At 45.3% G+C, this 144,179-nt stretch overlaps 4 protein-coding genes across 4 annotated transcripts in view; all 4 read right to left on the bottom strand.

Moving 5' to 3' along the window:
• Window positions 1–22,254, bottom strand: part of LOC142431621 (cell adhesion molecule CEACAM7-like) — a 53,898-nt gene extending 31,644 nt beyond the window's left edge. Inside the window, 2 exon segments of the mRNA XM_075536639.1 lie at window positions 15,652–15,930; window positions 22,212–22,254. Coding sequence (XP_075392754.1) covers window positions 15,652–15,930; window positions 22,212–22,254 — 322 coding nt within the window.
• A 7,994-nt stretch (window positions 22,255–30,248) lies between these two features.
• LOC142431620 (cell adhesion molecule CEACAM6-like) lies at window positions 30,249–43,931 on the bottom strand. Its single transcript, XM_075536638.1, has 10 exons — window positions 43,868–43,931; window positions 42,451–42,807; window positions 39,927–40,205; window positions 39,310–39,564; window positions 32,473–32,599; window positions 31,393–31,462; window positions 31,231–31,291; window positions 30,997–31,028; window positions 30,410–30,451; window positions 30,249–30,320 (listed from the first exon to the last, which is right to left on the bottom strand). The coding sequence occupies exons 1-10, from the start codon at window positions 43,929–43,931 to the stop codon at window positions 30,249–30,251; spliced, it is 1,359 nt and encodes a 452-aa protein (XP_075392753.1).
• Window positions 43,932–54,420: 10,489 nt separating this feature from the next.
• Window positions 54,421–129,180, bottom strand: LOC142431619 (cell adhesion molecule CEACAM6-like). Its single transcript, XM_075536637.1, has 9 exons — window positions 129,141–129,180; window positions 127,805–128,083; window positions 96,388–96,744; window positions 93,387–93,686; window positions 89,944–90,222; window positions 56,611–56,737; window positions 55,506–55,590; window positions 54,583–54,624; window positions 54,421–54,492 (listed from the first exon to the last, which is right to left on the bottom strand). Exons 1-9 carry the CDS (start codon window positions 129,178–129,180, stop codon window positions 54,421–54,423), a joined length of 1,581 nt encoding a protein of 526 aa, XP_075392752.1.
• A 1,446-nt stretch (window positions 129,181–130,626) lies between these two features.
• LOC142431618 (cell adhesion molecule CEACAM6-like) lies at window positions 130,627–136,225 on the bottom strand. The gene is given in 5 exon segments (XM_075536636.1): window positions 130,627–130,883; window positions 131,783–131,929; window positions 131,932–132,060; window positions 134,760–135,116; window positions 136,162–136,225. Coding segments are annotated over 5 exon segments (954 nt in total).
• Between the last annotated feature and the right edge of the window lie 7,954 nt (window positions 136,226–144,179).

Raw genomic sequence — 144,179 nt, 5'->3', positions numbered from 1 at the left:
AGTTCTCCAGGCTGAATGAGCACTTACCCAGGGTCGATGCTGGAGGGTTCTCATGTCCAGGCTCACTGTGACTGCTCCCCCTAGGAAATGTTTGTTTATCTGTGAGGATGCAGGGAGAGGTCATGGACCTGAGATCAGACAGAGGCCAGAGAGGGGGCCAATGTGGAGTAGTGGGGGTGGAGATTTCCTCTCTCCATCACTGTAGTGCTGTGTTGGGGGTGGTCCTAGGTGACTGAACACAGAGAGGACACACTGGGAGTGGGGTGGCAGAAAAAGAACCACCTATATGGAAGTTTGAACGGGGTATTTTTCTTGAGTTTGTTTATTGAGATGGGTTGTGTGCACATATATGGTATTTTCTTAAAAACAAAACCAAAAAGCCCTCCAGGTTCCTTTTCCTTCCAGCCTACTGAGTGCTTGGAGTGGATTCAAAATGAGGAAGAAAAGAACTATTGAAATGGACTTGGAGTCTTTCCTACCCAATCAGTTCACCTCAGACAAACAAAGGAATAGATAGACAGACAAACAGAGAAGAAGCCACATCTGCCTCTGCCCCACAAGCAAAGGATCCTCATGCAGCTGCCAGTCTAAGACAAAATGACCCAGCAGGTGCTAAGAGCACAAGAAAGCAATTTCTGTGGACCTGGTGGTTATGAGTAAACATTAGGGGGTGCTGTGCCCTGAGGAGTGGAGCCCTTACTGAGCTCAATTTGTAGATGGAGAGACTGAGGACAGTCTGAGGGGAAGACCTTGTGAGGGAGGAACCTAGATGGAATGAACAGGGCAAGTCATCGGGGGAGTGAGCAGGGCTGTCGGCTGAGCTAGGTCCAGCATGAAGCTGTACCCTTGCTCTTCCTGTCTGAGGTCAGTCTCACTGCAGTTGATGAAGTGAGGAGTGAATCATCATACCTTCTAGTCCTGGTGTGGAACAGGAAATACACCAGTGTGGCCACCAGAATCACCTGGACCAGGATTGCAATCACAATGCCAGTAAGGGTCCCAGCTAAGAAGACCTGACCTCCTCCAGACCTGTCACCTGCTGTGGACAGAGAAGGAGAGAAACTCGAGATTCATGATCCGTGCCTTTTGGATTCTCACCATCAGACCACGCTGTGGTGACTACCAGTCGGTGGTCCTGGGTGCACCTTTCCTCGGCCATGGGCACACCTTGTAGAAGAGGCCACCTTTTTTTTTTCTTTCTTTTTTTACATTTTATTAGGGACTCATACAACTCTTATCACAATTCATACATATGCATACATCAATTTTATAAAGAACATCCATACATTCCCCGCCCCAATCATGCTCAAAGCATTTGCGCTCCACTTAAGCCCTTTGCATCAGGTGAAGAGGCCTCCTTTTTGCCAATTCCCACTTACATTGAGCATCAGTCATAAAGGTCCTTCTCCCTGGATCATCCTCTTTGCTTCAGGGAAAGCCATGAGCGGGGTGGGAAGGTAAGCTCCCTCAGATTGTTCCTCTCCCTCACCAGTTGTACCTCGTCTTGGGCTCCCAGCTCCTGAGTTCTACAAGTGCTCTCCGGCTCTCTGGGAAGGGACCTAGTGTGCTGACTGCATCACGTAAAGTACATTTGCTCTGTGTCTTATCATCATGAGAATGTTCTCTAGTCTATTTGCCATCGTGCAGTCCAGGCAGCTTCTCAACCTCTCATTGAAGGAATGATGGAGCTGTGTTTCCAGAGAGCTGAATATGTCCTGGGTGGTGCTCATGGCATCGAGCCTCTTCCTCTTTCCGGGCGAGGGCAACCCCCTTCTATTGCGGAGTGGGGAGACCATAGAGGTGAGACAGGACCTGAATGTGACTTTGTGAACCCACAGTGACTTTGTTAACACTTAGTGTCACAGTGAAAACTTTCAGCAAATTGATGCAGCACTGGAAGCACTCACTGGCCTATGTCAAGAACTGTTGAAGGCAGCCAAACCTGGCCAACCAACTGGGAGAGATCCATTTTTGTGCCCACTCTAAAGAACGTTCTGTTAGGCCTGGTTGACTTCAGTAACAAATTCAGTGACCCTCATATATATATGTGTAATAAAGTATTTTATGTCAAGAAACTGAATATATCGGGAAAATATCCCAGCTCAGTCCAACTCCAGCCCATAAGTCTTATATTAGTCCCTCTTCACTCATGCAGCCACATGCAACAATGCAGAATGCAGACACATCACAGGCCAGTGGGTGCAAAGTCTTGTGGGTCTAATGGTGGTGCCAACAACACAGTCTTGCATGTCTCAGGGTTGCTCTTCAACAACAAGAAGGAGAAGGCAGTGAGAGGGAGGTGCCAGTGTCCAAGAGTCATTTCTCTTGGTTATACCTCCAAAGGAGGTCATCAAGCTGAGACCTGATTCACATGCCGGCTCTAAGCACATCTTCCCACGGGTTCCATGTGCCACAAAAACCCTAAGTATGACAAATGGTGACCCAGAGGAATGCAGAAATTATGGACAATATCATTAATGTCACATTCATGCAAAATGTTTCTCAAGATAATGGTTTCAACAGTCCATGGACAAGTTTAATATTGAGACTGGGAATTCTAGAATATATCATTGTACTCATTCAGAAGCTATACATGAAACTAGAGCATTATTATATTGAGGAAAGGTGTGCCAGGGTTATATTTTTTATCAAATTTATTTAGTCTATGCGCTCAGCAAATAATCTGAGAAGTTGGACTATTTTAAGAATATTCTGTCAGGACTTGAGGAAGGCTCATTAGAACTTGTGCTATACAGTTGACACCACCTTACTTGGTGAAAAGTGAAGAGGTCTTGAGACACTTCCTAGTGGAAATCAAATACTGTCACTGTTCATGTGGATTGCCGTGGTGTGAAGAAAACAAATATTCCTAAAAATGGACCAATAGACAGCATTATGTGAAATGGAGAGAAGATTGAAGTTGGCAAGGATTTCAATGATATGAATTCACAATAATAGTCATGGGAGCAGCCGTCAAGAAAGCAAGTAACTCATTCAATCCCCAGTCTAAGAACAATTAGCTCTTATGAGATGGACCTGCCTGACGCTCACCCTCATAAAGAGATCACAGAATGTATGGGAGCAACAGAAAAATGTGGTGAAAAAAGTAGAAGGTGCCTGGCTGTCAAAAAGAATAGCGCCTGGTGTCTTAAAGGCTGATCTTCCAACAAGTAGTCATGTAAATGAGGTGTCAACTAAGTCCACATACAAGAAGCACACCATCCTGTGTGATCCAAGAATAATAAAGATTAAAATCACATCCAAAGTAGGGAATGACATCAGAGCTTAAATTGTGAACACATGCTTTGCAGAAAGCTTTGGATGACAGTGGGAGAATAACATCCAGTTACAGGCTCCATACATGGACGAAGCCTCTGCTGGATCGCTGCTGCCCATAGTCTAGTGATTAGCCTTAATGGCATACAGAGAGTGTTGTAAACTTTGCTTTGGAGCAAATGTAATTTGACAAATATTCAAATGTCATACCTGATCCTTTGATTTCTCTTTAGACTCATTTGTTTTCATTTTTATTACTTCCTGCTTTTTACTCAATTAAGGTTATTTATCTGGTTTACTTTGTTATTGTTTTAAAAAAATCATTTTTTCCTGTTATGCTTTCCAGTATATGAAATGCAGGACAGTAAATGTATAGGGAAACTAACTGGATTGGTGGCACATTGTGGGTATGAGAGGGGAGTTTACAGGAAAATGGGAGAGATAATAATGAGTAGAAGAAGGAAAAAATTTTCTAGAACTGATTGTACTGATGATGATACAACCCTTTTTAATAAGACAGAACCATGGCCGTGTATGATAGGTGAATTTTATGCCCATCAAAGTTTATTTGTTTGTTTTTTAAAGAGAGCAAACACCACTTTGTTGGGCCTGTCTACTGCACAAGGTCTCTCAAAATTATTGTGAGATAAAATATCACTCTGAGCAGTAATATGTTCCTCCCCAAAGCCACGGAATTTTCAATTACCTCCCATGCACATCACAGTGAAACAGTGAGCGAGACAGACCACGGAAGGATTGATGAGTGTGCATCAGGACGTTGGTGGAGAATATTGAAAGTAGCAGAAGAACAAAGAAATCTATCATGGAGGAAATACACAGACAGAAATCTCATTAGGGGAAAGCATGTGAAACTTGGTCTCATTGTAGTCTCAGGAGAGACCAGTCCCTGGAAAAGGACATCATGCTTTGTACGGTAGAGAGTGACCCTCAGTGAGATGGACTGACACAGTGGCTAGAACAATGGACTCGGACATAATTAATATGAGGATGACTCAGGAGTGGGCAGTGTTTTGTTCTTTTGTCTAGATCTGACTAGATGGCACCTAACAACAACAGTGTCTGGATAACAATCCAGAAGTTTCCCCCAGCCTCACCACTCTTGACCGTCTGCATGGTGAGGGAGTTGTTGTGCTGGGAGAGCATTATCCTCTCCTTAGGCCAAAGGCTCTGCCCTTTGAGGATCCAACCAATGGAGATTTTAGTATGGTTAGTGAGGCAGGTCAGATCTACAGAGCCCTCGTTTTCTGTGAGTAGGATGTTGCTGGCTCAGATGGAGGGCTTTGACACCAACTGTCTAAAAAGTGACGCAGTGACTGTGTGAGAAAACGTAGGGGTAAGGACACTCTCTTTCCTATAGAGTATGAGCTGGCTACAAACCCCCATTGAGATCTCATACATGATCTGGAGGATGGTCTGTCATGTTTTTCTGCAGGTGAGTCTATCTGAGTGTTGACATATAAGAGCAGGGAAGCCCTCCGCTGTCGAGAAAATAGGTTGCATCTCCCTGACTGTGACCTGAATTTCTTGAAGTATCAGAACCAGGACTTCTTCTCAACCTATTTGTTTTACCACAGAATATTTCATCCTTGGGCCTTGTGTGACTTTGTTAGATAAAGTTACCCTTTCATGTACGGAGGGAAGGCAGGTTCACAGTAGTCCATCTCTGAATTAAGGTAACCGTACTTGAACATGGGAAGGAGTTTTGAAGTTTTAAAAATTAATTTACATAGAATTGAAGATTGTTGGTCAAGTCTTCAAAACTTTTGGAATTGGAAAGGTTCCCAATGAATGGGCTAGCTAGAGTTCAAAACTTTTAGTTTCTGTTGTGTAGGTTGACTGGCAGGTGATGGAAATGTTTGAAGAGTAGTAGCTCCTTTCAACAAAAGACAAGTCTTTTTAGCTCTCTCTGGGAACAGCACTCACTGGCCACCTGTTCCTCCTCAAGTGATTTCTGGATAAATCTACCTATTTTTCAAGTATAATGAATGGTTTATCAGTCCCCTTAAGGCATCAACTGTTAATTGCCACAATAGAGCTATGACTTCAAAGCCAGGACCTGCTCAGACTTATGCGACACACACGCCTCCTTTTCTCTGCAACACAATGCCACACCGTCCTTGTGTCTATAGGTGTCACTTTTTAGAACATGACTTACACATACCTGTCTCATTCTCCCTGGGTCTATTACAGATGGTGTCAGAATAAGGTCTGTGCATTGGTTGGCAAGGAGCAGTGAGAGACAGTTCCATGCTCTCATATGGGGGAATGCTTGGGGTTGTTTTAAAAGAATTTTGTGTTCTTTGTAGCACATGGAGTCAGAGAAAGGAACGAAAGAAGTGTCAAAAATGGATGGGCTAGTGACAGAGGAACTTTTGCCCTGCAAACCTTCTTCCCTCCTCTTCTACAATAGGAATGCAGTGGAGGTGGTATCTAACTTCCTCTAACTAAAAGGGGGGAGGAGAATCCAACTTGGTATCATCATTGTCCAAAGTCAGTTCCTGTGAGGTTGTGTGGGATATACAAAGACTTTTCCCCAGCTTTCTCTCCCCCAAAGATATGCCAAACATTATCGGCTATTTGCCATTCCATAGTGGGAGTACAGATGGATTCAGCCTTCAGTCTACTGTCTAGTCCCACCACAGGTAGAACCCACTTATTTTCCCTCTAGGTGGGGTTCACACTCTACTGATAATGGTTTCAGTGGAGAGCCAGAGAATAGGTCAGACCTGCTCAATGACATCCAAAATTAAGCTGTCTTCCTGAATCTAGGATCTGCCCTTCTTGTCACCTGTATACACTGCTAATCCCCTTCCTATTGCATGTATACACCTAGATTGTCCCCCTCCCATTACTATATTACCTATTGCATAATCTCTTCCTGTGACACATGTCTTTACTTGTAATTCGGGGGCTTGCACACCACCCAACAGATATATAAGCCTTAGTTAGTACTAAATCACTCGCTCGCCTGCTCCTGCAATTCCCACCTTCCATATCCTCACGTGGACCACCGAGCAGGGCTGAGGTGAGAATGCTACCATGAAATGTGTCTAATTCGTTTATTTTAATCTTACTTCTCACTCTTATTATCTATGACTTTACTACACTCTTTACTTATTATCGCTGTACAATTGTGCCTACCAGACCTATGATAATTTGTTAGGGGCTGCCTACCCTGATATACGGTGCCCATCACGTGGGGCCTGGAGCTAAAAAAATTCTTTTGAGTTATGTCTTGTGTAACAATTGTACGGTCTCACCGGACAGAGAGGGTGAATCAGGAAAAATTTTTTTGTGCGTGTGTTTTTTAGTCCAAGTGAGTTATGGGTCAGGCGAAGAGGAAGGATACAGAGTATTTTATCACTCTTAGCCATCTCTTGGAGAAACAAAATGTAGTGGTAATGAATAATAAAACAAAAGAGTTTCTTCAAGTGGTAATAGTGGTAATGAAATTTAATCCTTCTTTTCTGGAGTCAGGAACCTTTGATATGGAGACCTGGGATATGGTAGCCATTAACAAAATAAAGGCTCACAGGCAGGTATACAGCATATCCATGGAGACCTGGGTGCAGTGGGTACAGATTAAAACACTTTTGAACTCTCTGCAGGTAGAGAAATCAAAGAAACAAAACCAGCAGAGTAATGACAAGTCTCAGAGATACCCAAACTTAAATCAGGTGAGGGCAGGAAGAATAAGTATCAGGCAGATGAGAAAATTTTAGACAGATCTTAGAAAACGAAACCTGAATCAGAAGAGGGCATCATAGTCAAAGCATCTGCTCACGTGCTAGAATTTAGTGTAAAAAAAAGACTAGAGATTGTAATATAGTTAACCAACCCTGTGCTGAAGGTAGAGAGATTAGCTGCAAAGAAATGCAAACTAAGAGAGTTAACATAGAAGATGAAGTTCAGGAAGTGGAGTTTCAAGATAAACCAGTTGAGAAGACCAGCTCAGAAAATAGAAGCAAAGAGGCAAAGTATAGAAAAGCACCTTTACTTTGAAGGGTAGAAAGAGGGATTGCAGAAGGAGCTTTAGAATTTAGAATGTTTTTTTTTCCATTAGAGTTATTAACAGACAGCCCGTGGAACACCCACAAGAAATTCACGGTGGCTTCCTCTTTGAGTTGCTAACAGATATCAAGCAAGCGATCAATGATCAATGACTATGGCCCAGACTCTCATTTTGTAATTAGCATGATAAGGTCTTTGCCAGAGTCTGAATGCTGGATCCCTGCTGACTTAAGAGACTTGGCAAAAATATGTCTCATCCTTCACAATTTTTACAATATTGTATGTGTGGTGGGATTTTACACAGCTCCTAAGAATGCCGAGGATGGGCTAGATATTGGAATGCATCAATTGCTAGGGGATGACAATTAGATCACAGTTGAGTCACAACTACAGTTTGCTGAACAGGAAATAGCACAGGTATGTGAGGTTTGTCTAGGACCCGGGAAAAGATCATTTCATCAGGACGGAGATGGCCCAATTACACAGCTATAAGACAGCGGAATGATGAATCTTACGCTGACTTTGTGTCTCAACTGGAAAAACTCTATTTCCAAATGTATAAAAAATGTGTAGGCAGTAAAACAATTAGTTCATAAATTATCTTTTGATTCTCCAATAAACACTGTAAAAATGGCTTGGATCCCTACAGGGAACAAGGCACACTATTAGATTATCTTAGAATATGCAGGAATATAGAGATAGATGAATCCAAGGTTGATATCATGGCAGCTGCCTTGGAAAATTACACCAGACCTACAAGAAAATGCTTTAGTTGTGGAAAGATAGGTCTTCTTCAAGGAGAGTGTAGACAGCATAGGCCAATCAGACTGGCTTCAAACAGCAAGCTATGGCCTCCAGCAGAGCATAGAACAGGACCACCGAGTTCGGGTTTAAAAGAACCCAGAATTGGCTGTGGCTTCCGCTGTAGGAAGGGAATTCATTGGGTGTGTTAATGTTGCTCAAGATTCAGCAATAAAGGATTGCCATTAGCAAATGCTTCCCAGCAGGATAATAGAAAAAAGAAGCTTGATCCAAGCCACGTTCAACAAAGTGGGGAAGGCAAGACTTTTGCTTAAACCAGCAAAATAATCTTTCAGTGTCAGTAATCACAGGTATCCCCCAGCCTCACAGTAGGAGACCAGACCCAACCAAACTTTCAAAAGCCCAAAAGCCCAGCCTCTGTTCTTGCTGCATTAAGTTTGACTAACCACATAAAGGCTCAGAAGCACTCCCAACTCTGTTGATTTCCCAAAGCAGGAGCCTCTTATTGAAAGAGTAATACAGTTTTTATCAGGAAGATTTAACTTAAATTCTCAAGGACTTCAAATTGATACTGGAGTTATTCAAAGTTGTGAAGGAAAGCTAAAAGCTGATACTGGACCAGAAATTACTAAGAGCAGTACTTGTGGTCTACTACCTAAAAGAACTATAGGACATTTATTAGGAAAGTCCAACCTGAATTCTCAAAGTGTTCAGATTGTTGCTGGAATTAGTGATCAGGATTATGAAGAAATTGAAACAGTGATAAAATCTAATCTGCCATGGTTTATGAAGAAGGAAGATCACTTAAGCCAAGTTTTGTTTCCTCGCATTTCTAGAGTAAAAATTTATACCTATCAGGAAAGAGTATCTGAGGAGTCTGAGCACACTTTACATCAAGGGGTCATTTGGAATGCTGTTGTGGGAAAACAACAGTGCCCCCCCCATGGAATTAGAAATTGAAGGGAAAAGGTTTTTAAATTCTGGATATGGGATCATTTCCTTAGGGCATTCAGGAGTACCTAAAACCTGACCACTAACTTCCTCTAAATCCAACATGGGGAGAATGAGAGAAGTTAACCAAGACAGAATATTGCAACATTGTAAAATCCTACAGTGTAAAAATCCCGAAGTGCAATACGGCTTAACTGAACCTGTAACCTTAGAGGCAGATTTAGAGAAATATGTCTGTTTGGTAAGTTACTTCAAGAACAGCTGAACAAATTTATTAAGAATTTTGTCAGTCTTTCAAATCATCCTGAGTGTGAGAAGCTCTTCTAATTAGTCAGCTGTCTCAATTCTGAGAGCTGGGAACCGATATTTACATAACAATGAACTCTAAGTTGTCATACTGGTTCAAAACCTAGCAAGTTAACTGATATTTTAAGCAGTGCTTTAAAATCTTCATTGTTAAAACAGAAGGGGGACAAGAGAAATCTTATGTGTGGCAAATTTCATTTGGTTATTTTAACAACAAAAAATATATCTACTTCCTAAAAGCTTGTAGCAAAATTAGGGCAGATAAACACATTTTCACTTGTACAGAAAAAGCTGCTCTTAAGAAGTCCCAAGGAAAAAAACAAAACAAAAACAAACAAACAAACAAAAGAAGTCCCAAGAAGATAGAAATCGCATTTGGGATCCAGGTCCATTTGTCACCTGGAGAAAGTGCTATACATTTGTGTTTTTGCAGAATAAAACTAGTGGACTCCCTTTAGAAGGATGCAAACATGTTTGGAGAAAGATAAAGGGCATGGAAAAGATGGAGAAACCACCCAATCATAACCATGATTCTGTTTCCAGGTTGCTGACACTCCAAAGGGAGGGGTTACTTGCTTATGCTTTCACGGGCAAAGGAAATAGGTGGATTTCTCTTTGGTTAGCAAGGCCCAAAATAAAGGAAGGAAGCTGATTCTGTGACCTGACCCTATCCTGTTACTGAAGTTATTCAAAACATCAAGAAGATTCCTGAGAATTACCATCACTGCCTGCTGAGCTATTTCTTCCATTGCTGATGCTGTCTAAGGGACACCCTGGGACTCTATCATAACTGAACAATTTATACAATAGTGACTGCACTATGACAACATACTGTTCTTTTGCAAAGAGACCAGGATTTTGTACTTATCAATTAATGCTAAAATGTCATTGGAATGTTACTGATTTTTGTATAACTCCTTACCCATATAATAAGACATTGCATTATGGGGATTTGATTAGAAAACATGCACAAGGGTGTAAGGGAAACATTTCATTAGATGTGATTCAGCTAAAAGGATGTTTTCTATACATTCAAAGGTGAATTTAAGGCATTCCACTAGCTGAGGTGATTAAACAAATGGTGGATGGCTTAGAAAGATGGTGGATCCCACGTGCTTGGGTTAAAAGTATTTCACATAACTTGAGTTCCAGTCTGACTGTGTTGTTAATCATCATAATTCTGATGCTTTCAATCTCGTGCCGGTTCTATAGGAAGCTAAGAGATATGAAGAGAGACCATGTTGCCTCCGTGACACTATTGAATCTCAAACGTTATACCAAAGGGGGAAATGTGGGAAACTAACACTGAGGGATATATACCTGGGATTTAGTCCCTGACGGTTTCGGAGGGAATCTGGAAGATCAGTGTTCCACGGTAGGAAAGCCGCCACTCTGGTAGTTGGAGATATAGGCCAAGTACATTTCCCTGTGGTAATCGATCATTTCCACAGATTCTCCCCTGAAAGCTGTGCTGCCTTAAAGTACACAAATAGTTGATTCATTCTCCCTCTAGAGGCAGACATTCCCATTTGCTCTATTTCTCCCTGCCGTGGCATCCAATCCCTCTCATACCTTCCTCTAATAGCAGAGGGGCATAGGGGGACTTTATCCCCTGTGCCTGGATTAAAAATATTTGCCATAAGCCTGAATTTTTGGCTATATTAATTTGGTTATTAAATTTGCCTTGTCAGCTTTCAATGGATAGAAAATATCCACTTTGCCCCTGTGGCTATTTTGAATTTTACATATAAAACAAAAGGGCGAATTGTGGGATATAAAAAGTCTTTTCCCCAGCTTTATTCCCCCCAAAGATATGCCAAACATTAGAGGTTGTTTGCCAGCAAATGGTGGGAAGTCAGATGCATTCAGCTTCAGACTACTCTGGTGGGACCATTCCCTGCTGTTAAGCACAATGGATTACTTCTCCCTGAAGGCTTTCAGCCATCAGTCTGGTCCACTGTAGGTGAGGTTCACACCCTACTGGTAATGGTTTCAATGAAGAGGCTCAGTGACATCCAAAATTAAGTTGCCTCCCTGAATCTAGGATCTGTCTTGTCATATGTATACCCCCAATCCCTCCCATTCCTATTGCATGTATATCCCTAGATCATCCCCCTCCCATTACTATATTACCCATAGCACGATCCCTTCCTGTGATGCATGTCTTTATCTGTAATTAGGGGGCTTGCATGCCCCCCAAAAGATATAGAAGCCTTGGTTAGTAATAAACCGCTCACTCACTTGCTCCTGCAGTTCCCACTTTCCACATCCTCACTGGACCACTGAGCGGGGCTGAGGTGAGCATGCTTTCATGAAATGTGTCTACCTCCTTTATTTCAATCTCTCTTCTATCTCTCTTATTATCTATGACTTTTCTACAATCTTTACTTATTATCACTGTACGATTGCGCCTACTGGATCTATGGTGATTTTTTAGGGACTGGCTACACTGACAAGGCTCATCAGCAGTGTCCCCACCCTTCACCCTCCCTTATTAATCCTCATACCAGCCACCGATTCCCCTGCACTCTCTGATTTTCGTGTAGGTTCAATAAGTCATTGCAATGGCTACACAGAACTCACAGAATGTACCTAGTGTAACAGGATTTATTAAGGAAGTTATTAGGTTCAAATGCTCAGGATAAAACTATTCAGTCAAAATAAAATCAAATCAATAAAAAAAACAAAAAAAATATTCAGTCAGGACAGCCTCTTCTCAGCCTTGTAGTTAGGCTGGTCTTTGGTCTCTCATCCACACTGCCCACTGGCCTCTGTCCTGCTCAGGCAGTGTTACAGAGGTCTCTTATGGCTACCAATAAATGTCTAAAGGGCATTTCGCTCCACCATAAGACTCATTCCCAAAGGCACTCTGTTGAAGCACTATGGTTCAGCTAAAGTAGTCCTTCCCCAGGCCCCAACACCCAATTAAGTGCCTATAGGAACCCCACTCCTATGCCAGCCTCCTGCCAAGAGCCATTTAACTCTATTTGCTGTGTGGGCTTGGAAGCCCCCACTCTGGCTATTGGTTCCGTTACGGCCACTCCTCTGGCATAACCACACACAATCAAGAAATAATTAATATACGACTGGGCACGAGCTGCCTCCTCAAAGTAGAATTGACCTTAATGATGAGGATGAAGTAAAGCTTTCAGGACCTACATTTGCACACATGGCATGATTTAAAGTGAGAAGAAGCAGCTGAGATGTCCATTAATAATAATATGGGTTATATGAAATATGCATTACAAAACTTTGAAGTTGTCAAAAGTGAAACAGGATGCATAAAAGTCAGGTTGTTGGCATTAGGGAGGTGCTCTGGTGTGGTAGTGGGTTATGCATTAGGCTTCCAGCCACAAGGTGGAACGTTTAATGCACCAAACCCTCTGAGGAAGACAATGGTAAACAGTGATAGTGTCAGAAACCCACAGGGGAAGTTCTACTCTGTCCTGCAGTATTGCTATGAGTTGAAATTGACTTGATACCAGTGAGCTTCAGTTGTTGTTGCTGTTTCAGTTTGGTATTTGTTGGCTGTAATAGACTGGCCTGGGCATTTTCAAATGGAAAATCATATGGTCTTCTATACACATATATTACACCTCAGGGGAATCTTTGTAGACCATAGATCAGGGTTGTAAGGAGCCTTGATTCCTGGTACAGTATCATTGGAAGTGGATTATTGCAGATGTAGTTAGGCTAAAACTCAACACCGTATGATTTGATCTCCTTTTTGACCCATTTAAAATTTGTTATAGTTTTAATATTTTCTACTTGCTTTTTGATTGCGGTTTCTAATCTGTTTTCTTTTGGTATTGCTGTCAGTGTTTTTTTGTGTGTGCTTGTTTTTGTATGTTTTTATGTATATGAAATCCAAGATGAGTAAATTTATACAGACAGTAACTGGATTAATGGAAACTGAAGGACAGAGAAAGAGTAGACAGAACCACATGTGCCTGTGTCAGAGCGCAGTGAGAGCTCTGGAGAATCCACAGAGAGAGCATGGTCAGAAGTGTCCAGGAGACTCGGCAGCAGGACCAGCACACTCCTGAAACCCTCCCTCAGTCACGCACCACCGGGTCATCAGAGACCAACTCCTGGGGTAGCTTTAGGAGCAGGAGTCAGAGGGGAGGATCATGGGTAGGTCCCAACCATCTGCATGGCTATGGTTCCAGGCTTCTAGACTGTCTTGGGAATCTGTAAGAGGGTTCAATCTTTGAAGATTCTGGATTATTCATTCATTTACTTATACCCTCCTTTATACCTTTATCAAAGAGTAATTGATTAATATGTTGGGTCTGCGTTCGTAGTCATGTGCACCAATGTTCTTTCCTGTATGTTGCAGGATGAATGTGTCTGGGGTTCAATATTGTCTGTCCTATTTATGTGTCAGTATGGTCCATGTGTGTCATGGTAGTTATGTAATATTACAATGGTATCTCATCAGTGGTTATGTAATATTGCGCCCAGGATGTGGTCTGCTGTGATCAACCCATGAGCTGTCAGAAGATTAGTTATTGTCGTTGTGGATGACGTCAAGTTGGTTCTGACTCATTGCAACCCCATGTCCAACAGAGCCGACATTGTAGGTCCCACGCTATCCCCACAGTTGCTCCTGTGTTTGAGCCATTGTTGCAGCCACCGTGTCATCCAACTTGCTGAGGGCCTTCCTCTTTTGCTGTCCCTCTACTCTACCAAGCAGAGGTCTTTCTCCAGGGCCGAGTCTCTCCAGACAACATGTCCAAAGTAGGTGACGTTCAGTCTGGCCGTCCTTCCCGCTAAGACAGTTGTGTTGCTTCTCTTGGCACCCCGTGGTGCTTTCACTAGGCATTGCCAGCCCCCAAACCCAAGACATTGATTCTTCTTCACTCTTCCATAATCAGTGTCCGACTTTCACATCCATATGAGGCAATGGAAAATGCCATGGCTTGGGTCAGGTGCAAGTTTGTCCTCAAAGGAACCTCCTTGCTTTTCAACCCATTAATGAAGTCTAGTGCAGCAGATTTACCCACTGCAATGTGTCCTTTCAGACTTTGACCTCCGCTTCCACAAGCCTTGACTGGGATCCCAGATGAAATCCTTAATAATGTCAGTCTTTTCTCCATTTATCATGATGGTGTCTATTGGTTCCATTGTGAGGATTTTGGTCTTCTTTAACAGGAATTGTAATCCATACTGATATTTGAAATCCTTGTTCTTCACCAGCAAGTGCCTCAAATCCTCCTCACTTTCATCAAGCAAGGCTGTATCATTTGCATATTGTTGCCTGTTAATAAATCTTTCTCCAATCCCGATGCAGCATTGTTCTCCATGTAATCCAGGTTTTCTGATGTTTGCTCAGCATACAGATCTTGCAAGGATGGTGGGAGGGATGACCCAGATGCACACTTTTTAAAATTTTAAACCATGCACTATTCCACTGTTCTGTCCCCACAACTGCTTTTTGATTCATATACAAGTTCTGCAGGAGTCTAATGAAGTGCTCTGGAATTCTCATTCTGCTCAAATTTAACTGCGTTTTGTTATGATGTTAATGCTAGCTAGTATTTATTGGATATTTTATGAGTTGGCTATCTTGCAAAGTACTTTACAGACACCTCATTTCACTCATACAATTAGCGTGTCACACTGGTAAAATTCCCATCGTACAAATGAAAAATTAAGGCTTGCAGTAGTGAAAAATTTATCCAAATCTTACAGCTGATAGAAGAGAGATCTAGAATTTGACTCTCAGTCAATCTACATTTCAGCCATGATAATACTAGCAGCAATAAGAGCTGAGCGCTGGTGGTATTGTGGCTACAGGTTGGGCTGAGATTGGCATGGTTGTCAGTTTGAAACCACCAGCAATTCCACAGGAGAAAGAATGAACTTTCTATGCTTCTAAATAGTTACCGGCTTGGAAACTCCCAGTGGGGTCAATAAAAGTCAGCAGTGACTCGATGGGAGAGAGTTTTAAACATTTGTGGAACATTTTCTCTATGTGGAATGTTGATAAATTTGATAAGTTTAATTGATGATCACATTAAATCTTTAAAACAGTCATGAGCCAGGTGTTTTGATACAATATTCACTTAAGGAATTTGGGATTAAGAGAAATTCAGAATTCTGTGAAAGTTTGCATAATGGATATCTGACTTGGGCTATGAATCATCAATATCTTATGACTATGTTTGTCCCAGATACTGGGTTCTTGGACCCCTTGCCTTGGTTTTCTGTAATTGTCTTTTGACTGATATTCTAGCACCTGTGACATTGATCCATTTTTCACACAATTGATAGAGTTAGTCTGTGCTGAGATGATGTAGGAGGGGATAAAGTGTCACTCACCATTCACAGTCACGTTGAGGGAGTCACTTCTGTTGGCACTGATTGGGTTGGAGATCTCACACTGATAGTTCCCAGCAGCCTCCATCCTGACAGGATTTATGGTGAAGGAGCTGTTGTCCTGGAACAGCTTCATCCTCTTCGTGAGCCGTAGTCTTTCACCATCGTGGAACCAGGAGATGGAGATTCCATTGTGCTGGGTGAGGCAGGTGAAGACCACAGGACCTGTCTTTTCTGTGACTGTGGTGTTGCTGGCCTGGATGGAGGGCTTGGTCAAGGACTCTGTGGAAAAACAGAGGAGGAGACTGGGAGGGGACTTAAGGCTGGGGATCATCATTTTCCTAGAAGCTCTCAGCCAGTTTCCAGGGCTCAGAGTGAGCTCTGAATGTGTCTCAGAGCTTTTCCCTAACCTTCTCCAGAGGTGGTGTGTCTGTCCATTTGGGTTCCTGAGAGGAGGTGGCCCCTCTCCTCACTGGGAAGTAGGTGCAGCCCAGGTGCTCTGGAGGATAAACACAGGGTCTCTTTCCAGCACATCCGCCCATCCCGCCTGTCACTGGGTGGGATTTTTCTCTGACAGAGGCTGTTGTGAAACTTTCCAGGCCCTTCCTGTTTATTTGAGGGTGCTGTGCATGTGGGGAAGGCAGGCTATTTGCCTCTAGCTCATGGGCAGGGCAGCTTTACCATCAAGATGAGAATGTGTTTCTCTTTTGTTCAATAGGCTGTTAGAGACAAGGGACATTGGTGGTATAGTGGTGACTCCTGTTGTCATCTGCAAGGTCAGCAGTTTGAAACCACCATCTGCTCCTCAGGAGAAAGACAGGGGTTATAGGCCTATGAAGAGGTACAGTCTAGGAATCTCACAGGAGAAGTTCTACCTGTTCTACCGGGTAGCTATGTGTCAACATCAAGTCCTTGAGACAGAGTTGAGATGGTAGGGACTAGCACAGCCTCGAAATGTTCACTGTTTGTGAAGAAACTAGAGAGTTTCTAATAAAGAGGATTTCATGATCTGAGAAAGGGTTTGCTTCCAGTCTATGGACTGAGTATCAAGTGAAGGAAACCTGAGAGGGAAAATTTATGTGTTGTTGTTGGGCGACATTGAGTTGGTGCTGACTCAAAGCGACCCTATTTCCACAGAACCAAACCCACCTGGTCAGGCACACCTCAGTCTTCAAGGGCACATCCTTGCTTTTCAACATCTTACCGAGGTCTAGTGCAGCAGATTCACCCTATAGAGTGCATCTTTGTACTTTTAAAAAGACTTGGACTCTCAGCCCTGTCTCTACATGAGGCAAACTGGTGGCACAGTGTCTAAGTGTTGGGCTGTGACCTGTGTGGTTGGCAGTTCAAAACAAGCAGCAACTCCATGGGGGGAAGCCTGGGCTTTCTATTCTTGTCAACGGTCTCAGAAAGCCACAGGGGTCACTAAGAGTCAGCACTGACTAGATGGTAGAGAGTTTGGTTCTGTGGGAACTGGAAGTCAGTGGGACTGACTCATGTTTCTGAGTCTGGAAGTTTCCCACCTTGGAGGGAGTAGTAGCTCTCATTTTTGTATCACTTCGTATGAGGGAAAAATATGAGTCTTCCTTCTCTGAGAGGTTCCTGCTTTCACAGGTTTTACACAGCATAATTTGGCCCTGCCCTTTCACTCCCATTAAGAACTTGGTGGGTGAATCGACCTTGTATTCCCAGGATGTAACTTATTATGATCCTTTGTGGATGCTCTGTGTCCGTGTCACACTGGTTATCCTTGGTGACCTCACAGTCAGGATGCAGTTTCAGATGCATTGCCCGGAGCTTGGCCCCCCCTTTCCTGTAGCCTGACCTGATGTGCTTGAGACATTGATGGGCTGTGTACGTGTCAGCCTGCACACTGGCTCCACTCTCCCAGATCAAAACATATTAGGTGTCAGAACTAGGCTGGTGTGTGAGGGACAAGGAACAGAGAAGGAGCAGAGCTGCAGCTTGCCCATCACCCCACGGGGGTCTGACCATCCTCTTACAGCAGAACACATGTGAGCCTGTTCAAAGACTTATTGTATATAGAGTCAGTGACATGCCTAAAAGTGACAAATTAGTGACAGATTATTTGATCTTGAGGACACTTCTGCTATAAACCTGTCAGCCTGTGTACACCACACCCCACCTATTCTGAGAACAGAGAAAGAGCTCCCCTCTACATTGCATGATGGACCCAAGGTGTTTCCTAAAAGGGCAAGAGGAGCCAGCAATCTCCAGGGATGTAGTGAGATCATTGAGGGGCCGAGTTTGAGATTCCTTTTTGTCTAGGCAACATGGAATAAGAATAATTATTTTTAGGTTGTTGGATTTGTTTTCTTGCTCAGAGAACAAGACTGGCTTCCACTCCATCACTCAGGGCTGCCGTTCCAGGGAACCGCTTCCCAGACACTGTGATAGTCTTGATTGTGGTTCTATTGAGGGTAGTGGCAGGGTTATGGACATGGCAGGCATAGCTCCCACTGTCACCCATGGTGATGTTGGGGATAAGGAGCTGCTGTGTGGGTTGCCTGTAGGTTTCATGGATAAACCAAGAATACTGTGCAGATGGGTTCGAACCTGCTTGACAGGTGAGGCTGATGGTGTCCCCTGGAGAGTAATGCTCAGCTGAGGGGGAGATGGTGGGGGTGTCTGGGCCATCTGGAGCAAACAGAACAAAGCTTGTTGTGATGTAACCAGAAGGAAGGACCACAGCTTCCCTCTGAGTCTTGTTTTTAAAAAGCCCCACAGAATAAGCCCCTTACTACTTTGCGCTTGATCCTGAGACTACTGACCTGCTTCTCCAGCTCAAGCTTTGACCCCGACAAAGTCATTGACCAGGAGCAGCCCCACCCCTTCGCCTCTGCCTGGGTGACTGGGGTTGTCTACATTTTCCAGAGAAAGGATGCCAGTCCCTCCTGTGTGTCCAGGGGCTAATGGTCCATGTACTTGGACCCGAGAAGCCTGATGTTGCCAGGTCTCTGACAGGGAGGGAATGTGCTAACCAATTCTACATTAATCCAACTGACAGATTCTACAACTGATTCTACATTGACCCAACTGACAGATTCTACATTGCTCCAACTGACTGATTCTACATTGATCCAACTGACAGGTTCTCCATTGATCCAACTGACAGGTTCTACATTGCTCCAACTGACTGATTCTACATTGCTCAGCCAGTTCTGTTTTTCTGAAACATAATTTGTTGTTCAAATATATCTTAGATCTGGCTAATGATGGCATCTCTCATTGTTTTTAAATTATAGATATAAGGCACAAGTAGAAATTACACGCAATGAGACCAGGAGTAAGCCCTGTGGTTAATACAGTGGTCAGGACAGGAAGTGAGAAGATGGACTAATTCTTCTCAATATTTGATGGTGACTGAGGAGAGATCATGACCCATAGACTGGAATTCAAGGAATAAGATAGAAAAGACTGAGGATATAGCCAGGCAGTGGCTGGCTTTGGAAAGAGGACCCTATTCTCTCTCCTTGATCTTTAACGTCCCCTGTTCTCTGACTGAGGACAGGTGAGACAACCCTTACCTTTCCTGACATAGAGGTGAGAGTTCAGAATGCAGAGGGAATAACTTGCTGACGCCCTGGCCATTGTAGATTACTTGTGTCTGGTGGATTAGGATATTAATTAGAAGAAATACTTAAATTTCTTCCATATCTGAAAATGATTATCAATGGCTGAAAGATCCAAGATTCAATTTCTAAATAAAAATTGCTGGAAGCAATTTTGATATAGAGAATTTTAGAAGACCTCAGGCTAAGCCCTGATACCCAGCATAAATCACAGTACAATAAGAGGAAGATGGTGACGTCAGCTTGAGATCCGGGGCTCCCTGAGTGGGGAGAGACAGGTGAGCCTGCTGAGGGGACAGAATGGATCAGAGGGAAATTCTGAGGTATCTCAATACAGAAGGAGGGAAGACATCAAACTATAAGAGCTGGTGTTAGTCAATGTAGAAAAGAGGTCCCTGTCACTAACTCCTCACAGACAGATTGGGAATCGTTTATTTATTCACTCACTGTTCACTCCTTCCTTCCTTTAGAGCAGCGGTTTTCAGCCTTCCTAATGTTGAAACCCTTAATACAGTTCCTCAGGTTGTGGTGACCCCAACCACAAAATTATTTTTGTTGCTAATTCATAACTCCAATTTGGCTACTGTAATACATCATCATGTAAATATCTGATATGCAGGATGTATTTTAATTGTTCCAAATTGAACAATAATTAAAACTTAGTGATTAAGCACAAAACAATATGTGATTATATATTGTGAAATATTAGTCAAAATTTTGTCTTGAACCCTTATGTAGCATGGGTGACAGTTGTCACATCTGGAACTCGTACGTGGGCATATCTTCATTGGGGGAGTCCCTCCTGGAGAGGATAGAGGAGCCACCGTGTCTCTGTTCCTAAAACCATGGGAAATATGTTCTCCGATGGTCTTAGATGACCACCGTGAAAGGGTGTTTTGACCCTCAAAATGGTCATGACCCACAGGTGGAGAACTGCTGCTTTAGAGCAATTTATTCCCCGCTGGATCATGTGTGCGTGGGGAGAGAGAGAGCAGTGTCCTCTCCTTTGGGCTCTGGTGGGAGAGACACAGCACAACCCAGTCAACAAACACGGGAATGGCTCCCCTCCAGCGCAGGGAGCACGCAGATTGGTTGTATGGTTGTGGAGGCCTGTGGAGGCCTGATCCTTAATGATGACTACAGTAAGTAAATTAGTTCTTACATAAAACAACTACTCATTTGTCTGACACTGTCCTTGCCCCCGCCCACCTCCATGTGAATCTCTCAATTCCAACTGGGATGTCTAAGAACACAGTAGCTGAAGCAGTGCCTGCCTTCAAGGTCCACTGTCCAACCCCCCGCCCCTTTCCCACCCCAATAAGGCTGGGGGGAAAGTCAGGGCTGTGGCTGCTAACAGATCTCGATGTGGAACTGATCTGAATCAAGGTCTCTGTGAGCCCGATTCAGCAGTTCTTCTCGCCATGCCTCAGTTTCCCCTCAGTAAGATCAATGAAGGGATAAATGGTGTTGAGTTTGCCAGGCTGTCTGAATTAACCGTAACATATTCACAAGGCCTAACTTAAAGCTAGGGGTAGGAGAGCTGCAGAAATCATACTTCCTTAGAGAGTTACAGTCTCAGAAACTCACAGTGAAATTCCTACCCTAGCCTATCCTATCGTATAGTCAGCACTGACTCAATGGCAGTGTGTTCGGTCTTGGGTTTTATGCTCCACTGACCAGAGGGCTTCCTGAGATGGACAAAAACTACCTGCAGTATCTTCTCTGTGCTTTATTCTTCCTGGGGACACTGACCTTCCTGTGAAGTCCTCTAAATTGCCCAAGATAGTCAGCAAATGGTCTGGGGCACTGATTTATCTCTGGTCTCCAAACTGAAGCTCAGCAGAAGGACTGACTCTGTTTATTTTTCAGTGACTAGAACAGCTCTTGGAGCTGAGCTCTGGCTCCAGGAGCCCCAAGACTCTGAAGTCAGTCAATTGTTGCTCCTAGTCAGCCCTGCCCAGGGGGTGAATAGGGAATCCTGGTGACAGGCACCCCAGGCTCAGGAGGCATCAGGCCTAGGACAGGGTGTGGAAAGTCCTTCTGGAGCATGAGTCTGTCTGTGAGGACCCCGAAGTCACTCAGGCCAGGACCTCACCAAATGCTCCAGGGTCACCTTCAGGTGAAGTGCACCTGGGGGGGGGGATTGATGAGTGATCCCCCCTTGCTTAGTTAATCCCCCTCAGGGGTTCCTCCTTGCAGGGAATGTCTGCAGGGTGCAGATTCAGGAGAGGACTCCTGATGGAAATGCTCAAATCCAGCAATGGACTAGAGCAGTGAGTAGAGGCCCAGCAAAGCTCCACGCTGTCAATCATTATCTTAAAGTAGAGTTAGCCCCTCCCGCCCCCAGATGTCAGAGAGGAATGACTCACGGAATACATGGATCTGTCCAGTCAATCTCTCAGGCAGTCCGTCTGTCCTTGTTACATGTAGCATGTAGGCTCCTGGGTTTTCCAGGATGACATTGAACAGCATCAGGGACCCAGAGAAGGATAGAACCTCTCGGCCAGTGTGGGCTGGCCCACGAGTGACCTTTCTACTCCCTAGTACTTATGCTAAAATGAGATCCTTGGGCTGTAGGCGGTCTCCTTTGTACCAGCTGTAGACTAAAGCCGCTGCTTGCAAAAGATTGCGGAGGAGAACATCCTGTCCTTCAGCAGCAGCAGGGGGCATGGATTCCAGGGTGAGCTGGGCTGTGATGGGCGGGCTCCAGGAGAGTAACAGGGAGACTAGGAGGGAAGAGAGAAAGTGACATCAGCACGGGGACCAGGGTGTTGGCCCTTGAGCCTGAGCAGGTCCCTCTCAGCCCTGGGACAAGGAGGAGTGAGCTTCTGAAGGTCAGCACTGCTGAGGGCCTTTGATCTTGTCTAATGTCTTGTGTCTCACACTCTCCCCAGGTGTCCGCTGGGCTCACTAACTGCCCTCAGGGACCTGCTCAAACTCAGTGGAATCTTCTGAGTGGCATACACAGACCTCTGTCCCCACATCCGTCCTGTCCCTGCTCTGTGTCCTCCATGGTGCGTATCAACATGTGACAGCACATGGAAATCTATTTGCTTGTGTATCCCCCTCTCCCCTAGATGTGAGCCTCATGGAGGCAGGGGGCGCTGTACCCCTAGTGCCTAGACTGGGCTCAAACCCCTGCTGGAGGGATCAGTGAAGGTTCTCTTCCACGGCCCGGTGTTTCCTTGTCTGTTCCTGCGATGGGTCAGCAAGGACACTGTTTAGAGTTCCTGGTCCAGGCTTTCCCTAGCTGCCACACTGACATATGTTAAAAAAAATTGCTATGAGTTTTAAAAATGCATTGTGTAGAGACAGTTACTTTGGGAAACATACTGCACTTGAGGTGTTACCCCCCTTACCAGTTCTCACGGTGCAATGGGGGATGCTTTGGGCCGCCAACCACAAGGGCAGCAGTTTGAACCCACCAGCTGTGCCTCGGGAGCAAGATGGCGGTTTCTGCTCCAGGAAAGATTCACAGCCTTGGAAACTGGAAGGGCAGCTCTCCTCTGTGCTGTAGAATCACTGTGAGTCAGAGCTGACTTGAAAGCAGCAAGTTTGTCCTTTTCTATTCTGTTTCTTTACCAATTCCACTTCCCTGACATTTCCTGTTCTGGCCCACCTCTCCCTTCTGCATCCTCTCTACTCTCTCTGGAGCTTTCTGTCACCTCCTAGACTCTTGACCTCCTGGGGAGACCCCAGCCCATCTCTGTTGTCCCCCTCCCCCACCCCAGGGAATTGTCTTCTCTTACCTGTGAGCAGTGTCCCCTGTGAGGAGCTGTACCCTCTGCCGGGAGTGACTGAGGGGGGCTGCATGGGTCTCTGCTGCTGCTCTCTGCTCCCTCTGTGGGAAGAACTCAGGACCCAGAGCTGCTCACAAAGCTGGTGGTCCAGAGGAGTCCGCTCTGCAATCCTTTGCACCATGCCTTGTCCAGGGGCAGGCTTTCCCAGGTCATGTGGGCTGGGGGCGGGGTCTATTCTTGGGTCCCTCTCTTTTCCCCTCCCGTTCCACTTCTGCCTCTAAGCTTCCTTCATTCCATTCCTGGCTTCACTATAGCTTCCCTGGGGGCTGCTGCCTCTGACTTCTCAGTCTTGGCCCTTCCCACCTCATCCCTCCTGGTTGCTGGGGTGAGCCCAGTGCTGGGGCCTGGGCTGTGTCCTCTCAGAGTCTGGGAAGGAAGCACAGTTGTTTCTCCTTTGGAGTTCTCTCTCAACACCAGTTGGCTTTTCCTTTAGCCCAGAAGTTCCAGGGGTGACATCAGGACCTTCGTCACTGAGAATTTTGCCACATTCCACAGAGTCATTTTATAAAGTGCCCAGCCATCCAGGTGATGCCTTAACACACCGCTTCAGCAGCTACACGGTTAATGTAGAGGATGCCTGCCCTGCAGAGCTGAGAACCAGTGATCTGTTGGTGGGATGACATCTGACCCTCTCCTGTGGACACTGTAGTCAGAAAAGCAAGAGACCCAACTACTGTCATCAATTAGCTGTGACTCACCCCACCCCTATAGAGGGTGTCGGAGATGGTAAATCTTCCTGGGAGCAGATAGCAGAATCTTCCTCCACTGGTGAGTTTCACCAGCTTGTCCTCTGCTTCCTGACACAGAGACAAAGAATCTGGTGTCAGGTAAACAAGCAGCCATCTAGCTCCGAAGCAACAAAGCGTACATGGAGGAAGTACACCTGCCTGTGTGATCACGTGGTGTCGAAGGGATCAGGTATCAGGCATCAAAGAACAAAAAATCATATTATTGTGAATGAGGTGCAGTGGAGATTGGTGACCCAAATCCCATCTGTAGGCAACTGGATATCCCCTTATATAAGGGTCACAGGGAGGAGACGAGCCAGCCAGGGTGCAGTGTAGCAACCATGAAACATACAACTTTCCTCTAGTTCTTAAATGCTCGCTCCCTCCACTATCATGATCCCAATTCTACCGTACTAACCCGGCTAGACTGGAGGATGTATGTACACCGGTACAGATAGGAACTGGAAACACATGGAATTCAGGACAGATGAACCCCTCAGGTGAGAACAGTTTTACCAGGAGGGTGGAGGGAGGGTGGGATAGAAAGAGGGAACCAATTATAGGGATCTACATAGAACCTCCTCCCTGGGGGATGGACAACAGAAAAATGGGTGAAGGGAGACATTGGACAGTGTAAGACATTGCAAAATAATAATAATTTGTAAATTATCAAGGTTTCATGGGGGAGGGGAAACAGGAAGGGAGAGGAAAAATGAGGGGCTGTTACCAAGGGCTCAAGTAGAAAGAAAATGTTTTGAAAATGATGTGGACAACAATGTACAAATATGCTTGACACAATGGATGGATGTATGGCTGTGATAAGAGTTGTATGAGCCCCCACTAAAATGATTAAAAAAAAAAGAATCTGGTGTCCAGGAGGGAGTTGCCATTCCTGGGGGATGACAGGGGACATTTCCCGAGGGTCCTGAAGAGAGAAGACTGGTGATGCAGGTTGGGGGCTGTGAACCCCATGTCATCAGGGCAGTGTTTCAGGGGGGGCCCTCTCTTTGGTATCTGTTGGCTGAGTAGTGGTCAGAGCCCATCTGTGGTTTCTCTGACTGTCCGGGCATCCTGTGTCGTTGTCCAGGTGAGGGGCTATGCCTGCCTTGCCTTCCCCATGGGTGGGCCCGCGCAGAGTGAGGAGCTGCACAGACACCCCTGCAGCACAAGGGCCCTGAGTCTCAGGCAGAAGGCACAGGACAGAGCTGACCTGGAGGACGGGCTCCTCTGGGTCTGTGGGCGGAAAGGATGGAAACCAGTCTCCGCTTCCCTCTCTCTAGGGAACAGCCACGCCCCTGTCTCAGGGGAACTACTTTTCCCTGTGTTATGTCTCCCTCTGGGGGCCCTGAAGACACCTTTGGCGAATAGCTGTCGGGGCAACAGGGATGCAGCCCAGGCTCCGAAGGACATGACCTTGTTCAGGTTGTGAGTCATGCTCAGATTCTGTTCCCTGCAAGGCTGCAGGCTGCTCTTGCTCCTCCCCAGGGTAGGGTGCGTCCAAGGAGAGGGTGGACGTTGTTGAGAGAACCGTTGGTTCTCCTGTCTGGATGGCTGTTCGCCCAGGCGGATGTCCTGCCCGAGAGCACCTTTCTGTCCACCAGCTTTAAGTGAGGAGCTTGGTGAGGTGTTTGCAGTAGTACTAGAGAAAAAGTGCTGAGGAGGTTGTCCCCACCTGCCCTACTCCCTGCCCTGCAATGCCCTAGGTTCCGTCCATCACAGGGCTGGGACATCACCTCAAGGTGATCCATGTTCATGTCTATCATCTCTGAGTGACCTTTGCACAGGGCTGATCACTGGAGCATTGTCCCACCTAGGACGCTGGGGTCCTGTGAGGTTCCTATTAGGGAAGAGGAACTCTTCTGAGATGAAAGGAAAGGTAGATCCTATGAAATCCTGTCTTCACTCTGTGTTGTGAGTTCTTATCCAAAGACTTCTTGGAACTGGGAATAGGATTCAGGAAACCATAATCAAGCATCCCACAGATCAGGGACCCTTTGGGGTATGGAGACTCACCCTAACTGCTTTGTGGCCACTAACAAGTTACAGATCACAGCCCTGGGTTATTTGTCTTGGAGCTAACTAGGACTCTGTGCTCATTGTCAGAAGAGGCTGCTCCTTCATAACATGCTGAGGATTAAAAGGCCCATGTTCCTGGACAGCCCTGGGCACTTACTGGCTTCTTCCTATGTGGATGCTGCTGCGTCTGTGGAATGTACTCTGACCTTCAGCAGTCCGCACGGGAGGTGACGTGGTTCCTTTTCCTCCATTAAATAAATGCTTATTGCACATTGTTACATGTCAGGTCCTGTCTTAGGCCCCGGGGTCCACACATAAGACATGAGGTTGGAACGAGTGACGTCATGATAATGGCTATGAAGGATACCTCTCTGGGGACCTGAGCAGGTCTGGCGATCACAGAGAGCTTCTGCCACCTGGGAAAGGCCCTCTTGAGTGAGTCCTGAGCAGGAGGGGGTGTCGTCAAGGGAAGGAGGGAGGGTGTGGAATGAGGAGCCTTGGGCAGAGGGAAGGGCCCTGAGGTGGGCAGAGCGTGGCTGGAGGGAGGAGCTGACAGCGTCCAGTGTTGGTGGGCTGAGAGTGAGGAGGACTGGGGACTGAGGACTGCTGATGGGGCTCAGACCCTGATGATCTGGGGACAGAGTGAGGGGTCAGCACTCTTCTTTAGTGAAAGTGGGTGAGGTTCTTGGCTCTTAATAGCTTTGCTGCCCTTTGCTGGACAATTAGAAAATATAGACTAAAAAAAGTGCCAATTTGTGTTTACAAATTATTGTGAAATTCACACAGCATACAATGGTTATATGAACAATAGACAAAAATAAATTTTTTAGGTCAAAATGTATTTGAGAAGACACTGAGACTTTAAAATAATCATTTTATTGGGGGCGCGTACAACTCAGAAACCACACATATGTCCATTGTGTCAAGCACATTTGTACATGTGTTGCCATCATCATTCTCAGAACATTTATTTCTACTGAGTGCTTGGTGTCAGCTCCTCATTTTCCCCCTCCATCCCTCACTGTCCCCCTACCTTATGAACCTTTGATGATTTATAAATCGTTATTACCTTGTCATGTCTTACACTGTCTGATGTCTCCCTTCTCCCACTTTCCTCTTGCCCGTCCCCCAGGGAAGGGGTTATATGCAGATCCTTGTAACCAGTTCCCACTTTCTATCCCACCTTCCCTTTACATTGATGAACATGTCAATTCCTCAAACATGGATAGCAATTACGAATATATGAGGGAACTTCAAAACACTGGTGGAAAAGTGGATTATAACAGAATGACATTTTCTGGTGAATTTTGGAAACTCACTTATGCATCCAGCTAGCACTAGAGACTTGAGGTACATATAGTAAAAATTAGCAGAGTGAGAAGAAGAAATGGACTTTACTAATTAGAGCATTTCAATAATACACGTTAGACCTCAACAGAATATTACAAAGGAAATAGGGGACTTGAACAGCACTGTGACGAACTGGGTATAACAGAACTCTCCACTTAACCCCGCCAGAGCCCAGAGTGGCCTCCAGTGTGCATCCTTGGGGATGAACACATGCTAACAAATGATAAACTGTTAAAATAATTGCAAAGTGTTTTCTCGGCCCCGGTGGCATAGAAACCAGATGCAATAGCAGACAGGTAACTCATCCTGGTCTCACCCGACAGGACCATCCCAGTCCTGCCCTCCAAGGGCTCTCAGTTCTGAGCAGTGAGATTCTGGTCAGAGGACGCGCATGCTGTTCAGAGGTTAAGGTACAAGTGGCTTTGCACGAAGGCGGCACATGCTAATTTCCATCCCAGGCCCGACGTGAGGGAGACCCAGAAGTAGGCCACGCACTCTGGTGACGGAGGTCAGTCCCAATTTCAGGAGATGGCTGCTGTGTCCACGAGAGATGACAAAGGCTGGGGTGGGGCACGTGGATTGGGGAGAGAGCAGGGGGTGAGTATTCAGATGTGGGTTGTAAGGAGGGGTCTTTTCCCATTCTGGCCAGGAGGAGACCCTCCGTGAACACCGAGCTGACCTGCTCCATTGGGCACCTGAGTGTGCATGTGTGTGGGGACCTTTTGGGTGCTGTACCGGCTGGGCCTGAGCCCAGGAGCAGGGCAGGACCAAGACCGTGGGGATCAGATTTCCCTCTGTGGGTGGGGTGAGGATGGGAGTGAGGAAGACCTGGTGACTGTGAGGGACCCTAGTCAGTTCCTCTTCCCTGTGTTCACAGGCAGAGTCATAGTAGCAGGGCCTGGCCTGCGAAATGAGTCTTCCGATAGTCTCTCTGGTGGATTGTCTACTCTGCAGGGTAGAATGTGACAAAGTCCCTTGAAACTAGCATGAGACTCCACCTGAAGGCTTGAGTATAGGGTCCCAGGGCTTAGTTGAGTCCAGGAGCCCCAAAGCCTTGACCAGGGCTCAGAGAGTAGAACTCTGTGTTTAGGGAACTCCATGCTGGGTGATGGGTTGTGGTTACAAAGGCAGGGCCTGGGCTCAGAAGTTAGGTATGAGAAAGTCTCCCCATGTTGTGCTCATAGAGGCCTGAGTCTCAGGGCAGGGAGACTCACCAAGGCCAGAGCAGGCCCTCAGCCTCCCTGTGGGTGCAGCAGTCAACCCTGCAGGGTGTGGCAGAGGATGTGGGCAGGGATTGCTATTGCATTTTTGTTTCCTTTTATTCTTAGTAGCTGAGACCAGAGGAGGCCTCCATCGTCCCAGGATCTGCAGGGCAGTATGAGGAGAGCTGAGCATGCTCCTGGTTCAGTCCTGCTCTTGTGAATCCCACTCTTTCCTGTAAGTGTGGACCCCTTACACCAGCTCCCAATGTTGTGTCTTCCAGGCAATCAGAGTAGCTTAGACAAGGTATTTCCAGTGAGAACTCAGGGAAGAATGAACCTGGACCTTCAGGGCATTCTTCCCAAAGAAAGAAATCCTATGGTCACAAAATGAGGTGAAGGATTCTCTCTGTTCAGTGTCTTCCGTTGCTCCAAAGAGGTCTGGTGTGGCAGATGACCTAATGCAATGTGATTTTGATCTCCACTGATGCTTCTTTAGAGAATTGCAAAGCCAGGGTGTTACTCGTAAATACCTGAAAATTGGACCTTGAATAAGGAGGTCGGATGCATCTGTGGGGCTGGAGAAGCATTTGGAAAGTTCCATACACTTCTCATAGTACAAGCAGATTTGTCGTGGAAAATGTAGAGGCCAGAGTGTTCCTTCATGGCCCAGATTCTGAGACATGGTCTCAAATGCTTTGAACATGTTTTCATGAGAGACCTTGCCTTGAGAAGGACAATTCTTGGTAAAATGGCAGGTGGCGGGGGGAGGTGGTGAAAAAAGGTAGGACCTCAAAGAGCTGCATTGACACAGGGGCTGGCGCCGTGGACTCAGGCATATGGACAATGTGAGCACGGCTCAGGATCCAACAGGGTGTCTTCTGCGTGCACAGGGCTGGTATGACTCAGAACTCACTCAAACACACACCAACATAACATCACCTGAAGACAGACAACACTTGGGCAGTGTCAGCAGAAACTTGTGATGGTGAGCTCTCCTCTTGAAACAAAGGACCAGCTTTGTTTCCAGAAGTGACTGAAAGTGTGCTCTGGAGGACATGGCAGTGCCTGTCAGGGCATTGCCGGATCCTGAATTCTGGCTCATTGCCACCATTGGATACCCCAACATGCCCACTGGGTGACCGTCCATCACCTCCCTGACCACTAGATGCCCCGAGGGCTAGACCTTGGCACATAGGACAACAGCAGAGGTGCCGTCAGAGAATCAATACCCTGGATTAAGGGGACAGGTGAGTTACCTTGTGAAGGACAGGATGTCAGATGGCGGCCACCAGGGCCAAGGCTCAAATAGACAAGAGGGCTCCATACACAAGGACTCAGAGGGTCCATGTCCATGAAGCATCCACAACTTATGGTGGCTTCTTCACTGTCATCCTTGTGAGCACTTCAGATGGCTCCATGCCCTTGCTACCTGTCTTCCCAAAGGACAAATGCCAGCATCTTACAGGTGATAAAAGAATGGGCCCCCATGTTCAAGTGAATTTTATGAAGGGAACATTGTCATGGGCAGGAAGAGACAAAATGAGAGGGAAAGAGGCCCAGTAAGCCGGTCTTTTCCAGATTGTCTGTGGTCGCCAGCTTGATGCCCAGAGTCCATTGTCCTGGGCGCCCTGCCCTATTGCAGGCAGCCAGTTGGGAGGCCTTTTTCCTGATCCTGCTTGAGCCAGGGTTGAAATGGTCACCTCTTTTCAGCCTCTGTGGAACAGGTCTCAGAGACATTTTTCATTGTGGGTGGATCTTACAGTAAATGTTTGTGTCAGGTTTTACTAAATCCTGTAAACAAACAGAGAGATTTGAAGACTTCTGAATCTCCTGTGGCCTTCTCAGAACACGTGCCCACTTTTCCCCTCTGCTCTGAGTCCCACCCAGGTCTTCTCTGCCGGGGGCCTGGCTTTACTCGGGCAGGTCCTCCTCCTGGGACCTCTGTCTGCTCACCACACTAGCCGTCACATGGGTTTCTGTTTGCTGAATTCCCGGCAGAGACAGGCGCAGGGTGAGTCAGGTGTGCTCTCCCTTAGGGCTGTAGGTCTAGAAAATTCATGGGCCACACTCACCTCATAGATGGGAACAGCTGCCTGGTTGGCATACAGGGGGTGCTGTGCAGGAGAGAGGGGGCACATTAGAGGCAGGTATGGCACGTTTGTTAAGGCACAGATCCTAGTGAGCACGCGTTAGCATCCTTGTCTGGGCAGTTCTTGGCCATGACAGCAGGAGACTCTTATCCCTGGGGCTCTAGGTCACTTCTCATCAGTAGTGACCACCTCTGCCTTCTGATCATCCGTCCCTTGCCTGTAACAAAACCTCATGCCTTTCTCCTACATCTCCACCACTTCCCCTGTTGTGCTAGGTTTCCTGGTTGTTGCTCCCAGGGGTACTCTATCTTCCTAGCTGGATGTAGGTGCTCCCTTACATCCACCTGAGTGCATGCCGTGTTGGGGACTAAGGGGGATTGGGGCTGGGTAGGTGGTAATACCTATTCCTTAAGGGAAGCCTAGCTCTTGGCCAGGGCATATAAAAGTATCCTGGGGTTTCCTAGAAGGAGTGGTGGGTCTGGGACATATGAACAGTTTGCCAGTCCCCATGCCCAGAGCCTGCACAGCTTGGACTCCCTGTGGAAGAGAAGTGAAGGGGAAGAACTTACCATGGAGGCAATGGTGTCTGACTGACCATGACCTGGGGAGGAGACACAATAGTGAGCACTGGATACAGAGGTGTTAAGGAATTTGGGACCACTCAGCAGGAGGAGATGGGTGGGTTCTCAGCTTCCTGGGATTCAGGGAAGTGGGATTATCTCCTGGAGAGGGTAACTGGGGATATTTGAGGGCTAAAGAGGGAGTAAGTGAGGTTGAAGCATATACCTGAGCCTAGGTCCCACGGGTCAGAGCCGACATGGCCACTTTGAAGATCTCTGACTTGAGGTTTCTATCCTTCCCTTCCTGAAGGTTCAGGGAGGTCAGAGGCACCAGGGGTGGTGGGCAGGAATGGACATCCAGAGAGGCCTGGGGCTCCCAGTTTGGCAGACTGAGCAAATACTCACCAGAGGTCGATGCCGAGGGCTGCTGATGTCCAGGATCACCCCGTCTGCTGCCCAGAGGAAAGTCGGGTTACTTATGAGGATATAGGGACAGGTCACAGGGTTTGAGGTCAGAACAGAGGACAAAGAAGGGAACTAATTTCTTGTGAGCAGGGAGCGCCTATTCCCTCTCTCCATCATTGCTGTGCTGGATGGGGGGTGGGGTGGGGACACAACTTAAGGAGCTACATAAAGACATTCTCTGGCACCCATGGAGTGAGTGCTGACCCAAAAGAACTCCCTCTGGTTCCTGAGACTCTGACTGTTTAAGGGAGTGGGAAGCACAGTTTTTCTCCCTCTGAATTGCTGTAGGTGTCAACTGCTGCCCATGTGGATCACAACCCAACGTGTAAGCACTACACCATCAGTGCTCCCTATGAAGACCTGAAGAAGCCACGTTGACCATGGGCTCAGAAGGAAAGGATCCACAAGAAGAGGTCGCTCCTACAGAAACTGACCCAGAAGGGGCAGGGACACAAGATAGGCATTTCCATGGACCATTTGAGTGAACTTGGATAAATAACAGGAGCTCCTGTTTGCTGAGTGGAGAGCCCTGCTGCCCAGTGGCTAGGCACTGGCTGCTAATTGACTGGTTAGCTATTGAAAACTACCAGTCTCTTCTTGGGAGAAAGATGAGGCTTTCTACTCACATAAGGAGTTACAGTCAGAAACCCACAGGGCAGTTCTACCCGATCCTACAGGGTCGCTGTGAGTCAGAATCACCGTGATGGCAGGGAGTTCACTGAGAGCTAACTCCCTCCCAATCAGCACTGTGGGCTTGTTTTCTGAATAAACTAGCACTGCACAGAGAGAGGGGCCATAATTGTCCCTACGTTGTAGATGAAGAGACTGTGAGGACCAGTCAGAAGCCAGTCCACAGGGAGAGAGGAGCCTGGCTAGAACCAGAGGGGAGGTTCCTTGGGGGAGTGAGTGGGGCTGGAGGATGTGGAGAGCCAGGACCCCAATGTGAAGATGGATCTTCCTTCCTGCTGGCCTGGGATCAGTCTAAGAGCACGAGGTGGGGTAGGAGATGAGCCCTCGTACCCTCTAGTCTTGGCGCGAAACAGGAAATACGCCAGGGTGGCCACCAGGAACACTCCAACCAGGCCTGCAATCACGATGCTGGTGACGCCCCCAGCAGAGAGGACTCGACCCCCTACAGACCGGTCACCTGCAGTGGACAGAGAGAATCTGGATCATGATTCAGCCTGGTCAGTGTCATCACCAGCAGGTCCATCTGGGTCCATGTTTCCCAGGTTTGTTAGTCTGGGTAGACTAAAGAAACAAATTCATAGACACTCATATGTGTATAAGAAAGAGCTTTATGCCCACATGGAAGAAGCACACCAGCCTGTGCGATCACGAGGTGCCAAAGGGACCAGGTATAAGGCATCATGCAAAAAAAAAAAGAATATATATATATATATGTGTGTGTGTGTGTGTGTGTGTGTGTGTGTATACCATAGTGAATGAAGGGAGAAGTGCAGAGTGGAGACCCGAGGCCCAAGTGTCGACCACTGGAGATCCCCTCACAGAGGGGTTTAGGAAAGGAGACAGGTCAGTCAGGGTGCGATGTAGTACCAATGAACAACATAGCTTTCCCCCAGATCCTGGATGCTTCCTCCCCCCAACTACCATGATCCGAATTCTACCTTGCAGGACTGGATAGGGCAGAGATTGTACACTGGTGCATATGGGAGCTGGAGGCACAGGGAGTCCAGGGTGGACGATACCTTCAGGACCAGGGGTGTGAGGGGTGATGCTGGGAGAGTGGAGGGCGAGTGGGTTGGAAATGGGGAACTGATTAAAAGGATCCACATGTGACCTCCTCCCTGGGAGATGGATGGCAGAGAAGGTGGGGAAGGGAGACTGCGGATAGGTCAAGATATGACAAAATAACAATCTGTGGATTATCAAGGGCTCATGAGGGAGGGGGGAGTGGGGAGGGAGGGGAAAAAAAGAGGACCTGATGCAGAGGGCTTAAGTGGAGAGCAAATGCTTTGAGAGTGATTAGGGCAAAGAATGTACGGATGTGGTTTATACAATTGATGTATGTATATGTGTGGATTGTGATAAGAGTTGTATGAGCCCCTAATAAAATGTAAAAAAAAATAAGAAAGAAAGAAAGAAAGAGCTTTATATACAAGAGCAGTTGAAAATTGTGAAAACATTCTGGCCCAGTCCAGATCAGGTCCGTAAGACTGCTATTAGCCCATATGTCCAATACCAATCTGTGAAATCCCCTTCAGGCTCACAAAACACATGCAATGATGCTGCATTCAGGACAATCACAGGCCAGTGGGTGGGATGTCTTGTGGATTCAGTGTTGGTATAAGCATCTCAGCGCTGGCAGGGGTCTCCTTGTGGACATCCGGTTCGCAGGGCACAGGCTCTATCAGCGTAGTATCATGTGTCTTGTCAGTAGAGCATCTCTCAGTGAGTGAGCAGAGAAAGGGAAGTGTCTCCCACCTCCAAGGAGAAAATACAGGAGTTCCCAGAATCCTCAGGAGAAGGCCTCATTGGGTATATCTTGATTGACAGGTTAGATTCTAACTCTTCACTCTTAATCCTCAAAATGAAAAAGGATTACATAACCACCACACAAGGTAATGGCGACACCTCATGAGAAGAGACCTTCTCCTCAACAATATCCATTTCCATTGAGTAGCAATCATGAAGGGGGCTCGCCCCACAGGACTGAGGCCCAAATTTCTCTCTGTCCTTTAGGAGCATTTAGTTGTGCGGACTGTGAGTGTGATAGGAAACTCCTCAAAGACTATTCCTATTCTTCAGCCTCTGTGCCTTGTGTCAGGCGCATAGCTCTTGGCCTCTCCAAGCCCTGTCCTCACCTCTGGGCTGGGACCTGGTAGATCGATTGCATCCTGACAACTCCATGTCATCTGATTCTTATCATCATGTGAATGTCCTGTGATCTACTTCATGGACATTGCCAAGACCAGGCCACCTTTTGAAAATGAAAAGGAATGAAGAAGCTGTGGTTCCAGAAAGCTGGTCCTGTGCTGTGCTGTGCTCAGAGCCTTCCTTATTGCATGCAGGGTCTGCACATTGGTGCCTCTCTACTGTGGAGAGGGTGCATTTGAGAGGACAGTGATGGGACAACCGGTGGATATGACTTTGTGGCAACAACAAGGGCAATGTTAACACTGGGGCACTTAATTTCAGAACGAAATGTTCCCACAAACTAATGCAGCACTAGAAGCATGAATTATTCCATGCCAAGAAATTTGGAAAGCAACTTCCTTACCAACTGACAGTAAACTGAACACCAATCTCAAGCTACTGAGTGCATTCAGATTCATGCTGAGACCCGATAAGGCAGGATAGAATGGTCCTGTGCATTTCTGGGACTGTAACTCTTTACTGAAGTAGAAAGCCTCATCTATTTCCTGAAGAGCAGCTGGTGGTTTCAAACTCCTAACCTTGTGGATCACAGCCCAACTTGTAACAACTAGGCCACCAGATGATCCATATGTGTGCCTATTCTAAAGAAAAGTGACCCAACAAAATTTATATATTGGAGAAAAATATCATTAACATCCCATACAAGGACAATCTTGCTGGAGATCATTAAAAATCAGTTGCAACAGTATATGGACAAGGGGCTGCCAGAAAAACAAGCTGGAGTTAGAAAAGGACATGAAATGAGGCATATTAAAGCTGGTCTCAGATGGATTATAGCTGAAAGAAGAGAGAAATAGAATGATATTTACTTGTCTCTAGTTGACTATGCAAAGACATTGGTTATCTGAATCCTAAGAAACTATAGGACTTCTCGCAAGATGCTGACCAAGAAACATATATCAAAGTAACTCTGCAGAAATCAGCACAGGAGAGTAACTGAAAGGGGAATTCCACTCTGTTGAGTCACAGGAGGAACATCATAAAGAGAAGTAGACCCAGCTCCAATAGGTTTTTAGGAGCTGTGGGCTTTGATTTACCACTGTGGAGGTTGACTAAGCCCCACCACAGTCTTGGCCAGAGCGATGCTCCTTTAGCTAACCCAAGGTCCTTATGTTAACACAACCACTGCTTGATTCCCATTCCATGTATGGATTAAATCTCTCCAGCCCCATGGTCAGGAAGGCAATCAAGACCTAGCAACATCTTTATTTTGTTTTTCTTTCTTTTCTCTTCCCCCTAATAGCCTCAGAGGGATCCATTTTTTCCCCTTCTTTTCTTTCATCTCACACACCACTTCTGGCCTCACAGTCCTCTTCGCCTAGGCCAATTATGCCCTCCCTCCACCAATCTGGGGGAACTCCACCCTCTGCAACATAACAGGTGGCTGGGAAAGTCCTGCCCTCCTTCTGAGGTAGGGTAACTTCTGCCTATGCTCAAAGTCCATTTAAGCAGTTTGAGGACCTCCAAACTTCCCCTTGGGGTGCTCCACTTGGCTGGGGGAACCTTTGCTTGACTTCCAGAACCTTCATTTTGTCTGTGGGAGGCCCTACCTTTCCTCTGGGGTCTCACATGGCTGAGGGAACATTCTCCCATGGCTGTAGTGCCCCGCACAACCTAAGGCAGCTCAGCCAACACTCTCCAGTGCTCCATGATGCTGCAGGAACCTCTCCCAGATCCACCTGATGATCTAGCTGAGTAAGGCAATTCTGCCCACCATCTGTGGTGCTCTACACAAAAGCGGGCATACCCTTCTGACTTCAGTGGCACTTGAGTGGCAGCAGGCACCCCTACCCCCAGTCTGCTGTGCCCAAGCTGCAATGGGCCATACTACCATGACTTCCTATGAGATCATCCAGTGTATCCACATCCTCGTGGGCTCACAAGCAACAAACCAGTGTCCCCTGAGGAGACCATCCAACTTTCCATCCAAACAAGAGAATACTGGTGGACTAGGGAAAGAGTTAAACCACAGGAGGATAAAGCGGTTGCCCAATCCCACATTGAAATTAGCTGCAGGAAGTTCGAAGGATCATTCCTATGAGTCTCTTAAAAAGAGAGCCCAGTGCTCTTTGACTGTCTGGGAATTGGTGTGGGGCTCCTCTAAAACAACACAACACAAACAGCAATCAGCTTCAACATCCTCACAGCAAACACAGGAGAAACAAAATGCAATGTCATAAGAAATCCTGAACCTAACAATGTGCATAGAAGAAGCAGATATTGATCTGCCACTGAAATAAATCTTCAGAATGCCGCAGGACATGAAGGAAGCAATGCAAAAAAGGATGAGATAATAGAGGAGATAAAGGGGCACTGCATAATGCTCAAAGGAACAGTAGACCAAGAACTAGTGAGCATAAAAAATTTGCATGTGCCCAACGAGAGACCCATGCATGAACATCGTCAAACTCTTGAAAAGATGAAAAAAGGAATCACGGGCTGAACAATTATTGTAGGTGACTTTAATACACACTCTCCATGAAAGCTATATCACAGGGAAAGAAGCTTAAGAGGATGCTACAGATCTAAACACTACAATTAGATAACTGGACCTGATAGATAGCTTCAGAGCACAGCACTGCACCAAAAATGCAAATTAGAAAACTATGACATACCACCTTCCACCCTCACAGATAGTCCAATTCAATAAATCAGAAAGTAACACGTGTTTCAGGGGCTGTGAAGAGACAGGAACTCTCCTCTACTGCTGGTGGACCTGTAGGTACGTACAGCCATTATGGAAATCGATTTGGCAATATCTAAAACAGATGGAAATTGAGCTATCATGTGACCCAGTAATCCCCCCCTACTGGGCATATACCCAGAAGATGCAAGAAACAAACCACGGCCAGACATCTGTGTTCCAATGTTTATCACAACACAGTGAACAATTGCAAGAAGTTGGAAACAACCAAAATTTCCATTTGTACATACTTACAATGGAGTACTACGCATCTCTAAAAAAGCAGTGATGAAGGTATGAAGCACATCCACCGCATGGGAGGAATTGGAGGAAATTATGCTAATTGAAGTAAGCCAAGCACAAAAAGAGAAGTACAACATGAGTCCCCTGAGGTAAGCTTAAACATTTTAAAGGGGCATAGGGGAAAAGCTCCTGTATACATACATTGCCAGAATTAGGTCCAGGAGACACACCCAATCCAGGGAACATTTGGAAGTCAACTAAAATTGAGGGGGAAAGAACAGACAAAAGAAAGAGGCATGGGTAGAATGAGAACAGAGCACTAATCTTCCACTGGGAGAGTATCGTTTCTGTCTCCACAGGAAAGGGAGCGAGGGACTAGACTTCAACCTGGTGCACCAAGACACAAATGCAACATACCAGCATGAAGCAGGGAACCAGTAGAGATTATGGGGATGGTCCCAATCCCAAGTACATTGACTCCCCCCCTCACAGAAGAATTTACTTCAGAGGGCAGTACTGAAGCTCCATCCTACCTGATCACAGCACACAGGAGCAATCGAAGAGGGAAGGGGAAAGAGTGAACACCTCCTTGCCCACCAAGCCCGAAGGACGACATTCTTGCTCAGAGCAGACAATGCACAAGAGGACCATAGGGCCGGCCCCACCAGGACACACTATGTCCCAGACGGACCCAAAGCGCTATGAGGGACAACACGGGAGGCACAAGGCGGGAACTGGGGCCGAACTGACCCCACCACACTGGAGTGAGCAAGAGGAGAGCACAATGAAGTCCCTGGGGAATACAAAAAATACTTCGGGCCAGGGTATGGCACCACATCAGACTGGACCAAAAAACCCAGACCTTGAGCGATCTATAGGCTTTTCTTTTCTTTTCTTTTTTTTTGTCATTGGGTTTTTTCCTCCATGGGAGAAAGACTGGGCTTCCTATTCTTTTCAACAGTCTCAGAAAGTCACACAGGGTCATGATTTATCAGCATTGACTACATGGCAGTGAGTTTGGTTCTGTGAGAACTGGAAGTCAGTGGGACTGCCTCGTGTTTCTGAATCTGGAAAGTTTCCCACCTTGGAGGGAGTAGAATCTCACCATTTTTGTATCACTTCCTTTGAGTGGAAAACATGTGAGTCTTCCTTCTGTGAGAGGTTCCTGCATTCACAGGTTTTCACACAGCATACTTTTGTCCCTGCCTCTTGCGTCCCATTAAGAACTTGGTGGGTGAATCGACCTAGTTTTCCCAGGATGCTTTGTAGCACGTTATGATCCTTTGTGCATGCTCTGTGTCCGTGTCACACTGTTTATCCTTGGTGACCTCACAGTCAGGATGCAGCTTCAGATGCATCTCCCGGAGCTTGGTCCCCCTTCCTGCAGCCTGACCTGGCTGGGTTGAAGCGTTGATGGCCTATGTACATGTCTACCTGTGCGCTTGCTCCAAACTCCCTGATGGGAACACAGATGGTGTCGGAGCAGGGCTGGTGTGTGAGGGACAAGGAACAGAGAAGGAGCAGAGCTCCAGCTGGCCCATCAACCCACGGGGGTTTGACCATCCTCTTACAGCAGAACACATGTGAGCCTGTTCAAAGCCTTATTGTATATAGAGTCAGTGACATGGCAGTGATATGACAGAAAGTGACAAGTTAGTGACAGATTACTTGATCTTGAGGACACTTTGCTCCCCACCCACCCTGAATTATGACCCTGCCTGCCTGTGCACACCACAGCCCACCTATTCTGTCAGCCTGTCCCACACCACATCCCGCCTACTCTGGGGACTGAGAAAGAGCTCCCCTCTACATTGCAGGATGGACCCAAGGTCTTCCCTAAAAAGAGCAAGAGGAGCCAGCAGTCTCCAGGGATATAGTGAGATCATTGAGGGACCGAGTTTGAGATTCCTTTTTGTCCAGGCAACATGGAATGAAAATAATTATTTTCAGGTTGTTGGATTTGTTTCTTGTTCAGAGAACCAGATTGTCTTCCACTCCATCACTCAGGGCTGCCGTTCCAGGGAGTCACTTACCAGACACTGTGATAGTCTTGATTGTGGTTCTATTGCGGGCAGTGTCAGGGTTATGGACACGGCAGGCATAGCTCCCACTGTCACCCACGGTGATGTTGGGGATAAGGAGCTGCTGTATGGATTGCCTGTAGGTTTCATTGATAAACCAAGAATACTGTGCAGACGGGTTCGAACCTGCTTGACAGGTGAGGTTGATGGTGTCCCCTGGAGAGTAATGCTCAGCTGAGGGGGAGATGGTGGGGGTGTCTGGGCCATCTGGAGCAAACAGAACAAAGCTTGTTGTCATGGAACCAGAGGGAAGGGCCACAACTTCCCCGAGTCTTTTTTTTTTTTAAGTCCCACAGAATAAACTCCCTTTCTTCTCTGAGCCTGCTTATTTGGACATTGACCCATTTCCCCCTTTTGAAGCATTGATCCTGAACATGTCATTGACCAGGAGAAGCCCCTCCGCTTCTCATCTGCCTGCCTCCATTTCCTAGAGAAAGAGTTCCATGGCCAGCTTGGGGTACAGGAGTTAAGGTTCCTTGTACATGGGCCAAGAGGCCTGATATTGGCTTGACTCTGACAATATGGAATTGGGCTGAAGTCTGTGTCATGGGGGAACAGAAATTACTCACAGAGAACATTCAGGAAGAATGGGTCACTATGACTGGAACTCACTGGGTTTCTGGTTCTACATTCATAAAGTCCCAATTCATTCCTTGTGACAGTGTGTATAGTCAGAGTCCTGTTGTCCATGGACAGCTCCAGCCTGGAATTGTCCGGGAGGGTATGATTGTTTATCAACCACTGGTAGGTTGTGTTCTGAGTCTCAGGCTCACACAATAAGGTTACAGAGTCCTGGTCCTCTACAGGGTTGGAGCTGTTGCTCTTGATGGAGGGTTTGGGTAACTTCCCTGTCAGATAAAACAGAGTAAAGATTACCTCTTTGGTACCTTTGATTCCTGCAAAGGCATCTTCTAATCAGTGCTGTCAGTGTGCACCTCTCAGCCACCAACCTGGATTCTTTAACATACTTGTCTTGTAAGAAAATGTCTGACAATCCGAGTATCAGAGAATAGAAGGCTTATCAGCTTGCTTCTATTACTCAAACATAGCTCAGCTTTTCTCAAATTTTCATGAAGGAACAGGTCTAGAGATCAGAGATCATCCATGGCCTCTCCTGGCTCTTCTCTGATCAGCTGGCTGCTTGACTGACCTCAGTTTCCTTATCTGGACCTTGTGTGTCCTGCAGTCCCTGAGCTCTCCAATTCTACATTGTCCAGCCCAATGTGTTTTTTAAAACTTCTGTTCAAAGATATTCTAGATGTGTCTAAAGATGGAACTCTTTATTATTCTTAAGAGTGTTCTGAGTAGAAATGATCCTCGGTAAGATGAGGAAGCCCAGTGGTCAATCCAGTGGTCTGGTCTTGAGGTCAGATGATGAGGATCTTTGCAATATTTTATGGTGACTGAGGAGAGAGGTCATGGCCTACTGATCAGAATTCATGGAATAATCTAAAAAAGAGTGAGGGAATAAGCCAGAAATGGCTGGCTTTGGAAATAGGACTCTTTTCTCTCTCGTGGGTCTTTAATGTCCCTTGTTCCATGGCTGAGAACAGGTGAGATCATGTCTACCTGTGCTGAAATATATGTGGACAGTTCCACATGCAGAAAGGTCACTAGCAGGAAGTGAGCAGCTCATGAACTTGCTGTGGGTCTGGCTGTGATGGACCACTTGTGTGGAGTGGATGTCAACATTGACTTGAGTCCATAAAAGTTGACAGTTCTCCCATACGTGAAAATGATGATCAATGACCAAAGATACAAGACCAATTGCTGGAAGGATTATTTGTAATGGAGAACACTAGATGCTTTTAGGATAAGCTCTGATGGCCAGCAAAGATCACAGCACCATCAAAGGAAGATGCTGAAGCCTGCTTGAAATCCAGGTCTCCCTGGGTGGGGAGAGACAGGTGAACCTGCTGAGGGGATAGAATGGATCAGAGGGGAATTCTGAGGCATCTCCATACAGAAGGAGGAAAGACATCCCACTAGAAGAGCTGATGTTAGTCCATGCAGAAGAGGCCCTTGTCACTGACTCCTCCCAGAGAGATTGTGAATCATTCATTTATTCACTCACCGTTCCCTCCTTCCTTCCTTTAGGGAAATTTATTCCCCGCTGGATCACGTGTGCCTGAGGAGAGAGAAAGCAAACTCCTCTCCTTTAGCTCCGGTGGGAGAGACACAGCACAGTTCCGTCGGCAAGCACGGGCATGACTCCCCTCCAGTGCGCTTGCACTGTCTCTATAGACGTGGAAGCCTGTGTATGCCTGCCACGTAATGATTATTAGTGCAAGTAACGTCGTTCTCAGGTAAAACAGCACAAACTGTTCATTTGCCTGACTCCTTCCCTGCTCCCCACCCAACCCCCATAAACATCTCTTTCTTCTAACTGGGGGCATCTGAACCTGTGGCTGCTTTCAGGGTCCACTTCCTGAAAAAGGTAGCCCAAGTTGTAGGAATGGTCAGCATTGAGGCGGCAACCAGATCTTGGCATGAAAGTGATCGGATAATCATGACTAGGGTAGTCAGTTAATGGTCTATCTCTGGTCTCCAAACTGACCCTCAGGGGAAGGACACAGTTTATTATTCACTGACTAGAACAGCTCTTGGAGCTGAGCTCTGGATCTAGGAGCCCCAAGACTCTGAAGTCAGTCAATTGTTGCTCCTAGTCAGCACTGCCCAGGGGGTGAATAGGGAATCCTAGTGATTGGCTCCCCAGGCTCAGGAGGCATCAGGCCTAGGACAGGGTGTGGAAAGGCCTCTGGAGCATGAGTCTGTCTGTGAGGACCCCGGAGTCACTCAGGCCAGGACCTCACCAAATGCTCCAGGGTCACGTTCAGGTCAAGTGCAGCAGGGGGTGGGGGATTGATTGAGTGATCCCCATTTGCTAGGTTAATGCCCCTCAGAGGGTCTTCTCCGTAGGGAATGCCTGCAGGGTACAGATTCAGGAGAGGAATTCTGATGGAACAGCTCAGATCCAGGAGTGGACTAGAGCAGTGAGTGTAGGCCCAGTAAAGGTTCTAGACCTGTCAGTCATTATCTTACAGTAGAGTTAACCCCCTTCCCAGACTCAGATGTCAGGGAAGAATTACTCACGGAATACATGGATCTGTCCAGTCAGTTTCTCAGGGAATCCAGTTGTCTTTATTATTTGTAGTAAGTAGGCTCCTGTGTCTGCCAGGGTGACATGCTGCAGCAGCAGGGACCCATTGGGGTATATTTTCTCTCGACCAGTGTGGGCTGGCCCCTCAGTAGTGGTTTTACTTGTTACTTCATATGTTGCAATTCCATCCTTGGGATCTATGTTGTCCCCTTTGTACCAGTTGTAGAATATAGCCTCTGCTCGTGAAGGATTGCGGAGGAGAACATCCTGTCCTTCAGCAGCAGCGGGGGGCACGGATTCAATGGAGAGTTGGGCTGTGGTGGGCGGGCCCCATGAGAGTAACAGGGAGACTAGGAGGGAAGAGAGAGAAAGTGAGATCAGCACGTGGACAATGCGGTTGGGAGGGAGAGCCGGGCCCTTGAGTCTGAGCAGCTCTCTCAGCTCCTGGACGTGGAGGGAGTGAGTTTCCCTCGCTCAGCACTGATGACCGCCTTTGAGCCTGTGATGTTCTTTTTTTCTCATTCTCTCCCCCAGGCGTCTGCAGGGCTCACTCACTGCCTCAGGGACCTGCTCACACTCAGTGGAATCCTTGGGATTGGTGTCCACAGACCTCTGTCCCCACGTCCATCCCGTCTCTGCTCTGTGTCCTCCATGGTGCAAATCAACATGTGAGATCACATGCAAATCTATTTTCTTGTGTATCTCCCCCCCACCCTTGATGTGAGCCTCATGAAGGCGGGGGTGGGCTGTACCCCTAATACCTTCAAAGGGCTGTACCCCTAATACCTAAAATCCCTTCCCCACCACAGCAGGATCAGTGAAGGCTCTCTGGACATCCTGGTGTTTCCTTGCCTGTTCCTGAGATGCACTGGCAAGGACAGTGTTTAGAGTACCTTGACCAGGCTTTCCCTAGCTACCACATTGACATACATTAAAAAATAAAAAATTATCAGTTTAAAAAATGCATTATTCAGGGATGATTAATTTGGGAAACATACTGCACTTGAGGTGTTACCCCCCTTATCAGTTCTCATGGTGCAATGGGGGATGCATTGGGCCGCCAACCACAAGGGCAGCAGTTTGAACCCACCAGCTGTGCCTCGGGAGCAAGAAGGTGCTTTCTGCTCTAGGAAAGATTCATAGCCTTGGAAACTTGAAGGACAGCTCTCCTCTGTGCTGTAGAATCACTGTCAGTCAGAGCTGACTTGAAAGCAGCCCATTTGTCCTTTTCTTTTCTGTTTCTTTACCAATTCCACTTCCTTGACATTTCCTGTTCTGGCCCACCTCCCCCTTCTGCATCCTCTCCACTCTCTCAGGAGCTTTCTGTCACCTTCCAGACTCTTGCCATCCTGGGGAGATCCCAGCCTGTTCTTACCCCCCTCTGCCACCCCATGTATTGTCCCCTCCTACCTGTGAGCAGTGCCCCCTGCCAGGAGTTGTGCCCTCTGCTGGGAGTGACTGAGGGGGGCTGCATGGGTCTCTGCTGCTGGTCTCTGCTCCTCTGTGAGAAGAACTCAGGCCCCAGAGCTGCTCACAAAGCTGGTGCCCCAGAGGTGTCAGCTCTGCTTTCCTTCCTTCCTCTGTGCACCACGCCTTGTCCAGGGGCGGGGCTTCCCCAGGTCATGTGGGCTGGGGACAGGGTCTATTCTTGGAGGCCTCTCTCTTCCCTCCCTTTCCACTTCTGCCTCTACGCTTCCTTCATTCCCTTCTGTCTGCACTGTAGCTTCCCTGGGGTCTGCGGCCTCTGACTTCTCAGCCTTGACCCTCCCTTCATCCCACTCTGATTGCTGGGGTGAGGACACTGCTGGGCCTGGGCCTCCACGGCTGTGTCCTTCCCAGGCTCTGGGACAGGCGCACAGTTGTTTCTCCCATGGAGTTCCCCTGAACACCACTCAGCTTTTCCCTTCAGAGCAGGAGCTCAGGGGGCACATCAGGACCGTTGTCATGGAGAATGATGGCTTGTTGTACAGCAGAGTCTCTTTATACAGTGGCCAGACATACAGGTGATGCCTTAACACGCCGCTTCAGCAGCTACACGGCTAATGTTGAGGATGCCCTGCAGGTTGCCCTGCAACCAGTGATCTGTTGGTGGGGATGACGTCTGGCCTTCTCCTGTGGACACCATAGTCAGAAAGGCAAGAGACCAAACTCGCTGTCCTCAAATTGGCTGTGACTCACCCCGCCCCTATAGAGGGAGTCGGAGACGGTAAATCTTCTGGGAGCAGAGAGCAGCATCTTCCTCTACCGGGGAGTTTCACCAGCTTGTCCTCTGCTTCCTGACACAGAGACTAAGAATCTGGGGTCCAGGAGGGAGTTGCAGTTCGTGTGTGTGTGTGTGTGCGCGTGTGTGGACATTTCCTGAGGGTCCAGAAGGGAGAAGACTGGTGATGGCAGGTTGGGGTCTGTGGGCCCTGTGTCCTCAGGGCAGTGTTTCAGGGGGCCCTCTCTCTTGTATCTGTTGGCTGAATAGTGGTCACTGTTCACCTGTGTTCTCTCTGGCTGTCTGGGGCAGCCTGTGTCATTGTCCAGGTGAGGGGCTATGTCCACCTTGGCTTCCCCATGGGAGGGCCCGCGCAGAGTGAGGAGCTGCACAGACACCCCTGCAGCACAAGGGCCCGGAGTCTCAGGCAGGAGGCACAGGGCAGAGCTGATCTGGAGGAGGGGCTCCTCTGGGTCTGTGGGCGGAAAAGATGGAAACCAGTCTCCGCTTCCCCCTCTCTAGGGAACAGCCACGCTCCTGTCTTAGGGGAACTACTTTTCCCTGTGTTATGTCTCCCTCTGGGCGCCCTGAAAACACCTGTGGCTAATAGCTGTTAGGGCACCAGGGATGCAGCTCAGGCTCCGAAGGACATGACCTGGTCCTGACCCTGGGCAAGATGACCTTTCACTTTTGAGTTGTGGGCCATGCTCAGATTCTGTTCCCAGCAGGCTTCTCTGGCTACAGTCAAGGGTAGGGTACACCCTAAGGAGCGGGTGGAAGGTGTTGAGAGGACCCTTGGTTCTTGTGTCTCAAGAGCTGTTCGCCCAGGGGGATGTCCTGCCCGAGAGCACCTTTCTGTCCCCAAGGCTCTTAGTGAGGAGCTTGCTGATGTGTTTTCAGCCTCACTAGAGAGAAACTACCTGGAAGGTTGCCTCCACCTGCCCTACTCTCTGCCCTGCAATGCCCTAGTTTTCTGTTATTGCAGGGCTGGGCCATCGCCTCAAGGTGATCCATGTCCTTGTCTATCATCTCTGAGTGACGTTTCCACAGGGCTGATCACTGGAGCATTGTCCCACCTAGGATGCTGGGATCCTGTGAGGTGCTTATTAAAGGAGGGGAGGCCCTTGTGGGGCTTAGCTCCTCTGAGATGGAAGGAAAGGTGGATCCTATGAAGTCCTGTCTTCAATCTGTGTTGTGAGTTCTCCGTATCCCAAGACTCCTTGGAACTGGGAACAGGAATCAGGAAACCAGAACCCAGCATCCCCACAGATGCGGGACCCTTTGTGGTGGAGAGTCTCACTCTAACTGCTTGGTGGCCACTAACAAGCCCTGGGTTAGTTGTCTTGGAGCTAACTAGGTCTCTGCCCATTGTCAGGAGGGGCTCATCCTTCTTGATATTTTGAGGCTTAAAAGACCCACGTCCCTGGGACAGCCCTGGGCACTTACTGGCTTCCTCTGGCACCCCTGAGTCTGTGGAATGTGCTCTGACCCTCAGCAGTCAGCACGTGAGGTGATGCCGCAAGTCTTCCTCCATTAAATGAATATTTACTGGACAGCTGTTATAGGTCAGGTCTTGGGTTAGGCCCCGGAGTTCAACATAGAAAACATGAGTTTGGAACCAGTGGTGTCGTTATCATGGCTGTTAAGGATGACTGTCTTGGTACCTGAGCTGCTCTGGAAATCATAGAGAACTGCTCCCACCTGGGAAGGGTCCTGTTGTCTTTTCCCATTTGAAGTTTTATTTCATTCATTTATTTATTTTTGTTAAACTATCATTTCATTGGGAGATCTTACACTTCTTATAAAAATCCATACATCAATTGTATTAAGCATGTGTGTTGCCATCATTCTTTTCTAAACATTTACTTTCTATTGAGCCCTGAGTATCAGCTCCTCTTTTATCCCTCTCCTCTCCCCTTGTGATTCCTCGATAAAATAGAAATTATTATTATTTTCATACCTTACACCGACCGCTGTCTCCCTCCCACCATGGTTTCTGTTATTTTCTCCCTGGAGGGAGGGTGTGAGTTTATGCGTCGATCATTGTGGTCAGTTCCCCCTTCCTCCTCTCCTCTCCCAGACTTTCCCCTACCCCTCTGGTATCGCTCTTCCCATTCCTGTTCCTGGATTTTGTGTGCTGAGGGCTCTTATCCCTAATCTGTACCTGTGCACATGCTCTGGTCTAGTCTGAAACAAGAGGCAGCACTGGGGTCATGATAGTGAGGGGTGAGGAAGCCTCAAAGAACCAGAGGAATATTGTGTGTTTCATGAGCACTCTACTGAACCCTAGTTGACTCATCCCTTCCCTATAGCCCCATTGGGAAAGGATGTCCCACAGTCTATACAGATGAGCTTTGGGTCAGTCTTCCAATACCCCTCGCCTTCAACAATATGGATTTGTTGGTTGGTTGGTTGGTTGGCAGGTTGGTTGGTTGGTTTGGTATGGGTCCTCTGATGCCCACCACCTGGTCCATAGGACACCCCAAAATTTCATCGGTTGGTGCACCTCTAACATGAGGGCCTGTTGCTTTTCGGCTAGATGGCCACCTGTCCAACTTTAAGCCTTCAAGACCCCAAACACCACATATTTTAATAGCCAGGCACCATCCACTCTCCTCACCACACCTGGTCATACACCCATCTTGTCTTCAGCAACTGTGCCAGTAAGGTGAGCATCACGGAATGCCAGCCGGTCAGAACAAGGTGTTCTCCTATCAAGGGAGCGCATGAGCAGAGACAGAAAGTCCATCCACTACGTCATTGCACCGCCATATAAATATATGTATATAGGAAAATATCTCCATTTTTATAAATTAATGTTTACATGTGTACACACCCATGCTTATACCTCTACCCATAGCTTCCCCCCCCAAATCCCTCCTCTGATTTCTCTCACCTCTCTCCTGCCCCACCATCACTCCTGCTCCACCTCCACCTCTTAGTAATTTCTCTCAGCTAGATTGCTGTTGCTCCAACACCCCAGGATATCTACATCCACCTTGTTGTTGATTTAAATTTCATAGTTATTCTCCTGTCCATGTTGCTGCCCGCTCACCCCTCAAACCCCTGCCTCCCCTCCACCAAGTCCCTTCCCACTGTGGGACCATTGTCAGACTGCTACTCACTGCCCCACCTCAAAGTCCACGTCCCATACCCATCCTATATCAGTAGGCAAACCATCAACAACATGGACCAAACAAAAAGAAAACAAAAGATCAAAAAGAAAACAAAATACATAATTTCAGGTTGGGAAGAGCCCTTTTGAGTGTGTCCTGAGCTTGAGGGGATGCTATCAAGGGAAGGAGGGAGGTTGTGGAATGAGGAACCTGGTTCAGAGGGAAGGACCTTCAATTGGGCAGAGCGTGGCTGGATGGAGGAGCTGACAGAGTCTAGAGTTGGTGGGATTGAGAGTGAGGAGGACTTTGGATTGAGGACTGTTGGTGAGGCTCAGACCCTGCTGGCCTGGGGACAGACCAGTGTGTGCTTGTCAAGTGTCTGTCCACAGTAAAAGTGTGTCCACAGTAGAAGTGTGGCCTCAGGGATACCAAGGTGAGAGTTGGTAACCCCACTGGTCAACAGAGCTGGGGCCAAGTGGAGCCCATAACTATGGCCTGTGGGGTAAGGGTCAGTGAACCCAGTGTTTTGTTTAACCTCACACCGAGTGAAGAAGTAATCCATGTGATAAGTGACCAAAATATTTCCACCAAGAATCTTTGACAGAATCTTTCAAATAAACTATACAGGGTTGCTGAGTGTTAACTGAGGGCACCTAAGAACAATACAGTGTTTCCTTTCCCAGACGCTCTTATCATTGGAACCATTCAATATGTAGCCTTGTTCTACTGTATTCTGTGAATAAGCAATATGTATTTAACCTTCGTTGAAGTTTAAAAAATATTTTATCAATTGATAGCTCCTTTCCTTTCATTGGGCAATAAGAATCCATCTTATGGCTTGTTCTTTTCCATTGGTCTGAGTATCTGTCATTATACCAATACCACACTGTTTTGACCACTGTGGTTGTATAATAGGTACTGAAGTCTGTTAGAACAAGCCCCTCACTCTGTCCTTCTTCTTAAGGAGTTCTCACTAATTCTGGGCTGTTTTTCTTCTCCATATGAAGTTGGTAATAAGTTTTTCCAATTCTTTAAGAAGGCTGGTGGTATTTGTATCGGGATAGCCTTAAATGTATATAGTGCCTTTGGCAGAACTGACAGCTTTACTATATTGAGTCTTCCAATCTACGAGCATAGGATATTCTTCCATTTTTGAGGCCATTCTTGGCTTCTTTGAATAGTGTTCTGTAGTTTTCCTTGTACAAATCTTTTTTTTTAAGTCAGGTATATCCCTAGATATTTCAATTTGTGAACTTGTTTGATGTGTATAGTAGTCTGATAGACTTTGTTGATCTTGCATCCTTCCTCTCTGCGATATTCCTCTATTGCTTCCAAAACTTCTACTTGTGGACTTTTGGGGATTTTCAATATATGAACTAATATCGGCGGCAAATAATAATTTCACTTCTTCCTTCCCCAAACGAGTACCTTTGATGTCTATTCTTTGCCTTGTGTTGTTAGCTAGGACCTCCTGTATGGTATTAAATAGCCCTGGGGACAAGGAGGATCCTTGTCTGGATCCCTTTTTCAATGGAATCCTTTTAGTCTTTTCTCCAATGATTACTACATTGGCTATTGGTTTTTCATATTAGCTTGTATGATATTATGGTAGACAGGGTTTTCCAGAGAAACAGAACCAGGGAACTAAGGATTAGATAGATAGATAGATAGATAGATAGATAGATAGATAGAAACAGTTAATTAATCTAGAAAGCAGTACTCATGGCTCAGAGCAATGCACTTCTGTGAGACAACTAATACTCTGGTAGTCCTTAAGTCTTGAGAGCTGCCAGGTAGTCCTCTGTAGAGCAATTCAGTCTGTCTGGCCACATGCAAGAAACAGTTCGGCAGGTCACCAACAGTTAACCAGATGACATGGGCCGACAGTGCCCAGGCCAAGGAATGCATGCTCCAGTAGTGTGGCGAAGCAGGTCTTGAAGGAACCTCAACTACACCAACACAGTCCACGGTTTAGTTGTCTCACAGGTAGTATAGCTTGCAAATTGAGGCAGAGAACAAGCTAAGGCGGCTACACAACGGTCCAATGATCAAAGAGCAATAGACAAGAAAGGTGAGGCTCATCAAGCCATTTATCTTTCTATCCTTCAATTAACCTCACATGTGTTCATTGGCCATGTTGGCACAAATCTATCACAGACATTGAGAAATTTTCCTTCCATTCCTATCTTCTTGAGTGTCTTCAGCAGGAATGAGTGTTGGATGTTGTCTAATGCTTTTTCCACACCCATGGATATTATAATGTGATTCTTATCATTGTTTGTGGTAGATATATAATTGTTTGTGAATTTGAGGATGAAAAGTGTAGGGGTGCAGTCTAGCTTGTTAATCAGATCATAGCCAATGAGGTCTCTGTGTGGACATGGCCCTCTCCTCACAATTCTGGGAAATCAGGTACTTCCTCCTTGGAGGCAGGAGACACTGTTGTCTTTCTGCCACTCCCTGGGAGACATTGAAGCTGATAAGACTCATGGACCTACCCTGAGGCAACCAGACCTCTGAAGCTGGACAAGCCATGTAGAGGCCCCTGCCAGCGCAGAGATGCTTACAACGTCACTGTATCCAAAGACTTTCTACCCACTGGCCTGTGATCATCCTGCATTCGTCGTCATTGCATGTTCTTTGTGAGTCTGAAGAGGACTTTATAGATTGGTATCAGACATATGGGCATATATCGGACTTATGAACTTGATTGGGCTGCGATGTTTTCTCAATGTCCAATTGCTCTTGTATATAAATCTTTCTTATACACATATGTGTTTCTCTAGTCTACCCAGACTAACACATTTTTCATGTCAATGTGGTGAATATTAACCAATGGTCTTTCATATGTTGAACCATCCCTACATCCCTGGTATGAATCCCACTTGGTCATGGTGAATTATTTGTTTTATATGCTTTTGTATTCTCTTGGCCAGAATTTTGTTAAGGACTTTTTCATCGATGTTCATGAGGGATATTGGTCTGTAGTTCTCAATTCTTGTAGGATACGTGGCCACTTTAGGCATCAGAGTTATACTAGCTTCATAAAAAGAGTTTTGGAGTTTTCCATCTTTTTCTAGGTTCTGGAAGTTTGTGTAGGATTAGTATCAGTTCTTCCCTGAATGCTTGGTAGAATTCTCTTGAGAAGCAATCGGCCCAGGGGATTTTTTTTGTTGCTAATCCCTTGATAACCTTGTCAATTTCTTGTATTGCTATGGGTCTGTTGAGATTCTTGACGTCCATTTGGGATCGTCTAAGGAGGGATTGTTTTTCCAAGTATATATCCATGTCTTCCAAATTGTTGAATTCATTGGAGTACAGGATTTCATAGTACTGTGTAATTATCTTTTGCATTTCATTAGGGTCTGTTGTAATGTCCCTTGCTTCATCCCTCATGCTTGTTATTGAAATTTGTCCCTTTCTTTGTTTAGGTTTGACACGGTTTATCAATTCTGTTGATCCTTTCAAAGAACTAACTTTTAGCTGCACTAATTTTTCCATAGTTTTCTTCTTTTCCCTCTCCTGTTTATCAACTCTGATTTTTATTATTTCATTCCTTTTGTTATTAGTAGGATTATCCTGTTGACTCAGCTCTAATTGGTGTAAGTTTGTGACGGCATATCAATCATAAGTCTTTCTTTCTTTTTCATGTGTACAGGTATTGCTATCAAACTTCCTCTGATAAATGCCTTTTCTGTGTCCCAGCGTGTTTGGTACATGGTATTTTCATTCTCATGAATTTGTTTCTCTAGTCTACCCAAACTAACATAACTGTGATGCCTTATTCACCCCATAGGCTCAGTCATGGATTTTACTCACATTTCACACGACTAGGGGCTTTACAGTGAGCACCCTCATGCAAGTGACTATCCCACATGTGGGTGTTGATCTCACCTGGGGAGCACATGTGCCTGAAGCAGTGTGTGCTGGGCTGTGCCCTCATCCTTGGTCTCAGCCCAGACAGCACAGTCGCGGTCCTGCCCTCCAAGGGCTCACAGTTCTGAGAAATGAGATTTGGTGAGAGGACAGTGCATGCTGTTCAGAGGTAAATGTACAAATGGATTTGTAAGAAGGTGGAACATGCTAATTTCCATCCCAGACCTGACGTGAGGAAGACCTAGAATGAGACCACACACTGTGGTGACAGAGGTCAGTCTGAATTTCAGGAGATGGCTGCACTGTCAAAGAGAGATGACAAATGCTGACAGTGGGGCACATGGATTGGGCAGAGAGGAAAGTGGTGAGTATTCAGATGTAGGTTGTCAGGATGGGTCTTTTCCCATCCCAGGCAGAAGGAGAACCGCCATGAATACTGAGGCACTTGAGTGTGCAAGTGTGGGGATCTCTTGGGTGCTGCACAGGCTGGGCCTGAGCCCAGGAGCAGGGCAGAATCAAGTCTGCAAGGATCAGATTCCCCTCTGTGAGTGGGGTGAAGATGGGAGTGAGGAAGATGTGGTGACTGTGAGGGAACCTTGTCAATTCCTCTTTCCTTGTGTTCACAGGCAGAGTGATAGCAGCAGGGCCCCAGCCTGGGAAACGAGTGTCCTGATAGTTTCTCTGGAGGATTGTCTACTCTGTTGGGTGGGATGTGACATAGGCCCTTGAAAGTAGCATGAGATTCCACCTGGAGGTTTGGGTACAGGTCCCAGGGCTTAGTTGATCCCAACTAAGGCTCCGGGAGTAGAACTCTGTGTTTAGGGAACTCCATGCTGGGTGATGTGCTGTGGTTCCAAAAGCAGGGTCTGGTCTCGGAGTTAGTTATGAGAAAGCCTCCCCATGTTGTACTCAGAGAGGCCTGAGTCTCAGGGCAGGGAGACTAGCCGAGGCTGGAGGAGGCCCTCAGCCTCCCTGTGGGTACAGTAATCGGCCCTGCAGGGTGTTGCAAAAGATGTGGCCAGGGATTGCTATTGCATTTTATTTCCTTTTATTCTTAGTAGCTGTGACCAGAGGAGGCCTCTGTCATCGCAGGATCTGCAGGGCAGTATGTGGAGAGCTGAGCATGCTCCTGGTTCAGTCCTGCTCTTGTGAATCCCACTATTTCCTTACATCAGCTCCCCATTTATGTCTTGCAGGCAATCAGAGTAGCTTAGAGATGATATTTCCTGAGAGAATTCAGGGAAGAATGAACCTGGAACTTCAGGGGAGTCTTTCCAAAGAAAGAGATTCCATGGTCACAAAATGAGGTGAAGGATTCTCTTTGTTCAGTGGCTTCCCGTGCTCCAAAGAGATCTGGTGTGGCAGATGACCGAATGCAATGTGGCTTTGATCTCCACTGATGCTGCTTTAGGGAATTGCAAAGCCAGGGTGTTACCCATAAACACCTGAAAATTGGAACTTAAGTAATGAAGTCGGATGCATCTGTGGGGCTGGAGAAGAATATGGAAAGTTCCATGCACTTCTCATAGTACAAGCAGATCATTCTTGGAAAATATAGAGGCCAGGGTGCTCCTCCTCAAATGCTTTGAACATGTTTTCACGAGAAAGACAATTCTTGGTAAAATGGCAGGTGGCCGGGGAAGTGGTGAAAAAAGGTAGGACCTCAAAGAGCTGCATTGACGCAAGGGCTGGCGCCATGGACTCAGGCATATTAACAATGTGGCCATGGTTCAGAATTTGACAGGGTTTCTGCTGCATGCATAGGGCTACTATGACTCAGAATTCACTCAAAGACGCACCAGCATAACATCACCTGAAGACAGACAACATTTGGGGAGTGTCAGCAGAAACTTATAATTGTGAGCTCTCCTCTTCCGCCAAAGGACCAGTTTTGCTTCCAGAAGTGACTGAAAGTGTCCTTTGGCGGATATGGCAGTACCTGTCAGGGCATTTCTAGGTCCTGAATTCTTGCTAATTCCCCCCATGGGATACCCGAACATCCCCACTCGGTGATTGCCCATCACCTCCCTGACACACAGATGCCCTGAGGGCTAAACCTGTGCACTGGCAGAGGTGCTGTCTGGGAATGGATATCCTGGATTATGGCTACAGGTGAGTTACCTTGTGAAGGACAGTAAGTCAGATGGCGGCCACCAGGGCCAAGGCTCAAATAGACAAGAGGGCTCCATACACAAGGACTCAGAGGGTCCATGTCCATGAAGCATCCACAACTTATGGTGGCTTCTTCACTGTCATCCTTGTGAGCACTTCAGATGGCTCCATACCCTTGCTGCCTGTATTCTCAAAGGACAAATGCCAGTATCTTACAGGTGATAAAAGAATGGGCTCCCATGTTCAAGTGAGTTTTATGAAAGGAACATGTTCATGAGCAGGAAGAGAGAAAATGACAGGGAAATATCTCAGTTGTCCGGTCTTTTCCAGATTGTCTGTGGTCGCCAGGTTGATGCACTGAGTCCATTTCAAAAGGAGCTCTGCCCTATTGCAGGCAGAGGCTTGGAAGACTTTCTGATCCTGCTTGAGCAAGGGTTGAAATGGTCACCTCTTCTCAGCCTTTATGGAACAGGTCTTGGAGACATTTTTCATCGTGGGTGGATCTTAGAGTAAATGTTTGTGTCCGGTTTAAGTAAATCCTGTAAACAAACAGAAAGATTTAGAGTATTCTGAATCTCCTGTGACCTTCTCATAACATGTGCCCGCTTTCCCCCTCTGCTCTGAGTCCCACCCACGTCTTCTGTGCGATGGACCTGGCTTTACTCGGCGAGGTTCTCCTTTTGGGACCTCAGTCTGGTCACCACACTAGCAGTCACATGGGCTACTGTTTGCTGAATTCCCGGCAGAGACAGGTACAGGGTGTGTCAGGTTGTGCTCTCCCTTAGGGCTGTAGCTCTAGAACATTCATGGCCCACACTCACCGCATAGATGGGAACAGCTGCCTGGTTGGCATACAGGGGGTGCTGTGTAGGAGAAAGGGAGCACATTAGAGGCAGGTATGGCACGTTTGTTAAGGCACAGGTCCTAGTGAGCACATGACAGCACCCTAGTCTGGGTGATTATCCTCCATTATTGTCCGGGGCTCATAACCCTAGGTCCTCAGGTCAATTTTCACCAGGAGCAACCAATTCTGAGTTATGACCATCATTCCCTGCCTGTAATAAAACCTCATCCCTTCCTGCTGCATCTCCACCACTCCCTCTTGTTAGGCTTTGTTTCTTGATTGTTGTTTCCAGGGGCCACTCTTGGCCTGAAGGTCCTCACTTATAGACACCAACGTGGAAGCTGGGAACTGGGACAGGGTACTGGATAGTACCTGTTCTTCAGTGGAGGCCCAGCTTTGGCCAGGGTAGGTATAACTCGGTGTGGATTTCTCTGGAAGGAATGGTGGGTCTGTGCTACAGGTGGAGTTTGCCAGTTCTCCTGCCCAAAGCCTACACAGCTGGGCCCCCTGTTGAATTGAGGTGAAGGGGTTGAGCTTACCATGGAGACAGAGTTGTCAGATTTAGCATGACCTGGTGAGTAGACACAAGAGTTAGCAATGCACACAGGGTGTAAGGAATTTGGGACCCTTCGAGGAGGAGAGGCTAATGGGTTCTCAGTCTCCAGACATTTGGGGAAATGAGATTATCTCCTAGGAACAATAACGTGGGAAATCTTAGTGCTAAGAGGGAGTAAGTGAGGTCAGGTGTATACCCCCTCCCCCCAAGGTCCCACATGTCAGAGCCGGCTGACATGGCCACTTTGAAGATATCTGACTTGAGGTCTCTATCCTTCCCTTCCTGAAGCAACAGGGAGGTCAGAGGCACCAGGGGTGGTGGGCATAATGGACACCCAGGGAGACCTGGGGCTCCCAGTTCAGCAGGCTGAACAAATACTCACCAGAGGTCGATGCTGGGGGCTGCTGATGTCCAGGATCACTCTGGTTGCTGCCCATAGGAAAGACAGGTTACTTATGAGGATACAGGGACAGATCACAGGGTTTGATGTCAGAACAGGGGACAAAGAAGGGAACCAATTTTTTGTGAGGAGGTGAGTGCCCATTTCCTTTCTCCATCATTGCTTGCTCCAGGGGGAGCATGTAAAATAAGAAGTTGAATAAAGACATTCTCTGGCTCCCATGTAGTGAATGCTGACCCCAAACAACCCCCTCAGGGTTCCTGAGACGCTAACTGTGTGAGTGGAAAACCCAGTCTTTCTCCCTAGGAATTGTTGTTTGTTTCAATTACTGAACGTGTTGATGGATCACAAACCAACGTGGAAGCACCATACCATCAGGGCTCCCTAAAAGACCTTAAGAATCCACATCGACAGTGGGCTCAGAAGAAAGGGGATCCCCAATCAGAAGTCACTGCAAGAGAAAACTGACCCAGAGAGACACAGAACACAAGAAAGGCATTTCCATTGACCACTTGAGTGAATTTGGATAAATAGTAAGAGATGCTGTTTGCTGAGTAGAGAGTACTGGCTGCCCCGTGGTTATGAATTGGCTAATTTCCTGGTTAGCAATTGAATATCACTAGCGTCTCCGCAGGAGAAAGATGAGGCTTTCTACTCACATAAGGAGTTACAATCTGAAACTCACAGGGGCAGTTGTACCCCATCCTACAGGGTTGCTGTGAGTTAGAATCACCTTCATGGCAGGGAGTTCACTGAGTGCTAACTCCCTCCCCATTAGCACTGTGGGCTTGTCTGAATGAACTAGCACTGCACAGAGAGGAGCCATAATTGTGTCTAATTTGCAGATGAAGATACTGTGAGGACCAGTCAGAAGACAGTCCAAAGTGATAGTGGAGCCTGGCTAGAACAAGAGGGGAGGTTCCTTGAGGGAGTGAGTGGGGCTGGAGGATGTGGAGAGCCAGGACCCCAATATGAAGATGGATCTTCCTTTCTCCTGGCTTGGGATAATTCTAAGAGCAGGAGTTGAGGTAAGGGGTGAGTCCACGTACTCTCTCGTCTTGGTGAGGAACAGGAAATACGCCAAGGCGGCCACCAGGAACACTCCAAGCAGGCTTGCAATCACGATGCCGGTGATGGCCCCAGCAGAGAGGACCTGACGTCCTTCAGACCGGTCACCTACAGTGGACAGAAAGAATCTGAATCATGATTCAGCCTGGTCAGTGTCAGCACCAGCAGGTGGATCTGGGTACAGGTTTCCCAAGTGTGTTAGGCCGGGTAGGATAGAAAAACAAATTCATAGACACTCATACGTGTATAAGAAAAGACTTTATATTCAAGAGCAGTTGAATATTGAGAAAACATCCCAGCACAGTCCAGATAACATCCATAAGTCCAATATTAGCTCATATGTCCAATATCAATCTATAACGTCCTCTTCAGACTCATGAAACACCTGCAATGATGACGAATATATGCAAATCACACGTCAGTGGGTGCAAAGTCTTGTGGATTCAGTGGTGGTACAAGCATCTCAGCATTGACAGGGGTCGCCACATGGGTCCTCCAGTTCCCAGGGCATGGGGACTTTCAGCATAGTACCATGTGTCCTCAGTAGAGTATCTCTCAATCAGTCAGCATATAGAGGAAGTGTTTCCTGGTTTGAAGGAGAAAATAAAGGTGTTCCCAGAATTATCAGGAAATATCCATACCCACACAGAGGCCTCGTTGGTTATATCATGATTGACAGGCTAGATTATAACCCTTCATTCTTAACCCTCAAATTGACAAGTGATAATACAACTACCACACCAGGTAACAGTGACGCGTCATGAGAAAAGACCTCCTGAACAGCACCCATTTCTATTGAGTAACAATCACAAAGGGGCATGTCCTACAGAACAGAGCCCCAAATTACTCTCTGTCCTTTAGGGAAAAGCTGTCCAGGAGCACTTATGTGTTGTGGGTACTGTGAGTGGGACAGGATACTCTTTCAAAACTATTCCTGTTCTTCAGCTGCTGTACCTAGTGTCAGGCGCTTACCTTTTGGTCTCTCCAAACCCTCCTCTCTAGTAACCACAATGCTACCAATTGATTCATATGTGTACCTATTCTAAAGAGAAGTGACCCAATGAAATTTGCATATTGGGGAAAATATCATTAACATCCCATGGAAGGAAAATCTTGTTGAAGATAATTAAAAATCAGTTGCAGTAATATATGGACAAGAAGCTGCCAGAAATTGAATCTGAACTTAGAACAGGGCATGAAAAAAAAAGAAACAGGGCATGAAATGAAGTATATAAATACTGATCCCAGATGTATTGAAGCTGAAGGCAGAGAGAAATAGAAAGATATTTACTTGTCTCTAGTTGACTATGCAAAAGCATTGGTTTTCTGAATCCTAAGAAATAATAGGACTTCTGGCAAGATGCTGACCAAGAAACATATACCGAAGTAATACCACAGAAATCAGCACTGGAGAGCAACTGAAAGGGAAGTTCCACTCTGTCTGGTCACAGGAGGAGCATCATAAAGAGAAGTAGACACATATCCAATAGATTTTTAGGAGCTTTGTGCTTTTGGTTTACCACTGTGGAGGCTGGTTAAGCCTCACCGCAGTCTTGGCCAGAGCCAGGCACCTTTGACTAACCCAAGGATATTACAGTAACACAGCCACTGCTTGATTCCCACTCTGTGCATGGTTTAAATCTCTCCAGCCCCATAGTTAGGAAGGCGATCAAGACTTGGCTACATCTTTATTTTGTTTCTTTCTCTTTTCTCTTTCCCCGCACATTGCCAGATGGAACAGTTTTCTTCTTCTTCTCTTTCCTCTCACACACCACTGCTGGCCTCACACTCCTCTTCCCATAGGACACTTATTTCCTCCATCCACTCATCTGTGGATACTCTACCCTCTACAGCATAACAGGTAGCTGGGAAAATCCTGCCCATCTTCTGAGGCAGGGTAACTCCTACCTATGCTCCAAGGCCATATAAGCAGATTGAGGACCTCCCAACTGCCACTTGGGGCATTCCACTTGGCTGGGGGAACCTCTGTCTGACTTCCACAGCCTTACTTGTGGCTTGGGAGGTCCTACCTGTCCTCTGGGGTTCACATGTGGCTGGCCAAGGGAACTTCCTCCTAACTGCTGTAGTGCATAGCACAGCCTAAGGCAGCTTAGCCAACACTATCCAGTGCTCCATGATGCTTCAGGAACCTCTCCCAGACCCACCTGATGATCTAGCTGAGTAAGGCAATTCTGCCCACCATCTATGGTGCTCTACACCAAAGCAGGTACACCCCTCTGCCCTCAGTGGTAATTGCATGGCAGCAGGAACCCTTGCACTCCCACTGCAGTGCCCAAACCGCCATGGACCATACTACCATGGCTTCCTATGCGATCATCCAGTGTAGCAACATCCTCGTGGGTTCACAAGCAACAAACAAGAGTCCCTTGAGAGGACCATCCAACTTTCCCTGAAAACAATAGAATACTGGTGGGCTAGGGAAAGAGTTACACAACAGGAGGATAGAACAGTAGCCCAATCCCACAGTGAAATTAGCTGCAAGCAGTTTGAAGGATCATTCCTATGAGTCCACTAAAAAGAGAGCCCAGTGATCTTTGACTCTCTGGGAATTGGTGCTGACTCCTATAAAAAAATACAACACACACACACACACACAGAAAGAAAAAAGTAAAAAATAAAAAACAAACAAACAAAAAAAGAACACAACACAAACAGCAATCAGCCTTAACATCCTCAAAACAAAACCAGGTGAAACAAAATGCAATGTCAGAGAAATCCTGAACTTCACAATGTGCATAGAGGAAACAGAAATTGATCTTCAACAGAAATAAATCTTCAGAGTGCTGCTTAGATTTATAGAGGACATGAGTAAAGCAATGCAAAAATGGATGAAATAATAGAGGAGATAAAGGCCATGCACCAAAGGGAAATCCAAGACCTAAGGGAAGAGATCACAAAAGCAAGTAGAAAATTAAAAGACTTTGCCAACAGACTTGAGGAGGCAAAGAATTAAACAAGTGACCTAGAGGACAACCAGGCAGACTTCAACAAACAGGAAATGCAGTCAAATGAGATAATCTGAGAAGCTGAAGAAAACCTGCGTGCCATGACCAATGCTATGAAGAGGAACAACTTTAGAATAATTGGAATACCTGAAAAAAGACACAATAAACAAGTCAATGGCAAAATAGCAACAGACATCTTAATGAAAACATCACCAACTTAATGAATGAAAACCAGGCAATCATTCAGGAGGTCAAAAGAACACCAGCTAGACTAAATCCCAAGAAGAAGTCACAAGGGCACATAATAACCTATCCAACTTTGAGGAAAAGGAGAAAATTATGAGAGCACTTAGGGAAAAACAAGCAGTTACCTATAAAGGTGCCCAAATGTGATTATGCTCAGAACTATGAGTGGACACTATGAAGAAGAGGAGAAAGTGGAGTAGCATATTCCAAAAATTGAAGGAAAGTAATGCAAACTCAAGATTTTTTTAATCCAGAAAAATTATCTATCAAGAGAGATGATGAACAAAGAATTTCCAAGACAAGGAAAATCTCAAAGAATACATTAAAAGAAACCCAGCCCTACAAAAGACCCTTGCCAACCTAGTATGGGCAGAAAAACATCACTCCAGGTCACAAAGCAGACAACACCACATAGAGCAACCCCACCCCGCAAGAAACAACAACAAAAAAATCAGCCTACAAGATAGCCTTGACTCAGGGGTGGTAGGAAGGAAAGAATGAACCACACCCACACAAATCACTAAGAGGGGGGTGTATGAAAACACTCATGAAAAAAGGCATTGGATGACATCACAGATGGAATTACCCTAAATATCAATGGACTAAACTCAGGCATTAAAAGGCAAAGGCTAGCAAACTGGCATAGAAAAGACAAACTCAATCTCCTGCCTACAGGAGACACAGCTCAAAACTACAAATGAAAATAGACTGAGAATCAAAAGCTGGAGAAAAAGATAGCAAGAAAATGACTATTCAAAAAAGCAGGGGTTACAATCCTATTTTCGGACAAAATTGATGGCAAGGTACAAACTATAACAAGAGATAAGTAGGGGTACTACATAATGCTCAAGAGAACAGTAGACCAAGAGCCAGTGATCATAAAAATTATACATGCACCCAATGACAGTCCCCTGAAGTTTGTCATACTCTCGAAAAGATGAAAAAAGGAATCACTGGCTCAACAATTATAGTAGGTGACTTTAATACACACTCTCCTGAAAGCTATATCACAGGGAAAGAAGCTTAAGAGGATGCTACAGATATAAACACTACAATTAGACAACTGGACCTGATAGATATCTTCAGAGCACCTCACCAAATTGCAAATTAAAACAACTATGACATACCTACCACCTTACACCCTCAAATATAGTCCAATTAAAAAAATCAGAAAGTAACAAGTGTTGGAAGGCCTGTGAAGATACGGGAACTCTCCCCCACTGCTGGTGATCTTATAGGTATGTACAGCTCTATGGAAATCAATTTAGTGATATCTAAAATAGATGGAAATCGAATTATCATACGACCCAGTAATCCCCCTACTGGGCATATATCCAAAAGGGGCAATAAACAAACCACAGCCAGAAATCTGTGCTCCAATATTTCTCACGGCACAGTTAACAATTGCAAGACGTTGGAAATAACCAAAATTTCCATCAATGGATGAATTGATTTAAAAAACGTTGGCGCATACATAGAGTGCAGTAGTATGCATGTTAAAAAGCATCAATGAAGGTGTGAAGCACATCACCGCATGGGAAGAATTGGAGGAAATTATGCTAAGTGAAATAAGCCAAGCACAAAAGGACAAATACACCATGAATTCCCTGAGGTAAGCTTAAACATGTAAAAGGGTCATAGGGGAAAAGCTCCTGTATACATACATTCCCGGGGAGAGGTCCAGGAGCCATACCCAATCCAGGAAACATTTGGAAGCCTACTAAAATTGAGGGGGAAAGAAAGGACAAAAGAAAAATACATGAGTAGTGGGGGAACAGTGCACTAGTCCTCCACGGGGAGGGTGCCGTTTCTGTCTCCACAGGAAAGGGAGAGAGGGACCAGACTTCAACCTGGTGCACCAAGACACAAATGCAACATACCAGTATGAAGCAGGGAACCGATAGAGATTATGGGGATGGTCCCACTATATGGACCCCCCTTCCCAGAAGAATTTCCTTCTCAGGACAGCACTGAAGCTAGATCTCAGGGAGCAGGGCCTAGCTGATCACAGCACATAGGACCAATCGAGGAGGGAAGGAGAAGGAGTGAACACTTCCTTGCCCACCAAGACCCAAGGACTATATTCTTGTTCAGAGCATACAATGCACAAGAGGACCCTAAGGCCAGCCCCAACATGAGACACAATGTCCCTCTCTGACCCATAGCACTACAACGGACAACACTGGAGGCACAATGCGGGAATTGTGCCCAAACTGGTCGCACCACACTGTAGTGAGCAAGGGGAGGATGCAATGAAGTCCCTGGGGAATACCAAAAATAGACTTTGGGCCAGGGAATGGCACCACATCAGAAAACACTCCAAAAGGTAAACACACAGACTTTGAACTATCTATAGGCTTTTCTTTTTTTGTCATTGGGTTGTTTGTTGTTTCTATTTTGTTTTGTTTTCTGTTGTTTTGCTGTCTTGTTTTTGTGCTGATTATTTTGTCTGCATGTCTACCTAGATTAACTAGGTGAGATAAAAAAGCTGTGGGAGAAAACAATGGTACCAACCATTTTGGGGGGCGGGGGAGCACAGGAGAGGGGGAGGCGGGGGAGAGGAAGTGAATTTTAACAAGCTCAGGGACAAGGGAACAACAAGTGATGCAAAATCAATGGAGAAAGGGCATATGATGCCTGTAGGACTTGCTCAAGACCAATGTAACGTAGAGGAATTACTGGAACCAGATTAAAGGCCAAACAAGATTGTGGGACAAAAGGAAAGTAAAAGGAAACAGGAAAGAACTTGGAGAAAAGGACATTTAAAGAGGTCTAAATTCAGGCATGTACATGTGTAAATATATTTATATATAAGGTTAGGGAAATAGATTTTTGTTAATATATTTCCATGTTAATTATTAAGGCAGTAGAAAGACATGGGGCCTCTGCTCAAGCCCTCCCTCAATGCAAGAATACTTTGCTCTAATAACCTGGCATTCCATGATGCTGACCTTCCTGATAATATTGCTGGAGACAAAATGGGTGCATAAGCAAATATGGTGAAGAAAGTTAATGGTGCCTGGTTATCAAAAGATATAGAATCTGGGTTCCTAAGGGGTTAAAGATAGACAGGAGCCCTTCCAGCTAAGATGAAACACAATCCACATGGAAGAAACACACCAACCTGTGTGATCATGAGATGTTGATGGGATCAGGTATCAGGCATCAAGGACACAGAATAAAAAAATCATATTTATGTGAATGAGGGGGGTGAAGGGTGGAAACCCAAAATCCATCTCTAAACAATTGGATATTTCCTTACAGAAGAGTCACAAGGAAATGATGAGCCAGTTAGGGTGCAGTATAGGACTGATGAAACACACAGCTCTCCTCTAGTTCCTTAATGTTTCCTTTCCCTCACTATCATGATCCGATTTCTACCTTACACAGGTACATATAAGAGCTAGAAACACAGGGAATCCAAGACAGATAAATCCCTCAGGACCAATTATGAGAGTAGCGATACCAGGAGGGAAAGGGTAAAATGGGGATAGAAAGGGGGAATGATCTACATATAACCCCCTCCCTGGTGAATGAGCAACGGAAAAGTGGGTGAAGGGAGACATTGGTCAATATAAAACATGAAAAAATATTATTTATCAAGGGTTCAAGATGGGGTGAGGTGGGAGGGAGGGAAAATGAGGAGCATATACCAAGGTCTCAAGTAGACAGAAAATATTTGGAAATGATGATGGCAACAGTGTAGAAAGGTGCTTGACACAATGGATGTATGCATGGGTTGGGATAAGCGCTGTACAATCCCCCAATAAAAGGATTAAATTAAAAAATACCTAAAAATGGGGGAGACTTCCGGGAAGCTGGTGACTAGGAGACACGCAGTAGAGGGAATCTGTAGAAATCAGCGCAGGAGAGTTGCTAAGATGAAAATTCCACAGTGCCAGGTCCAGGAGGAGCATCACAAGGATAAGTAGGCACAGATCCACTAGGTTTGGGGTAGTTTGGGGCTTTGGGCTTACCACAGTGGAGACCAGCTAGTGTCTAACCTTATACCCTACCACTGACTTGGCTAGAGCCGGGATCATTTGGAGCTGGTGCAGAGGCTTTATCTCAACACCGCCACAGCTTGCTGCCCCCTTGGGGCAAGGATTAAACTCCTCTAGCCCCACAGTCAGGGTTTAGGGCTCAGCTATATTGTTACTTTTGTTTCCCTCTTTTCTCCTTATCCTCCCACAGTCTCAGCATGTTTACTTTTTATTCTTTTTCTCTTTCCTTTTCTCTCACTTGCCACTGCCAACCTCCAGACCACTGTCCTAGGCCTAGGGCATTTATAGCTGCTGTCCACCCAGCTGGGAGAGCTCCACCCTATGTAGCATAACACGAGGCTAGGGAAAGCCCAGCCACCCGACACCAGGGGATATACTACTCAACTTCTGTCACGAGTAAAATTTGCCCACCCGCCCTGTGCAGTGCTTAACACTTGGCTGGTCAAATCCCACCCACCTTTTCAGGGGAAATCCTGCAGGCATGGCTGTGGGATTTCCTATCCATCCTCTGTGGTCCCAAGTGATGGAGGGAACTTCCTCCCACCTTCTGTAGTGATTCATACGGCCTAAGGCAGCTGGGCCAACACTTTGCAAAGTTCCAGACTGCTGTGGGAACCTCTACCGAACCTCCATTGTGATCTACATGACCAAGGCAATTCTGCCCACCATTTGCAGTGCTCTGTGGCACTCCTGTTGGCAGCCTTCTGTGGCACTCCTGTTGCAGCAGGAACCCACACATGCCCACTGCAGAATACTTTACCCAGCCAAATTATTTATCAAGATAGATGGAGAAGTGGTAGTCTTCTCAGAGAAGGAAAACCTCAAAAAAATACATTAGAAGAAACCCAGCTCTACAAACGATCCTTCCCAACCCAGTATGGACAGAACAGCATTCACCAAGCACACATAAGAATGCCAGATAGAACAACCCCACCCAGAGGGCAAAAAAAGAGGAAATAGCACACAAGAACCATTGGCTTAAGGATGAAAAGAAGTCAAGAATGAAACACACACACACACACACACACACACATGCAAAACACGTGGATAAGAAAGGGAGGTAGGAAAATACCCAACACAAAAGGTATAGGATGACATCACAGAGTCCACAGATGGAGATAATAACTCTGAATACAAATGGATTTAACTCAGGCATTAAAAGAACGAGACTAGAACAGCAAGGCGAGCGAAGCAATGAAGTCCCCAGGGAATACCAAAAATAGAGTGTGGGGCCAGGCCATGGCACCACACCAGACTCAACTGGAAAAAACTACTAAAAGTCAACAAACAGACCTTCTAAGGGGACATGGGAGAGGGGGAGGTGGGGGAAAGGAAGTGGGTGTAACAACCCTAGGGACAAGGGAACAGCAAGTGACCTAAAGTCCGTGGCAATGAGGGGGTAGGATACCTGGTAAGACTTGATCAAGGGCAATGTAACCAAGAGGAATTTCCAAAACCTTAATGAAGGCCCATCATGATAGTGGGACAAGAAGAAAGTAAAAGGAAATAGAAAAAAGGACTAGGAGGCAAAAGGCCTTTATAGAAGGGTGAATACAGGCATGTAAATATGTAAATATATTTATACATAACGATAGGGAAATAGATCTGTATACATATATTTATAGGTTTAGTATTAAGGTAACAGACATTCATTAGGCTTCTACTCAAGCACTACCTCAATGCAAGAACACGTTGATGCTCACCTTTCCGACACGATCACTGAAGACATAATAGGTGCATAAGCAAATGTGGTGAAGAAAGCTGATGGTGCCCAGCTATCAAAAGATATAGTCTCTGGGGTCTTAAAGGCCTAAAGGTGAACAAGCAGACATCTAGCTCAGAAACAACAAAGCCCACATGGAAGAAGCACACAAGCCTGTGTGATCACGAGTTGTCATAGGGATCAGGTATCAAAGAACAACAACAAAAAATCATACCATTGTGAATGAGGGGGAGGGGGTGTGAAAACCCAAAGCCCATCTTTGACAATTGGACATCCCCTTATAGAGGGTCACAAGGAAGAGAAAAGCGAGTCAGGATGCAATATAGCACACTTGAAACACAGAACTGTCTTCTAGTTTTTTAATAATTTCTCCCCAACCCACCATAATGACCCCAATTCTACATTATAAATTTGGCTAGATCAGAGCATGTACACAGGTACAGATAAGAGCTGGAAACACAGGGAACCTAGGAGAGATAAACCCATCAGTACTGATATTGAGAGTAGCAATACCAGGAGGGTAAGGGGAAGGTGGGGGTGAAAGGGGGAATGAATCACAATGATCACATATACACCCCTCATAAGGGGGATGGAAAATAGAAAAGTTGGAGAAGGGAGATATAGATTAGTGTAAGACTGAAAGATGTTGTGGGATAGTACAACTCTTATCAAAATCCACACATACATTCATTGTGTCAAGCACATTTGTACATATATTGCCATCATCATTCTCAAACCATTTGCTTTCTACTTGATCCCTTGGCATCGGCTACTCATTTTCCCCCTTCCTCCTCGCTCCCCCTCCCCCAGCCCCTCCCCACTGAACCTTTGATAATTGATAAATCATTATTATTTTGTCATATCTTACAATATACGCCATCTCCCCTCACCCACTTCCCCGATGGCCATCCCCCAGGGAGGAGGTTATATGTAGACCTTGTAATCTGTTCCCCCTTTCTCCCTCACCTTTACTCCACCCTCCTGGTATTGCCACTCTCACCACTGCTCCTGAGGGGTTCTTATGCCATGGATTCCCTGTATTTCAAGTTCCTATTTCCAGTTCTTATCTGTGCCAGTGTACATCCTCCGGTCCAGCCGAATTTAAAATCATTTTAAAAAATGCTATGGGGAAAGGATGCCAATTAGACAATAACCAAAGAAGACCTAAAAATAATTAATGCATTTGAATTATGATTTTGGTGAAGAATATTGAACATGCCACGGATTGCCAAAAGTACAAGCAATCTGTCCTGGGGAAGTCAATATTCACCCTGGAATAGGACATCATGCTTGTTAAAGAAAGTTAAAGGTGTTTCAAAAAGAGGGAGACCCTCAATAAGGTGAATTGACCTAGCAGCTGCAACAATGGGCTCAAGCATCAATCATCCTGGGGGTGACACAGAATCAGGCAGTGTTTTGTTCTGTGGTATTTAGTTTGCTATGCATTAGGGCTAACTAGGTGGCAACAAATAACAGTTCAGAATCCAGTTGCTGGAGGAAGGTTTTTCCCACCACACAACCCCTGATTGGGTGTATGGTGCAGGAGTTCTTGTCCTGGTACAGAACTATCCTCTCAGTGAGCTGAAAGCTGTGTCTATTGTGGAGGCAAGAGGTGGAGATTTTAGTGTGGCTAATGAGGCAGGCCAGGACTACAGTGGTCTCAAGTTCAGAGACTGATGTTGCTGCTTTACATGGAGGGCTTTGTCAACTGCTCATTGAGAAACCAAGGTGATTGAGATGAAGCTTGGGCCTGGGGTGAGGGCAACCCTCCCCTCACTAGGAAATGGGTGCATCTCCCTAATTGGGCGCTAAACCACTCTGGAGTATCAGCCCATGACCTCTTCTGAACGTATGTGTCCAGCATCTTGACATCGGGTGGGATACGTGACACCTGTGAACCTTTCTTAATGTTTTGTGTCACTATATAATTATAGGTTAGCTCTCGAGTGGACACCTTCATATATAGAGACAAGCTGTGTTCACAGCTCTCCTTCTCTGGGTTCAAAAACAAACCAAATGAAAATCTCTGCGATGGAGTGGATGCAGATGCACAGCGATCCTATAGAAGTCCCCTGTGGGTTTTTCAGGCTTTATCTCTTTTCCAGAGTAGAACGCACCCCATCTGTTTCCAATCAAGCAGCTGGTGGATTCTAATTGCTAACCTTGGTGTTAGAAGCCCAACAAGTACCCACTATGCCACCAGGACACCCGGGATAGGACAGTTAAAGTGGAGAAAGGGAAGCCATTTTGATGAAAAAATAATGATAACTTACACAGAATTGAGATGACTCAACACAAAACAGTCTTCAAAACCTCTCAGAAGGAGAGGTTTCCATCTGAAAGTTTTGTTACCCTTAAAAAGAATTTCTGGTGTGTGGATGGACTAGCAAATACCGGAAATCTCTGAGGGAAGTGGTTATAGTTTTCACAAGAGACTGGTGTTCTTAGCCCTTTCTATTATGACATATTTCATCATCCCTCCCTGAAGGGGTTCTTAAGTAAATCTACCCATTTTTCCAAATGTATGTAATGATGTATCATTCTACCTTTTATACAAATGAACTCAAGATGTATTACAGACCTTAATGTAAACCCTAGAGCAGTATTCCTCAAATTGTGGGTCACTACCCCTTTAGGGATTGAACGTGCCTTTCACAGGGGTCGCTAGATTCATAACAATAACAAATTTCCCATTATGATTTAACAGCCAAAATAAACGTATGGTGGTGGTGGTGGGGGGGGGGGGGTCACCACACTAAAAGGAACTGTATGAAATGGTCGTGGCCTTAGGAAGGTTGAGAACCACTGCCATAGAACAATAAAGACCATCAATCAAAAGCAGGGACCCCCTTAGGGACCTAATACAAGGCATAAATATACCACTGAACATACTGACAAATACCCACAGTATAGAAAACAAAATAGAGGTCTTGGACTTTATGAAAATTTGACATTAATGCACATCAAGAGATAAAAGGAGAGCACTGAGTCTTGCGAAAAATATTTAGCACCAATAAATCTGATAAAGGGCTCATTTTAAACATCTCTAGAAAATTACAACACCTTAATAAGAAAACGACAAATAATCCAATCCAAAAATGGCACAAGGCACGATTAGAAAATTTACTAAATGTGTTAGACCATGTCGACCAGAGAAACAAACCCAGTAACACTCAGCTGTGTGTACACAACAGCTTTATATCAAGAAGTCACTATATATCCAGAAGCCATCTCAGCCTAGGCTAACTCAAGTCCATAAGTCTGATACTAGTCCTTAAGTGTAGTTACCCTGAATATCAATGGTCTGGCCTCAGGCATTAAAAGACTGAGCCAGACTGGCTTGGAAAACACAACCCATCAAGATGCTACCTACAGGAGACACATCTCAAGGCTACAGATAAAAATAGGCCAAGAATCAAAGGCTGAAGAAAGTCATACCAAGCAAACCGCAATTTAAAAAAAAGCAGTGGTTGCAATTCTAATCTCAAAGTGAAAACCACAAAAAGAGATAAGGAGGAACACTATTTAATGCTAAAGGGAATGATAGACAAAGATCCACTAAGCATAGTAAACATATATTCAACGAATGAGAGCCTCGCTAAATACGTCAACCAAGCAGTCCAAAAGATGAAAAAAAGAAATCACAGCCTCAACAATTATAGTAGGTTACTTCAATACACCACTCTCTGAGAAATGTAGATCACAGGGAAAGAAACTAAAGAGGGAGAATAGATATCTAAACACTACAATTAGACAATTTGACCTGATAGATATTTACAGAGCTTTTCATCCAAATACAAAAAATTTACATTCTTTTCAAGCCCCCGCATGGCACATATTCAAAGATATACCACATGCTGGGGGCATAAGGCGAATCTACATAAATTTAAGCACATTGATATCATACAGACCTCTCTCTCCCTGTCTACTGTGCCATAAGGCTGGGAATTAACAAAAGAAAGATGAAGAAAACAAGAGCAAAAAAATCGGAAGATGAATAACTCTCAACTGCAAAAGGAGTGCATAAAGGCACAGATCAGAGATTAAATTAGGAAATTAATAGAAATCAATGAAAATGAGAACATGACCTACCAAAACTTATGGGACACAGAAAAGGCAGTTATCAGAAGAAATTTCATAGCATTATAAGCACACCTGAGAAATGAAGTGTGACTCATGATTGATATGCTGGCACAAAATTTACAGCAACTAGAGGAGAGACAGTAGGACAGTCCTACTAATATCAAAAGAAAAGATAATAAAAGTCAGGGCTGAGATTCCGGAGATTGAAAATAAGAAAACTAAGGGAAAAAATAATACTGCTAAAAGTTTGTTCTTTAAAAGGATAAACGGAATCGACAGAACAAAGACAGGAGGGAACAAATTTCAATAGCAGGAATAAAGGATGAAAGGGGAAGTACAACAGACCCTAATGAAATAAAAAGGATAATTACACAGTATGACAGAGGATTGTACTCCAATGAATTCAACAACTTGGAAGACATGGACAAATTCTTGGAAAAACAATCCCTCCTGGACTGTTCCCAAAGAATGTCAAAAATCTCAACAGGCCCACAGAAGTGGAAGAAATAGACAAGGTTATCAGAGGATTACAAACAAAAAAGTGCCCTGGACCAGATGGCTTCATTGGAGAATTCTACCAAACTTTTACAGAAGAACAGACAACAATCCTACACAAACTCTTCCAGAATATAGAAAATGACGGCAAACTGCCAAACTCCTTCTATGAAGCTAGTATAACTCTGAAACCCAAAACAGGCAAGGATACCACAAGAATTGAGAACTACAGAAAAATATCACTAATGAACATTGATGCAAAATCCTGAACAAAATATTGGACAAAAGAATACAAAAGTATATAAAACAAATAACTCGCCATGACCAAGTGAGATTCATACCAGGGATGCAGGGATGGTTCAACATACGAAAGACCATTAATATCATTGGCCACGTTGACATGAAAAGCTATAAGAACCACATAATACTGATAGATGCAGAAAAAGCATTCAACAATATCCAACACCCATTCCTGTTTAAGACAGTTGAGAAGATAGGAATGGAAGGAAAATTCCTCAGGACACTACAAGCTATATATGAAAAACAAACAGCTAACGTATTAGTCAATGGAGAAAAGACTAACGCAATCCCACTAAAAAGGGGACCAGACAAGGATGCCCCTTGACCCCACTTATTTAATATTGTGCTGGAGGTTTTAGCTAATAGTATAAGGCAAAGAAAACACATCAAAGGTATTCATTCATTTGGGGAAGGAAAAGGTGAAACTATCGTTATTGGCCATTCATATGATTACATATATTGAAAATCCCAAAAGCTCTACAAGGGGAATACTAGAAGCAATAGAAGAGTTTGGCATAGTGGCACCATACAAAATAAACAAACACAAGTCCATCAGACTGCTATACACATTGGATAAGACCACAGAAGAGCAGATCAAAAAGGTGGTACCCTTCACAATGGCCAAACACAAATTGAAATATTGAAATAAATACCTGACTAAAAGAACAAAAGATCTATATGGGGAAAACTATAGAACACAATTACAAGAAACCAAGAGTGACCTCAAAAAATCAAAGAATATCCCATGCTCGTGGATTGGAACACAATATAGTAGAGATGTCAGTTCTGTCCAAGGCACTACATAAGTTTAATGCAATCCCGACACAATTACCGTCATCTTTCTTCAAAGAAATGGAAGAAATGATTACCAGCTTCATATGTAGAGGGAAGAAGTCCAGAATTAGCAGAGAACTCTCTAAGAAGAAGGGCACAGTGGAGGACTTGCTTTACCTGACTTTAGCACATATTATACAGCCATGGTTGTCAAAACCGCATGGTATTGCTATAATGACAGAGACTCAGAGGATTTGAAACGAACTGAAAACCCAGAAACAAAATCATCAGAATACAGAGACAACTGATCTTTGATTAGGGCCCCCAAAAATATCCAATGGGAAACATATGCCCACTTTAACAAGTGGTGCTGGAAAAAATGGATATTTACATGTAGAAAATGAAGCAAGACCCTCTTTTCACTCCATGCACAAGAATAAACTCAAGGTGGATCACAGACCTCAAGGTAAAACTCCAAACTATTAGGACCATCAATGAGGGAAGTGAATCTAACCTGAGAACCTTGGCGCAGGGAATACATAGGCTATCAGAAATAGGGAAGGACACAAACACAGAGGAGGCACAAATCGGCAAGTGGGATATACTGAAGATAAAACACCTGTGTACATCAAAAGAATTCACTAAGAGCATAATAAGAGAGTCCATGGACAGACCTTATGACTAATCTACAATACTCCGCTAGCTTCCAAAAAGACAAAAATTAATTGCCCACTGAGGAGGTGGGCAAAGAACCTGAACAGAAGTTTCACAGAAGGTAGAAATCTGAATGGCCAACAAACATATGAAAAAATGTTCCCAATCTTTAGCCATAAGAGAAATGCAAATTCAAACAATGAGGTACCACCTAGCACCCTCAAAGATAGTCCAATTCAAAAAATCAGAATGCAGCAAGTGTTGGAGGGGCTGTGGGGAGACAGGAACTCTCATCCACTGCTGGTGGACCTGTAAGTATGTACAACCACTATGGAAAATTATCTGTCAATATCTACAACAGATGGAAATTGAGTTACCACATGACACAGTAATCCCCCTACTGGGCATATACCCAGAAGAGACAAGAAATAAACCAAAGGCCAGACATCTGTGCTCCAATGTTCATTGCGGCACAGTTCAATTACAAGGAGTTGGGAACAACCCAAATTTACATCAACTGATGAGTGGATTAAAAAACTGTGGTATATGGGAACTGATTACAAGGATCCACATGTGACCTCTTCCCTGGGAGAGGGACAGCAGAGAAGGGGGGAAGGGAGACTCCGGATAGGGCAAGATATGACAAAATAACGAGGTATAAATTACCAAGGGCACATGAGGGAGGGGGTAAAGGGGAGGGAGGGGGAAAAAAAGAGGACCTGATGCAAGGGGCTTAAGTGGAGAGCAAATGCTTTGAGAATGATTGGGGCAGGGAATGTATGGATGTGCTTTATACAATTGATGTATGTATATGTATGGATGGTGATAAGAGTTGTATGGGTCCCTAAAAAAATGTAAAAAAAGAAAAGAGGAGAAAAAAATGATTAGGGCAGGGACTGTACAGATGTGCTTTATACAATTGATGTATGTATATGTATGAACTGTGATAAGAATTGTATGAGCCCCTAATAAATTGTTAAAATTAATTTAAAAAAAACGAAAAAAAAACCCCAAAAAACTGTGGTATATACATACAATGCCGTACTATGATTCACAAAAAGCAGTGATGAACGTATGAAGTATATCTCTGCATGGAATGACCAGGAGGAAAACATCCTAAGTGAAGTAAGCCAAGGACAAAAGGACAAGTACAACATGAGATCGCTGAGGTAAACTTTAAAAAAAATTCAAAAGGGGCATAGGGAAAAAGCTACTGTATACAAACATTCTTGTATAAGGACCAGGCATGGCAGAAACCAGACCAAATCCAGGGATAATTATGGTAGACAACTAAAAAGGAAGTGGGGAATGGAAAAAAATAGAAAATAATTGGGTCGTGGGGCACAGTGTACTAACCCACCCAAGGGGAGGGTATTGTTTATATCTCCACAAGGAAAGAGGGACCAGACTTCAACCCAGTGACCAAGATGTGAATGCAATATGCTGGTATGGAATAGGGAGCCAGTGGAGCCGGCCCCAATCCCAACTACTACGTGGACACCTGCCCCTTCCCCCAGAAGAATTTGTTTCAAAGGATGACACTGAATCAGCAGCTCCAGGAGAGGGACATATCTGATCGGAGCACACGGGAGCAGATGAAGAGGTAGGAGGAGAGAGTGCAGCACATTGTGGCCCATCAAGCCTTAAGGATGATGTTCTGGATTATATCAGTCAGTCCACAGAGAGGACCACATGGCACGCCCCACTATGAGACACTATGTCCCTCATTGACCCATAGCCCTGCAGGGGACAACACCGGAGACACAGTGTGGGAATTGTGCGGATCTGATCCCGCCACACAGAGGCAAAACACTGAAGGCATCAACAGAACAGAAAGGGAATTCCAAAGGTGGACTTTGGTGCCCCAACAGACCGGACTTGAAAACAATCCTAAAGGCCAACAAACAGTTCTTGAACTAACTACATGCTCTTCTTTCTTGTGTGTTTTGTTTTTGTTATTGGTTTGTTGTATATTGTTGCTTGGTTTTGCTGTGTTGTTTTTGAGCATGGTATTATCTCCGCAGGTCTGTCTAAATAAGATAGGCTGGACGAACAATCTGGATGAGAAATCAATGGGGCTGACATTTCCAGAGGGATATGGGAGAGGGGGAGGTGAGGGGAAAGATGGTGGTGTTAATAAACCCAGGACCAAGGGAAGAACAAGTGACCCAAATCGGTGGTGAGGAGGGGGTAGGAGGCCTGGTAGGGTGTGATCAAGGGTAATATAACCAAGAGGAATTACTGAAACCCAAATGAAAACTGAGCATAATAATGGGACAAGAGGAAAGTCAAAGGAAATAGAGGAAAGAGCAAGGAGGCAAAGGGCATTTATAGAGGTCTAAATAAAGGTATGTGCATATGAAAATATATTTATATATGAGGATGGGGAAATAGATCTCTGTGCATATATTTATAGGTTTAGTATTAAGGTAGCAGAAGGACATCGGGCCTCCACTCAAGTACTCCCTCAATGCAAGAATACTTTCTTCGATTAAATTGGCACTCTATGATGCTCGCCTTTCCAACACAACCGTTAAAGACAAAGTGGGTGAATAAGCAAATGTGGTGAAGAAAGCTGATGGTGCCTGGCTATCAAAATATATAGCATCTGGGGTCTTAAAGGCTTGAAGGTAAACAAGTGGCTATCTAGCTCAGAAGCAACAAAGTCCACATGGAAGAAGCACACCAGCCTGTGCGGTCATGAGGTGTCGAAGGGATCAGGTATCAGGCATCATTGGAACAAGAAATCATATCATTGTTAATGGGGGGGGGGGAATGCGGAGTAGAGACCCAAAGCGATTTGTAGGCCACTGGACATCCCCTTACAGAAGAATCACGGGAAGAAGATAAGCCAGTTAGGGTGCGATGTAGCAACGATAAAACATACAACTTTCCTCTAGTACCTAAATGCTTCCTGCCACCCACTATCATGATCCCAATTATACCTTATATTATGACTAGACCAGAGGATGTGCATTCGTACAGATAGGAACTAGAAACACAGGGAATCCAGGGCAGATGATCCCTTCAGGACCAGTGGCGTGAGTGGTCATACTGGGAGGGTGGAGGGAGGGAGAGTTGGAAAGGGGAGCCAATTAGAAGGATCTACATATAACCTCCTCCCTGGTGGATGGACAACAGAAAAGTGGGTGAAGGGAGACGTCGGACAGGGCAAGATATGACAAAATAATATTTTATAAATTATCAAAGGTTAATGAGGGAGGAGTGAGCAGGGAGGGGGGAAATGAAGAGCTGGTGTCAGGGGGTTTGGTGGAGAGCAAACGTTTTGAGAATGATGAAGGCAATGAATGTACAAATGTGCTTTACACAAATGATGTATATATGGATTGTGATAAGTGTTGTATGAGCCCGTAATAAAACCATAAAAAAAGGAACCACATACAGGCCAGTGTAGTGTGGGTCAGGCTCTGACATAATGAGATGGGCTGTGAAACGATACAGACTATGTCTTTCTTTGTACGCACTGATTTCTGAAACTAAAAGGGAAAAACATAATATATATATGAATAAATACAAGGAGTAAATTATTAAAGCTAATGTTTTGAGAGAGAGGTGTCACAGCCTTGAATCCCCTCCAGATTCCTTATCCTTCTGATTTAAACATTGATCTGTGTGGCTTTAAATGGAGAAATGAAAAAACAGAATTAGACTTGGATTATTTGAAGATATAGCAGTTGGTTTCAAGTAATCAAACAAAATCAGTAAACCAACAATCCCCTGCAGTATATTCTCCCACTCCTCAGACTTCTTTAGTTAAGTGCCTCTCCCTTCATTGCAGAATGGGCCCAAGTTCTGTCCAGAGGATAACGAAGAGCACAGGGAGGAACAGTCTGCACACATGTGGTGTCAGTGCTTAGGAATAGGGTTTGGAATCTGTGTGCCCAAGGTTCCAAGATGGAAATGAACTTCAAGGCTCTTTCTTGAAGGGTGCCCTGGTGGTGTAGTGGTTAAATGCTGTTACTAATCAAGAAGTCAGCAGTTTGAAAACATCAGCTGCTCTGATGGACAAAGGTGTGGCTTTCTAGGGCAAAAGAAGAGGCTTTCTACTACTCTCACTATGAGTTACAGTCTTGGAAACCCACAGGGGCAGTTCTATCCTGTTGTGATGATTTGGAATCTGCTAGATGGCAGTGAGTTTGGTTTGGGAGTTGGCTCTTCCTTGAATCAGATGGATAGACTTCTCTCCATGAGTTCAGTGTCAGAGATCCAGGTCACCACTAACCAGAGACTGTGACTGTGATGGTCTGGGTCTTCTGAAGCCAGTGCCAGGGTTATGGACAAAGTAGGTAGAGTGTCTGAGATCTTTTTCGCTGTGAACTTGGCGATGACAAAAGCTTGCTTGTGTGCACTGCTGGTAGATAACACATGAGTATAATTTCTTATGGATGACACTTTTACACCTTTCCTACAAGTGATGTCCTTCAAAATTTCTCTCAGACCTGCTTTATCCTCTTAGCCAGGTCAGAAACCAAAAGCAAACTCACTGCCATCAAGACGATTCCAACTCATAGCCACCGGCATATTGCTAACAAGTCCCAATTCAACGTGAGAATATAGAGTTCAAACATCAGTCAGTAATCAAAAAGTGGGATGTATGAAGTAGCAATGAGTAAATTAGGAGTTCTGACAGAACAGAAGGCATACACGTCGATATCGTCATTCACTTCTGTTGAGTCAGCTGACTCACAGCGACCCCATTGGTTGGAGTAGATAGGCCCCTTAGGGTTTCCAGTCGTCCGTCTTTACAGGAGCAGAAAGCTCCATCTTTCTCTGGAGGACTGACTGTGGCTCCAACGGCAGACCTCTTGCTTAGCAGTCCAACCTGTAACCCCTCTGCCCCCAGGTGGAAAACAGATGTCCACGGAGCAGATGCTGTCATTGCTGTTCCAGGAATGAACATGTGAAAAAGCAGAGAGGCACATCCATCATAAAAAAGAACAAGACAGTATCTATGTTGAAGTGTCACTCTTCCAGTAAAATAATATTTCTATACAAGCAAGGAGGAGTGGAGCACATCAACCAGTGATGCCAACGATGAAGAACAGAAGAGCATTACGGTCTTTCAAAGCCTGAAATGGACGCAACATGTACTCAGGATGCACTGATGATGCCTGCTGATTGACACTGGAAAATAAGAAACGTACTAGGTGCAGCAGTTTCAAAATATGAATTGGGTGATAGATATGACTTTGGGGAATGCATGATAGAATTTTACAGGACCTTCTTCAGTGTGTTAAAAAGGATTAATATCACTTCGAGGACCATGGGAAACCTACAAAGCCATGGTGTTTTTTGATAAGTATGAGAAAGCAGGATAAGATAGAAGAATATATGCTCTGGAATTGTGGTGTTGGTAAAACATTTTGGATATACCATGGAATGCCAGAAGAAAAAACAAGTCTATCTTGAAAGAAGCACAGAGAATGCTGCTTAAAATAGGGTTAGGCATGATCTTCTTTACTCTATTGACAGTGTTGATATTCTAGACTAATTATTCCATATTCATTAAAATTTCAGTGCTTATATTAAATGTGTCATAGTTTATCCCTAAAAGGTATCATTCTGACAAAACTTGCGGGAAGACGGCACCTGAGTGACACATACCAGATGGACTCCCCAGAAATCTGCACAGGAGACTTACTAAGAGGGAAATTCTACACTGCTGAGTCGCAGAAGGAACATCATTAAGATAAGTAGGCATAGATCCACTAGGTTCTGAGGAGTCCTTGCTTTTAGCTTGCCACAGTGGAAACGGGATAGGGTTTGACCTTAACCCCTCACTGTCTCCACCAGAGCTGGGATCATTTAAAGCTGGCGCAGAGGCTCTATCTCAAAGTAGCCATTGCTTGCCGCCACCTCGGGGCAGGGATTAAAGCATTCCAGTCCCATGGTCAGGGATCAGGGCTCAATGATATTATTACTTTTGTTCCCCTCACTTCTCTCGATCCCCCACACAGTCTCAGGGGGCTTGGTTTGTTGTTGTTTTTTCCTCTATTATTCTTTTTCTATCCCTTTTCTCTCACACACTACTGCCTGTGGGAAACAGAAAGATTCTCCCAAGCTGTGTCCCCCAAATATATGCCAAACCTAGCTGCTTGTTACATTTGGTGAATGACTATACACTTGGAGGTCAACAAAAGTAGGTGAGAGGTTATTGTCCCTAAGGGTTATCAGCCATCTACAGTAATCAGACTGTATAGTCTGCCCCACCCTAAGTAGGGCCCACTCCCTTATGATAAGGATAGTAGTAGATTTTTTTCCTTGTAGGAGAGCTCAGGGAGGTGGAGCCCACTCAAAGATGACCAAGGTTAGGCTGCCATATTGAGTCCTGGGTCCGACGTTCTTGTCACATGTGTGCCCCCAATCACTCCCCTTCATATTGTGTGTACACCCCCAGATTGTCCCCATATAATTACTGTATTACCTATAGTGCAAGCCCTTCCTGTGACATATGTCTTTACCTGTAATTAGGGGGCTTGCACGTCCCCAAAGATATATAAGCCTTGGTTAGCAATAAAGAAGCGCTCTCTCCTGCTCTCTCACCTGTCCGATATCATCAAGAGGAGCTGAGGTGAGCATGCACTATGAAATATGTCTCTGACTCTATTATTTCAATCGCTATTCTATCTCTCATATTCTCTATGACATTACTATAATCTTTACTTATTATCACTGTATAATCATGCCTACTGGATCTGTGATGATTTATTATAGGCTGGCTACCCTGACAACTGGCTACCTCCAGACCATTACCATTAGGCTAGGGCATTTACACCTGCCTTCCACCCAGCTGGGAGGGCTCCAACTTCTCCTGCATATACCAAGGCTGGGGTAAGTCCACCCACCATCCACCTTGGGATATCCTGCCCAATTTCTACTCTGTCCCGCTTAACACTTGGGGAAATCCCCCCCACCTTTTTCACGGAAAACCCTGCCTGCATGGTGGGGAATCTCCTATCCATCCTTTGTGGTCCCACATGACCAAGTGAAATTCCTGTCTGCCATAGCACCTCACACAGTTGAAGCCAGATCAGCCAACACTCACCTACATTTCATGCTGCTGCGGGAAACTCTGCCCAACCTTCATAGTGATCTACTTGACCAGGGAGATTCCACCAATCGTTCTTGGTGCTCTACACTTAAGTGGCAGCCCACCATCCTTCTATGGCAGCCCATTTTCAACGGACACCCATACACACCCCCTGTAGTGCCCCAAGTCGCCATGGACCACACCACCACAGCTTCTTCTGAGTTCACTAAGAACAGCACCATCCTCATGGGTCCACAACAACCTAACTAGTTTCCCCTGAGAGGACCATTCAACTTGCCCACCAAATGATAGAATACTGGATGACTATGGAAAGAGTGAACCCATTGGAGGATAAAGTTGTAGGCCAAGACCATAGTGAAGTTAGCTGCAGGAAGTTAGAAGAAGAATTCCTACATGTAACTCAGAGAGAGCCAATGCTCTTTGATTCCCTGGAAAATGGCAACTGGCTCTTTTAAAACAATGAGATGCAAACAGCAAGCAGCCCCAATGACCTCAACAACAACAACAAAAACAAGAGAAACAAAAGGCAATGACAGAAGATGTACTGAACCTAACAACGTGCACAGAAGAAGAAGACATCGATCTGCCACAGAAAGAAATTTTCAGAATGCTGCTTGGAGTGATACAGGACATGAGGAAAACTATACAGAAAAAGGATGAAATGATGGACTTTATCTTTAAAGTCCATACACCAAAGGGAAATATAAGAGCTTAGGGATGAGATAACAAAAATAGTAGAAAACTCATAGATTTCTCCATTTGACTGCACGAGGTAGACAACCGACCCAGAGACCTAGAGGAAAGTCAAGCAGACTAATGAATGCAAAAAAGAATCTAAAAGATCATCAGAGAAGCTGAAGAAAATCTAAATGCTAAGTCTGGTGCTATGAAGAGGAATAACATCAGAATAATTGGATTACCTGACGAAGACAAAACAAAGAAGTCCTCTGCAATAATAGCGAGAGAATACTTGGAGGAAAATGTCCCCAGCTTAATGAATGAAAACCAGGCAACCATCCAGGAGGCTGAAAGAAAACCAGCTAGACTGAATCCCAAGAAGAAATCACCAAGTCACATAATAGTGAAATTATCCAACTTTCAGGAAAAGGAGAAAATCATGAGAGCAGCTGGGACAAAACAAGATATCACATATAAAAGTTCCTAAATAACAATGTGCTCAGAACTATCAGCAGACACTATGAAGAAGAGGAGAGAGTGGAGTAACATGTTCCAAAATAGTGAAGGCAAATAACTGAAACCAAAGAATACTCTACTCACCCAAATTACGATCAAGTAAGAGTCTTCCCAGAAAAAGAAAAACTCAAAGAACACATTAGAAGAAACTCAGACCTACAAAATCCTTGCCAACACAGTATGGGCAGAAGAACAGCACTCACGAAGCATGAATAAGAAATTGCCAAATAGAACAACCCCACCCAGGGGGCAAAAAAAAGAGAAAATGGCACACAAGAATCATTGGCTTAAGGGGGGAAAGAAGTCAAGAATGAAACACACACACACACACACACACACGCAGAACACACGGATATAAGAAAGGGAGGTAGGAAAACACCCAACACATAAGATGACACCACAGAGTCCACAGATGTAGACAATAACCCTGAATCTCAATGGACTGAACTCAGGCATTAAGACTAAGGCTAGCAGACTGGCTTAGAAAACACAACCTATCAATCTGCTTCCTGCAAGAGACACATCTCAGGACTACAGACAAAAAAAAAAAAAAACAGGCTGAGAATCAAAGGCTGGAGAAAGGCATGCCAAGCAAACAACAATTCATAAAAAAGCTGGGGTAAAATTGGCCTCAAAGTGCAAACCATAATAAGAGATAAGCAGATACACTATATAATGCTCAAGGTGACAGTGGACAAAGAACCACTAAGCATTGTAAACTTATATTCCCCAAATGAGAGAACGCTGAATACATCAACCAAATGCTCCAAAAGATGAAAAAAGAAATCACAGTCTCAACAATTATAGTAGGTAACTTCAGTACACTGCTCTCTGAGAAAGATAGATCACAGGGAAAGAAACTCAACAAGGATGCTAGAGAACTAAGTACTACAATTAGACAATTTGACCAGATAGATACCTATAGAGATTTTCATCCAAATACAATAAATTCACATTCTTTTCAAGCTCACATGGAACATATTTGAATATAGACCACATGCTGGGGCATAAGGTGAATCTACATGAATGTGAGCACATGAATATCATACAGACCTCTCTCTCTCTCTCTCTCTGACCACTGTGCCATAAGGCTGGAAATCAACAAAAGGAAGATGAAGAAAACAAGAGCAAATTTTGGAGGATAAATAACTCTCTATTGCAAAAGGAGCGTGTACTGGCACAGATCAGAGATGAAATTAGGGAGCTACTAGAAATCAATGAGAATGGGAATATGATGTACCAAAACTTATGGGACACAGGCAGTTATCAGAGGAAATTACATAGCAATACATGCACACATGAAAAAGGAAGAGACTCATGATTTATATACCAGCAAAAAATGTACAACTAGAGCAGAGGCAACAGGACAATCCTAATAGCAAAAGAAAAGAAACAATAAAAATCAGGGCTGAGATTCAGGAGAGGGGAAAAAAAGAAAATGAAGTGAAAGCTAAATGTTGCAAAATGCTGGTTCTTTGAAAGGATAAACTGAATCAACAGATCGCTGGCAAACCTAACCAAAGAAAGGAGGAAACAAGTATCAATAGCAAGGATAAGGGTGAAAGAGTGAACATTACAACAAACCCTAATGAAATCAAAAGAATAATTACACAGTATTATTAAGGACTATACTCCAATGAATTCAACAACTTGGAAGACATGGACAAATTCTTGGATAAACAATCCCTCCCTAGACTATCCCTGATGAACATCAAGAACTTCCACAGACCCATAACAATAGAATAGACAAGGTTATCAAGGAATCACCAATAAAAATTACCCCCGGGCCAAATTGCTTCACTGGAGAATTCTACCAAGAATTCAGGGAAGAACTGACACCAATCCTTCCAGAACATAGAAAAAGATGGAAAACTCCAGAACTCCTTTTATGAAGCTAGTATAACTCTGATACCAAAACCGGGCAGGAATGGCACAAGAATTATGAACTAGAAACCAATATCCTTAATGAATATAGATAAAAAATCCTTAATAAAACATTAGCCAATCGAATACAAAAGTATATATAAAAAATAATTCACTATGACCAAATGGGATTCATACTAGGGGATGCAGGGATAGTTCCATATATGAAAGACCATTAGTATCATTGGCCACATTGACACGAAAAACTATAAGAACCACATGATGATATTGATAGATGTGGAAAAAGCATTAGACAATGTCCAGCACCAAATCCTGTTTAAGACACTCAAGAAGATAGGGATAGAAGGAAAGTTCCTCAAGACATTACAACCTATATATGAAAAAACAACAGCCAACGTGGTTGTCAAGGGAGCAAAGGCTAACACAATCCCACTGAAAAAGGGAAACAAAGATGCTTCTTGTCCCCACTCTTTTTTAACATCGTACTGGAGGTTTTAACTAACAGCATAAGGCAAATAAAAGATATCAAAAATATTCGCCTGGGTAAGGGAGAGGTGAAACTATCATTATTTGCAGATGATATGATTTTATATATGGAAAATCTCAAAAGCTCCACAAGGGGAACACTGGAAGCAATAGAGGTGTATGGCAGAATGGCAGGATACAAGATCAACAAACAGAAGTCCATCGGACTGTTATACACATCAGATAAGACCTCAGAAGAGGAGATAAAAAAGCTGACACCCTTCACAATGGCCAAACACAAATTGAAATATTGAAATAAATACCTGACTAAAAGAACAAAAGATCTATATGGGGAAAACTACAGAACACTATTACAAGAAACCAAGAGTGACCTCAACAAATCAAAGAATATCCCATGCTTGTGGATTGGAAGACTCAATATAGTAAAGATGTCAGTTATGCCCAAGGCACTGTATAAGTTTATTGCAATCCCAATACAATTACCCTCATCTTTCTTCGAAGAAATGGAAGAACTGATTATCAGCTTCATATGTAGAGGGAAGAAGCCCAGAATTAGCAGAGAACTCTCCAAGAAGAAGGGCACAGTGGAAGAACTTGCTTTACCTGACTTTAGCACGCATTATACAGCCATAGTTGCCAAAACCGCATGGTATTGCTATAATGACAGAGACTCAGCATTGGAAAAGATCTGAAAACACAGAAATAAAATCATCAGAATACAGAGACAACTGATCTTTGATTAGGGCCCAAAAAATATCCAATGGGAAACATATGCCCACTTTAACAAGTGGTGCTGGAAAAAATGGATATTTACATGTAGAAAATGAAGCAAGACCCTCTTTTCACTCCATGCACAAGAATAAACTCAAGGTGGATCACAGACCTCAAGGTAAAACTCCAAACTATTAGGACCATCAATGAGGGAAGTGAATCTAACCTGAGAACCTTGGCGCAGGGAATACATAGGCTATCAGAAATAGGGAAGGACACAAACACAGAGGAGGCACAAATCGGCAAGTGGGATATACTGAAGATAAAACACCTGTGTACATCAAAAGAATTCACTAAGAGAGTAATAAGAGAACCCACGGACTGGGAAACCATCTTTAGCAATGATATATCAGACAAAGGCCTTATGACTAAAATAGCCCATACTCTGCTGACTTCCAAAACCAAAAATAACCCAATTGTCCACTGAGGAGGTGGGCAAATCACCTGAACAGAAGTTACACAAAGGCAGTAATCTGAATGACCAATAAACATATGAGAAAATGTTCCCGATCATTAGCCAGAAGAGAAATGAAAATTAAAATAACAATGAGCTACCACCTAACACCCTCAAAGTTGGCGCAATTCAAAAAATCAGAAAGCAAGAAGTGTTGGGGGGGGGGGCTGTGGTGAGATAGGAACTCTCATCCACTTCTGGTGGACCTGTAGGTATGGATAGTCAATATGGAAATTGATTTGGAGATATTTAAAGCAGATGGAATTGAGCTACCATACAACCTACTTGGCATATACCCAGAAGAGGCAAGAAACAAACCATGGCCAGACATGTCTTCCAATGTTCATTGTGGCACAGTTCACAATTGCAAGGAGTTGGAAACAACCCAAATTTCCATCAACAGAGGAATGGATTTAAAAAACTGTGGTACATACATACAATGGAATACTATGCATCACTAAAAAGCAGTGATGAACACATGAAGCACATCACCCCATGGGAATAACTGTAGGAAATTATGCTAAGCAAAGTAAGCCAAGCGCAAAAGGTCAAGTACAACATGAGTCCACTGAGGTAAGCTTTAAAAAAAATGCAAAGGGGGCATAGGAAAAAAAACTACTGTATACAAACATTCCTGGGATAAGGTCCAGATAGTATGGCAGGGGCCAGCTGAAATCCAGAGATTTGTAGGGTAGCCAACTAAAAAGGTGGCAGGGGAAAACAGGAAATGTGTAGCATGGGAACAGGGCAGTAACCCACAGAAGGGAGAGGGTATTGTTTATATCTCCACAGGGAAAGATGGGCCAGACATCAACCGGGTGCTCCGAGATGTGAATGCAGCATACCAGCATGAAGCAGGGAACCAGAAGAGAGGTCTGAGGGGACGGCTCCAATCCCAACTACATGGACAGCCGCCCCTCAACCCAGAAGAATTTACTTCAGAGGACAGTACTGAAGCTACAACTCAGGGAGAGGGGCATGCCTGAGCAGAGCACATGAAGGGGGAGGAAGAGAGTGGAGCACATCCTGGCCTACCAAGCCTTGAACACGAAATCCCTGCTCAGAGAAGCCAATGCACAGAGAGGACCATGTGGCCGGCTCCACTATGAGACACATTATCCCTCACTGACCCAAAACACTACAAAGGATAACACTGTCGACACAGTGTGGCAATTATACCTCATCTGACCCCACCACACCGAGGCAAAGCACTAAGGGCATGCAACAGAACAGCAAAGGGAGCAGAACAAAGAAGTCCTGAGGGAATACCAAAAATAGACTTTGGGTCTAGGGGCTGGCACCCCATCAGACTAGACTGGAAAACACACCTAAAAGTCAACAAACAGACCTTGAACTATTTACAGGGTTTTCTTTTTTTGGCATTGGTTTTGTGTTTGTTTTTGTTGTTGTTGCTGCTTGGTTTTGCTCTGTCTTGGTTTTGTGCATATTATTATCTCTGCAGGTCTATCTAGATAAGATAGAATGGATAAACAATCTGGAAGAGAAAACAACAGGACAGAAGGTTTGGGGAAAACGCGGTGAAGGGGAATGGAAGAGAGGGCGGTGGGGGAAAGGAAGTGGTGGTAACAAACCCAGGGACATGAAAACAGCAAGCGATCCAAAATCAGTGGTGAGAAGGGTGTAAGAGGACTGGTAGTAGTTGATCAAGGGCAATGTAACCAAGAAGAATTACTGAAACCCAAATGAAGGGTGAACCTGATAGTGGGACAAAAGGAAAGTAAAAAGAAATAGAGGAAAGAACTAGGAGGCAAAGGGCATTTATAAAGGTCTAAATGCAGGCATGTACACATATAAATATATTTAATATAAACATGGGGAAATAGATCTATGTACATATATTATAGTTTTAGTATTAAGGAAGCAGATGGACATTGGCCCTCTACTCAAGTACTTCCTCAATGCAAGAATACTTTCTTCTATTAAACTGGCATACCATGATGCTCACCTTCCTGACACAATCACTGAGAAACAAGCAGGTGCATAAGCAAATGTGGTGAAGAAAGCTGATAGTCCCTGGCTATCAAAATATAGAGCATCTGTGGTCTTAAAGGCTTGAAGGTAAACAAGCAGCCAACTAGCATAGAAGCAACAAAGCCCACATGGAAGAAGCACAGCAGCCTGTGTGATCACGAGGTGTCAAAGGGATCAGGTATCAGGCATCAAAGAACAAAAAGTCATACCAATGTGAATGAGTGGGAGTGCAGAGTGGGGACTCAAAGCCCATCTATAGGGAACTGGACTTGCCTTGCAGAAGGATCATGGGGAGGAAACAAGCCAGTCAGTGTGCAGTGTAGCAACAATGTAACATATAACTTTCCTCTAGTTCCTAAATGCTTTCTCCCCCCCACACTATCATGATCCCAGTTCTACCTTACAAATCTGGCTAGACCAGAGGATGTACACTGGTACAGATAGGAACTGGAAACACAGGGAATCCAGGACAGATAATCCGTTCAGGACCAGTGGTGAGAGTGTTGATGCTGGAAGGGTGGAGGGAAGGTGGGGCAGAAAGGGGGAACTGATTACAAGGATCTACATATTAACCCTCTCCCTGGGGGACGGACAACAGCAAAGTGGGTCCAGGGAGACATCAGACAGTGCAAGACACGAAAAAATAATAATTTATAAATTATCAAGGGTTCATGAGGGAAGGGTGGAGTGGGAGGGGAAAATGAGTAGCTGATACCAAGGGCTCAAATAGAAAGCAATGTTTTGAGAATGATGATGGCAACAAATGTACACATGTGCTTGACACAATGAATGTATGTATTGTGATAAGAGTTGGATGAGCTCCCAACAAAATTATTTTTTTATAAAAAGGTATCATTCTACTTACAGGAATTTCCTAGTATATTAATCTAGACTTTGTGTCAATTCGTGTTTAATCATAGAATCTTCTACTGTTAAAATAATCAATAATGAGGCAATTGAGTGCCAGTCTGAGATGAGCCATTCACTGATATTTTAAAAGATGTTGTTCAAGAAAACCCTTTATTTTCTGAGCGATTGCTTTCAAACACCAATGTGGATGCTCTGAATTATTTCAGATCGTTGGACATTATCATCCTCAGTGCAGATAATTAACATGAAGCTGAGCACCCTTGAGAATAAGGCTTGGCATTGTACTTCCGAAAGGTCACTCTTCACTACTTTTGTTTCTCTCCCATCTTATGACAGTAAGGATGTCCCAATGGGTTTCTGTGTAATGCATTTCCAGAATAGCTTTTGCAACCCTTCCACTTCTTTATTTCTGCTGTGGCCATTTGGGGCTTCACTTTCAGCAGGCAACTGAGGAATGCTTGTTCATGTTCAAGTTAGTTGTTGTTAATAAGGGCTACTGAGTCCATCCTGACCCATAAGGACCCAATGTGCTACATAAGGAAGCACTTCCCCGTGCTACACCATCCTCACAATTGTTCCCATTGGTGCAGACACTATGTCAAAGCTTCTCCTTGAGGATCTTTCTCTTTATCACTGCCCCTCGATGATACCAAGCATGATGTCCTTCTGTAGGGACTGGTCTCTCCTGACAATATGTCCAATGTATATCAAATGAAGGCTCACCGACTTTGCCTCTGAGAAGCATTCTGCCCTCCTTCCAAGACACACCTGGCTTTTCCTTTAGCACTCCACGGTAATTTCAATATTCTTTGCCAGCACCACAACTCAAATGGATGGATTCTTCTTCACTCTTCTTTATTCAATGCCCACTTTCCACATATCTATGAGGGAATTGAAAATGTGTTGCTTGGGTCAGGTGACCCTTATTACTCAAAGTAACACATTTGCTATTCAGAGTTCTCAAGAAGTCTTGTGCAGCAGATTTACCTAACACAGTATGTCTTTTGATCTCTGGACTGCTGCTTCTATAGCCATTGCTTGTGGAAAGAAGGCACACACAATCCTTGACAATGTCAACTTTTCCTCCATACCATGATGTTACCCATTGGTCCATTTGTGAGGATTTGTGTATTCTTTCCAAGCAGTTTAATCTATATCAAAGGCTACATTTCTTAACCTTTTTCAACAAGCCCTTCAAGTCCTTATGATCGCCAGCAGGCAAGGTTGTGTTATCCAAATATAAAAGGTTAATAAGCCTGCCTTCAATCTTGACCCCACATTCTTCTCCATGCCACCCAGCTTTCTGTGATTTTCTCAGTATGCAGATCAAAGAAATGCGATGAGAGGAAACACAGCTGACGCCCTCCTTTCCTGATTTTGAACCTTGCAGTGTTCCCTGGTTCTCTCACAATTGTCTGTTGATCCATGTGAATGTTCCACGGAAGCACAGCGAAGTATTCTGGAATTCCCATTCTTCTCAAGGTTGCCCACAGCTTCTTATGATCCACACAGTTGAGTGCCTTGGCATGATCAATAAACACATGTAAACATATTTCTGGGATGATCTGCTTTCAGTCAAGCCACATGGTTGCATTTTCACACTCTTGGACTTATTTTCATTTTCTTAAGCTCCAACTTGAACTTACATATGAGCAATTTATGGTCTGTTCCACAGTCAGTCCCCTAGAATGATTTTGCCTGCTAATATTGAGCTTTCCATTGCCTGTTCTTACAGCTGTAGGCCATGTGATGTCTGTGTATTCCATCTGAAGAAGTTTTGGTGAAAACAGGTGTTTGCTATGAGCAAGTTGTTGCTCCTGGAAAATTCTCTCATGTGATCACCAACGTTGTGAAGGTTTCATGCCCACAGAATTATCCACTCACATTGTTGCAAGTTCAAATACATGACAGCCACTCTAATGCCTTGAAAAACTTAGAAGAGCCTTTTATTCAGCTAGCTGGCACTGAGGAAGCTAAAATTACTTCCCTAAACTGCAGGCCCTAGTGAAATTATCAGGGAGCTTATGAAGAGAGACACCGCAAAAATTATTTGGCTCATTTGTTAGGGACTTCAGCAATCCTATGTCAGAAGCAGAAAACGATATTAATGGACTAATTGAAACATCAAAAAGGAAGAATTTTCAATAATAGCAAGATTGATTACAAACTTTGGATTGCAACATCAAAAGGAACAATAGTAAAGAATAAAAAGGTTAATTTCAATGACCTGATTCTAGGCACATATGAGTACTTTCTGAAATCATTCAACAGGTGGGATACCTGAAAAGGAAGGGGAAGTGCGCAGGTCAACAAAATGGAGTCACTTTGGTCAGTTTGCCTGAACATCACCACGGTCTACTCCCTCTGAGGAGGCAGCTCCTTCTCCGTCACAGTTGGAGTGTTTTCTGACTCAAGGGGCCCGTCCTTCAGCACTCTCTCTGACAGTGGTCTGCTTCCATTCATTAGGCCTTCAGTTCATGACAGTGTTTCAAAACTAGGCATCAGATTTCCATTTGCCACCTCCTCGGAAGTGGGCAGCCGATTCCTCCTTCTTTGTCTGCTCTTTGTCTGGAAGCCCCCCTGACACCTGTCGACTTCAGGTGACCTTGCTGGCATGTGAACCACCAGTGACACAGCTTCCAGCATCACAGCAACACACAAGGCACCACGGTGAGACAAACTGACAGACACGTGGTAGATGCCGACGCTGGCTGGTATTTATTGAGAGCTTTGTGCATCAGGGTCTGTGCAGAATACATGTCCCACATTTGGTCTTTACGGTCATTCTGTCAGGTACATAGGATTCCCATCTTACAGATGAAAATGTGAGTCTTGGGTGGTTAAAAAACCCTGTCCGAAGTCTGAGAGCAGTATGAGGGTGATCTGGCATCTGACTTCAAGCCGTCCTGCTTTCAGGGATAATAAGAATCAAATCCCCAAACTCACCGCCACCCGACTCATAGCAGCCATGTAAGTAGCAGTTAGAAATCATAACATTGATGGAACATTATTTTTCATGGATCATTTGCCAACAGTCTAATTGAGGAGCACATTCAGGTTGTAACACGAGCTTATAAAGCAGCGCTCTTAGTGCCGTTTTCCGTGAGGAACCTGAGGCTCAGAGGAATTCAGGATCTGGCACGACTCCACACCTGCTGGTCAGTGATGTTGTAGGAAACTTGGACACAGCTTTGGTTCCGCGCCCGCCCTGGACCACGTTACCAGTGCTTACCCTCAGTATCTATTCACTGACATTCTGGCCCTGGGGACATTTCCCCATGTCGCCCACCACGGCTAGACTTGGTCTGTGCTGAGAAGATGTAGGAGGGGATAAAGTGTCACTTACCACTCCTACTCAGGATGAGGGAGTCACTTCTGATGGCACTGCCTGGGTTGGAGACCTCACACTGATACTTCCCAGCATCCTCCATCCTGACAGGGTTCATAGTGAGGGAGCTGTTGTCCTGAGACAGCTTCATCCTCTCCGTGAGCCGCAGTCTCTCACCCTCATGGAACCAGGAGATAGAGATTCCGTTGTGTTTGGTGAGGCAGGTGAACACCACGGGGCCTGTCATTTCTGAGACTGTGGTGTTGCTGGCCTGGATGGAGGGCTTGGTCAAGGACTCTGGAAAAACAGGAGGGGAGTGAGAGGAGGCCTGGGCCTGGGGATCTCCATTTTCCTAGGAGCGCTCAGCCAGCTTACAGGCCACACCATGAGCTTTAAAGGTGGCCCAGAGGTTGGTGCTAACCTTCCACAGAGGTGGTGCGTCTGTTTACTTGGTGTCTGTAAGAGCAACTGCCCCCTCTGCCCTCACTAGGAAGTAGCAGCCCAGCACCAGGCCTCTTCCCAGCCCATCTGCCCAATGCCCCTGTCACTGGGAGCTATTTTTCTCTGGAGACACTGTTTTGAGCCTTTCTAGCCCCTCCTGTGTTTTTGTAAGGGATCAGGTTCCTCTTTTGTAGAATGTGCAGGCTCCATGCCTCTAGCTCAGGGTCAGGGCAGATTAAGAAACAGATGGGAAAGTGTTTCTCATTTGTTCAACAGGATGTGACGGATAAGGAACACTGGTGGTTACATGTGCTGTGATCTGCAAGGTCAGCAGTTTGAACCCACCAGCATCTCTTCAGTGGGATTGGCTTTCTACTCCCTTAAAGAGTTACCATCCAGAAACTCACAGGGGCAGATGTACCAGTTTTACAGGGTGCTGTGATTCGGCACTGACTTCATGGCACTGAGCTGAGGTGTGAGGGAATGTGCACAGACTGGCCGATCTTCATGGCTTTAGAAACCAGAGAATTTCCTCTCTAAAGTATTTCACAGTCTGAAAAATGTTGCTTCCAGGGTGTGGGCTGAGCATCAGGTGCAGGAATGTCCAGAGAGAAACAGTCATGAAGCCGTTGTCCGCTCTGTCCCGTTGGTTCTGACTCACAGAGACCCTATGGACAGCAGAGAAGAACACCGCCCGTCCTGCACCCCCACACCGCTGTTCCTATGTCTGAGCCCATTGTAGCCAGTGTGTCGATCCACCTTGTCCAGGACCTGCCTCTATTTCCCCAGCCCCTCTGCTTTACCAAGCATGATGTCTTTCACCAAGACGATTCTTTCCTGGCAACATGTCCAACTTACTTGAGATAAAATCTCAGCCCTTGCTTCTATGGAGCATCCTGCCTATACTTCTTCCATGCCAGACTTCTTCCTGGTACGTTCAGTATTCTTCACCAACACCATACTTCAAATGCATTGACTCTTTGGTCTTCCTCATGCTATAACCAACTTTGACATGCATTGAAAATACCATGATTTGGGTCACCTTAGCCCCCAAGGTAACATCCTGACTTTGCAATACTTTAAAAGTAGTGGTTCTCAACCTTCCTAATGCCACGACCCTTTAATACAATTCCTCATAGTGTGAAATTATATACTTGTTGCTAGTTTATAACCGTTGTCTTGCTACTGTTGTGAATTGGGAAACCCCTATGAAAGGGTAGTTTGATCCCAAAGGGGGTCGCGACCCACAGCTTGAGAACCTCTGCTTTAAAGCGTTCTTGAGCAGATTTACCCCACTGCAATGTGTCCTTAGAGTTTAAGAAAGGCTAAGAGTCTCAGCCCTCTCTATAAATTAAGGAAACCCGTGACAGCCGGAAGTCAGCGGGACTGTCTCCTATGTCTGGGTCTGGAAAGTGTCTCAGCATTGAGTGAGTGCCATCTCATCCTTTTCCATCTCTTTCTAGAGGGAAAAACAATTGAGTTTCTTCTCTGAAGGGTCTCTATGTGCACGGCTTCCTGCTTTCACAGGTTTTATGTGGCCCTGCCCCTTCCCTTCCATGCAGAGACTTCTGGGTTGAATCGACTAGACTTCTGGGTTGAATTGACCCACACTTCGTGACACAATGTGTTCCTTTGTGAGTGCTCTGTGTCAGTGTCACGCAGCCTCGACAGCTGAGACTTTACAGGTAGATGCAGCATCAGATGCTTCAGTCCCAGGCTTTTCCCTCTTCCCTGCAGCCTGACCTGGCGAGGTTGAAGCGCTGAGGGCTGAGTGCTCTCCTGGCTGCACATTTGCTCCATACTGCTTGGTGCAACCAGGGTGGGGCCTGAACCAGGTTGGGGAGGGAGGACTAGGGAACAGAGCAGGGGACAGAGCTCCAGCTAGCACATCACCCCTCTGGGGCTGTGTCAGCCTCTCGTAGCACGAACATGTGCTCCTGTGCACTGTCATAGGACGCTCACTATACACACTAAGATCCGGAAGATATGGAGTCCGTGAAAGAAAACAAAGAGAAGATGGAAAGGGATCAGTTAGTGACAAAGATAGTAGTGAGCCTTGAGCATATTTCCCCTTCCCCCACTATGAAACTCTCACCCTGCCACCCCGCCACCCCACCACCCCGATCCCCCACCCCACCTCCCACCTCCTATATTCTTAGGAGTTTCCTGAGATTGAGAGAGCTCCCTCCTACATTCCAGTCTGAATCCAAGGTCTGCTCTGATAAATAAAAGAGCAAGCGGAGCCAGGAGTCTCCTGGGATGCAGTGGGAGGGGTGAGGGAGAGAATTTGGGATTTCCGTGAGCCTAGACAATAACTCCTTTTAGGATTTTTCAGAAAAGCAGACTGGCCTCCACCTCAGAGCTCAGGGCTGCAGTTCCAGGGAGCCACTTAGCAGACGCTGTGAGTCTTGGCTGTGGTTCTATTGAGGTCAGTGGCAGGGTTATGGACATGGCAGACATAGTTCCTACAGTCTCCCACAATGCTGTTGGAGACAAAGAGCTGCTGTGTGGATTGCCTGGAGGTTTCATTGATAAACCAAGAATACTGTGCTGATGGGTTAGAAACTGCTTGACAGGTGAGGCTGATGTTGTTTTCCCTGGAGACTAATACTCAGTTGAGGGGGAGATTGGGCGGGGCGGGGGCAGGGGCGGGTGTCTGGGTCATCTGGAACAAACATAACAAAGCCATGTTGTCATGTAACTGGAGGGAAGGGTCAAAACTATTCTCTGGCTCTTGATTTTAAAAAGTCCCACACTATAAGCCCCCTTACTTCTCTCAGCCTGATTCTGAGACTACTGACCTGCTTCTCCAGCTCAAGCTTTGACCCTGGCAAAGTCATTGACCGGGAGAAGCCCCATCCCTTCTCATCACCTCCATGACTCTGCTTGTTGGTATTTCTCAGAAAGGATGCCATGGCCAGCCTGGGTGTCCAGGAACTGATGGTCCATGTACTTAGACCTGAGTAGCCTAACGCTGACTGGCTTCTGACAGTGTGGAATTGGGCTGAAGTCTGTGTCACGGGGGAACAGAAGATACTCACAGAGAACATTCAGGAAGAACGAGTCACTATGGCTGGAACTCACTGGGGTCCTGGTTCTACATTCATAAAGTCCTGATTCATTCCTTGTGACAGTGTGTCCAGTGAGAGTCCTGTTGCCCATGGACAGCTCCAGCCTGGAATTGTCCGGGAGACTCTGATTGTGTATCAGGCACTGGGCGGTTGTGTTCTGAGTCTCGGGTTCACACAATAAGGTTACAGAGCCCTGGTCCTCTACAGGGTCGGAGCTGCTGCTCTTGCTGGAGGTTTTGGGTAACTTCCCTCTCAGATAAAACAGAGAAAGGATGACCTCATTTGGTACCTTTGATTCCCTCAAAGGCAGCTTCCAATCGAGTTGGCATTGTGCTACTTGCAGCCAACCTGGAGGCTTTAACATGCTTGTTGTTAGAAAAGTGTTTGACAATTTGAGTATCAGAGAATATAAGGCTTATCATCTTGATTTCCTGATTCCATCACTGCAAAATATCTCAGAGTTTTTCTCAAATTTTCTTGAAGGAGCAGGTCTAGAGATCCAAGCTCATCCACGGCCTCTCCTGGCTCTTCTCTGATCAGCTGGCTGCTCGATTGACATCAATTTCCTTTTCTGGAACTTGTGTGTGCTGCAGTTCCCGAGCTCTCCACATTGTCTTGCCCAGGTGTGTCTTCCTGAAACTTTTGTTGAACAATATTCTAGATGTGGGTAAATACGGGACTTCTTCTTACTCTCCAATATGAAGATAGGGGGCAGCCTGGTCTGGTAACTGGGTGCTCTGAGTGGAAATTGTACTCAGTAAAAGTAGGAGTAAGCCCAGTGGTCAATCCAGGGGTCACACTAGGAGGTCAGAAAATGAGGAAATTCTTCTCAATCTTTTATGGTGACTGAGGAGAGGCCATGGCCTACTGATCTGAAACCAAGGAATGCTCTAGAAAAGAGTGAAAGAATAAGCAGGGAATGCCTGGCTTTGGAAATAGGACCCCTTTCTCTCTCCTGGGTCTTTAATGTGCCTTGCTCCATGGCTGAGACCAGATGAGATAACGTCTACCTATCGGATCCTGAATTACATGTGGACAGTTCCACATGCAGAGCGGTCACTAGCAGGAAGTGAGGAGAGCATGCACTTGCCGTGGGTCTGGCCCTGATGGACCACTTATGTGGAGTGGACTTGAATATAAATTTGGTTACATAAATGTTGAAATTTCTCCCATATGTGAAAATGATTATCAATGAGCCAAAGATCCAATTGCTGGAAGGAATTGGACCCTTTTAGAATAAGCCACTTTTAGGATAAGCTCTGATGCCAGTAAACATCAAACACCAACAAAGGCAGAGGCTGAAGACAGCTTGAAATCCGGGTCTCCCCTCGTGGGGAGAGACAGGTGAGCCTGCTGAGGGGATAGAATGGATCAGAGGGGAATCCTGAGGCATCTACATACAGAAGGAGGGAAGACATCCCACTAGAAGAGCTGATGTTAGTCCATGCAGAAGAGGCCCTTGTCACTGACTCCTCCCAGAGAGATTGTGAATCATTCATTTATTCACTCACTGTTCCCTCCTTCCTTCCTTTAGGGAAATTTATTCCCCGCTGGATCACGTGTGCCTGAGGAGAGAGAAAGCAAAGTCCTCTCCTTTAGCTCTGGTGGGAGAGACACAGCACAGTTCCATCGGCAAGCACAGGCATGACTCCCCTCCAGTGCGCTTGCACTGTCTCTATAGATGTGGAGGTCTGTGTATGCCTGCCACGTAATGATTATTACTGCAAGTAACGTCGTTCTCAGGTAAAACAGCACAAACTGTTCATTTGCCTGACCCCTTCCCTGCTCCCACCCCCACCCCCATAAACATCTCTTTCTTCTAACTGGGGGTGTCTAAGAAGAAAGCATCTGAACCTGTGGCTGCTTTCAGGGCCCATCCCCAATACGGCCACCCAAATTGGGGGAAAGGTCAGGGCTGTGGCTGCAGACAGATCTCGGTGTGAAATTGATCTGATAGTCATGGTCCCTGTGAGCCTGATTCAGCAGTTCTTCTCTCCATGCCTCAATTTCCCCTCAGTAAGATCAATAAAAGGATAAATGGTATCTAGTTTGCAAGGCTATCTGACTGAACCTTACCATATTCACATTCATCTTACTTAAAGCTAGCTACAGAGGAGCTGCACAAATCATCCTTCCTGACAGAGTGAAAGTCTCAGAAACCCACAGGGGAAGTTCTACCCTATCCTAGAGGGTTTCTATACGTCAGCACTGACTCGATGACAGTGAGTTTTATCTTTTGCTTTATTATCTTCTCCACTCACCAGAGGGCTCATCAGATGGAGAAACACTACCTATAATATCTTCTCCCCTCGTTCTTCCTCCTGGGGACACTTGCCCACCCGTGAAATCATCTAAATTGCCTAGGGTAGTCAGCTAATGATGTGGGGCACTGGTCTACCTCTGGTCTCCAAACTGACCCTCAGGGGAAGGACACAGTTTATTATTCACTGACTAGAACAGCTCTTGGAGCTGAGCTCTGGCTCCAGGAGCCCCAAGACTCCGAAGTCAGTCAATTGTTGCTCCTAGTCAGCCCTGCCCAGGGGGTGAATAGGGAATCCTGGTGACAGGCTCCCCAGGCTCAGGAGGCATCAGGCCTAGGACAGGGTGTGGAAAGGCCTTCTGGAGCATGAGTCTGTCTGTGAGGACCCCGGAGTCACTCAGGCCAGGACCAGACCCAATGCTCCAGGGTCACATTCAGGTGATGTGCAGCAGGGGGGGCAGGATTGATGAGTGATCCCCCCTTGCTTAGTTAATGCCCCTCAGAGGATCCTTTCCTCAGGGATTGTCTGCAGGGCACAGATTCAGGAGAGAAATTCTGATGGAACAGCTCAAATCCAGGAATGGACTAGAGCAGTGAGTGCAGCTTAGTAACAGATCCCAACTGGTCCATCATTACCTTAAAGTAGAATTAACCCCTCCCCAGGGCCAGAGTCAGAGAGGAGTGACTCACGGAATACATGGATCTCTGCAGTCAGTGTCTCAGGCTCTCCAATTGTCTTTATTATTTCTAGTGAGTAGGATCCTGTGTCTGCCAGGGTGACATTCTGCAGCAGCAGGGCCCCATTGGGGTATATTTTCTCTCGACCAGTGTGGGCTGGCCCCTCAGTAACTGTTCCAGATAATACTGCATATCTTCCAATTTGCTTCTTGTTCACTAAGCTGTCTGCTTTGTACCAGGTGTAGATTAAAGCCTCTGCTCGCGAAGGATTGCGGAGGAGAACATCCTGTCCTTCAGCAGCAGCACGGGGCACAGATCTCAAGATGAGTTGGGCTGTGGTGGGCAGGCTCCAGGGGAGTAACAGTGAGACTAGGAGGGGGAGAGAGAGAGAAAGTGACATCAGCACGGGGACCAGGGTGTTGGCCCTTGAGTCGGAGCAGGTCCCTCTCAGCCCTGGGACAAGGAGTGAGCTTCTGAAGGTCAGCACCACTGAGTGCCTTAGACCCTGTGATGTTCTTTTTCTCACACTCTCCCCAGGTGTCTGCAGGGCTCACTCACTGCCCTCAGTGGCCTGCTCACACTCAGTGGAATCTTCTGAGTGGTATCCACAGACCTCTGTCCCCACGTCCATCCTGTCCCTGCTCTGTGTCCTCCATGGTGCACATGGAAATGTATTTGCTTGTGTCTTTCCCTCTCCTCTAGATGTGAGCCTCATGGAGGGAGGGGCAGGCTGTACCCCTAGTGTCCAAACTGGGCTCAAATTCCCTGGAGGAGTCAGTGAAGGTTCTCTTCCACATCCCGGTGTTTCCTCGTCCATTTCTGAGGTGGGTCGGCAAGGACACTGTTTAGAGTCCTTTGTTGAAGTTTTCTCTAGCTACCGCATTGACATACGTTAAAAAAATGCTATGAATTTAAAAAATTCATTGTTAGGACAGTTAATTTGGGAAACATACTGCACTTGAGGTGTTACTACCCTTACCAGTTCTCATGGTACAATGGGGGATGCGTTGGATCGCCAACCACAAGGACACCAGTTTGAACCCACCAGCTGTGCCTCGGGAGCAAGACGGTGTTTTCTGCTTCAGGAAAGATACACAGCCTTGGAAACTCCAAGGGCAGCTCTCCTCTGTGCTGCAGAATCACTGTGAGGCAGAGCTGACTTGAAAGCAGCACATTTGACCTTTTCTGTTTCTTAACCAATTCCACTTCCCTGACATTTCCTGTTCTGGCCGAACCCCCTTCTGCATCCTCTCCACTCTCTCAGGAGCTTTCTGTCACCTCCCAGACTCCTGACCTCCTCGGGAAACCCCAGCCCATCTCTGTTCTCCAACTCTCCCCACCCCAGGGAATTGTCTCTTACCTGTGAGCAGTGTCCCCTGCCAGGAGCTGTGCCCTCTGCTGGGAGTGACTGAGGGGGGCTCCATGGGTCCCTGCTGCTGCTCTCTGCTCCCTCTGTGGGAAGAACTCCGGCCCCAGAGCTGCTCACAAAGCTGGTGCCCCAGAGGTGTCAGCTCTGCTGTCCTTCCTTCCTCTGAGCACCACACCTTGTCCACGGGCGGGGCTTCCACAGGTCATGTGGACTGGGGGTGCGGTCTATTCTTGGAGGCCTCTCTTTTCACTACTGCCTCTAATCTTCCTTCCTTTCCTCTGTATGGACTATAGCTTCCCTGTGAACTGCTGCCTTTGACTCCTCAGCCTTGACCCTCCCCCTCCCACCCCACCCTGGTTGCTGGGGTGAGCCCAGTGCTGGACCTAGGCCTCCAGGGCTGTGTCCTTCCCAGAGTCTTGGCAGGGGGCACAGTTCTCATGGTTCTTCTTTGATGTGTGCCTTCATTGCCACAAATTATCCTCTGAGAACTGCTTTTGATGTGTCACAGAGATGTTGATACCTGTGGGAAACAGAAGGATTTCTCCCTGGTTGTCTCCCCCAAATATATTCTCCTGTCCATAGTGCTGCCTGCTCATGACTCCCTTCCCCTGCCTCCCCTTCCACCCAAGGGCCAGCGCCACCTGAAATGTGGCTGGACCACTGCTCACTGTGCCCCCCACCAAGCTGCCTCCCATATCCATCCTTTATCAGTAGGCAAACCAACAAGAACATGATCCAAACAAACGATGGAAAAGAAAGCAAACATCAACAACAAAGTATCTAACTCAAGGTGGGAAGAGGCCTTTTGTGTGAGTCCTGAGCATGAGGGATGTTATCAAGGGAATGAGGGAGGTTGTAGAATGAGGAGCCTGGTTCAGAGAGAAGAACCTTCAAGTGGGCAGAGTGTGACTGGATGGAGGCGCTGACAGAGTCTAGAGTCGGTGGGTTGAGAGTGAGGAGGACTTTGGATTGAGGACTGTTGATGAGGCTCAGACCCTGCTGGCCTGGGGACAGACCAGTGTGTGCTTGTCAAGTGTCTGTCCTGGGTGTCCACAGTAGAAGTGTGGCCTCAGGGATACCAAGGTGAGAGTTGTTAACCCCACTGGTCAACAGAGCTGGGGCCAAGTGGAACCCATAACTAAGGGTCTGGTCAGTGAACCCAGTGTTTTGTTGAACCTCACACTGGGTGAAGAAGTAATCCATGTGATAAGTGACCAAAATATTTCCACAAAGAATCTTTGACAGAATCTTTGAAATAAATGTATAGCCCCCTGGTATACATTCATTTATAGTGAAATTTCTATATGGGGTCTATATTTATCTAGATATGGCATGCTTGTACAATTGGACCAATAGTGATACATTTTCACTAACCAGGAAGTTTCACTTTTTGTGCCCTACAGTTCTGGGAGTGTTGACAATTGTAGAATATCGTTCATCCTTTATTACTGTGCCATACGGAATAGTTCCATTGCCCCCAAACGCATAAGTGTTCCATGAATTCATCCCTCCCTCACTCCCCCAGCCCTAGGAGAGAATGAGGTTCTTACCGTCTGTATCGTTTTCCCCGAATGATCCTTTGAATCTAAGATGAGAAGATTTTGCCTCGTGTACTTTGGACACCTTACCGAGAGACTAGTTGTGAAGAACATCTTGCTAGGAAAAGCAGCAGGATGATGAAGAAGAGGAAGGCCTTCAGAGATGAAGATTGAACAATGATTGCAACAACCTGCTCAAAGATCACAAGGATTGCAGGAGTGGGGCAGGGCCAGGCAGAGTTCTGTCTGGCTGCATACAGGGTTGCTGAGTGTTAACTGAGGACACCAAGCAACAACCCAGTGTTTCCTTTCCCAGACGCTCTTATCGTTGGAATCATTCAATATGTAGCCTTGATCTACTGGGTTCTGTGTCTAAGCAACATGTATTTAAACTGCGTTGAAGTTTAAAATTTTTAGGTTTTATAACTTGATGGCTCCTTTCTGTTCATTATGCAATAAGAATCCATCTTGTAGCTTGTGTATTCACTCACCTTTTGAAGGCCAGTTTGATTGTTCCTAATTTTTGGAATTTATACCATGGCCATTTCCCCCTTTTTTAAATTAAAAACTTTTATTGGGGGCTATAACATCTCTTATCACAATCTACACCATCATCTGTTGTGTCAAGAACATTTGTTCACATGCTGCCATCATCATTTTCAAAGCATCTTCTTTCTATTTCAGCCATTGATATCTGATCCTCATTTCCCCCCATCCTTCCCTGGCCCACCTTCCCTCATGAACACTTCATAAGTTTTAGCTTAATATTTTATCCTATATCGTCCGTTGTCGACCTTCACCAATTTTTCTATTGTTCAGCCCCCTGAGAGGGGGCTATATGTTAATTTTTGTGATGGATTCCTCCTTTTACCCTCCTCATTCCCCATATCCTTCTGGTATCTCTACTCTCATTGTTGACCCTGAGGGGTTTATCTATCCTGGTTTTTCTGTGATTGGACTCTTATCTGTAGCAGTGGGCATGCTCTGGTAATCCAATTTGTAAGGTAGAATTCAGGTCATGATAGTGGGGGCAAGGAAGTATTAAAGAACTAGAGGAAAGTTGTGTGTTTCATCGGTGCTACACTGCACACTGACTTCTTTGTGACCTTTATATGAAGTGATGTCCAATTGTCTACAGAGGGCCTTGGGTCTCCACTCCATGGACCTCCCCAATTCGTATTTTGTTCTGGGTCTTAGATGTCTGGTACCTGGTCCATTCAGTACCTCATGGTCACACAGATTGGCACACTTCTCCTATTTGGGCTTTGTTGCTTCTCAGCTACATGGGCACTTTTTATCTTCAAGACTTTAAGACCCCGGATGCTATATCTTTTGATAGCCGGGCACCATCAGTGTTCTTCACCACATTGCCTATGCACCCAATCTGTCTTCAGTGATGTCATCAGGAAGGTGAGCATCACATAATGTTCTTGTGTTGTGAGAGTACTTGAGTCAAGACACAATGTTCATTTACTACCTTGATTCTTGCCATATAGATATAAGTACATAGATCTGTTCCCCTCTCATTATATATAAATATATTTACATGTGTGCATGCCTGGATTTAGACCTCTATAAATGTCCTTGGCTCATGCTTCTTTCCTCTATTTCCTTTTAATTCCCTCTTGTCCCACCATCATGTTCGACCTTCATTTGGGTTTAGTAATTCCTTGCTGCTACATTGCCCATGATTAGGCCCCACTAGGCATCCTACACATTTCTCTTCATTGATTTTCATTCACATGTTCCATTGTCCCTGTGTTGGTTACCCACCTCCATTTCTCCCACCTCCTCTTCTCCTGTATTCCCTGGGAATGGTCTGTTCCATAGTTTTCATCTCCAAATTGTTTATTTCGCCTATCTTATCTTGATAGACATGCAGAGACATTAATAAATGCAACAGCCAGGCAAAGCCAAACAAAACAACAAAGGAAGACAAAACCAACAAACCAATAACAACAACAACAAACAAACAAAATAGAAACAACAAAAAGAAAGTCAATGTCAATAAAGGAAAAGCCTACAAAAGGTTCCAGGTCTGGTTTGTGACCTTTATGAGTGTTTTGCAGCGGAGTCTTATGGGATGCTACACTCTGTCTCCAAAGTCTATTTTTGGTATTCTCTGGGGATTTCGTTGATTTGTTCCCCTTGCTACTCTGTTGCATGCCCTTGGTGTTTCACCCCAGTGTAATGGGGTCAGATTGGGCACAATTCCCGCACTGTGTCTCCAGTGTTGTCTCCCATAGCATTAAGGTTCAGTGAGGGACGTCATGTCTCGTGGTGGGGCCAGACCTACAGTTCTCTCTGTGCATTGTCTGCTCTGAGCAAGAATATCATCCTCGGGGCTTGGTGGTCCAGGGTGTGTTCCCCTCCCTTTCATTTCTCCTGTGTGCTCTAATTAGACGCGCCCCTCTTCCAAAGCTGTAGCTTCAGTGCTATCCTCTAAAGTGCCTTTTCCTGCCAGGGGAGAGTCCACATAGTTGAGACTGGGGGTGGCCCCACAGACCTATTAGCTCCCTGGTGCATGCCAGTATGTTGTATTCATGTCTTGGTGCACCAGGCTGAAGCCTGGTCTCTCTCTCTCTCCCTCTCTTGTGGAGATATAAACAACCCCTTCCCCTCAGTGGACTCCCTGTTGCACTTGTCCTTTTGTGGTTGCCTTACTTGCTAAGCATGATTTCCTCCAGTTCTTCCCTTGCGGCAATGTGCTACATTTTAGGGATGCGTAGTACTCCATTTTATGTATGTACTATAGTATTTTGGTCCATTGATGGAAATTTGGGTTATTTCCAACACCTTGCAATTGTGAACTGTGCCACAATGAACATTGAAGCACAGATGTCTGGCCATGGTTTCTTTCTTGTCTCTACTCATTATATGCTCAGTAGGGGGATTGATGGGTTTGATAGTAACTCACTTTCCATCTGTTTTAGATCTTGCGAAATCGATTTCATAATGTCTGTACATACGTACAGGTCCACCAGCAGGGCATGAGAGTTCCTATCTCACCACCACCCTTCCAACACTTGTTACTTTCAGATTTTTTGAATTGGGCTATCTATCTTTGAAGGTGTTAGGTGGTATCTCATGGTTCTTTTAATTTGCACTTCTCTCATGGCTAATTATCGGAATATTTTCTCATATGTTGAACATTCAGATTTCTGCCCCTGTGAAAATTCTGTTCAGGTCCTTTGCCCACCTCCTTAGTGGTCAGTTAGTTTTTCTCTTTTTTAAATTTTTTATATTATTATTTTTTTAGTTTTTCTCTTATTGTAATCTTGCAAAGCATTGTAGATGTTAGAAATAAGACCTTTGTCTATCTGTCATTGCTAAAGATGTTTTTCCAGGCTATTGGCTCTTTTACTACTCTCTCAATGAATTCTTTTGATGAACACAGGTATTTTATCTTCAGAATATCCCCCTTGTCAATTAGTGATTCATCCTTATTTGTGTCCTTCCCTATTTCTGACAGCCAGTGTATTCCCTGAGCCAAAGTACTCATGTTTGTCCCAATTCCCTCATTGATGGCCCTGATTGTTACAGGTTTTACCTCCAGATGTTGACCACCTTGAGTTTATTCTTGTGCATTGAGTGAGATAAAGGTCTTGCTTTATTTTTATGCAGGTAGGTAACCATTTTTTCCAGCACCACCTGTTGAAGAGGGCATCCATTTACCATTTGATATTTGGGGGGCCCTTATCAAATAACAGTTACAATTGCCCTTATGCTGATGCTTTTATTTCTGGGTTTTCAGTTCTTTTTCATTGGTCTGAGTATCTGTCATTATACCAATACCACACGGCTTTGACCACTGTGACTGTATAATAGGTGCTGAAGTCGGGTAGAACAAGCCCCCGCTTTGTCCTTCTTCTTGAGGAGTTCTCTGCTAATTCTGGGCTTTTTTCCCCTCTCCATATGAAGTTGGTAATCAGTTTTTCCAATTCTTTAAAGAAGGCTGGTATTATTCATATCGGGATAGCCTTAAACGTATATAAAGCCTTTGGCAGAACTGACAGGTTTACTACATTCAGTCTTCCAATCCACAAGCATGGGATATTCCTTGATTTGTTGAGGTCACTCTTGGTTTCTTGTAATAGTGTTCTCTAGTTTTCCTTGTATAAATCTTTTTTTTTAAAGTCAGGTATATCCCTAGATATTTCCATTTGTGCTTGGCTATTGTATAGGGCACCATCTTTTTAATCGCCTCTTCTTTGAACTTGTCTGGTGTGTATAGTCCAATACACCTCTGTTGATTTTGTATCCTGTCTCTGCCTCTATCATTTCCAACTTCCACTTGTGGACTTTTGGGGATTTTCAATATATGAAATCATATCATTTGCGAATACTGATAATTTTACCATTTCCTTCCCTAGGCGAGTACCTTTCATGTCTTTTCTCTGCCTTGTGTTGTTAGCTAGGACCTCCAGTATGATGTTAAATAGCAATGGGGACAAGGGGTATCCTTGTCTGTTTCCCTTTTCAGTGGAAATGGTCCTTTCTCTATTGATTACTATGCTGGTTGTTGATTTTTCATATAGAGCTTGCATGGTATTATGCTAGACAGGGTTCTCTAGAGAAACAGAACCAGGACACCAATGATTTTATATATATTTACATTGTGGGGCACAAGTATAGGTCAACTGGGTTAGGGCTAGAATAGGCTGTGGAAAACCAAAGTTTGAGGTGGGTCTCTTTCGGTTTCTCAGAAAGGGCCTAAGGTTCAGTTTCAGGTTCCTGGAACAGACGTAAACCACCGCCTGATGTAGCCTGACTCACGCTGACCAATGGGACACAGTGTCCAACAGGTGACCACCCACTGTCAGCAGACCAATCGGGAGGACACACGCAACCCTATTGGCCAGTCACTGCCGGACAAGACTGGTGCCAGAAATATTCTCCAATAAATTTAAAGAATAATAACCCTGGACTGCCCCTTGTCCCTTAACCCTATAAAAGCCTGGAGAACAAAGAACTTGGGGCTGATCCCCTTTGGATGCTGGGTCCCCGCTGCGCTGGGCAGTGGAGGGAAAGAAGCCCTAGCTTGAGCTAGAAAAATAAAACTCCTTTTGCCATTTTTGCATCTCAACTGGTCGTAATTCTTCTGTGCGCCCAAGGTGAGCTTGCATTCCATTCCCCAATTTAACAACATATATATCATAAGAAATAAACACATAATTAATCTACAAAGCAGTACAAATGATTCAGTGCAATGCACTTCTGTGAAACAGCTAATACACTGGCAGTCCTTGAAGCCTTGAGGGCCACCAGGTAGTCCTTGGTAGAGCAATTCAGTCTATCCAGCCACAGGCAGCAAACAGCAAGGCAGGTCACCAACACTCAATCAGATGACATGGTCCAACAGTCCCCAGGACAAGCAATATATACTTCAGTAGCATGGCAAAGCAGGTCTTGAAGTCACCCCAACTCCAGCAACACAGTCCACGGGTTAGGTGTCCCACAGTTCGTGTAGCTTGCAAATTGAGGCAGAGAACAAGCTAAGGCAGCCGCACACTGCTCTGATCCTCAAAGATCAAGAGACAAGCAAGGCAAGGCTCTCATCGAGCCATTTTTCTTTCCACCCTTCAATTAATCTCACCTGGGTTCATTAGCCATGTTAAACCTACCTATCACAGACATTGAGGAATTTTCCTTCTAGTCCTATCTTCTTGAGTGTCTTCAGCAGGAATGGGTGTTGCATGTTGTCTAATGCTTTTTCCACATCTATGGATAGCATCATGTGGTAGATATATAATCATTTGTCAATTTGAAGATTAAAACTGTAGGGGTGGAGTCTAGCTTGTCAATCAGATCATAGTCAGTGAGGCCTCTGTGTGGACATGGTCTTCTCATGAAAATTCTGGCAAATCCAGTACTTCCTGATTGGAGGCAGGGGAAACTGCTCTCTCTCTCTCTCTGCCATGTTCTATCTCTGCCACATCCTGGGAGACATTGAAGCTGACAAGACACATGGACCTAACCTGATGCAACCAGACCTATGAAGCTGGAGAAGCCATGTAGAGACCTCTGCCAGCGCTGAGATGGCTACAACACCATTGGATCCAAAGACTTCTACCCACTTGCCCGTGATCATCCTGCATTCAGTGTCATTGAATGAGCTTTGTGAGTCTGAAAAGGACTTTGTAGATTGGTATCAGACATATGGGCATATATCGGACTTATGACCTTGATGTGGATTGGGCTGGGATGTTTTCTCAATGTTCAATTGCTCTTGTATATGAATCTCTTTCTTATACACATATGTGTGTCCATGGATTTGTTTCTCTAACGTGGCTAGTAATAATAATGGTCTTTCACATGTTCAATCAGCCCCGAATCCCTGGTATGAATTCCACTTGGTTATGGTGAATTATTTGTTTCATATGATTTTGTATACTATTGGCCAGTATATTGTTAAGGACTTTTGCATCAAAGTTCATTAAGGATAGTGGTCTATCGTTCTCAATCCTTGTGGGATCCTTGCCTGTGTTAGGTATCAGAGTTATACTAGATTCATAGCAAGAGTTTGGGAGTTTTCCATCTTTTTCTATGCTACAGAAGAGTAGGATTGGTGACAGTTTTCCCCTGAATGCTTGGTAGAATTCTGTGAAACTATCTGGCCCAGGGGATTTTTTGTTGGTAATCCCTTGATAACCTTGTTTTTTCTTCTATTGCTATGGGTCTGTTGAGATTCTTGACATCCATTGGTGATAGTCTAGGGAGGGATTGTCTTTCCAAGTATTTGTCCATGTCTTCCAAGTTGTTGAATTCATTGGAGTACAGGCCTTCACAGTATGGTGTAATTGTCCTTTTGATTTCACTGGGGTCTGTTGTAATGTCCCCTACTTCAACCTTCATCCTTGCTATTGAAATTTGCTCCTTCCTGTCTCCGGTTATGTTTCTCAACAGTTTAACAATTCTGATGATCCCTTTAAAGAACCAACGTTTAGCTGCACTAATTTTTCCATAGTTTTCTTCTTTTCCCTCTCCTTTATCAACCCTGATTTTTATTATTTCTTTCCTTTTTTTATTCATAGGATTGTCCTGTTGACTCGGCGCTAATTGGTGTAAGTTTGTGACGGCATATCAATGATAAGTCCATCTTTCTTTTTCATGTGTGCAGGTATTGCTATCAAACTTCCTCTGATAAATGCCTTTTCTGTGTCCCAGCATGTTTGGTACGTGGTATTTTCATTCTCATTGGTTTCTAGAAACTTCCTGATTTCATCTCTGATCTGGGCCAATACACACTCCTTTTGCAATAGAGATTTATTTATTCTCCACTTGTTTGCCCTTGTTTTTTCATCATCTTTTTGTTGATTTCCAGCCTTATAGCCATAGTAGTCAGAGAAAGATATCTGTATAACCTCTAAGTGCTTGAATTTACACAGGTTTGATTTATGTCCCAGCATGTGGTTTGTCTTTGAGGATGTGCCATGTGGGCTTGAAAAGAATGTGAATTTTATTTGCATTTGAATGGAAAGCTCTGAAAATATATATCAGATCAAGTCACCCAATTATGCTGTTTGGATCTGTAGCCTCCTTGTTAATTTTATTGCCCTGTGATAAATCTTTTTCATAGAGTCACCTACTGTAATTGTTGACCCTGTGATTTCCTTTTTCATCTTTTGGAGCATTTGATTTATGAATTTTGGGGATCTCTCATTGGGCAGGTATATATTTATTATATTTACTAGTTCCTGGTCTACTGTTTTCTTGAACATTATATTGTGCCCCTCCTTGTCTTGTGTTGGTTTGCACCTTGAGATCAATTTTGTCAGTGATTAAACTTGCTACCCTTGCTTTTTTTAAATTGCCCTTTGCTTGGTATGTTTTTCTCCAGCCTTTAATTTTCAGTCTGTGTTTTGTAAGCTTGAGATGTGTCTCCTGTAGGCAGCAGTATGATGGGTTATGTTTTCTAAGCCTATCTGCTAGCCTCTGCCTTTGAATGCCTGAGTTCAGGACATTGATATTCAGTGTTATTACATCCATCTGTGGATTCTGTGATGTCATCTTATACCTTTTGTGTTTTCTTACCTACCAATCTTATCAGTTTGTGGTGTGTGTGTGTGTGTGTGTTTCATTCTTACCTTCTTTCCAGCTTGGCCCTTATGCTATCTTGAGAGCTGTTTTCTCTTTGTCACCCTCTAAGTGGAGTTGTTCTGTGTGATGGTCTCTTTTTTGTGCTCATGAGTGTTGATCTTCTGCCCATACTGAGTGGGCAAGGATCTTTTGTAGGGCTGGGTTTTTTAAATGTATTTTTAAATTTTTCCTTGTCTGGGAAGACTCTTATTTCTTCATCTATCTTAATAGATAAGTTGGCTGCACATAATATTCTTGGGTTTGTGTCATTTCCCTTCAATTTTTGGAATATGTTACTCAGTGTTCTCCTCTTTTCATCGTATCTGCTGATAAGTCTGAACATATTCTTATTTGGGTACCTTTATGTGTGACTATTACTTTTTCCCTAGCTGCTCTCATGATTTTCTCCTTTTCCTCAGAGTTGGAGAACTATTATGTGTCTGGGTGACTTCTTGGGACTCAGTCTGGTTTTCTTTTGGCCTCCTGAAAGACTGCCTGATTTTCATTTATAAAGCTGGGGGAATTTTCCTTTAGGCATTCCCTCACAATTTTAGTTGTTGACTTCTTTGTTGTGTCTTGTTCTGGTAGCTCAATTATTCTAATTATGTTAATCTTCATAGCATCAAACATGGTTCTCACATTTTCTTCAGCTTCTCTGATTGTCTTATTTGACTGTCTTTCCCCTTTGTTGAAGTCTGCCTGGTTATCCTCTAGGTCACTTAAGCAATTCTCTGCCTCCTCCAGTAGGTTGAAAAAGTCTGTCAATTTGCACTGAATTTTGTTATTTCATCTCTTAGGTCTATTATTTCTCTATGGTGCATAGCCTTTATCTACTCTATCATTTCATCCTTTCTCTGTATTGCTTTCTTCATATCCTGTATGACTCTAAGAAGCATTCTAAAGATTTCTATCTGTGGCAGGTGAATGTCTGCTTCTATGCACGTCTTTGGGTTTATGACTTTTTCCAGCATTGTCCTCTGTTTCTCTTGTTTTCTGTGTGGACTGGTTGCTGTTTACTTGGTGTAGAGGAAGTTTGAAGCCATCTTCCAGAGAGTCAAAAAGCACTGGGCTCTATCTTTGGGGGACTAGTATGAGTGCTTCTTCTAACTACACATAGGTAGCTGCACTGGGGGTAAGGCTACTACTGCATCTTCCTATTGTTTCACTCTTTCACTAGCCAACCAGTATTTAGCAATTTGGAATGTGAGTTGGAAACTCCTCTCATGGTATGCTGGTCTGGTGGTGGTGGAACCATGAGGATGGTGATTCACTGGCTGATATCCCAGACATTGCTGACATGCTTACAAAGCAACTGAATCTATAAGACTTCCAACCACTGGCCTGTGGTCTTTCTGCATTCAGCGACATTGCATGTGGTTTCTGAGACAGAAGAGGGCTTTATACATTCATATCGGACATATGGGCTAATACCGGATTTATGGACTTGATCTGGTTTAGGCTGGGATGTTTTCTAAATATTCAATTTCTCTTATATATAAATCTCTTTCTTATTCAAATATGAGTCTCTATGAATTTGTTTTTTCTATTCCACCTGAACTAACACAACTGTGGTGCCTTAAGCACACTGTGGGCTCAGTCAGAGATGTTCCCCACTTTTCATACTCACCAGGGGCTTTATAGTGAGCATTCTCATGCATGTGACTCTCCCACATGCGGTGTTGCTATCACCCAGGGAGCACATGTGCCTGAAGCAGCATATGCTAGGCTGTGCACTCATTGTTGGTCTCAGTCAAGACAGCACAATCGCGGTCCTGCCCTGCAAGGACTCACAGTTCTGAAAAATGAGATTCTGGTCAGAGGATATGCATGCTGGTCAGAGGTCAATGTACAAATGGATTTGTACAAAGGTAGCACATAAAAATTTTCATCCCAGGCCTGATGTGAGAGAGACCTAGAAGAAGACCACACACTATGGTGACAGGGGTCAGTCCCAATTTCAGGAGATGGCTGCTGTGTCCACGAGAGATGACAAAGGCTGGCGGTGGGGCACATGGATTGGGGAGAGAGCAGGGGTGAGTATTCAGATGTGGGTTGTGAGGAAGGGTCTTTTCCCATCCTGGCCAGGAGGAGACCCTCTATGGACACTGAGGTGACCAGCTCCATTGGACACCTGAGTGTAGGAGTGCGAGGACCTCTAGCATGCTGCACAGGCTGGACCTTAGCCCAGGAGCAGGGAAGGACCAATCTGTGGGGATCAGATTTCCCTCTGTTGGTATGGAGAGGATGGGAATGAGGAAGATGTGGTGACTGTGAGGGACCCTAGTCAGTTCCCCTTCCCTGTGTTCACAGGCAGAGTGATAACAGCAGGGTGGGTGGGATGTGACAAAGGACCCTGAAACTAGCATGAGACTCCACCAGGAGGTTTGAATACAAGGTCCCAGAGCTTAGATTAGTCCAGGAGCCCCAAAGCCTTGACCAGGGCTCAGGGAGTAGAATTCTGTGTTTAGGGAGCTCCATGCTGGGTGATGGGTTGTGGTTCCAAAAGCTGGGCCTGGGCTCAGAAGTTAAGCATGAAAGGTCTCCCATGTTGCACCCATAGAAGCCTGGGTCGCAGGGCAGGGAGACTCGCTGAGGCCGGAGCAGGCCCTCAGCCTCCCTGTGGGTGCAGCAACCAGCCCTGCAGGGTGTGGCAAAGGATGTGGGCAGGGGTTTCTATTGCATTTTTGTTTCCTTTTATTCTTAGTAGCTGAGACCAGAGGAGGCCTCCATTGTCCGAGGATCAGCAGGGTAGTATGAGGAGAGCTGAGCATGCTCCTGGTTCAGTCCTGCTCTTGTGAATCCCACGCTTTGGTGTAAGTGTAAACCGCTTACATCAGCTCCCCATTTATGTCTTCCAGGCAATTGGAGTATCTTAGAGATGATATTTCCGGTGGGAATTCATGGAAGAATAAACCGGGATCTTCAGGGAAGTCTTTCCAAAGATAGAGATTCCACGGTCACAAAGTGAGGTGAAGGATTCTCTCTGTTCAGTGTTTTCCCATGCTGTAAAGAGGTCTGGTGTGGCAGATGACCTAATGCAGTGTGGTTTTGATCTCCATTGATGTTTCTTTAGATAATTGCAAAGCAAGGGTATTTCTCATAACCATATGAAAATTGGACTTTGAATAAGGGATTCAGATGCATCTGTGGGGCTGGAGAAGAATATGGAAAGTTCCACGCACTTCTCATGGTACAAGCAGATCCTTCTTGGAAGATATAGCAGCCAGAGTATTCCTTCACAGCCCAGATTGCGAGACATTGTCTCAAAGGCATTGGACATGTTTTCAGGATAGGTCAGTGCTTTGAGAAGGACATGATTCATGGTAAAATTAGGGGGAGGGCAGGGGAAAAGAGGTAGGAGCTCAAAGAGCTACACGGACCCAGTGGCTGGTGCCGTGGCCTCAGGCATATGAACAATGTGAGCATGGGGCAGGATCCAACAGGGTGCACAGGGTTGCTATGATTCAGAACTAACTCAAAGATGCACCAAAACATCACCAGATAAAAGACAACACTTAGGGAGTGTCAGCAAAGCCTTACAATGGTGAGCATCTTCAGCCAAAGGATTGCCTTTGTTTACAGAAGTGACTGAAAGTGTGCTGTGTAGGACTTGACAGTACCTGTCAGGATGGGTCTTGATTTCTGGCTCATTCCCACCATGAGTTACCCCAACATCCCCATTCGGTGACTGCCCATCACCTCACTGACACGCAGATGCCTTTAGGCCTAGACCTGCGATGATAGGAGAATGGCAGAGGTTCCAAAGGGGATCAATACGCTGGATTAACGCCAAAGGTCAAAGACAGTATGTCAGATGGCGGCCATCAGTGCTGAGGCTGAAATAGATAAGAGCACTGCATACACAAGGACTGAGATGGTTCATGTCCATGAAGTGACCGCCACCTAGGGTGACTTCTTCACTGTCATCTTTGTGAGGACTTCAGATGGCTCCATGCCCTGGCCTACCTGTGTTCCTGCAGGACAAATGCCAGGGTATTATAGGTGATAAAAGAATGGGCCCAATATTCAAGTGAATTTTATGAAGGGAACATTGTCATGAGCAGGGAGAGACAAAATGAGGGAAAGAGGCTCAGTAATCAGGTCTTTTCCAGATTGTCTGTGGTGGACAGATTGATATCGAGTCCATTGTCCTGGGCGCCCTGCCCTATTGCAGGCAGCCGGTTGGGAGGACTGTTTCCTGATCCTGCTTGAGTCAGGGTTGAAATGGTCACCTCTTCTCAGCCTCCATGGAACAGTTCTTGGAGACATTTTCATAGTGGTTGGATTTTACAGTAAATGCTTGTGTCTGGTGTTACTAAATCCTGTAAACAAACAAATATTTAGAGGACTCTGAATCTCCTGTGACTGCTCAGAACTTGTGCCCGCTTTTCCCCTCTGCTCTGAGTCCCACCCAGGTCTTCTCTGCCGGAGGCTTGGCTTTACTCGGGCAGATCCTCCTGGGACCTCTGTCTGCTCACCACACTAGCAGTCACATGGGTTTCTGTTTGCTGAATTCCGGCAGAGACAGGTGCAGGGTGGGTCAGGGGTGCTCTCCCTTAGGGCTGTAGGTCTAGAACATTCATGGCCCACACTCACCTCATAGATGGGAACAGCTGCCTGGTTGGCGTACAGGGGGTGCTGTGTAGGAGAGAGGGGGCACATTAGAGGCAGGTATGGTAGCGTTTGTTAATGCACAGATCCTTGGCAGCACGTGCCAGCAGCCTAGTCTGAGCGGTTCTCATCCATAACGGTCCAGAGCTCATATCCCTGGTCTTCAGGTCACTTCTCATCAGGAGTGACCAATTCTGAGTTTTGACCATCAGTCCCTGCCTGCAACAAAACCTCCTCCCTTCCCATTGCCTCTCCACCACTTCTCCTTGTTGTGTAGGATTCCTGATTGTGGTTCCCAAGGGCCACTCTTCGCCTACAGGTCCTCACTTATCAACAGCGTGATGCTGCACGGGGCAGATGGGGACTGGGACAGGTTACCCAATAGATCCTGTTCCTCAATGGAGGCCCAGGTTTGGCTAGGTTAGGGATGACTGCATGGATTTTCCTGGAAGGAGTGGTGAGTGAGGCTGTGCCACAGGTGGAGTTGGCACTTTCCCTCTGCCCAAAGCCTACACAACTGGGAGCCCCTGGTGAATTGATGTGAAGGGGATGAGCTTACCATGGAGGCAGAGTTGTCAGATTTTCCACGACCTGGTGAGTAGACACAAGAGTTAGCACTGGACATAGGGTGCAGAGGAATTTGGGATCCCTTAGGAGACACTGACAGGCTCTGAGCCTCCAGAGATTTGGGAAAGTTGGATTGTCCCCTAGGGAGAGTAACTTGGGATATTTGAGGGCTAAAAACGGAGTTAGTGAGGTTGAGGTGTATACCCAACCCTAGGTTCCACAGGCAGAGCCGACATGGCCACTTTGGAGATCTCTGACTTGAGGCTTCTCTGCGTCCCGTCCTGAAGCCACAGGGAGGTCAGAGGCACCAGGGGTGGTGGGCAGGAATGGACGAACACCCAGGAAGGACTTGGGCTCGCAGTTCAGCAGGTTGACCAAATACTCACTGGACGTCGATGCTGGGGGCTGCTGATGTCCAGGATCACTCTGGCTTCTGCCCATAGGAAAGTCAGGTTACTTATGAGGATACAGGGATGGATCACAGGGTTTGAGGTCAGAACAGGGGATGAAGAAGGTAACCGGTTTCCTGTATGGGGGCACGGTATGGTGCCTATTTCCTCTCCCCATCATTAAGGTGATGGAGCAGGGAGGGGCCACAAAACAAGAACTGGTTAAGAAAGACCTTCTCTGGCTGCCATCCAGTGAATCCTGACCCTTAATGATGCCCTCGGAGTAGTTTGTGAAACTCCAACTGTTTCTGGGAGTGGAAAGCCCGGTCTTTCTCCCTCGGAATTGCTGTTGGTGTCAAGTGCTGCCCATGTGGATCACAGCCCAATGTGTGAGCACTACACCATCAGGGCTCCCTATGAAGACCAGAAGAAGCCACACTGATGATGGGCTGAGGAGAAAGGGATCCACAAGCAGAAATCACTGCTACGGAAAACTGACTCCGAGGGACAGAGAACACAAGAAAGGCATTTCCATGGACTGTTTGAGTGAATTCGGATAAATAACAGGAGCTCCTGCTTGCTGAGTGGAGGGCCCTGCTGTCCAGTGGTTATGCACTGGCTGCTAATTGCCTGGTTAGCAACTGAAAACAACCAGCCTCAATTCTACCTTACAAATCAGATTAGACCAGAGCATGCACCCTGCCACAGGTAAGACGCTGCAACACAGAGAATCCAGGATAGACAAACCCCTCGAGGCCAACAGTGAGGGTAGAGACACAGGGAGGATTAGGGGAGGGTGTTTGGAGAGAGGGAGAATTTATTACAAGGATAAAGCTCTAACCCCCTCCCAGGGGGATGAATAACAGAAAAGTGGATGAGGAGAGACAGAGGATGAGATATAGAAATAAAAACCTATAACTTTTCAAGGGTTCATGAGGGAGCATGGAGGAGGGAGGGGGAACAAATGGGGAGTTGATATCAGGGGCTCAAGTAGGAAGAGACTGCTTTGAAAATGATGATGGCAGCTAATGTGCAAATGTTCTTGACACACTGGAGGAATGCATGGATTGTGATAAGATATGTAAGAGCCCCCAGTAAAATTATTTGGAAAAAGAAAGAAAACCTCCAGCCTCTCCTCAGGAGAAAGATGAGGCTTTCTACTCACATAAGGAGTTACAGTTGGAAACCCACAGGGCAGTTCTACATCATCCTGTAGCATTGCTGTGAGTCAGAATCACCGTGATGGCAGGGAGTTCACTGAGTTAACTCCCTCCCCATCAGCACTGTGGGCTCGTTGTCTGAATGAACTAGCACTGCACAGAGAGAGGGGCCATAATTGTCCCTACGTTGTAGATGAAGAGACTGGGAGGACCAGTCAGAGGCCAGTCCACAGTGAGAGAGGAGCCTGGCTAGAATACGAGGGGAGGTTCCTTGGGGGAGTGACAGGGGCTGGAGGACATGGAGAGCCAGGACCCCAATGTGAAGGTGGAGCCTCCTTCCTCCTGGCCTGGGATCAGTCTAAGAGCAGGGGATGAGGTGGGGGTGAGTCCTCCTACCCTTTAGTCCTGGTGCAGAGCACGAAACATCCCAGGGAGGCCACTAGGAGCATCCCAACTGCAATCACGATGCCGGCGATGGCCCCAGCAGAGAGGACCTGACCTCCTTCAGACCCGACACCTGCAGTGGACAGAGAATCTGGACCATGATTCAGCCTGGTCTGTGTCATCACCAGCAGGTGGTTTCCCAGGTATTGGTGACACCTCATGGGAAGAGACCTTCTCTTCACCAACACCCGTTTATATTGAGTAGCAACCACTCTCCCCACAGTGGCTTTGAGTGCTGAGCCATGAATTTCACCCTGTCCTTTAGGGAAAAGCCGTCCAGGAGCACTTAGGTGTTGTCAGGACTATGAGTGGGATAGGAAACCCCTCTGAAAATGTTTGTGTTCGTTCACTGCTGGTCCTTGTCAGACTCTTAGCTCCGGGCCCTCAGAGCCCTCTCCTCACCTCTGTGACCTCTGGGCAGTTTCCTCTTAGACAGATTGCATCCTATCAAGGACATTTCATCTGGGTCTTACCAGGACGTGAATGTCCTATGAGCTATCCCATTGACCACTGCCAAGACCGGGCCCCCTTCTGCACACGGAAAGGAATGAAGAAGCTGTGGTTCCAGAAAGCTGGTCTAGTGATGCGCTGTGCTCAGAGCCCTCCATATTGCATGCAGGTTTGCCTATTGGAGGGAAGGAGCCTTGTCCCTCTACTGTGGAGAGGATGCAGTTGAGAGAGAACACAGTGATGGGACAAGTAGTGGATATGACTTTGTGACAACAACAAGGACAATGTTTACCCTTGGACACTTAGTTTCAGAACACAATGTTCCCACTAACTGGTGCAGCACTGCAAGCATTGGTTGTTTGATGCCAAGAAATCTGGGAAACAAACTACCTAGCCAATGAGAATCTAAATCCTGAGAGCTCCCTGCTACTGAGTCCATTCAGACCAATGCTGTCCCTGTAGGACACAGGAGAACTGCCCTGTATGTTTCTGAGTCTGTAACTCTTTACTGCAGTAGAAAGCCTCATCTATTTCCTGGAGAGCAGCTGGTGGTTTCAAACTCCTAACCTTGTGGATCACTGCCCAACTTGTAACCACTATGCCACCAGATGATCCATATGTGTGCCTTTCCTAAAGAAAAGTGGTCCGACAAAATTTTCAAATTGGGAGCAATATCATTAACATCACATGCAAAGAAAATCTTGCTGAAGATAATTCAAAATCAGGTGCAGCAGTGTATGGACAAGGAGCTGTCAGAAATTCAATTGGAGGTAGAATAAGACATGAAAGGGCGTATATCAGTATTGATCTCAGATGGATCTTGGCTGAAAGCAGAGTACCAAAAAGATATTTACTTGTGTTTAGTTGGCTATGCAAAGACATTGGCTGTCGGAATCCTAAGAAATTATAGATACCATTCAGAAGAGGAATTCCAGAACACATAATTTTATACAGAACCTTATACAGAACAGGTGGCATGGATTAAAGATAGGAAATGAGTGCTGTGTCTTTCACCAGACATGTAATTCGTGTTTGAGAAGCTCTACGATCTAAAAAAGAATGATTCATCGGGATTGGAGGAATGCTCTTTACCAACCTGTGGTGTACAGAAGATGCCATTTTGCTTACTGAAGGTGAAGAGGACATGAAGCACTTCCTGATGAAGATCAAGTGCTACAGCAGTCCATGGGGCTTAGAGCTCAATGTAAAACAAACGCAATGTGAGCAATAGACAGTAGTACCACGCTCACAGGGGAACGACTGAGTTGTCAAGTGCTTCAGCTAACGTGGATCCACAGTCAACACTCATGGGAGCAGCAGTCAGGAAATCAGGCCACCTATAACATTGAGTAAATCTGTTGCCTAGAGCTCCTTGAAAATGTGACGGGACAAAGATGTCAGTTTGAGGCCTCAAGTGTACTTCACCCAAGTTGGGGTATTTTCAATTGCCTTGTATTCAAGTGAAAGTTAGACTATAACTTAAGAAGACCCAAGAAGAATTGATGCATTAGAATTATGGTGTTGATGAGGAACATTGAACATGCCATGGATGGCCAGAAGAAGCAATCTGCCTTGGGTAAAAAATAGCATCATGCTTGCTAAAGTTAAAGGAGTTTTAAAAAGAGGGAAACCCTCAAGAAGGTGAATTGACCCAGCGGCTGCAATAATGGTCTCAAGCATCACCCTGGGGTGACACAGAATCAGGCAGTTCCGTGTTACTCAGAATTGCTATGAGTTAGAGCTGACTAGGAGGCACCTAACGATCACAGTTCATGATCCAATTGCCGGAGGAAGGCTTTTCCCACTACTCAACCTCTGATTGGGTGTATGGTGCAGGAACTCTTGTCCTGGGACAGAGCCATCCTCTCAGTGAGCTGAAAGCTGTGTCCATTGTGGAGTCAAGAGGTGGAGATTTTAGTGTAGTTAAAGAGGCAGGCCAGGACTACAGTGGTCTCATGATCAGAGACTATGATGTTGGCGGTTCGCATGGAGGCTTCATCAACCACTCTTTGAGAATCTAAGGTGACGGTTACATGAGGCTTGGGGCTGGGGTGAGGGCAACCGTCCCCTCACTAGGAAATGGGAGCATCTCCCTGACTGGGCGCTGAACCACTCTGGAGTATCATCAGCCCATGACCTCACCTGAACCTATGTGTGCAGCAACCATGACATCAGTTGGGATACATGACCCCTGTGGCTTTTTTTACTGCTTTGTGTGACTATACTGTGATAGGCATGCTCTCTAGTGGACACCTTCATGGATATAGAGAAGCTGGGTTCACGGCTCTCCTTCTCTGGGTTAAAAACCAAACCAAGTGAAAATCTGTGCCACTGAGTGGACAAAGATCATGGTGACCTATAGAAGCCCCACTGTGAGTTTCAGACTTTATCTCTCTCTGGGAGTAAAAAGCCGCCTCCATCTTTTTATTTCTTTCTGGGAGGAGAAAGCCCCGCATCTTTTTCTGAGCGAGCAGCTGTAGTTTCAAATTGCTGATCTTAGTGTTAGCAGCCCAATAAGTATCCACGATGTCAGCAGGACTCTTCTGGGTTACAATGGGTAAAGTTGAGGAAGGGAAGCCACTTTGATTTAATAATAATAATACCTTACACAGAATTGAGGTGGGCCCAATGCAAAACAGGCTTCAAAACCTCTCAGATGGAGAGATTTTCATCTAAAAGGTTTGTTACCCTGAAAAAGACTTTTACTTTCTGGTGTGTGGATGGTCTGGCATATACCGGAAACCCATGAGGGAAGTGGTTATAGTTTTCACAAGAGACTGATATTCTTAGCCCCTTCTATTAGGACATACTTTCGCAACGCTCCCTGAATGGATTCATGAGAAAATCTTCCCATTCTTCCAAGTCCAATTAATGATTTATCATTCTATCTTTTACACAAGTGTACTCAAGGTTGATTGAAGACCTAAGTATAAACCCTAGAAACATAATGACCTTCAATCAAAAACAGAGACAATCTTAGGGACCTAATAATTCAAGGCATAAATATACCACTGGACATCATTAGAAATACCACAGTATAGAAAACAAAATAGAGGTCTTGGACTTTCTGAAAAATTGACATTGATGCACATCATAAGACTCAGAAAAGAGTACAGAGACTGGCGAAAAATATTTAGCACCAATACATCTGATAAAGGGCTCATTTTAAGCATCTCTAGAAAACGACAACACCTTAATAAGAAAAGTACAAATACCCCAATCCAAAAAAAGGGCACAAGACATGATTAGAAAATTTACTAAATGTGTTAGTCCGTATGACAAAATAATGATGTATAAATTACCAAGGGCACATGAGGGAGGGGGGAAAGGGGAGGGAGGGGGAAAAAAAGAGGACCTGATGCAAGGGGCTTAAGAGGAGAGCAAATGCTTTGAGAATGATTGGGGCAGGGAATGTACAGATGTGCTTTTTACAATTGATGTATGTATATGTATGAACTGTGATAAGAATTGTATGAGCCCCAATAAATTGTTAAAAAAAAAAAAAAAGAAGTTAGGAGCAAATTCTACAGAATTGTCTCCATCATGTCAAAAAAAAAAATGTGTTAGTCCGAGTTGACTAGAGAAACAAATCCAGTGACACTCAGCTGTGTGTAAACAAGAGATTTATATGAGGAAGTTATTATCTATCAAGAAACCATCTCAGCCCAGTCCAACTCAAGTCCCCAAGTCTGATACTAGTCCCTAAGTCTGTCTTCCAATCCACACAGCCACATGCAACGATGCAGCATGCAGGGAGGTCCCAGGTCAGGTGTGCAGACGTCGTGTGGACCAGAGGTCAGTGCAAACATGGCAGGGCTGCAGCAGCAATCAGGGCGACCAGCAAGGAAGAAGATCAAGGCAGAGAAGAGAGAGAGAGAGAGAGAGAGAGAGAGAGAGAGAGAGAGAGAGAGAGACCAGGCTACAGAGAGCCGTGTGTGTCAGTTGCGACTCCAACGGGGATCATCAGGCTGTGACCTGATCCACAGGCGAAGTTCCACCCATAGCTTCTTCCAGGTGCCACGCTGCCAAGAAAAATCCTACCTATCACACTAAGCATGACTCCAGGCTGCCAACAACCATCTGAATGAACGCTCTTGTTCATTCGCCTCATGAGAAACACAAATTAAAATAATGCCGAGATACCACCTCACATGGACAATATTAGCAAAATTGAAAGAAATAACAAAGAAAAAAATACCAGAGAGGATGCGGAGAGACGGGAAGCTCCATACAAAGTGCTGGTGGGGGTGCAGAACTGTACAACCATCCGGAAACTCTGTGACCTTCCATACATGAATACAAACACCTGATGCTCTTGCCATCGCCCCACGTAGAAATAAAGAACACAACACAAACTTACGTAGGCATACCTATGTTTATTGCAACAATTTCTATGAGTCGAAATGGAAACAGTCAAAAACCCTGAATAGACAGGAATGGATGAGCAAACTCTTGTACATTCATACAATGGAATATGGCGCATCCTTAATAAACAATAAAGGGTTGCTGAATCACATTAAGACAGAGACAAAATGAGAATGTTGTGCTCAGTAAAGTTAATCAATCTCATAAAGATAAATATTTTGTGACACCATTATTGTGAAGGAGAAATAGAAAAGATGGTTATTTTACCATAGGACAAGACATTAAAAACGATGATGAAGACTGGATGGGGCATGGAAGAGGGAATGGGAAGAAAGGAATGTAAGGAGGGAGAAGAGAGGTGGATTAAAGAACCACATGCAGGGCAGTGTAATGGGGACAAGCTCTGGTTTGATCAGCTGGGCTGTGAACCATTATAGACTATGTCTTCTTTGTACGCACTGATTTCTGCAACTAAAAGGGGGGAAATATATGAATAAATACGAGCAGTAAATAATTCAAGCTAAAGTTTTGGAGAGAAAGGTCGCAGCATGGAAACCCGTCCAGATTCTTTACCGTACTGGGGTAGTTATATAATCATTTCTCAATTTGAGGATTAAGAATGTAGCGGTGGAGTCTAGCTGGTCAATCAGATCATAGCCAGCGAGGCCTCTGTGTGGACATGGCCATCTCCTGAGAATTCTGGGAAATTGGGGATTTTCATACTTGGAGGCAGGAGAGACTCTCTGCCACTCCCTGGGAGACATTGCAGCTGACAAGTCACATGGAACTACCCTAGTGTCCTGAGCCAGACAAGTCACATGGACGTAACCAGACCTCTGAAGCTGGGGAAGCCACAGAGAGACCCCTGCCAGCACTGAGATGCTTACAATGCACTGGGCCCAAAGACTTTCTACCCACTGGCTTGTGATCATACCGCATTTAGCTCAATTGCATGTATTTCATGAGTCTGAAGAGGACTTTGTAGCTTGGAATTGGACATATGGGCTAATATCAGACTTATGGCCTTGGGCTGGATTGGGTTGGGGTGGTTACTTAATGTACAATTTCTCTTGTATATAAACCTCTTCCTTATATATACATACGAGTGTCTCCATTAATTTGTTTCTCTAGTCTACCCAGACTGACACACCATCAGATCTAATCAATGGCCTCAGTGACTCTATAAGGAAGAAAAGAAAAACAGAAATGGACTTGGACTCTTTTGAGACATGGCAGTTGATTTCAAGCAAACAAAATCAATAATGAGAGGATGTAGGAGTCCTGGTGGGGCTTGATCAAGAGCAATGTAACCAAGAAGAATTACTGTAACCCAAATGAAGGCTGAACATGATAGTGGGACAAGAGGAAAGTGAAAGGAAATAGAGGAAAGAGCTAGGAGACAAAGGGCATGTATAGAGCTCTAACTACAGGCATGTACACATGTAAATATATTTGTACATAAAGATGGGAAATAGATCTATGTACATATATTATAGGTTTAGTATTAAGGAAGCAGAAGGACAGTGGACCTCTAATCAAGTATGCCCTCAACACATGAACACTTTGTTCTGATAATCCGACATTCTGAGATGCTCACCTTCCTGACACAATCACTGAAGACAAAATGGGTGCATAAGCAAGTGTGAAGAAAGCTGATGGTGCCAAGCTATCAAAAAATGTAGCATCATAGGTCTTAAAAACTTGAAGATAAACAAGTAGCCATCTAGCTGAGAAGCACAAAACCCACATGGAAGAAGCACACCAGCTTGTGTGATCATATGGTACCTATGGGATCAGGTATCAGGCATCAAAGATGCAAAACAAAAAGCATGTCACTGTGGATGGTGCTCGGGGTGGGCAGGTGTAGTGCATAGTGGAAACCCAAAGCCAATCTGTAAGCATTTGGACATCCCCGTACCGAAGGATCGCAGGGAGCTGGGCCAGTCAGGGTGCAATATAGCACCGATGAAGCATACAGCTTTGCTCTAGTTCAGTGGTTCTCAACCTTCCTAATGCCGTGACCCTTTAATACAGTTCCTCATGGTGTGGTGAGCCCCCACCAACCATTAAATTATTTTTGTTGCTAATTCATAACTGTAATTTTGCTACTGTTATGAATTGGGTGACTCCTGTGAAAAGGACATTTGACCCCCAAAGGGATCACGACCCACAGGTTAAGAACCACTGCTCTAGTTCTATCATGCATCCTCCCCCGACTATCAGGATCCCAATTCTACCTTAAAAATCGGACTAGAGCAGAGCATGTACATGGTACAGAAAAGAGCTAGAAACACAGTTCATCCAGGACAAATAACCCTCTTGGGACCAATATTGAGAGTAGCCATACCTGGAGGGTAAGGGTAAGGTGGGGACAGGAAGGTGGAGTCAATCACAGTGATCTATCTGTAACCCCCTCCCAGGGGGATGGATAACAGAAAAGTCGGTCAAGGGAAACATCAGTCAGTGCAAGAAATGACAAAAATTATAAACTATAAAGAGTTCATGATGGAGGGAGGGTTGAGGAGGGAGGGGGAAATGAGGAGCTGATAGCAAGGGCTAAGGAGAAAGAAAATGTTTTGAAAATGATAATGGCAACAAATGTATAAATGTGCTTGACACAATGGATGCATGTATGGATTGTGATAAGAGTTGTATGAGTCCCCAATAAAATGATTTATTAAAAAATTAATAAATAAACAAGCTATTGCACTGTGTTCTCCCCCTTCAGAGAGATTTTAAAAATCATTTTATTGGGGGCTCTCACAACCCATCACAATCCATACATACATCCACTGTGTCAAGCACATATGTACATTTGTTGTGATCATTATTCTCAAATATTTGCCTTCTACTTGAGCTCTTACTATCTGCTGCTCATTTTCCCCTCCTTCCCCACTCCCCCCTACCTCATGAACCTTTCATCATTCATAAATTATTATTATTTTATTATATGTTACACTGTCTGATGGCTCCCCTACTCTCTTCTCTGTTGTCCATCCCCCTGGGAGGAGGCTATGTGTAGATTCTTATAATCAGTTCCCCCTTTCTACTCCACATTCTCTCCACCCTCCAGGCATTGCCACTCTCACCACTGGTCCTGAAGGAGTCATCTGTCCTGGATTCCCTGTGTTTCCAGTTGCTATCTGTACCAATGTACACCCGCTAGTCTAGCCAGATTTATAAGGTAGAATTGGGATCATGATTAAGGGGGGTGGAGTGGAGGAAGCATTTAAGAACTAGAGCAAAGTTATATGTTTCATCCTTGCTACCCTGCACCCTGACTGGCTCATCTCCTCCCCACAACCCTTCAGTAAAGGTGTGTTCAGTAAAAAGCTACCGATGGGCTTTGAGTCTTCACTCAGCACTCACCCACATTTACAATGATATGATTTTTGCTCCTTGATGCTTGATACCTGATCCCTTCGACAGCTCATGGTCACACAAGCTGGTGTGCTTCTTCCATGTGGGCTTTGTTGCTTCTGAACTAGATAGCCACTTGTTTATCTTCAAGCCTTTAATACCCCAGATGCTATATCTTTTGATAGCCAGGCACCATCAGTTTTCTTCACCACATTTGCTTATGCACACGTTTTTCTTCATTGACTGTATCAGGAAGGTGGGCACCTTCTGATGATTTTTAGTTCTTTGATATCTGATAACTGATCCCTTCTACACCTCATGGTCAGACGGGCTGGTGTGCTTCATCCATGTGGGCTTTGATGCTTCTCAGCTAGATGGCTGCTTGTTTATCTTCAAGCCTTTAAGACCCCAGATGCTATATATTTTGATAGCCGGGCACCATCAGCTTTCTTCACCACATTTGAATATGCACATTTTTCTCAGCTATCATGTCGGGAAGGTGTGCATCCTGGAATGCCAATTTAATAAAATAATGTGTTCTTGCATTGAGTAAGTGCTTGAGTGGAGGTCCAATGTCCATCTGCTGCCTTAATACTAAATCTATAAATATATGCACATACATTCCAGTCTTTAGACCTCCATAAATACCCTTTATCACCTAGTTCTTTCCTCTCCTTCCTTTTACTTTCCTCTTGTCCCACTATCATGCTCAGCCTTCATTTGGGTTTCAGTAATTTCTCTCAGTTACCTTGCCCTTGCTGAACACCTACCAGGCTGCGCACACCCTCCTTGCCACTGATTTTGGATCACTTGTTGCTCCCCTGTCCCAGGGTTGGTCAGCACCACCTCCTTACCCCCACCTCCCCATCTCCCGTGTCCCACCGGAACCATTGGTCCCGTTGTTTTCTCCTCCAGACTATTCACCCAGTCTATCTTATCTAGATAGATCTATAGAGATAATAACATGCCCTCAAAATCAGGCCATAGCAAAATAGGCAATGAGTGAGAACACAGCGATGACAACAAAAAAGGAAACCAATTACCCATAGAAGAATAAATTAATTAAAAGAAAAAAAATTTTAAAGAAAGAAAAACCTATAAATAGATCAAGGTCTGATTTTTTTCTCTAGGTGTGTACAATGGGGTACCATGTTCTGGCCCCAGAGTCTGTCCTTTGTACTCCCTCGGGGGCTCCCTGCTCTGCTCCCACGGTTGCTCTGCCGCACGCTTTTAGTGGTTTGCCTCGTTGTCACAGGGTCAGTCTGGGCCAGTCCTGACACTGAGTCTCCAGTGTTGTCCCCCTTAGAGCCTGGGCCATCAAGAGACGACATGTCTCATAGTGGGATCAGTCATATTGTTCACTCTGTCCATTGGCTGTTCAGAATGGTGGTATCATCCTCAAGACCTGAAGGGCCAGGATGTGCATAGATTTCTTGAGCTAAGTGTCCCTCCCTTCGTTGCAGGATAGACCCAAGGTCTGCCCAGGGGATTAAGAAGAGCACAGGGCGGAACAGTCTGCACAGATGTGGTGTCAGTGCTCAGGAATCGTGTTTGGATTCTGTGTGCCCAAGGTTCCAGGGTGGAAATTAACTTCTTCCTGGCTCTTTCTTAAAGCGTGTAGTGGTTAAATGCTGGGCTGCTAACCAGAAAGTGAGCAGTTTGAAACCATCAGCCGCTTTGATGGACAAAGATGTGACTTTCTAGGGCAAAAGATACGGCTTTCTCCTCTCACTACAAGTTTAATTCTTGGAAACCCACAGGGACAGTTCTACCTTGTCACTATGAATTGAAATCTGCTAGAGGGCAAGGAGTTTGGTTTAGGAGATGGCTCTTCCTTGAAGCAAATGGAGCGAGTTCTTTCGATGAGTTCAGTGTCAATGATCCAGGTTGCCACTAACCAGAGACTGTGATTGTGATGGCCTGGGTCTTCTGAAGCCAGGGTTATGGACAAAGCAGGTAGAGTGTCTGAGATCTTTCCCTGTGAGCTTGGGGATAACGAAAGCTTGCTTGTGTGCATTGTCCGTAGATAACACATGAGTCTACTTCCTAATGGATAATACTTTTCCACCTTTCCAACAATTGAAGCACTTCAAAATTGCTCTCAGATCTGCTTTTTCCTCACAGCCAGATCAGAAACCAAAAGCAAACTAATCGCCATCAAGTGGATTCCCACTCATAGCCACCCTTAATTTGGGGACATGGCATAATTCAACAGAAGATGGAACTGCAAACATCTGTCATTAATCAAAACATGGGATGTATGAAGTAGCAATGAGCAAAGTAGGAGAACGCACACACGTTGATATCTTCATTCACTTCTGCTGAATCAACGCTGACTCAGAGCGACCCCATAGGACGGAGTAGAAAGGCCCCTTAGGGTTTCCAGTGGTCCATCTTTACAGGAGCAGAAAGCCCCATCTTTCTCTGGAGGCCTGACTGTGGCTCCAACGGCTGAGCTCCTGCTCATCAGTCCAAACTGTAACCCCTCTGCCCCCAGGTAGAAAACAGATGTTCACGGAGCAGATGCGGCCGTTGCTGTTCCAGGAATGCACATGTGAAGAGGCGGAGAGGCACATCCATCATAACAAAGAACAAGACCTGATCTATGTTGAATGTCACTGTTCCAGTAACATAATGTTCCTATACAAGCAAGGAAGACCAGAGCACATCAACCAGTGATGCCAACGATGCGGAACAGAAGAGCATTACTACCTTTCAAAGCCTGAAATGGACGTAACATGTTCTCAGGATGCACTGAGGACACCTGCTGACTGACACTGGGAAATAGGGAACGAAGGAGGTGCAGCAGTTTCAAAAAATTAATTTGGTGATAGATAGGACTTTGGAGAATGTGTGATAGAATTTTGCAGGACCTTCTTCAACGTGTTAAAAAGGAGTACTATCACTTTGAGGACCGTGGGAAACCTACCAAGTCATGGTGTTTTTAACACGTGTGAGAAAATAGGATAAGATAGAAGAATATATGCTCTGGAATTGTGGTGTTGGTAAAACATATTGGATATACGGTGGGGTGCCAGCAGAAAAACACACAGCTATCTTGACAGCAGTAGTCAGAATGCTGCTTACATAGGGTGAGACACTATCTTCTTCACTCTATTAATAGTGTTGATATTCTAGACTAATTATTCCATAGTTATTAAATTTTCAATGTCTTTATTCATTCTGTCATAGCTTATCCCTGATAGGTATCATTCTACATACATTAATTTCCTCATATGTTAATCTAGACTTTGTGTCAATTCATTCTGAAGTATAAAATTGTTTACTGTTAAAATATTCAATAAATAGACAATAAAGTGCCAGTTGCAGATGGGCCATTGATTAATGTTTTTTAAATGTTGCTCAGGAAAGCTCTTTATTTTATTAGCGACTGCTTTCAAAAGCCAATGTGAATGCTATGACTGATGTCAGGTCTCTGGGCACCATCACCCTCAGTGCAGGTAATTAACATGAGGCTAAGCGACCTGGGGATTAAGGCTTGGCAATGTACTTCTGAAAGGTCACAGTTCACTCTTCACTTCTTTTGTTTCTTTCCCATCTTTCGTCAGTACAGATGTCCCAGTGGGTTTCTGTGTAATGCATTTCCACAATAACCTTTCCAACCTTTCCACTTCTTTATGTCTGCTGCAGCCATTCGGGGCTTCACTTTCCGCAGGCAACTGAGGACTGCTTGTTCATGTTCATGTCCGTTGTTGTTGTTAAGGGCTCCTGAGTCCTTTGTGACCCATATACACCCAATGGACCACAGAAGGGAACACTGCCCAGTGATGCGCCGTCTTCACAACTGTTCCTATGCTTGAGTCCATTGGTGCAGACACTATGTCAAAGCATCTCCAGGAGAGCCTGTCTCTTTTTCGCTGTCCCTCGATGATTCCAAGCATGATGTCCTTCTCTAGGGACTGGTCTCTCGACAATATGTCCAATGTATATCAAATGAAGTATTACCGTCTTTGCCTCTGAGAAGCATTTTGGCCCTCCTTCCAAACACATCTTTTTTTTTTCCTTTAGCACTCCACAGTAATTTCAATATTCTTTTCCAGCACCACAACTCAAATGGATGGATGCTTCTTCACTCTTTCTTATTCAATGCCCACCTTTCACATACATATGAGGGAACTGAAAATATCTTGCTTGGATCAGGTGATGCTTATTTCTTCAAGTAACACTTTTGTTATTCAGAGTTCTCAAGAGGTCTTGTACAGCAGATTTACCCAATGCACTACATCTTTTGATCTCTGGACTGCTGCTTCCATGGCCATTGTTTGTGGATACAAGGCAGACAATCCTTGACATGGTCAAGTTTTTCTCCATACCATGATGTCACTGATTGGTCCATTTGTGAGGACTGTGATCTTCTTTCCATTGAGTTTAATCTATATCGAAGGCTGCATTTCTTGGTCTTTTTTAACAAGTCCTTAAGTCCTTATGATCTCCAGCAGGCAAGGTTGTGTTATCCAAATATAAAAGGTTAATAAGCCTGCCTTCACATGTCCCACATTTGATCTTGACGGTCATTCTCTCATGTACATAGGATTCCCATCTTACAGATGAAAATGTGAGTCTTGGGTGGTTAAAAAACCCTATCCGAAGTCTGAGAGCAGTATGAGGGTGACCTGGCATCTGACTTCAAGCCGTCCTGCTTTCAGGGATAATAAGAATCAAATCCCCAAACTCACCGCCATCCGACTCGTAGCAGCCATGTAAGTAGCAGTTAGAAATCATAACATTGATGGAACATTATTTTTCATGGATCATTTGCCAACAGTCTAATTGAGGAGCACATTCAGGTTGTAACACGAGCTTATAAAGCAGCGCTCTTAGTGCCATTTTCCGTGAGGAACCTGAGGCTCAGAGGAATTCAGGATCTGGCACGACTCCACACCTGCTGGTCAGTGTTGTTGTAGGAAACTTGGACATAGCTTTGGTTCCGCGCCCGCCCTGGACCACATTACCAGTGCTTACCCTCAGTATCTATTCACTGACATTCTGGCCCTGGGGATGTTTCCCCATGTCACCCACCACGGCTAGACTTGGTCTGTGCTGAGAAGATGTAGGAGGGGATAAAGTGTCACTTACCACTCCTACTCAGGATGAGGGAGTCACTTCTGATGGCACTGCCTGGGTTGGAGACCTCACACTGATACTTCCCAGCATCCTCCATCCTGACAGGGTTCATGGTGAGGGAGCTGTTGTCCTGGGACAGCTTCATCCTCCCCGTGAGCCGCAGTCTCTCACCCTCATGGAACCAGGAGATAGAGATTCCGTTGTGTTTGCTGAGGCAGGTGAAGACCACGGGGCCTGTCATTTCTGAGACTGTGGTGTTGCTGGCCTGGATGGAGGGCTTGGCCAAGGACTCTGGCAAAACAGAGGAGGGGACTGAGAGGGGGCCTGGGCCTGGGGATCTCCATTTTCCTAGGAGCTCTCAGACAGCGTACAGGCCACACCATGAGCTCTAAAGGTGACCCAGCGGTTGGCCCTAACCTTCCGCAGAGGTGATGTGTCTGTCCAGGTGGAATCTGTCAGAGCAGGTGATCCCTCCCCTCACTAGGAAGTAGCAGCCCAGGTGTTCTAGAGGATCAGCACAGGGCCTCTTCCGAGCTCAGCTCTTCACCAGCCTGTCACTGGGAGGTATTTTTCTCTGACAGACATTACTGTGAGCCTTTCTAGCCCCTCCTGGGATGATGTGAGAGATCAGGCTCTTCTTTAGTAGGCAGGGCTGTGCATGTGGGGAAGGCAGGCTGCAGGCCTCCTCTAGCTGTGGGGCAGGACAGATTAACATACAGATGGGAAGGGATTTCTCTTTTGTTCAACAGGATGTGAGGGATAAGGGACACTGGTGGTTACTTGTGTTGTGATCTGCAAGGTCAGCAGTTTGAAACCACCAGCAGCTCTTCAGTGGGTTTGGCTTTCTACTCCCTTAAAGAGTTACCATCCAGACACTCACAGGGGCAGATGTACCAGTTTTACAGGGTGCTGTGATTCGGCACTGACTTCATGGCAGTGAGCTGAGATGTGAGGGAATGTGCACAGACTGGCCGGTCTTCATGGCTTTAGAAACCAGAGAATTTCCTCTCTAAAGGATTTCACAGTCTGAAACATGTTTCTTCCAGGGTGTGGGTTGAGCATCAGGTGCAGGAATGTTCCGCGAGAAACAGTCATGAAGCCGTTGTCCGCTCTGCCCCGTTGGTTCTGACTCACAGAGACTCTATGGACAGCAGAGCAGAACACCGCCCGTCCTGCACCCCCACAGCGCTGTTCCTATGTCTGAGCCCATTGTAACCACTGTGTCGATCCACCTTGTCCAGGACCTGCCTCTGTTTCCCCAGCCCCTCTGCTTTACCAAGCACGATGACTTTCTCCAAGACGATTCTTTCCTGGAAAAATGTCCAACTTACTTGAGATAAAATCTCACCCCTTGCTTCTAAGGAGCATACTGGCTGGACTTCTGCCATGCCAGACTTATTCTTCCTGGTAGGTTCAATATTCTTCGCCAACACCATCCTTCAAATGCATTGACTCTTCTTTGATCTTCCTCATTCAATAACCGACTTTGATATGCATTGAAAATACCATGATTTGGGTCAGGCACACCTTAGCCCTCAAGGTAACATCTTGACTTTTCAATACATTAAAGCAGTGGTTCTCAACCTTCCTAATGCTGCGACCATTTAATACAGTTCCTCATAGTGTGGAACTGTATTTTTGTTGCTAGTTCATAACTGTAATCTTGCTACTGTTATGAATCGGGTGAACCCTGTGACAGGGTTGTTTGACCCCCCCCCCATGGGGTCAGGACCCACAGTTTGAGAACCGCTGCTTTAAAGCGTTCTTGTGGAGCAGATTGATCCCAGTGCAATGAATCCTTAGAGTTTAAGAAAGGCTAGGAGTCTCAGCCCTCTCTATAAATCAGGTAAACCCGTGACAGCCGGAAGTCAGGGGGACTGTCTCCTATGTCTGGGTCTGGAAAGTGTCTCAGCATTCAGTTAGTGCCATCTCATCCTTTTCCATCTCTTTCTAGAGAGGAAAACAACTGAGTTTCTGCTCTGACGGGTCTCTATGTGCATGGCTTCCTGCTGTCACAGGTTTCATGTGGCCCTGCCCCTTCCCTTCCAAGCAGAGACTTCTGGGTTGAATCGACCTAGTTTTCCAAGTACGCTTCGTGACACATTGTGTCCCTTTGTGAGTGCTCTGTGTCAGTGTCACGCAGCTTCGACAGCTGAGACTTTACAGGTAGATGCAGCTTCGGATGCTTCAACCCCAGACTTTTCCCTCTTCCCTGCAGCCTGACCTGGCGAGGTTGAAGCGCTGAGGGCTGAGTGCTCTCCTGGCTGCACATTGGTTCCATACTGCTTGGTGCAACCAGGGTGGGGCCTGAACCAGGTGGGGGAGGGAGGACTAGGGAACAGAGCAGGGGACAGAGCTCCAGCTATCACATCACCCCTCTGGGGCTGTGTCAGCCTCTCGTAGCAGGAACATGTGCTCCTGTGCACTGTCATAGGACGCTCACTATACACACTAAGATCTGGAAGATATAGCGTCCGTGAAAGAAAACAAAGAGAAGATGGAAAGGGATCAGTTAGTGACAAAGATAATAGTGGGCCTTGAGCATATTTCCCCTTCTCCCCCTATGAGCATATCTCCCCCAACTCCCCCGGCTCACATTCTTAGGAGTTTCCTGAGATTGAGATAGCTCCCTCCTACATTCCAGTCTGAACCCAAGGTCTGCCCTGATAAATAAAAGAGCAATAGGAGCCAGCAGTCTCCTGGGATGCAGTGGGAGGGGTGAAGGACAGAATTTGGGATTTCCGTGAGCCTAGACAATAACTCCTTTCAGAATTTTTAAGAAAAGCAGACTGGCCTCTACCCTAGAGCTCATTGCTGCAGTTCCATGGAGCCACTTAGCAGACGCTGTGAGTCTTGGCTGTGGTTCTATTGAGGTCAGTGGCAGGGTTATGGACATGGCAGGCATAGTTCCTACAGTCTCCCACAATGCTGTTGGGGACAAAGAGCTGCTGTGTGGATTGCCTGTAGGTTTCATTGATAAACCAAGAAGACTGTGCAAATGGGTTTGAGACTGCTTGACAGGTGAGGCTGATGCTGTCCCCTGGAGAGTAATGCTCAGCTGAGGGGGAGAGGGCGGGAGTGTCAGGGCCGTCTGGAGCAAACAGACTAAAGCCATGTTGCCATGTAACCAGAGGGAAGCGCCACATCTCCCCTGAGTCTTGATTTTTAAAAGTCCCACACTATAAGCCCCCTTACTTCTCTCAGCCTGATTCTGAGACTACTGACCTGCTTCTCCAGCTCAAGTTTTGACCCTGGCAAAGTCATTGACCAGGAGCAGCCACACCCCTTCTCATCACCTGCATGACTCTGCTTGCCTCTATTTCTCAGAGAAAGGATGCCATGGCCTGCCTGGGTGTCCAGGAACTGATGGTCCATGTACTTAGACCTGAGTAGCCTAACGCTGACTGGCTTCTGACAGTGTGGAATTGGGTTGAAGTCTGTGTCACGGGGAAACAGAAGATACTCACTGAGGTGTTAGTTTATTGTGTCTAGCCGATAAACCTAGCCGATAAACACATGGGGTTAATTGAAGGGCAGAGGGATAAATGGCTGTGAGACTTGCCTTTCTAGTTCTCCGGTCTCTTGCTATGTGATGGTTGGACCAGGGTACAGCTGTCTTAGCTAGTTCCCTGCTTCAGTTGGCAAGGCTCACTTCCTGCAAGACATCCCTGAGGAGAAGCCATATGAATCTACCCCATGCAGTTCTGAGTACTGGAGCAGCCGTGGGGAGACCCCTGTCAGTGCTGAGATGCTCACACATTCACTGATTCTGCTTTCCTCCCACAGTTGGTATCATAGTGTGTTTTGTGAGATGGAGGAGGACTTTGTGGATTGGTGTTGGACATAGGGGTTAATGTTGGACTTGTGGACTTAGGCAGCACTGGATTGGGAAGTTTTCTTGATGCACACTTAACCTTTATATAAAACTGTCTCTTATATATGAGTTTCTGTGGATTTGTTTCTCTAAAGTACCCAGACTAACACACTCACAGAAACCATTCAGGAAGATTGGGTCACTATGACTGGAACTCACTGGGTTCCTGGTTCTACATTCATAAATTCCCGATTCATTCCTTGTGACAGTGTGTACAGTGAGAGACCTGTTGTCCATGGACAGCTTCAGCCTAGAATTGCCCAGAGGCTCTGATTGCTTATCAGCCACTGGGAGGTTGTGTTCTGAGTCTCAGGTTCACACAATAAGGTTACAGAGTCCTGGTCCTCTACAGGGTCGGAGATCCTCCTCTTGATGGAGGGTTTGGGTAACTTCCCTCTCAGAGAAAACACAGAAAATATTTACCTCACTTGGTACCTTTGATTCCTGCAAAGGTATCTTTCAATCGAGTTGGCATTGTGTTCCTTGCAGCCAACCTGGAGGCTTTGCCATACTTGTCTTATAAGAAAATTGCCTAACAATTTGAGTATTAGCGAATATAAGGCTTATCATCGTGATTCCTGATTCTATCACTGAAAAATATCTCACATTTTTTTTCTCAAATTTTCATGAAGGAACAGGTCTAGAGATCAGAGATCATTCACGGCCTCTCCTGACTCTTCTCTGATCAGCTGGCTGCTCGGTTGACGTGTGTTCTTCTCTGGAACTTGTGTGTGCTGCAGTCCCTGAGCTCTCCAATTCTACATTGCCAGCCCAGGTGTGCTTTTGTGAAAATTCTCTTCAAAGATATTCTAGATGTGGGTAGAGATGGGTCTTATTATTCTCCAATCTTAAGATAGGGGACAGCCTGGTCTGGTGACTGGGTGCTGCGTAGAAATTACACTCAGTGAGACTAGGAGTAAACTCAGTGGTCAATCCAGTGGTCAGGCCACGAGGTCAGGAGATGGGGAAATTCTCCTCAATATTTTATGGTGACTGAGGAGAGGTCATGGCCCAGTGATCTAAAACCAAGGACTAATCTAGAAAAGAGTGAGTGAATAACTAGGAATTGGCTGGCTGTGGTAGTAGGACCTGTTTCTCTCTCATGGGTCTTTAATGACCCTTGTTCCTTGACTGAGAACAGGTGAGATCACGTCTGCCTGTCCTGAAATACATGTGGACAGTTCCACATGCAGAGGGGTCACTAGCATGAAGTGAGGAGAGCATGCACTTGCCATGGGTCTGGCCATGATGGACAATCTGTGTCGAGTGTATTTGAATATAAATTTGATTAAAGATTTAAATGTCTCCCATCTGTGAAAATTATTGTAGATGAGTCAAAGATCCAAGACCACCTGCTGGAAGGAATATTTGTAACAGAGAACTCTAGATACGTTCAGCCTAAGACCTGATGGCCAGCAAAGATCACTGTACCATCAAAAGGATGATGCTGTCGTCAGCTTGAGATCCGGGGCTCCCTGGGTGGGGAGAAACAGGTGAGCCTGCTGAGGGGACAGAATGGATCAGAGGGAAATCCTGAGGTATCTCAATGCAGAAGGAGGAAAGACATCAAACTAGAAGAGCTGCTGTTAGTCAATGCGGAAAAGAGGTCCTCGTCACTGACTGCTCACCGAGATTGTGAATCGTTCACTTACTCACGCACTGTTCCTTCCTAGAGCAATGTATTCCCCGCTGGATCACGTGTGCATGAGGAGAGAGGAAGCAAAGTCCTCTCCTTGGTGCTCCAGTGGGAGAGACACAGCACCGTCCCGTCAACACAGCAATGGCGCCCCTCCAGTGTGGGGAGCGCGTGGATTGGCTGGATGGACGTGGAGGCCTGTGCTGCCTGCCCATAACTTCCTTACTGAGTGTGGAAGGAAGGAGCTTAGCTCTTAGGTCAAGCAGCAATCACTATTCATCCGTCTGACTCCTTCCCTTCCCCCACCCTCCACCCCCATAAAAATCTCTTCCTGGGGGTGTCTAAGAAGAAAGAATCTGAACCTGTGACTGCTTTCAGGGTCCACTCGCTCAATAAGGCCACCCAAGTTGGGGGAAGGTTAGGGCTGCCTACAGACAGATCTTGGTGTGAAACTGATCTGATAGTCATGGTCCCTCCCTGTGAGCCTGATTCAGCAGTTCTCTCCATGCCTCAGTTTCCCCTCAGTAAGATCAATGAAAGGATAAATAGTATCTAGTTTGCAAGGCTATCTGAAAGAACCTTACCATATTCACAAGGCCTAACTTAAAGCTAGCTACAGAGGATGTACACAAGTACTTCCTTACAGAGTGACAGTCTCAGCAACCCACAGGGGAGTTCTACCATAAGCTAGAGGGTTTCTATAAGTCAGCACTGACTCGATGACAGTTAGGTTTAGTCTTTTGTTTTATTATCTTCTCCACTCACCAGAGGACTTCACAGATGGAAAAATACTACCTTAAGCATCTTCTCCCCTCTTTCTAACTCCTGGGGACACTGACCTTCCTGTGGAGTTGTCTAAATAAACTAGGGTAGTCTGCTAATGGTCCGGGGCACTGGTCTACCTCTGGTCTCCAAACTGACCCTCAGGGGAAGGACACAGTTTACTATTCACTGACTAGAACAGCTCTTGGAGCTGAGCTCTGGCTCCAGGAGCCCCAAGACTCTGAAGTCAGTCAATTGTTGCTCCTAGTCAGCCCTGCCCAGGGGTTGAATAGGGAATCCTGGTGACAGGCTCCCCAGGCTCAGGAGGCATCAGGCCTAGGACAGGGTGTGGAAAGGCCTTCTGGAGCATGAGTCTGTCTGTGAGGACCCCGCAGTCACTCAGGCCAGGACCTCACCAAATGCTCCAGGGTCAAGTTCAGTGGAAGAGTCAGGAGACGGGGTGGGGGGGTGATTGAGTGACCACCCCTTGTTTAGTTAATGCTCCTCAGAGGATCCTATCCTCAAGGAAAGTCTGCAGGGTCTGGATTCAGGAGCGGAATTCTGATGGAAAAGCTCAAATCCAGGAATGGGCTAGAGCAGTGAGTGCAGCTCAGTAAGGGATCCCGACCTGTCAGTCATTATCTTACAGTAGAATTAACCCTCCCTGCACCCAGATGTCACAGAAAATTACTCACGGAATACAAGGATCTGTCCAGTCAGTGTGTCAGTCACTCCATCTGTCTTTGTTATTAGTAGTGTGTAGGTTCCCGTGTCTTCCAGGGTGACATTCTGCAACAGCAGGGACCCATTGGGGTATATGGTCTCTCGACCAGTGTGGGCCTGCCCTCTAGTAAATGTTCCAGAGAATACTGCATATGTTCCAATGCGATTGTTCTGTATTGTGGTGTCCTCTTTATACCAGCTGTAGAGTAAAGCCTCTGCTCGTGAAGGATTGCGGAGGAGAACATCCTGTCCTTCAGCAGCAGCGCGGGGCACGGATTCCAGCGTGAGCTGGGCTGTGGTGGGCGGGCTCCAGGAGAGTAACAGGGAGACTAGGAGGGAAGACAGAGAAAGTGACATCAGCACGGGGACCAGGGTGTTGGCCCTTGAGTCTGAGCAGGTCCCTCTCAGCCCTGGGACAAGGAGGAGTGAGCTTCTGAAGGCCAGCACTGCTGAGTGTCTTTGATCCTGTCAAATGTCTTGTGTCTCACACTCTCCCCAGGTGTCTGCAGGGCTCACTCATTCATGGTTCTCAGGTGTCTGCTCATGCTCAGCAGCATCCTGGGAGCTCGCCTTCCCTGACACCTCGTCTACAGACCTCTGTCCCCACGTCTGTCCTGTCCCTGCTCTGTGTCCCCCATGGTGTGGTATCAATATCTGACATCACATGTAAATCTATTTGTTTGCATATCCTCCTCTCCCCTAGATGTGAGCCTCATGGAGGCAGGGGCAGGCTGTACGCCTAGTGCCTACACAGGACTCAACACCCCCTGGAGGGATCAGTGACGGTTCTCTTCCACGTCCCAGTGTTTCCTTATCCGTTCCTGAGATGGGTGGACAAGGACACTGTTTAGAGTCCCTGGTGGAGGCTTTCCCTAGCTACAACATTGACATACATTTAAAAATTTAAAAAGTTATCACTTTTAAAAATGCATTGTTTAGGGACGGTTCATTTGGGAAACATACTGCGCTTGAGGTGTTACACCCCCTTACTAGTTCTCATGGTGCAATGGGGGATGCGTTGGGCTGCCAACCACAAGGGCAGCAGTTTGAACCCACCAGCTGTGCCTTGGGAGCAAGAAGGCGCTTTCTGCTCCTGGAAAGATGACAGCCTTAGAAACTCGAAGGGGCAGCTCTCCTCTGTGCTGTAGAATCACTGTGAGTCAGAGCTGACTTGAGAGCAGCACATTTGTCATTTTCTTTGCTGTTTCTTTACCAATTCCACTTCCCTGACATTTCCTGTTCTGGCCCACCTCCCCCTTCTGCATCCTCTCCACTCTCTCAGGAGCTTTCTGTCACCTCCCAGACTCATGACCTCCTGGGGAACTTCAGGGATTCTGTTCTCTCACTTCCCCAGCCCATGAATTGTCCCCTTACCTGTGAGCAGTGCCCCCTGCCAGGAGCTGTGCCCTCTGCTAGGAGTGACTGAGGGGGGCTGCATGGGTCTCTGCTGCTGCTCTCTGCTCCCTCTGTGGGAAAGACTCCCGCCCAGAGCTGCTCACAAAGCTGGTGCCCAGAGGTGTCAGCTCTGCTGTCCTTCCTCTGAGCACCAAGCTTCCTCCTAGTGTAGGGCTTCCCCAGGTCACGTGGCCTGGGGGCGGGGTCTATTCTTGGAGGCCTCTCTCTTCCCTCCCTTTCCACTTCTGCCTCTAAGCTTCCTTCATTCCCTTTCTTCTGCATGTAGCTTCTCTTCTAACTGTTGCCTCTGACTTCTCAGCCTTGACCCTCCCCGTCCCCTCCGCACTCTGGTTGCTGGGGTGAGCCCAGTGATGGACCTAGGCCTCCAGGGCTGTGTCCTTCCCAGAGTCTGGGCAGGGGGCACAGTTCCATGGTTCTTCTTTGATGTGTGCATTCATTGCCACAAATTGTCCTCTGAGCACTGCTTTTGATGTGTCGCAAAGATGTTGATATTTGTGGGAAACAGAAGGATTTCTCCCAAGTTGTCTCCCCCAAATATATGCCAAACTTAGCTGCTTGCGAATGACTAGACACTTGTTGGTCATCAGAAGTAAGTCCGAGTTATTCTCCCTAAGGGTTATCAGCCATCTAGAGCAAGCAGTCACTACTGTTTATGCCACAACAAGTAGGGCCCACTCCCTTCTGATAAGAGTAGTAGTTGTCTGTTTTCTTGTAGGAGACGCCAGAGAGGTCAAGGCCACCCAAGGATGACCAAGGTTAGGCGGCCATCATGAATCCAGGGTCTAGACCTTCCCATTGTTCATGTTTGAGTTCGGGAATTTTCTAATTTAATCTTTTTTTTCTTCTATTGCCCAGTAGTTTTTAGCAGGGTGTTATTCAATTCCCATGTATCTTATTTCTTAATCTACCTGTTACTGATTAGGATCTAAATGAATCCATAATGTCAATCTTTCCTGTTTGCCATGATGAGGTTGCTTAGTGCAGTTTCGAGGATTCTTGTGTCCTTGACTTTGAGGCGTGCACATACTGAAGCCTTTTAGCTCCTTCAGATGGTGTCTCATGTCCTCTTCACTTTCAGCAAACAATGCTGTGTCACCCGCATATCTGTTTTCTGTTTGTTTATAAATCATTTTATTGGGGGCTCTTCTAGCTCTTATAACAGTCTACATATCAATTGCATCAAACACATTTGTACATATGTTGCCATCAACATTTTCAAAACATTTTCTTTCTACTTGAGTCCTTGGTGTCAGCTCCTCTTTTTTCCCTCCCTTCCACCCTCGTGACGGCTTGATTAATGTTAGTGAGTGTGACCCTCACCCAGATCACTCACTGAAACAGAGATGGAAACAGTAAAGCTTTGTTCAGACAGATTCGAATCTGGGCCCTCACCAGCAACTGAGGCAGGCTCAATCTGTAAGGCGAGAGCCCCGAACAGCTTCAAAGGGAAGTTATTATACATCCTTGTGGGGCGTCTTGCCAAGCAAGGGGAGGGGGAAGGCAAGTTCTTGTGTGAAACTGGCAAAGCATTCTCAGAAAAGTGAAACAAAACAGTTTTTAAGTCTAAGAAAGCAAGTTCTACATTTAAGGTCAGTTTGTCCCCAGTGGTCTGCCAAACGATACTGTAGGTAGGCTAGGCTGCTTCTTGGAGCGTAAACATCTTGGGCTGGGCTACACCTGTTTCAGGCTGCAATTTAAAAATGTTTCCATTTCTGACCAGGTTGGGTGGGGGGGGGTGAGGGGGGAGTGACTTGCCTGTTACTGTTACAGGGCACCCATTCCTGACTGGGCAGGGGGGTGAGCTGCCTGTTATTGTTACAGGGCACAGTGTCACAATAAATTATAAATTACTCTTATTTGCATTTCTTACACTGTCCATTGTCTCTCTTCACCCACGTTTTTGTTGTTCATCCCCTAGTGGAGGGGGGTGTGTTTATACATGGATGATTGCCGATCAGCTCTCCCTTCTCCCCCTTCTCCCCCCATGCTCCCTCTAACCCTAACCTCCTGGTACCGCTAATCCCATTACTTTTCCTGAGGGGTTTATCTGTCATAGATTCCATGTTTCAAGAGCTCTTGTCTGTACCAGAGTACATGTTCTGGTCTAGCCAAATTTGTGAGGGAGAACTGGGGTCATGCTAGTAGGGGTGAGGAAGCATTAAAGAACTAGAGCTGTGATTCTCAACTTGTGGGTCGTGACCCTTTGGGGGTCAAATGACCCTTTCACAGGGGTCGCCCAATTCATAACAGTAGCAAAATTACAGTTATGAAGGAGCAACGAAAATAGTTTCATGGTTTGGGGGTCACAACATGAGGAACTGTATTAAGGTATTAGGAAGGTTGAGAACCACTGAACTAGAGGAATGTTGTGTGTTTCCTGGGTACTATACTGCATCTTGGCTGACTCATCCCTCCCTGTGACCCTTCTGTGAGGGTATGTCTAATTGTCTTCAAATGGGCCGTGGGTCTTCACTCCCGCCCCCTTCATTCACATCTATATGATTGTTTATTTGGGGTCTCTGGTGCCTGATATTGGATTCCATCACACACCTCATGATCACACAGGCTGGTTGGTGTGCTTCTTCTTTGTGGGCTTTGTTGTTTCCCTGCTAGATGACCACTTGTTTAACTTCAAAACTTTAAGACCCAGACACTATATCTTGTAATAGACCAGGGACCATCAGCTTTCTTCACCACATTTGTTTATGCACCGCTTTGTCTTCAGCAATCGTGTAGGGAAGGTGAGAATCATTGAATGCCAGGGTATTAGAACAAAGTGTTCTTGCATTGAGGGAGGACTTGAGTAGAGACCCAATGTCTGTCTGCTACCTTAATACTTAATATATAAATATATGGACATAGACCTATATTCCTATCACTATATATTGATATATTTACATATACACATGCCTATATGTACACCTCTATAAATGTCTTTTGACTCCTAGTTCTGTCCTCTATTTCCTTTTACTTTCCTTCTATCCCACTGTCATGTTCGGTCTTCATCCGGCTCTCAGTAATTCCCCTTGGTTACATTGTACTTGATCAAACCCCAGTGGGCATCCTATGCCCTCCTCACCATTGATTTTAGAACTCTCATTGTTCCCTTATCCCTGGGTTTGTTGGCTCACCGATATCTGTCTTATTTTTATAATAGAGTCACATCTCAGTTTTTAAATGAATCTTCTTCCAGTCCTGATCTATATTTTTCTTCATATAGTTCATCTTCTCAGGTATTTTCCCAACATACAGATGAAATAAATAAAGTGAAAGGATACAACATATTTCCTGGTTTTAAATCACATAATATCAATATGAAATGGTTCTCTTTGAATGATTGCCACTCGGTCTAGTTACAGGTAGTTTCCACCTTAACATAACAAAAAGTCTTTACATTCCTTTGAAATATCATCCAATGTTAACTAAGATCCACACAGTGAAAAACACCATCGTAAGGTCACTAAAACACAACCAAAGTTTCTGTTTTTCTCTGCTTTCAGCCAAAGTCCATTTGACATGAGCAACCAGTTCCTTCATTCCACATCCTCTTCTGATCTTGCTTGAATATCTGGCAGTTTCCTGTCTATGTACTATTGTAACTATTTAAAATTTTTTTCTTCACCCAAATATTACTTGTGTGTAATATTAACAACACTGTTTGATAATTTCTGAGAATCGTTGGTCACTTTTCTCTGGAATGGGTGCAAATATGAATCTGTTCTAAGTCTGAATGCTTTTATATCTGAGTTGACTTCTGGGTGAAGTTGTCATGTCTGTTAATCTCACTCTATATTTGGTCGTTGCTTGTTGTCTGCTCAAACAATCCCCTTTACTATTTGTGGTACTTACATAATCTGTTGTCAACTTGAGACTTAGGAGTGAAGGGGTGGGGTTTACCTGTCAATCAGGTCACAGCTTGATGACCTCATTTGGAGGCACTAAGGAGATAAAGAGCTCATTGGAGGTGGGACACACACCCACTCCCTGGGAGACATTCCAGCTGACAAGACACATGGAGCTACACTAGTGCCCTGAGCTGAAGGAGCCACGTGGAGACCCCTGCCAGTGCTGAGATGCTTACACCACTGGATCCACAAGATTTTCCACCCACTGGCCTGTGATCTTTCTTCAGTATGCTTCATTGCATGTGTTGTATGAGTCTGAAGAGAAATTTATAGATTGGTATTGGACACATGGACTACTATCGGACTTATGGACTTGATCAGGACTGGGCTGGGATGTTTTCTGAATGTACAAATACTCTTTATATAAAGCTCTTTCATATAAACATATGAGTGTCTATGAATTATTTTTTCTAGTCTACCCAGTCTAACACACCATTTCCTGTAATGTGGGCTTGGTTTTACAAATGTCCTTCATTCTGCTGATCTAGAAATGTATTCATTTTGCCACCTTAATTGAGGAGCAATTTTGCTGAGCATATAATTCTTGATTAGCAGTTTGTTCAAACTTTTATATTTACCATCCATTGCCTTAATGCCTTTATAGGTTTTTGGAGATAGGAAATCTTAGCCGTATTGGTAACCTTTTGTAGGTAACTTCATTTTTCCCGACCTTCTTTCATAATTTATTTCTTGCCTTTGGTTTTCAACAGTTTGAGTATTCTAGGTCTTGGTGATTTTCTTTCTTTTTTTTTTTTAATTTTAACAATTTATTGGGGCTCATACAATTCTTTTCACAGTTCATACATATACATACATCAATTGTATAAAGCACATCTGTACAGTCTTTGCCCTAATCATTTTTTTCTCTTTTCTTCTTTTACATTTTATTAGGGACTCATACAACTCTTACCACAATCCATACATATACATACATCAATTGTATAAAGCACATCCATACATTCCCTGCCCCAATGATTCTCAAGGCATTTGCTCTCCACTTAAGCCCCTTGCATCAGGTCCTCTTTTTTTCCCCCCCTCCCCATTCCCCCCTCCCTCATATGCCCTTGGTAATTTATACATCGTTGTTTTGTCATATCTTGCCCTATCCGGAGTCTCCCTTCCCCCCTTCTCTGCTGTCCCTCTCCCAGGGAAGAGGTCACATGTGGATCCTTGTAATGGGTTCCCCCTTTCCAACCCACTCACCCTCCACTCTCCCAGCATCGTCCCTCACACCCTTGCTCCTGAAGGTATCATCCACCCTGGATTCCCTGTACCTCCAACCCTCATATGCACCAGTGTACAGCCTCTGTCCTATCCAGCCCTGCAAGGTAGAATTCGGATCATGGTAGTTGGGGGGAGGAAGCATCCAGGATCCGGGGAAAAGCTGTGTTCTTCATCGATACTACCTCACACCCTAATTAACCCATCTCCTCTCCTAAACCCCTCTATGAGGGGATCTCCATTGGTCGACACTTGGGCCTTGGGTCTCCACTCTGCACTTCCCCCTTCATTTAATATGATATATATATATATACATATACATACATACATATATACATATACACATATATACACATGGTCTTGGTGATTTTCTTTGGAGGCTATGATATTGAGGATTTATTGAGCTTCTTGAACACAAAAGGTCTCATCTTAGCTGAGGTTTTATCTCCAAGAAATCTGGAGAGGATTTTTTTCCCCACAATAAATCTTCAACTATTTTATCTAGGGATTTGTTTGTTTGTTTGTTTGTTTCATTGTCTGTTCCTGTTCTAGACTCCTCTTGATTGGATCCCAGGTAATTTTTAGGCTTTCGTCAGGTTTTTCATTCTCATTTTCAGATTATTTCCCTTGTAGATTTGGTTTATATGAAGATTTTACTCCAATCTTACTTATTCTGTCTTTCATTGATTTTATTCTACTCATTAGTCTTGTGATCCAATTGTGCAATCTGAAAATCAATCTCCTGGATTTGTATTGGCTGTTTTTGTGTGATGTCTAAAATTTCACTTATTTTGTTGGTTTGTTTTTGGAGTGTTTTCATAACTCTTGTATTATTTTGTCTGTCCTTTTCCAGAGTTTGTCTGCAGTTTGCTCAATCTTTCTCTCAATCCTTTGAAAATACTTGAACATCATTCTTTTTAATTCTTTATCCTCAGAAAGGTTTTTTAGCTCTGTATTTTTGTCACTTTTTTGAGCCATTCCATGTAATGTTTCTTCATGTGAACTGGGGTTGTCTCTTGTCCCTCTAACATTGTGGCCCAGTGGACTTTATGTTTAATTGATCATTGTACTATGGATTTTGTTTTGCTTAGACATATTCAACTGAGTACATCTGGGTTGGCAGTCTACTAGTCAGTTCTCCAGCTTGGCAAGGCTTTGGCTGAGAGCACTTGTCTCCCAGTGGGTCTCATAGAGGATGGAAGTGTGTGCACAGGTTCCTGTTCATGTTTCCTGTGGAGCAATTAGTGGTGGTTCGAGCTGCTGTTGGTCACCGTCTGTCGTTGATTAGGTGAGGCATGAGTAGGTGGTGACTCTTCAGCCTGTCCATTGGGCTGCAAGGTACAGATGTAATTGGACAGTGTCAGCATGATTGCTTTCTGGTTGCCAGTCGGTGTAGACATTTGTGTGCTTGTGAAAAAGCACAATTGATTAGCAGGTCTCTGCCTTGATCAGAACACAGCTTACAAGGTTCTAGATGACTGTGCGGTGTCAGGGAAACTGAAAACTGACAGTTCTGTTAGTCACCTTGATCACTGCTTTGCTCAGCTCCTTTTAATTGGTATTCAATCCATCTCTCAAGTTTTTCCTCTGAGTCTCATGGTTCTAGAATTATCATTGGTGTCTGCTTCATTTAGTCAATCAAGTCTTTGTGGTAGAGGGTCTGGGTAGCCTGTCTCCTTAGTCTGTCATCATGCTTGAAGACCTCTCTTTCTTCTTTGTTAATGTACACTTTTCTAACTATAAATTTCCAGCTGGGGACTACCTTCATCATCTCCCACAGAGTTAGTATTTGTGTTTATTTTCATTCAAATCTAAGTAGTTGCTACTTTCCTTTGCAATTCCTCTTTTGAATAATTAGTGGTTTCATAGTGTGTTTTATCACATCTAGATATTTGTGGATTTTCCAGTTAACTGTCTACTATTGCATCCTAATTTTATTCCACTAGGGCCTGAGAAAACGTGTTGTAATTATTTTAATATTTTATTATTCATTAATATTTGTTCATGCCCAAAGATATGCGCTGGAGAATACTGTGGGTTCTGTTATTGTTAGGTGGAGAGTTCTATTATATCTAGTGGTTCCACAATGCTGTTCAAGTCCTCTATTTCCTTTTTAATATTCTATCCAGATATAATACTTATTATTCAAATTCTCCAATTAATAAGTCTATTCTGTTCATTATTATTTTGCATATTTCAAGTCTCTATTATTAGAGGCATGTATAAGTGAGTTTGTACCATTACTTATTGAGATAGTCAAAGTGTATTGTGCCAACCTGGTCAGTAAACACATGTGGGATTAATTGAAAAGCAGAGAGATAAATGGCTCGGTGAGCCTCACCCTTCTGTTTTCTCTGGTCTCTTGCTCTTTAATGGTCAGACCAGGTTGCAGCTCCCTGCTTCACCTGGCAAGACTCACTTCTTGCAAGACATCCCTGAGGAGAAGCCACACGAACCTACCCTGATGCATCCCCGGGTGCTGAAGTAGATGTGTGGAGACCCCTGCCAGCACTGAGATGCTTACACACTCACTGACTGGGCTTTCCTCCTGCAGTCAGCATCATTGCATGTGTTTTGTGAGATTAAGGAGGACTTTGTAGATCGGTGTCAGACATGTGGGCTAATGTTGGACTTACAGGTTTAGACAGCACTGGGTTGGGATGCTTTCTTAATGTACACTTACCCTTTATATAAAACTCTCTTAGATCTAGATAAAGACATGTACTTATGCAAATATATTTATATATGAGGGTGGGAAAATAGATCTATGTGCATATATTTATAGGTTTAGTATTAAGGTAGCAGAAGGACATGGGGCCTCCAGTCAAGTATTTCCTCAATGCAAGAATA

Source organism: Tenrec ecaudatus, chromosome 18 (genome assembly GCF_050624435.1).
Source record: "Tenrec ecaudatus isolate mTenEca1 chromosome 18, mTenEca1.hap1, whole genome shotgun sequence".
In the NCBI taxonomy this organism is placed as follows: Eukaryota; Metazoa; Chordata; class Mammalia; order Afrosoricida; family Tenrecidae; genus Tenrec; species Tenrec ecaudatus.
This window is presented reverse-complemented; position numbering and strand designations above follow the sequence as displayed.

Coding starts and splice junctions, on each gene's coding strand:
- LOC142431619 (XM_075536637.1), bottom strand. CDS start 129,180: ATGGCAGAAGTCCAGCCAGTATGCTCCTTAGAAGCAAGGG. Junction 90,223..93,386: donor TGAGTATCTTCTGTTCCCCC/GTGACACAGACT, acceptor CTGTTTTTCCAG/AGTCCTTGACCAAGCCCTCC. Junction 56,738..89,943: donor CCTCATCCTGAGTAGGAGTG/GTAAGTGACACT, acceptor TGTCCACTGTAG/GTGACCGGTCTGAAGGACGT.
- LOC142431620 (XM_075536638.1), bottom strand. CDS start 43,931: ATGCAGCCCCCCTCAGTCACTCCCAGCAGAGGGCACAACTCCTGGCAG. Junction 32,600..39,309: donor CAAGACTATCACAGTGTCTG/GTAAGTGACTCC, acceptor TGTCCACTGCAG/GTGACCGGTCTGTAGGGGGT. Junction 31,463..32,472: donor TTTCGCGCCAAGACTAGAGG/GTACGAGGGCTC, acceptor TATCCTCATAAG/TAACCCGACTTTCCTCTGGG.